This window comes from Bos javanicus, chromosome 18, assembly GCF_032452875.1.
Source record: "Bos javanicus breed banteng chromosome 18, ARS-OSU_banteng_1.0, whole genome shotgun sequence".
Taxonomy (NCBI): Eukaryota; Metazoa; Chordata; class Mammalia; order Artiodactyla; family Bovidae; genus Bos; species Bos javanicus.
In genome coordinates, this window is record NC_083885.1 from 53,542,746 (window position 1) to 53,681,746 (window position 139,001).

At 50.9% G+C, this 139,001-nt stretch overlaps 6 protein-coding genes and 1 non-coding gene across 13 annotated transcripts; 4 read left to right on the forward strand and 3 right to left on the reverse strand.

Annotated features, from left to right (window-relative positions):
- The first annotated feature begins 370 nt into the window (after positions 1-370).
- On the forward strand, positions 371-20,642 carry CCDC61 (coiled-coil domain containing 61). 4 transcript variants are annotated; one of them, XM_061388735.1, is made up of 14 exons: positions 371-427; positions 8,535-8,693; positions 8,943-9,025; positions 11,857-12,014; positions 12,580-12,741; positions 17,176-17,386; positions 17,465-17,547; positions 18,237-18,406; positions 18,523-18,598; positions 18,899-19,035; positions 19,110-19,188; positions 19,364-19,418; positions 20,142-20,220; positions 20,335-20,642. In XM_061388735.1, exons 2-14 carry the CDS (start codon positions 8,546-8,548, stop codon positions 20,430-20,432), a joined length of 1,539 nt encoding a protein of 512 aa, XP_061244719.1. In that variant the 5' UTR covers positions 371-427; positions 8,535-8,545; the 3' UTR covers positions 20,433-20,642. The 4 variants fall into 4 exon arrangements, with proteins under 4 accessions (XP_061244719.1, XP_061244717.1, XP_061244718.1 ...); XM_061388733.1 differs by lacking the exon at positions 371-427 and adding an exon at positions 4,528-4,647; XM_061388734.1 differs by lacking the exon at positions 371-427 and adding an exon at positions 4,528-4,647 and having other exon boundaries at positions 20,145-20,220.
- Positions 20,643-21,198: 556 nt separating this feature from the next.
- On the reverse strand, positions 21,199-23,420 carry PGLYRP1 (peptidoglycan recognition protein 1). Its single transcript, XM_061388738.1, has 3 exons — positions 23,000-23,420; positions 22,154-22,275; positions 21,199-21,468 (listed from the first exon to the last, which is right to left on the reverse strand). The coding sequence occupies exons 1-3, from the start codon at positions 23,266-23,268 to the stop codon at positions 21,287-21,289; spliced, it is 573 nt and encodes a 190-aa protein (XP_061244722.1). The 5' UTR covers positions 23,269-23,420; the 3' UTR covers positions 21,199-21,286.
- A 6,356-nt stretch (positions 23,421-29,776) lies between these two features.
- LOC133230816 (phosphatidylethanolamine-binding protein 1-like) lies at positions 29,777-30,626 on the forward strand. Its single transcript, XM_061388748.1, has one exon. The coding sequence runs from the start codon at positions 29,792-29,794 to the stop codon at positions 30,353-30,355; it is 564 nt and encodes a 187-aa protein (XP_061244732.1). The 5' UTR covers positions 29,777-29,791; the 3' UTR covers positions 30,356-30,626.
- Positions 30,627-36,350: 5,724 nt separating this feature from the next.
- TRNAW-CCA (transfer RNA tryptophan (anticodon CCA)) lies at positions 36,351-36,423 on the reverse strand. The gene has a single exon. It is a non-coding gene; the product is annotated as a tRNA-Trp (tRNA).
- Positions 36,424-37,649: 1,226 nt separating this feature from the next.
- On the reverse strand, positions 37,650-40,533 carry LOC133229873 (insulin growth factor-like family member 1). Its single transcript, XM_061386631.1, has 4 exons — positions 40,162-40,533; positions 39,063-39,116; positions 38,686-38,950; positions 37,650-37,818 (listed from the first exon to the last, which is right to left on the reverse strand). Exons 1-4 carry the CDS (start codon positions 40,184-40,186, stop codon positions 37,794-37,796), a joined length of 369 nt encoding a protein of 122 aa, XP_061242615.1. The 5' UTR covers positions 40,187-40,533; the 3' UTR covers positions 37,650-37,793.
- Positions 40,534-66,728: 26,195 nt separating this feature from the next.
- HIF3A (hypoxia inducible factor 3 subunit alpha) lies at positions 66,729-98,315 on the forward strand. 4 transcript variants are annotated; one of them, XM_061388740.1, is made up of 15 exons: positions 66,729-66,823; positions 72,991-73,181; positions 74,601-74,746; positions 76,723-76,807; positions 77,271-77,383; positions 77,880-78,088; positions 79,658-79,764; positions 79,933-80,080; positions 85,888-86,006; positions 87,023-87,213; positions 88,258-88,362; positions 90,525-90,796; positions 92,432-92,549; positions 93,985-94,066; positions 95,495-98,315. In XM_061388740.1, the coding sequence occupies exons 1-15, from the start codon at positions 66,798-66,800 to the stop codon at positions 95,590-95,592; spliced, it is 2,010 nt and encodes a 669-aa protein (XP_061244724.1). In that variant the 5' UTR covers positions 66,729-66,797; the 3' UTR covers positions 95,593-98,315. The 4 variants fall into 4 exon arrangements, with proteins under 4 accessions (XP_061244724.1, XP_061244725.1, XP_061244726.1 ...); XM_061388741.1 differs by lacking the exon at positions 66,729-66,823 and adding an exon at positions 68,143-68,231; XM_061388739.1 differs by lacking the exon at positions 66,729-66,823 and having other exon boundaries at positions 71,219-73,181.
- Positions 98,316-99,613: 1,298 nt separating this feature from the next.
- Positions 99,614-120,977, forward strand: PPP5C (protein phosphatase 5 catalytic subunit). The gene is made up of 13 exons (XM_061388743.1): positions 99,614-100,589; positions 106,513-106,754; positions 112,452-112,599; positions 113,268-113,389; positions 115,375-115,440; positions 115,742-115,840; positions 116,694-116,799; positions 118,323-118,465; positions 118,569-118,656; positions 119,066-119,106; positions 119,203-119,381; positions 120,212-120,293; positions 120,459-120,977. The coding sequence occupies exons 1-13, from the start codon at positions 100,469-100,471 to the stop codon at positions 120,519-120,521; spliced, it is 1,500 nt and encodes a 499-aa protein (XP_061244727.1). The 5' UTR covers positions 99,614-100,468; the 3' UTR covers positions 120,522-120,977.
- The last annotated feature ends 18,024 nt before the right edge of the window (positions 120,978-139,001 follow it).

Sequence of the window (139,001 nt, forward strand, 5' to 3'; positions counted from 1 at the left end):
CTTAGCGTCTTAACCCGAGGCGAAGACCTCGCTCTGCGCATGTGCGTCGGACACTTTCCCGTCCCGCCCCCGTCCCTCCATATGGGCGTGGTCTGCTCTGCCGCAGGGGGTTGTGGGCGGAGTCAGAGAGCTACTTCCGGGATTTTCTCCCTCTCCGAGGTGCAACCTTCTTTCTATGATTGGCAGTAGTTTCCAGCCAATAGTGATTGGAGAGGAAACTGACGCTCCGACACATTTCGGAACTTCTCTTCCGAGTTGCCCAATTGCAAGCTCTGAAGGGGACTGAAGTGACGGGCGTCTGTTTTGACTAATGAGAACTTGGCTGCGAGTAAGCCAGAACCAATCAGCAGCGAGAAGGCCGGATCCTGGGGCGGGGTTGGAGCTTCGGCAGTTGAACCGCTCGCGAGGAGGGGCGTCCCTGGAGAAGGTGAGAGACGGCTAGGGTTGCGGGTGCGTGGGTCGGAGTAGCGATCCTGGGGGCGAGGGGGTGCTCTCGGGGGAGAATGGGCTGAGCAGGCATCTGACCTAGTAGTGTGAGGATCGGGAGGGGTTGCCTTTAACACGGGTAGGCGCTTTCGTGAGAGGTTGTGAGACAGAGGGTAGTATGTAAGTCGGGGGCTGCTTTCTGTTTCGCATGAGGCTCTTGAACGGGGAAAGTGTGTAAAGTAGGATACAGCAGATGGTGAAACGTAGAAATGCCCTTGTAGGACAGACTTGCAATTTATTGGGAGGTTTTAAGACAGAGGATTATTACAGCGCGATGTGGAGTGGTGGAGGTCCCTGCCATCTGTTAACAAGCTTTGATTTGGGTGGAGGGCAGATGAAGAACAATATTGTGGGAAGGAATGTGTGAAGACTCCAGGGATGAGAGTGTGTTTTGACGACTTGTGAAGGCTTTTGATACACGTAACGTTTACTGAGGGCTGTGTGACAGGCACCTACCAAATGTTGCATGTGAATTAACTCAGACTTCTTAATAATGCCACGGGTGGTTAAGAGTGTGGGCTCTGGCATTGGGTTGCTTTAGTTTGAACGTTGGCCCTGCCACTGGGTGAGTTGTTTAACCCTCTGTGCCTCAGCTTCATCACCAGAAGAATGACCTCTCTTCTCTGGCTATACCATTCACCTGGTGGACTCACCCAGCCTCTTGGTTTCATATACTCTTTATGTAGTGATGTTTCTAAGTGTGTATCTCCATTTGGAGTCTCTACCCTGAACTCAAGGCTCATATGTGCAGTGGCTGGCTGTTCTCTACTTGGAAGTCCAGCTGACACACAGACTTCAAAAACGTGTCCCAAACTAAACTTGGAGTTTTCCCCTTCAGCCTCCAAACCTAGTTGATGACAGTTCCATCCTTCCAGGTACTCAGGACAGAAACCTTGGAGTCGGCCTTCACTCCTTCCTGTTCTCTCACCCACGTACTGTCCATCAGTCAGCAAATCTCATGATCAACCTTCAGAACACATGGGACTTCCCTAGTGGTTCAATGTTAAGACTCTGCGCTTCCAATGTAGTGGGTGCCGGTTCGATCCCTGGTTAGGAAACTAAAATCCCACATGTCGCACAGCATAGCTTAAAAAAAAGAAAAACACCACATCCAGAATCCAGTCATATCCCACCACCTCCTTTGCTACATTTGGCCTAAGCCATCACCTGTTCTTACCTGGTCTGCTGCAGTGGCCTTCTCACTGACTTCCCTGCCTCTACCCTTGACCCCATGGTCAAGTTAGTTCAAAAGTCAGATCAAAAAAAAAAAAAAAAAAAAAGTCAGATCATGTTGCTCTGCTGTTCATAACCCCCCCATGGCTCCCATCTCATGCAGTAGAAGTCTTTGCCAAGCCTACGAGGCCCCACCTGATCCAGCTCCCCCTCTTCCATGCTCTCAAATCCCACCAATCCCACTTGTTCATCCTGCTTCAGTTGCCCCAACCCGTTTGCTGTCCATCAAACAGCAATAAAATCTCCACTTGGGAAATGTACTTGCTGTCCCCTCTGTCTGCAATGAATTCCCCCAGGCTCTCACTGACAACCCAAAACCAAAATAGCTCCTGTCACCCTCTGGCTTTATTTTTTTTCATAACACTCACCACTACCTGACGTAGATTAGTGTTTGTTTATATCCACTGGGCTACTTCGACGTCCCTCATTAGAGTGTGGGCTCCAAGTGGATCTAGAACTCAGCAACTGGAAACGTGCATAGTACTTAAAGGTATTGCTGCTGCTGCTGCTAAGTTGCTTCAGTCGTGTCTGACTGTGCGACCCCATAGACAGCAGCCCACGAGGCTCCCATCCCTGGGATTCTCCAGGCAAGAATACTGGAGTGGGTTGCCATTTCCTTCTCCAATGCATGAAAGTGAAAAGTGAAAGTGAAGTCGCTCAGTCGTGCCCGACTCTTAGCAACCCCATGGACTTGAGCCTACCAGGCTCCGTCCATGGGATTTTCCAGGCAAGAGTACTGGAGTAGGGTGCCATTGCCTTCTCCACTTAAAGGTGTTATTTGTACTGTTTCACCATTACATTTCTTGAGAGGTCTCCCTGTGATATAGGGCAGGACTGTTAAGCTTTGGGAGGGTGTTGGGTTGTGTGTTGGGGTCTAGATGGGGTCATAAACTGAGCAGAATGTGGTGGCCAGTAGCAGAAGATCTCAGCTCTAGTTTGTGCTGGGGAAGCTTGTGGGAAATGAAGATTCCTGGGCCCACCTCCAGAGATTCTGCCTCTAGCTTTGGGACCACGCCCAGAACACTGCCTTGTCACCAACTCCCATGTTGAAGCTGAAGGTCTGCATTCCTTACTTTGAGAAACAGGTCAGTTCAGAGCTCGGGGTGGAACTCTTCATCAGTCAACTCCCCTTTGTTGTTGGCCTGGTGCTGGCCGGTGTTGGGAACCCTGAAGTGATTGAGGCAGTCCTTACCCAGCTTGGGAGTCAGGGAGGGCTTCCTGCAGCAGGGGGGACACTGGAGCTGAGACCTGGAAGATGACAGAGGAGTGAGCTGAGAGGAGAAGACCTTGCCTGTATCTCCAGTGCCCTGAACCCTGTCTCCTGGTATCGAGCATGAATTCACAAGCAGCTGCTGATCTGTGCCAGGCCCGGGAGCTGAAGATACAAGAATGGTCAAAATGGCTGTGCCTTCATGGGCATCTGGCTTGTCAACTTATCATCAGCTAGTTGTACAGATGGTAATAGCTGACCAAGTGCCAGGCACTATTTGAAGCATCTTATATATACTGACTAATTCAGTTCCCACAATAATCCTATGTGAGGCGGGAGTTCTTATTATCCCTGCTTCACCAATGGAGAGAGGTTGGGAGAGGCTAAATGACTTGCCTGGGGTCACACTGCGGGTTAGGATCTGAACCCTGGAGTGCTTAAGGTGTGAGGCCCCATTTGGATTTGTTCTGGGAGGGAAAGGAGCAGAGGGTTGGGGGAGGAACTGGAAGGTGGTAGTCAGGGAAGGGCCGCTGAGGATGAGTAGAGGGTGAATGTGCCAGTCCCTCACTGCAGGATTCCAGGCAAGTCTCAGTTTCATCTACAAAATGGGGGATGGTTACAGTACCTACCAGAGAGTGGAACTAATGGTGAATCATTGGTTGTTAAGTGGGCATGGTGTTTATCTAAGGCAAAACACATTTGAAGGATGGCAGGGGAGGGAGAGTCTGATACCCCAGGGGGTGGTGATGGGCTTCAGTGTGCACTATGGAGGTCTGGATGGTGGGGTGTCTTAAAGGGTTTTGGGGTCTATACATTCCAAGGGGATAGTGTGGAAGACCTTGGTCTGTATTTTGGAGTGCAGGGCTAAGGGAGAGGGGGCTCTGTTCAGTCCTAATTCAACCATGTGATGGCTGGGGTTGGGGGGGCAGGGGCCATGAGCTTGGAATGGGGCTAGGAGGAGTTACTTAGGCCAGGCCGTGTGTGTGTGTGTGTGTGGGAATGGGGCTAGGAGGAGTTACTTAGGCCAGGCCGTGTGTGTGTGTGTGTGTGTGTGTGTGCGCGCACGCACACACATGTGCACATGTGCATGCATGTGCGCACTAGGTCATGACTGGCTGGACTGTTTGGGGGTGGCAGATAGTGGGGAAACAACCATCAAGGGTGGGGACTGTCAGGGGTGGGGATTTACTCATATCTGGTGTGGGAGGTGGTGATTTGGATTTGTTTTGGGGGAGCCCAGCGTAAGGATTGTCAGCTCTGGTCGGTCCTGTGAAATCTGAAATATCCAGGGAGCACAGTTTGGAAAGAGGAGCTGGGGTGGTAATGCAACATTGAAAATGCACAGGTGGGTCACTTTAGCGAAAGATGGGAGGGCTGGGAGTTGGAAAATGAGTGTGTGTGTGTATGCGCGCGTGCACTCATGCACTAAAACCATGATGTCATGAGGCCAGAGAAATGGGGTTAGGTGTGTGGCCCAGAGTGGGGCGCTGGAGAGTCCACACTTAGTGCACGAAGTGGAGGTTCTGACGTCACGGGTTGACGGGGGTGGGGTGGGGGGGCGGCGCTTCAAAGGCAAGGCATCCCCGCTGGGTTGGGGAGGGGGGACGTGTCAGAAAGCTGAGGTGGAGAGAAGCTAGGAGAGACCTGGTACTGGAACAAAACCAGCAACCAGGATGGGCCACTGGTCGGCGGTCACAGAGCACGGATGGGGGATGCAGGTAGAAGGACAGTGGGGGTGGGGTCGGGCGTGAAGGAGGGAGGAGGGGCTCAGGGTCTGGAGGATCGCAGGGTTCGGGCGTGGTGATCAAGGGAAGAGAAATGGAAAATGTGGGGGGCGGGCGAGAGAGGGAGTATACATAGAATTTGAGAGGGGACGGAATCCAGATGAAATACAAGGGTTATGGAATACAGGCTGAAAAATGGGTGTGTGTGGAGTAGAACCTTGGGCTGATATGCGGATAGAATCCAGGCGGAACAGCGTAGGGGGGACAAAATTCAAATAGAATGTAGGGGGAGCCCCAGTAGAACATGGGGGACTTGGAGAGGGGGTAGTGGCCAGAATATAGGGAATGAGTGTTGGGGAGCTGGTGTCAGGAGGGGGAGAGTCGAACTGTGGGGATGGCGAGTGTGGAGATTATTCTGTCTAGAAGAGGGAATGGAGGGAGGGGAGCCGGTAAAGTTTGTGCAGGTGAAGGAGGCAGGTGTAAGGAGAGGATTGAATTCGGGCAAAATATTCAGGGGCTTAATATCTGGGGACTGAGGTGGGCGGGTGTGTCATCAGGACAATTGGATGAGAAAATCCCTGTTAGCAACTGAAGGGCTATGAATGGGGGGCTTTTGTGCGGGAGTGGGTAAAGAGGAGGGCGGGGCCGGGTTAGCAGCCGGGATGGGGTGGGGCAGGCCCTCTTCCTCCTCCGTCTCGCGGATCGGGTACCACGAGTACCTTGGTGAAGTAGGGGCGGTTAGGCTGCGTGGTTCCGCAGGTGTTCCGCAGCTGTTTTTGACTCCTTGGTAACCTGGACGGCGCGGCCGCTGATTGGCTTGCGGCGTGGGAGGGGCAGAGTGGGTGGGCGGGGTTTAGAACACCCGGTGGGGCGGGGCCAGCGCTGCCTGGCACCCGTATTGAGGGCCGGGGACTGAGGGATATGTTGAAATGTGTAGCTGTTTGTTTGCCAGTAGGTCAGGAATTATTAACCCCCATTTCTGAAACTCCGGAGAATGAAAGTACAGTTGTGAGAGAGTGAATTTTCCGAGGCAAAGTGGTCTCCAGATTTCATCAGCATCTCCAAAGCACCAGAGACGCCTTCCCCAAATAAAGTTAAGAGCCTGGACCTAGGGTCAGAGAAGCCTCTCAAGATGTCTGGGGCTCAGGCAATTGTCTTTGGGCCTTTGAGAAAGAGGATCTGTGGATGGGCTTCAAGAGTGGTATTCTGGGAGGCCCTGAAATTACTTGGCAAAGGTTTTTGGATCTATTCATTTATCTGGGGAGACTTAAGAGATCTCATTAGATTTGCAAAGACTCTAGGACTCTAAAAAGATTAAAAATCACTGACCTAAGAGATTCAGGGCTCATTTTTTTTTTTTTAATAGTGGCACTTAATTTTATTTATTTATTTTTTGGCTCCACTGTGCCTGGCTCGCAGGATCTTAGTTCCCCAACCAGGGATTGAACTCAGGCCCTCTGCAGTGAAAGCAAGGAGTCCTAACCACTGGACAAACAGTGAATTCCCAGGGCTCGTCTTTTTCTCAAAATATTAGATTTTCTAATATCAGACTTCAGGAAGGACTAAACTGGGGAAAGTGTGAGGACTAAAGAGACTAAAGAGAAGGAAGGACTAAAGAGAAGGAAGTTAAGCACAGGAGGGGTCCCTGTGATCTGAGTGGGGGACAGCTGTTGGTGGCTCTGTCTTTGGAGCACCTTTGGGACTCTGGACAGAGCTCTTTTTCTCACGGAGCCACAGTTTCCCCATCTGTACACTGGGGAGAGAATGGGCTTGCCTTGTCTTTCTAGTCCCTTTCAAGCTCAGAAACAGCCACAAAGTAGTAATAACAAGAATAATGATGGTCAGGTGTGGGGATGAAATAGATGAAGAGGATTAAGAGGTACAAACCTCCAGTTATAAAGCAAGCCACATCATATAGTCAATAATATTGAAGTAACTTTGTACAGGGACAGATGTTTCCTCGACTTATCGTGGTGATCATTCCATCATGTGTGCAGATGTCAAGTCACCATGTAGTACACCTGAAACTCACATAATGTCCATCAATTACATTTCAGTAAAAAATGATGATGCCAATCCGTATTGAATGCTTGGTGTGTGTCACACGTGGCTCAATTTTGCTGAGGATTTTTACATGGTTAATTCATTTAATCTTTACGCCAGTCCAGGGAGATGAATGCTGTTATCCTCCTATGGGCTTACAAAGGCCTGCAGGAACATCATCTGGCCCGTTACATCTCTGATCTCCTCACTTTCCCCTCTCCCTCTCTCACGCTGACCTTGCTGTTTTCAGAACAAACTAGGGACATCCCACCTTGGAGCCTTTGCCTGGCTCTTCCCTCTACATGGAGCTTATTCCCCAGATATTCACCCATCTCCTCTCTTCCATCCAGGCCTCTGCTCAGTGGGGAGGGGGTGGCCCTTCCTTGGCCCCCTTAGCTAAAAAGAGCAACCCCTACCCACTAGCATCCTCTTTCTCCTCTTCTTGACATTTTTATGTCTCTATTGCCGCCTTCTTGAGGGTAGGGATAGAATCTGGTTTCTCATCATATCCCCAGCACCCAGGATAGCATGTGCTTTATTTTTTTATTTTTAAACTGGAGTACAATTGCTTTACAATGTTGTGTTAGTTTCTGCTGTACAATGTGAATCAGCTATAAATGTACATATATCCCCCTCATCTTGCGCCTCCCTCCCACCCACCCTCCACCCCACCCACCCTCCACCCCACCCCTCTAGGTCAACACGGAGCACCAAGCTGAGCTCCCCATGCTATATCTATTTCACGAGTTAGAGTGTATATATATCAGTGCTACTGTCTCAATTCGTCCCACTCCCTCCTTCCCCCTGCCTGTGTCCTTAAGACCATTTCCTAAATCTGCATCTGTATTCCTGCCCTGCAGGTAAGTTCCATTCCGTACCAAATGGTTCCCAATCCTTACCATTTTTCTAGATGCCATATATATGTGTTAATATACAATACTTGTTTTTCTCTTTCCGACTTACTTCACTCTGTATGGCAGGGCATGTGCTTTAAAGGTAAGGAATCTGGCTCCAGGAGAGGTTAAGTTTCTCGCCCACGTACATGCCCAGAGCTGAACCTGGTTATGAACTCAGGCAGCCCGGGGCTGGCATTCTGAATGACTCCCTAGAACTCAGGCTGAGGATGGCGGCCTGACCCCCTCCTCCAGCTTCTCTAGCACTAACAGTGAGTAGTAGTCATGTTGGCTAAGAGAAAGTACTTATACTTGCAATGGACTAATGAAGAAGATCAATGATTACTTCAGTTTAAATGCTTCAGGTGTCTCATGGAGAATCTGTTAGCCATGCACTGGCTCTTCTCTAGACTTGGGGCACTCTCCTTAGGGGTAGCCACATGGTTTGTTCCCTCACCTCCTTCAGTTCTCTGCCCAAATGTCACCTCCACAGAAGGCCTGCCCTTGACCCCCTATTTAAAATCCCTGTCCAGCCTGATCTCAATGCTCCATCTTTCTTTCCAGCTTGACTTTTCTTCACAAACGTTTGAATAAATGAATAAGTAATAAATATATAATGCATATAGGGATTAATAAATTAATAATAGTATTACTCATGATTCTCTTATTGGAAATCATATATTCTGTTAATCAGCATATATTAGGCATAATAACGTGCAGAACACAGCTCCCAGGGCCTTTACGTGTATTGTTCAGTTTAATCCTCGTGACAGCTCTCTGAGGTAGGTGCTGTTTCTGTACACATATTCCAGATGAGGAAACCGAAGCACAGAGAGGCAGAGTCTCTTCCTAAGGTGGTGCATGGTGGGACCAGCATTCTGGCCTTCCAGCTCCTGAGCCTGGGCTCTCAGCCCCTCAGGGTCTCTGTCTCATCCACCTCTCCAGCGACTCTGGCCATGGACCAGCCTGCTGGCCTGCAGGTGGACTACGTCTTCCGGGGTGTGGAGCATGCTGTGCGGGTGATGGTGTCTGGGCAGGTGCTAGAGCTGGAGGTGGAGGACCGGATGACGGCCGACCAGTGGCGGGGCGAGTTCGATGCTAACTGTGAGTGTGCCTGCCTGGGTGGGCTCGCCTGTCCTTCCCCAGAATCAGTGTCTCCCAGAAGATGAGGCCAGTCTGGATCCTGCTCACCTGCCCCTTCTACCTGACCAGAGCTCTCTAAGGGGGAGGGTGTGTAGGACTCATCCCTCGGGCCAGAGGCACTGGTGCTGGGGAAAGGTAGAAAGCTTGGGTGCATTGCCCTTGGGTTGGTCACGTGGTCGGAGCTCAGGAAGGACTTTTCTCTCTACCTAGTCATCGAAGATTTGACTCACAAGACAGGGAACTTCAAACAGTTCAGCATCTTCTGTAACATGCTGGAGTCGGCCCTCACCCAGGTAGGGGCCAGGGTTGGGGGAGGTTTTTGTCCTCTGGGTCCCTGGGAGGGTAGATGCCCGTCTGATGTATGCAAGACCTTCTACTTCTCTTTCATTGAGGAAATAGGGCTGTCTTTTCTTCTTTCCCAAATGTACATGGTGTATTCTCATTGTAATTGTGATGACAGTGGTTCTCATGGAGAAAATTCAAGTCACAGAGAAATGTAAAGAAGAAAGTAAAAATCACTGCATTCCTCATGTTCACTTCTGGTAATATTTTGTTAGTATTTTGATGAAAATCACTCCAGCCATCTCTCCATTTCTCTATTCACTTGTGAACATGTGTGGTGTGTATATTTGCAGATCTCTAATTTTACAGAGTTGATAAATTTCCCAAGGTATTCTGTAACCTTTAAAAAAGATCCAACAGTATTTCATAAAAAATTTAGTCATATCAGTGGATGTAGCTAATCATTTCATCTACTGGGAATCTGTTGTGTGCCAGGCACTGGAAATACAACACTGAACAAAAGAGACAAAATCTGCCCTCACGAACCTGACATTCAGTGCTCCCACTAGACAGACAGTTGAAAAAAAAATATATGTCAAGTAGTTGAAAGTATTAATATGAAAAAAAGAAGCAGGTTGGAACGTAGATACTATTCAGACATCGTTTGAAAACTATGAACTGCATTATTTCTCTGATTATGGATAAAATTACACTCATAAAATTGTGATGATATTAATGTGTGTGACTTAGAAAGTGAGAGTCTTAATTCCCTTTCTATCCCCCACCTTAGACTGTTAACATTTTGGTGTCTATAAGCAGTATAGCATAATGGCCAAGATTATGGATGCTAAAAGTCAGACTCATCACTACCGCTTACTACTTGGGTGCCCGGGGCCAATTACTTCCCCTCCGTGTCTTAGTTTCCCTATCTGTAATGTGGGGGTGATAGTCCCCTTTTCAGAGGGTTATGCAGGTTAAATGAGTTATATGTAAAAAGCTTAGAATAGTGCCTGACTCACAATAAGCACTAAACAGATGTTGTCTGTTTTTATTATTATTGTAACTTTTGAGTTTGTCATCCTTGTTGGTGGTTGCTTAGCATTCAAGTGTACCCATGCATCATGATTTATTTAACCCAGAGGTTCTCAAACTTTTTGGTCTTAGGACCCTTTTATATGCTTAAAAATTACCGAGGATACCAAAGAGCTTTTGTTTATGCCTGTTTCATCTAGCAGTATTTGTTTGCCATGTCATAAATTAAAACTGAGAAAAATATAAAGATATTTATGAACTCATTTAAAAATAACAATAACAAACCTGTTCTTGACCTAAGTAATATTTTTATGAATAGTAGTCTCAAAACCAAAATTATTTAGAAAGAAATGTAGTTTTTTTAAAAAAACATTATTGAAATCTCTTTAATATCTGGGTTAATAGATAACTGCTAGGTTATCATGTGCTTCTTCAGTCTGTTGTGATGTGTCCTGGTTGACATACATGCAGAAAAAAAAAAAAATCCTCAGGAGGCTATGTAGCTGGCAAAGGTAGTCCTTTAATAGTTTTTTCGGATAATTCTGCTCACACATTAAAATTGGATACATGGTAGTTTCTGAAAGGTTTCTTGCAATGTGGAATCTGAGACCATATCAATGAATTTTTCCTATGCTGTCATATTAAAATCTATTGGCATATCTTGTACTTTGCAAGTATCTTTTACCTATTTTGTAACATCATGGGTTTGTAATATCACTTGTAACATCAGGAGTTGGTCATTTGGGAAATATTGCTTCATGGAATTGTGCAGCTCTTTCAGAGGTTGCCACATTTCATTATACAGTATCAGGAAGTCACATTTGTTAATATCCTCACTGATCTGGCCAGGAAAATCTTTCAACATTGAGAAACTGTCAAGCCCGCAGTGGCAGGCCCAAGTTTTCTAAAATTTGAATTTTCACTTTAAAGGTTGAATTTTATCGTTGCCAACAAATACTGTTAGCTGTTTTTCTTCAAGTGACAGGCTCACTTTGTTCATTTTTGAGAAAATGCTTGCCAAACATCAAAGACTAAATAACCATGGTTTTGTCTGTCAGTACCTTTTCAAGTAAAAATAGTGTTCCATGAAAAAGTGGCTAATTTAGCTCCAAATTCAGCCCCACAAGTGCTTTTCTTAGAAAGTGTCATACTCGGATATGCAGCCAAATGTGGACTTTCTGTTTTGTCACACAGAGTAGTAAACATCTGTGTGCTCAAGGGTCAAGATTCAAAAAAATTAATAAGTTTTGCAGGTTCATCAGGGACATTCGTAGGTTTCATTTTGTTTTTATTTATCTATTTCTTTGTGTGTTTCTCCCTGCCTCCCCTCCCCCGTGGAGACTGTATGGCAGCCGTGGAATATATAGCAGTTGCTAGTACATTCGACGCCCCTGGCTTGAATTCTGCTAATGGGCACCAGCAGTTTTACCCACCATGACTTTTGTACCATCAGTGCGCATGTCAGCACAGAAAGAAAAGGCAGATGACATCTTAGTTATCATTCCGCAAGTTGTTTTGACTGCATGTACTCCCCTAAAAGGGTCTTGGGGACCCCCAGGGGTGCGCAGACAACACTTGGAAGTTACACCACTAAGCTGTCTCCTGTGGCTGAGAGTTGCAGTTCTTTCCAGTTTGTCCCTCTGATGATTTCCTGCACCAGAGGGCCATCTTGACCCACAGCCTACCACGCCTGGGTAGGCAAGCCCAGCTAGCCCAACAGATGATCAGGGCATGGCCTGGGCGTGTGGGTTGTGTGCTCTGGGTGTGGCCATGTTGAGTCTTTTGGCAACTCCTCCATTCTCTCCAACAGAGCAGTGAGTCGGTCACCCTTGACCTGCTGACCTACACAGATCTGGAGTCCCTGAGGAACCGAAAGATGGGGGGCCGCCCAGGCCCCTTGGCCTCGAGGTCTGCCCAGCTCAACTCCAAGCGCTACCTGATCCTCATCTACTCTGTGGAGTTTGACAGGTGGGTACAAGGGTACCCACCAGGCTGGTAGCTGGTGGTCAGGTGGAAGAGGATGTGGCTAGGACTTAGGAACCGCTGGTACCCAAGGCAAGGTGGGGATGTTGCTTAAGCCTTGCCTTTGGAATCTTCAGTGTTGAGGTTTATGTCGTTTAGTATTGTGTTTGGCTGCAAGTATCAGGATAACCATTACCAGGGCCTTGAACAATAGTTTATCACATAACAAGATGTCTAGGTAGGTGGCTGCTACTCAACAGCTTCATAGGGACTCAGCCTCCTTCTCTTTTTGTTTTTCTTTTGTCATCTTTGACGTATTGGCTTTTTGACCTCATCATTATCTCTTCATGGTCACAAAAGAGCTGCCGGACCTCCAGACATTGCATCTGTATCAAAGCAGAAGGAAATGGAACAGAACTGTGCTTGCTAATTGTATCTGCTGTTTTCATCAGGAAAACAAGTGTTCCCAGAAGACTCTCAACCAATTTCAGTGTTTGGCCAGAAATGGTCACCTGTCCTTTCCCAGGTGGATTCTTGGCCTCTGAGATGCCATGGTTCTAATCCTTCTCAGGATTCACTACCCGCTGCCCCTCCCGTACCAGGGCAAGCCGGACCCTGTGGTCCTGCAGGGCATCATTCGCTCACTAAAGGAGGAGCTGAGCCGCCTTCGAGGGCTGGATGGCCAGGACACTCGGGATGGCCGGGAAACTGAGATCTGGCACCTGCGGGAGCAGTGAGTCTTGGGGGTGGGTGGACATTGGGGGCTGGGGGAGGGGACACATCCCATCGTGCACTGCAGGACCCACTGCTTAGCAGTGTTGGAAAGATGGCCCTCCCTCATTCCCCAAATATTTATTCTGAGCCACTCCTTTGTGCCCGCCGTGTGTTAATGGTGCTGGGGACACAGCAATGACTGAGACAGTCCTGGTCCTATTCTGGGGCTCCCAGTCCAGTGGGGGAGACAATGTCTGCAGTCAGAGAAGATTCACCATGGATGAGGGAGTGCAGAGGGAGACCTGACCCTGCCTGGCGAGGGTGGGGTGTTCCAGACAAAGGGCAAGGCAGGTGCAAAGGCAGGGTGTGAGGCAGGGCTCTATTCAGTTGAATCCACCTTCCCCGAGTACCTCTTTTTTGCTGACCTTTCCCTAACCATGATGTAGTGCCAGCCCAGGGGGCAGAGACTTTGATCACATACCCACCTGAGTATATTGCAAATAGAGATGGGGTGAGACAGGAAAGGGAGCCTCTGCTTTGGGAGGCTGTAACAGGAACCTGATAGGTTCTTGGGGTGGGGAAGAGTGTTTTAGCAGAGGGAACAGCATGTGCAAAGGTGGGAATGTTTTGAAAACAAGGGGACTTAAAGAGTGAAGTGAGGAAAGCAAAGGCTCCCAGCATATTTACTGAGTGCCTGCTGTATGCTTGGGACTTGGTCTCCATCTGGTAGGGGTCCTACACATTCAGTTCAGTTCAGTTCAGTTGCTCAGTCATGTCCAGCGCTTTGCGACCCCATGAATTGCAGCACGCCAGGCTTCCCTGTCCATCACCAACTCCTGGAGTTCACTCAAACTCAGGTCCATCGAGTCGGTGATGCCATCCAGCCATCTCATCCTCTGTCGTCCCCTTCTCCTTCTGCCCCCAATCCCTCCCAGCATCAGAGTCTTTCCCAATGAGTCAGCTCTTCGCATGAGGTGGCCAAAGTATTGGAGCTTCAGCTTTAGCATCAGTCCTTCCAAAGAACACCCAGGACTGATCTCCTTTAGGATGGACTGGTTAGATCTCCTTGCAGTCCAAGGGACTCTCAAGAGTCTTCTCCAACACCACAGTTCAAAAGCATCAATTCTTCAGCGCTCAGCTTTCTTCACAGTCCAACTCTCACATCCATACATGATCACTGGAAAAACCATAGCCTTGACTAGATAGACCTTTGTTGGAAAAGTAATGTCTCTGCTTTTGAATATGCTATCTAGGTTGGTCATAACTTTCCTTCCAAGGAGTAAGCACCTTTTAATTTCATGGCTGCAGTCACCATCTGCAGTGATTTTGGAGCCCAGAAAAATAAAGTCTGACACTGTTTCCACTGTTGCCTCATCTATTTGCCATGAAGTTATGGGACCAGATGCCATGATCTTCGTTTTCTGAATGCTGAGCTTTAAGCCAACTTTTTCACTCTCCTCTTTCACTTTCATCAAGAGGCTTTTTAGTTCCTCTTCACTTTCTGCCTTAAGGGTGGTGTCATCTGCATATCTGAGGTTATTGATATTTCTCCCGGCAATCTTGATTCCAGCTTGTGCTTCTTCCAGGCCAGCGTTACCCATGATGTACTCTGCATATAAGTTAAATAAGCAGGGTGACAATATACAGCCTTGACGTACTCCTTTTCCTATTTGGTACACATTGGGGAGGGCTAATACTATTTTTAGTATTAATAATAATAGCAGTATCTAATGTTTATTGTGGAGAAGGCAGTGGCACCCCACTCTAGTACTCTTGCCTGGAAAATCTCATGGATGGAGGAGCCTGGTGGGCTGCAGTCCATGGGGTTGCTAAGAGTTGGACATGTCTGAGCAACTTCACTTTCACTTTTCACTTTTCACTTTCATGCATTGGAGAAGGCAATGGCAACCCACTCCAGTACTCTTGCCTGGAAAATCTCATGGAAAGAGGAGCCTGGTGGGCTGCAGTCCAAGGGGTCGCTAAGAGTCCGACACGACTGAAGCGACTTAGCAGCAGCAGCAATGTTTATTGAGCACTTAACTGTGTGCCAGGAACTCTGTTCAGTGCCATATGATTTAATTCATTTAATCCTCCCAGAGTAGGCACTACTATCATTTTATGGAGGAAAACTGAGGCCCAGAGAGGTTAGAGAATTTGTTCCATACACAGTAAAGTACTATGGCCAGGCTCGACCTTGTATCCAAGCAGTCAGCTCAAGCCCCTTTTCCTTCCTCAGCCACTGTGCGCCGGCGGCAGGACTGAGCGCTCAGGAAGGACCAGACCTCTCCCCTTTGAGCGGCGGGAGCTCTTTGGGCTGGAGAACCCTGTGATTCTTCCTCGTGTGTGCATGTGTTTCCCAGAATGGCCACAAGACGGCGCTCTCTGCTCTGAGAGCCATAGCCAGGCAATTCTTACCTTCCTCTTCCCAACTTGAAGTTAGGGAGTTTGGAAAGAGGCCAAGATTCATTAATTCACTCATCTAACATTTAATGAGTTCCTACGGTGTGCCACGTACACTTCCCGGCCCTACTTGATGTTTATTGAGCCATCACTCAGTACTGTACACAGTCTAAGCACTCTTTATAGATTCCTACAACCTTATCAGTAGGTGTTATTATTATAATCCAACTTCACAGAGATGTGAAGTGAAACTGCCCCAGGTCACACAGCTTGTAGGAGCTGGAATAGAGTTGGGTACAGTCAGCCTGGCCACAAAACCCGGATCCCGACACCGGGTTTGACCGGAGAGCTGGAGGAAGGATACAGATAGAAAACAGATAATCACACTGATCAGTGATTGGTGTTGGGAAGGAAGTGTACAGAGATCCGGGGGGCAGAGACTAGAGGGACCTGACCTCACCCCTGGCTGGGGTTGGGGGCCAGGCAGGCTTCACTGGGGTCTTGATGTTTGGAGGATGAGTAGAGTCATTCCTGCCAGGAGGAGGAGAGATGGTTTAGGAGGAGGGAACTGCATTTGCAAAGAGCATCGTGGGAGAGGGAGGTGGGAGGAGAGGAGGGGAGAGGGGAAGTCAGCTGGAAGGGACCAGATGAAGAAGCTCCTTGGAGAGTGTAGGGGAGCCACAAATTTTTAGAAAACGTTTAATTAGGAAAAATTCCAAGCATGCACAGAACTAGTAGTATAACACACAGGTGCTTGTGCCCCAGCTTCAATGGTTATCTAACACATTTTGCCCATCTTCTATGATCTACACCCTTTCCTGTCCTCTGAGAAGCAAATCCCAGATATTGGATCTCCTCTGTAAACATTTCAATATGTATCTTTTAACATATAAGGTTATTTTTGATAAAAGCAACAAACATAAGCGGTATTATGACATCCAACAAAACTAACAAAAATACCTTAATGTCATCTGATACCCAGGGTGTGCAAATGTCTTTTTGTAATTTGCTTGTGTGAATAAGTATTCAGATATGGCCCCACATTACAGTTTGTTGTGTTTCTTAAGTCTCTTAATTTATTACAGCCCCCTTTACTTTTTCATGCTGCTGCTTTGTGGAAGAAGCCAGGTTATTTATACAGTTTCCCACATTCTGGATTTTTTCTCTTTTTTGCCACATGGCTTGTGGGATCTTAGTTCCCCAGCCAGGGATCCAACCCCTTCCCCTCTGCAGTGGAAGCAAGGGCAAAGTCTTAACCACTGGACCACCAGGGTTCTTGTTGATTTTATCACTGTGATTCATGTTCAGTTCAGTCGATCAGTCGTGTCCAACTCTTTGCAACCCCATGAATCACAGCACGCCAGGCCTCCCTGTCCATCACCAACTCCTAGAGTTCACTCAGACTCACGTCCATCGAGTCAGTGATGCCATCCAGCCATCTCATCCTCTGTCGTCCCCTTCTTCTGCCCCCAATCCCTCCCAGCATCAGAGTCTTTCCCAATGAGTGAACTCTTCGCATGAGGTGGCCAAAGTATTGGAGTTTCAGCTTTAGCATCAGTCCTTCCAAAGAAATCCCAGGGCTGATCTCCTTCAGAATGGACTGGTTGGATCTCCTTGCAGTCCAAGGGACTCAAGAGTCTTCTCCAACACCACAGTTCAAAAGCATCAATTCTTCGGCGCTCAGCTTTCTTCACAGTCCAACTCTCACATCCATACATGACTTCTGGAAAAACCATAGCCTTGACCAGACCTCTGTATTTCCCGTGAAGTGGTGGTTAAACCGATAGGCTAATGAGATGCAGGTTTCTGGGACGCCTTCCCCCGTGGTGCTGTGTATCTGCCTACAGTCAGGTGATGTTGGGACTGGTGGGTGTGGATGTTGAGCGCTGGATCCCTGTCTTAAAAAGGTCCTGTCAACCCAGCATCTCTTGGTGGTTTTTATTTGCATTTCTCTAACGCAAGCGGAGCGTGCCCACCCGGGTGGAGGAGGGCAGAGTATGGAACCGTGCCCCTCACCCGGCCCCGGCATTCGCCTTCTACCTCCTTCTCCCAGGGTGTCGCGCTTGGTGTCTGAGAAGCGCGAGCTGGAGGCCCAGCTGGGCAGGTTGCGCGAGGAGGCGGTGACCGGGCGGGCGGCGCGCCAGGAGGTCGAGTCTCTGCGCGGGCTCGTACGCGGCCTGGAGCTGGAGTTGCGGCAGGAGCGCGGCCTCGGGCACCGCGGGTCGGGCCGTCGAAGCCAGGATTGCCGCCGCCTCGCCAAGGAGGTGAGGGGGCGGGGCGGCCGGCGGGGCCCGGACTTTGGCTTTAGTCTGGACCTCCACGCCCCTCTTCTCTCCCTGCAGCTCGAAGAGGTGAAGGCGTCGGAGCGGAGCCTGCGTGCGCGGCTGAAGGCGCTGAACACCGAGCTGGCCCTGTACAAGAGGGGGTGAGGGGCGCGCCCGGGGCGGGGCCTCGGCGCTGCGGACCCGCCTGCGGGTGGGCTCCGGGGCGAGATGGGCGGGGCGGAGCCCACGTGAATGGGCGGGGCATGGGTGACGGGGCGGGGCCCAGAGAGGTTGGAGAGGACCGGTCGGGCCTGAGTGGGCGGGGATGGAGGGTGGGAGGGACCTAATGGGCTGCCAGCGGCTTAGGAAAGGAGTCAGTAGTTGAAAACGATGGGCGGGGTCTGTAGAGAGATGGGCAGGCCTGAGGCGGCATTCGGGAGGCCGGCCTGGAGCTAGGGACCGAAGAGGGGCGGAGCCTGAAGGCTAGTTGAGTGAGAGGGCGTGGCTAAGCAGGTGGGGATCCGGGTTATGTTTGCTGGCATGTATTGGGGTGCGTGTTGAAAAATTGGGAATGATTTCCAGGGAGCTTGGGAGACCTCTGGGAGAAGGGTCTACTGAGAGGATGTGTTAGAATGTAGGGAACTGACAGATGGTTTTTTTTAGGGGGTTGGTTGGGGGGTTCTGAGCGGGTGAAGCCTGGGGAAAGAGGTCTGTGAGGACCGTGTGTAAGAAGTGAATGTTAGGAGTTGACGGTGGGGGGGTGGGGGTTGGGATAGAAGGTTCGGAGATGGTGCAGTCCGGGAAGAGTGTTGTCACCGGTGGGAAACTTACAGTGGGTTCGTGCTCCCAGGAGACGGACCCCGCCGGTGGTGCCGCCCTCGGCGCGGGAAGATCGGGCTTCCACGTCCCGGGAGCGCTCGACGTCGCGTGGCCGTGGCGCCGCCCGCTCCTCATCCCGGGAGAGCGGCCGCGGAGGCCGGGGTCGAGGCCGCCCTGCCCGCCCCTCGCCCTCGCCCACAGGTCCGTGATGGCCCTCCCTGCCCGTGGGAGGAGGTGTGTGGGACTAGAACTGTGGGGGCGTGATCCGGTGACCCCAGCCTCCTCTTCTCTCCATACCCACCCCCACCCGGTCCTAGGTGGTCGCGTGCCCCGTTTCGACCCAACAGCCTTTGTGAAAGCCAAGGAGAAGAAGCAGAGAGAGATCAAGATGAAGTTAGAGCATGTTTCCTCCTCACCTGCCCGTAGCCCTGCCCCTTTCCCTGCCGCTCTGAAGCGTGCCCTCATCCAGCCCCTTCTCCCATCTCCATCACCTGTCGCCTGCTCCTGCTTCCCGCCCGACCTTCTCCTCTTCTGATTGCCAGCCTCCCCTCTCCCCATGGCTTGTCTCTCACACCCCTTCCTGGTCTGTGTCTCCGCATTGTTTTCACCTATTTAGCTGTGACCCGCAGGGGCGCAGCTACGCCCTTCCCGGGACTGGGCACACAGGTGGACGTCTTATTTCTCGTTCCCCAGGCAGCAGCGGAACCGATTGGGCAGCGGAGGAAGCGGGGACGGCCCATCCGTCTCCTGGTCTCGCCAGACTCGGCCGCCGGCAGCGGTGACCGGTCGAGGAGACGCGGCTAACCGCTCCCGAAACCGCAGCTCCTCGGGTAACTGGGCTGGCGAGCGGGCTGGGCGGGATTGTGGCCCGTGCGGGAGGCTCACACTCTCCGTCTCCCCCTAGTGGACAGTTTCCGCAGCCGCTACTCGTCCGCCAGCTCCTGCAGCGAGTTAGAGGATTTCTCTGAGTCCCTCCCTAGAGGGTAAAACTTGGGCTGGGGGAAAGGACCGCCTCCAAACGGATGTCTGGGGAGATTCAAAACACTCTTTTGAGGGGAGATTGGGTGATGGAGGCTGGAGCCTTGAAACCGACGAAGAGTGCGAGATGGGAGGTGCCCCAGACTTTTCCCATTGGCCCTGATCACTCCCTCCTCTCAGCGTTCGCCGCCGGGGGAAGGCGCCCAGCCCCACCACGTGGAGTGGGTTCAATACGGTGAGTGTCTTTCCTCGGGCTTTGGAGAAGGCGGGGCAGCATTAAACCACCAGAAGCTCGCGCTCTTTTTCTCCCGTGATTCCATTCTAGTGGGTCGGGTTGTAAAGGGCGATTCGGAATTCCTCTGGAGGCAGTGTTTTGATACCTTTGGGTTGGAGGGGAGAATGACGGTGCGGTGGAGGGTGGTTGTTGTTTAGTCACTAAGTCGTGTCCAACTCTTTGCGACCCCATGGATTGTAGCCTGCCAGGCTCCTCTGTCCGTGGGATTTCGCAGGCAAGAATACTGGAGTGGGTTGACATTCCCTTCTCCAAGGGGATCTTCCCGACTCAGGGAACGAACCCGCACCTCCTGCATTGGCCAGCAGGTTCTTTACCGCTGAGTCACAGGGGAAGCCCACCGGGAGAGCAGGGGATGCCGATTAGCAGCAAGGCTCTGGCCTCAAATTGCCAGGTCTTAAAACCTGCCTCCGCTTGCTATAACCTGTGTGATTCAGGGAGTTACTTAGCTTCTGTAGCTATCAATAGTTTCTATATCAGCTAAATGGGAATTGTAATAGTATTCACCTCAGAAGATTCTGGTGAAGATACAAGGAGCTTGTTTTGCATAAGTGCTCAGCAGATGTCACCCCTTATTTTTATGAGGTCCTTTGGTTCAGAATTTCTGGTGGGATTTGGGGGGTGCCGGAATAGAGGGTGCCTGACCCCCTTTCCCGCCATCCCCAGCAGCAGAAGTCCACCCCCCTTGAACGCGGTCGCCATCAGAGACGCCTGGCCAGTTCAGGGGGCTGGGTTCCCATCAAAGGTGAGCCTGGGACTCAACACCTCCCCCTCTCCTGCCCCAGAGCCCACTGGGATGGTACCGAGGGCAGGATTTTGGGCCCCTTACAGACCCCCACACCCACGCCTGCTCTCACAGAGTACAGCTCGGACCACCAGGCGGCTGACATGGCCGAAATAGATGCCCGCCTGAAGGCCTTGCAGGAATACATGAACCGACTGGACACGCGGTCGTGACCTCGGATGCTGACTGGACCTCCAACCCCACCCACCGCTGGATTCGGCGTGGGGGCGGGGCCGGTGCGTCCTGGCCCCGCCCCAGCCCCGCCCCTCCTGGTGCTCTTGGGGGGGGTCTCAGGCGTGTGAGGCCCCACCCCCTCCCGCAGGCATGGCCTGCTGGGAGGGAGGGTAAGTGAGTTTTGTAAATAAACATATTTGCCTTTGGGATCCCTCAGTTTATGACTGAAGGGTTGGGGTGGAGTGGGGAGAAATGAAGATCTGGTGGCTGGGATGGCAGGGTGTGTAACTGGGACCTGTGTGTATTTCTGGCTGTGACTTGGGAGGCAGATGGGGCTACAGGCTCAGGAAAGACTCCCGCACTTTCTAAAGCGATGAAAGAGGGGGACCCGAGGGTTGGGAGTGAGCAGCTCATCCCCACAGCGATCCGAGCAGAGATGCTGCACTGAATGTCTTTGGTGGTGAGGTAGAGAGGGGGTGTCTTGTAGCATGGCTCACTGTCCAGGAGGTGAGGACTCCTGAGCTGCTGGTGGTGACGTCTCAGCGGACTTGGTGCTGATTCCCGGCGCTCTGACCTGAGACCTCCGGGTTCTGAGCTGTGATGTTGCTTCCCAGTTGGGATCTCTGGGGTCTCGGTTCAGGGTCGGGACCTCTGGGTTCTGAGCACCAGCAAGGTCAGAGTGCTGGGAGGTTAGGGGTAGGGGCGGGGTGTGTGGCTGAGGTCTGTGGGAGGAAGAGAGAAGAGGCATATGGCAGGACACAGGAATACAGTTTAAGCTTCGCCTTTATTGGGGCAGGGGAAGGCGGTGGGGTTTCTGATGGGATGGGTGGGGTGTGAGAAGACGGACAGGCCCTCACACGCGGCGGTAGTGCGGCCACTGCTGGATGATTTTATAGAGCTGGTCCCCTGGAGAGAGCGTCTGCTGCACATCGCGGTGTCCTTTGACCTCGTAGTTAGGAGTCAGGTATCCCCGAGCTGCGCCACAAGCCAGCAGACTCTGGGCTGCCCTGAGAGCAGAGGCCGGGGGCACCCGATCTGGGGGAGGAGAGGCAGGAGTTAGGCTGGGGCTTCCTCCAAGGGCCGAGGGAGTGTGGGCAGTGCTGTGATTTTGCACTCCGAGCTGGCCCACTTGGGCCCAGAACCCGGCCTGCCACTGCTCTCTGTGCCTAAGTTTTCTCGTCTGTGAAAGGGGAGAATGACAGCACCTGCCCACAGGGCTGGGGGATAAGATGAGTGACTGTGTATAGAGCAAGCCCTCCACAAGTGTCGGCCTTCAAGATGATCATTTATTCACCCTCCTCTGCCCCCAGACCTTCCCATCCGATCCACAGCTGTAGCTGCCACTTATCAAGCACTTCTGGGGCTTCCCTGGTAGCTCAGACGGTAAAGAATCTACCCGCAATGCAGGAGACCCGGGTTCGATCCCTGGGTTGGGAAGATTCCCCTGGAGGAGGAAATGGCAATTCACTCCAAGCACTTCTCAGGTTAACCCTAACCCTCCAGTTCATGGACTGACCTAAGAACTTTTATAGAGATGAACTCATCTGAAACCGTGTAGTTGGAAATGGACTTTATCCAAAAGAGGAAACGAGGCTCAGAAACAGAATCACACCTGAGGTCACAGAGGTTGTAGGTGGCAGAGCCTCCCAGCCAGGACGCAGCACGAAGTGCCATCCCCCAGAACCCATGTCAGCCCCCTCGCTGACGGCTGGACACTTACTCATGTAGTTGCCCATGAAGGAGATGCCGATGGCTATGGGGTTCCACGTGGGCCCAGAGTGAGCACCTAAGGTGTTCCAGCCCCGGCCCTCATACACGAGCCCATCTTCTCCGATCAGGAAACTGTGGGTGGGAAAATGATGGAGGGCTTCCTGAAGGAGGACTCCTCCCTCCTCTGCTCACCCCACCCCTGTCCCTGCCCCTGCCACTCACAATTTCCCCAACAACCCTCCTCCTTATCCCCTGATCTTCCACAATAAAAACAATGACCCTCGCCCTTGCTATTTGTCAAGCACAGCTCTAGTGCACCTTTTCGCATCCCTAACCCCATGAGTTGCCACTGCCCCCATCCGATAGCTACTCAGAGAGGTGGCAACACCTGCCCGAGGTCACACAGCCAGGCATCGTTCTAAGGAGTACTGGCTGGCTCAGCAATAGAGTGGCCCACGACCCGGTTGACTTTGCAGAGGAGGGAGATGACCCTGAAGCTGAGAGAGGGGACTGCCTGCCCCAGGGCTCAAGCAGTGGTAAATGGAGCTGGGACTGTAGCCCCAACCCCGGCTTCACCAGGCACTAGACTTTACCAAGCGAATCCAGTGCACAGGGCTTGTTCCTGTGCACCTGCAAAAGCTGTCCCTTCCTCTGGGGTCAGAGCCAGGACTGCAGCCCCTTCCCCTCCCCCTTGCACGTCTGCACTGCCTGCACACGCCCTGCCCTAAGCGGCGACGCTGGGGGAGAAACAGACGCTGCAGGCGGCTCCAGAATTGGTGCCTGCGGTCTCCGTCGCCCCGCGCGCTCCTCTCGCCTATATCCCCGGCTCCAGCCCCGGCCTCCCCTGTGCACTCACTTGTAGCCCACGTCGCACCAGCCCAGCTCCCGCATGTGGTAGTGCTGCACGTTTTGGGCCTGCTTCTGGCACGAGGCCGGAGTGTTGCAGACGCTGCCCGCCGTGTGCGACACCACCACGTAGCGCACAGGCTGTCTTAGCCTCTGGCTGCACTTGGATGCCAGGGCCCCCCACTTTCCGCGGGACACGATGCTGCCGCAGTCTTGAGCCGCCCCGAGGCCCAGGAGGGCGAGGAGGACCCAGGCGAGCGGTGTGTAGCGGCGAGACATGGCAGGCAGGACAGGACACGCGGAGATGCCTAGGACGCGCGGCGGCCCTGGGCCTTTATCTACGGGGACTCGGTGGGGGCAGTGGGGTGGAGGGAGCCATGCGGTAAAGGTCTTGCCTCACAACCGGAGGGACTCCTCTTCCTGCTCTGGCGGGGCCCCAACAGGATGTGGTATGGTCAGGTCTGGGCGGGGTAGGGAGAGGGGAGCCCGCTCATCCAGCTGGGAGTCGGGGGTGGGGAGAGGCACACAGGCCCCTGGGCGAAACCGTGGTTTCTGGAAGACCCAGTGTCTGGATCTCTGCCCTGCTTTGTCTCTGCCCTCGGTGAGCCATTGGACAACTCACCAGGAGCTTAAAACCAGGAGGAGAGAAAACAGGGAGGCCCTGAGGCCTCTTCTGCCTTCTTCCTGCAAGGAACTGAAGAAACACAGGCGCCCATTTTTGAAAGCACTTCTCCTGGGCCTAAGCCTGATATGGAAAGCCCATTTCACAGTTGAGTAAACTGAGGCCAGAAGCGGGCTGATCACTTTGCTGACACATGGAAGATAGGAGAGCCTGGTGGTCCAGAACCCCCATTCAGAGCCAGGCTGCCTGTGTTTAAATCTGGTGACATTCCAGTGTGTGAACTTGCGCAAGTGACTCTAACCTTTCTGTGACTCAGTTTTCCCCACCTGCAAAATGGGCCTGATCCTATAAAGTATCTAATTCATGGGATGATTGCTTAGAAGATGTCTGACTCAGAGTGCCACATAAGCTTCACCGGGATTTGACCTCAGATCTTCCCTTGGAGGTAAGCTCCACAGGAGGGATCCTGAGGTCCAGAGAGGAACAGCCATTACCTAGCACCACTCAGCTGCTTGGGATCACAGGTGGGGCAGAAGACTCCCCTGGGGACTCTGCCTTGCGCAGGTCTCCTTTCCCATTACCTCCTAGAGGCACTTGCTGAGTTCAGGGAAGACTGCCTGGTTTGCTTTTCCTTCTACTTTGGTAGGGTTTTGTGTTTTTTTTACAAGATAACATATGCTACACTTTGCTGTATAGCAGACGCTACATTAACATTGTAGATCAACCATGCTCTAATGAGAAAATTTTAAAGGACTTCCCTGGTGGTCCTGTGGTTGAGAAATCACCTGCCAATACAGGAGACACGGGTTTGATGCCTGGTGCAGGCAGATTCCACATGCCGAGGGGCAGCTAAGCCCACGTACAACTACTGAGCCCATATTCTAGGGCCCATGGGCCGCAACGACTGAAGCCCATGTGCCTAGAGCCCGGGTTCTGCAACAAGAGAAGCCATCGCAATGAGAAGCCTGTGCACCAAAACTAGAGAGTAGCCTTTGCTGGTCGTAACTGGAGAAAGCCTGCTCGCCACAAAAAGACCCAGTGCAACCAAAAGTAAATAAATGGAAAAAATTAAAAATAATGTATGCTGGCTGTAACAAGTTGAATTGACACAAATTTTAATCAGCTGTGTCCCCCTCTGTCCAGCCCCACCCACCCGAGGTCACCAATGAGACGAGTGTGGTATATTTTCTTCCACCGTATCCTCCAAGCTTATGTGGATCATGCTTATACCTCATGATATCGCTAAATGGCTCACCAGGCATCCTCAAGCATGTTCATGAATGATCTCAGTGCGTGCTCCCGGCAAGGTGTGTGAGGCAGATATTATTAACCCTGCCTTTTCTATAATCAAGGAAGCTGAGGCACAAAAGGGTTATTACATTCAGGGAGAAGATGGTGATGCCTGGATGTTGCCACAAGTTCCAGACTCCAGAGATTAAGCTCCAAACCACATTCTGCTTCCTACAAACATACATGTATGGACAAAAGTAAAATCAAAACCATAGCATCGATTTGCCTTTTGTCACCTAATATTTCATTGGCATCTCTCCAGGGCAACATCTACATAGTTCTAATCTGTCTTTCATAAAAGTTACATAATATTTCTTTTTAAAATTTGATTTTTGGCTGTGCTGGGTCTTCCTTGCTGCGCTCAGACTTTCTCTGGCGAGCAGGGCCCACTCTCGAGTGCACGGGCTCCTCACTGCAGTGGCTTCTCTCGTTGCAGAGCCCGGGCTGTAGGCAGGCAGGCTGAGTAGTTGCAGCTCACGGGCTCTAAAGCGCAGGCTCAGTAGTTGTGGTGTTCGGGCTCGGTTGCCCTTCAGCATGTGAAATCTTCCTGGATCAGGGATCCAACCCGTGTCCCCTGCACTTGTAGGCAGATTCTTAAACAACTGGACCACCAGGGAAGTCGGATATAATTTCTTCTTTGAAGATTTTTCAGTCCCTCTTCACCCCCCACCCCCAGTGCTGCACAAAATATTATTGTCAGACATAGCAGCCTTACACAGTGGAGTGTTTATAAATCATACATATAGACTTGCTAGGTCAAAGGGTATACGTATTTAATAGATATTACCAGATTGTTTTTCCCAGAAGACTGTTAACAGTTCATATTTCTACTACTAATGTATTGGAGCCCCCACTCACCCCAAAAGTGGGTGTTATCACTTCTTAAATTTATGGGTATAAAGTGGAATCTCTTTGGAACATTAATTGGTGATTTTATAACCACTTGAGGGATTTTGTATTTCTCTGTTTGCTGCCCATTTCGGATGTGTCTTTGGTCAGTTGTCTTTAATTTTCCATTGACCATTAAAAAAAAATTGGATTGCCTTTTCTTATCAAGTTGCAAAGTAAAGAAAACAACCCCATTACTAGGGTTGCTGAGTTGTTGAGTATGTATATTTTGTGTCTCGGTTCTTTATAGAGCATTAAAGAATCAGGTACATATAGAAAAGGGTACAAATGCACTTTTTATAGACTTAATACAATTAATAGAATTGATAGTTAATAGAGTGAATAGTGGAGAGCTCTGTTACTTTGCATACCATGAGGACACCATGGACAAATATCCTGGTCAGGAAAAAGCTACGTTTTAGATTTTATTAGGTATTGCTTAATGGCATTCCTAAAGAAGTTTTAGTGTTTCGTTTCTCCAGCCATGTGATCAGTCCAAGGAATGGTATCTCATTATTGTCTTACTTGCATTTCCTCAACCTTAGACATATTTTACATATCTTTTTACATATTAATGGATGTTTGTGTCCATCTTCTGGGAACTGTTTGCTTATTTCTTTAATCATTTTCCTGTTGGGTTTTTGCATATGAGGATTTAACCCTATGTACTGCAAATCTTTTCCTCCAGTCTATTAAAATTTTTAAAAAATAGTTTGTTTTCTGTCTTACCTTAAGAAGATCTTTCCACAAATAAGATTATAAAACATTTTCTATTAAAAAGACGTTACTGTGTGTGTGACTTTTAGACCTTTACCTGGGCTAAAATTTATAATTGCGTATGGTGTGAGCCTAGCTTTACATTTCAGCTCTGCCACTGAATAACCTTGAGCAACTGGACAGCATTGGACAGAGCTGAACGCTTCCTCCTCCTCAGAATGCGCACTTCCTCTAGCTTTTGTGTCCTAAGACTTTCTTGATTTTCCTTCTCCTTCTCTGGCTGGTCTTTTGTTCTCACTTTCAGACTCATTCTTCCCTTCCCGATCAGTATACTCTTCTGCCAGGTGACCATATCCAGACAATAGCTTCAGTCACACCAAAAGGCAGACAATTTTCCTATTTTTATGTCTGAGCTCTCAGCTGAATCCTGGATCTGCGTATCCACCTGCCTACTTGACATCTCCACTGGGGTGCTCCAGAGGCACCTCAAACACAGGATTTCCAAAATGGAGGATTTCCTCCTCCAGAACTGGCCCTCTTCTGGGAGTCCCTGTCTGAGAGAATGATATGATCATCTTCCAGTTACAAAAGCCATAAATCTGAGCACCATCCTTGACCATCTCCTACCCTCTCCCCAAAACAGCACCCAAAATGATGCCCAGCACCAAGCAGATGCTCGATAGATAGTTACTGAATGACTGGATGCCTGTTTAGTCCATCCCCAAGTCATGATGCTGCTATCTCCTAAATACTACCCCCCCACTTTTTTTTTTTGGTTGCACTGGGTCTTCATTGCTCAGCATGGACTTCTGCTGGTTGCTGTGAGCAGGGGCTTCTCTTGTTGCAGAGCACGAGCTCTAGAGTGTGCGGCTCAGTAGTTGTGGCACACGGGCTTAGTTGCTCCACAGCATATGGGATCTTCCAGGACCAGGGATCAAATCTGTGTCCCGTGCATTGGCAAGGTAGATTCTTAACAACTGGACCACCAGGGAAGTCCGTCTCCTAAATATCTGATAAATCAGGATACTCCTGTCTATTTCTGCTCTCTCCACTCCGATTCAGTTACCATCTTCTCGCACCTGGATTTTGCTCCTACCTTCTCAATGACCTTGCATCATGCACCTTGGCCCCTGTGAGGCCCAGGCTCAAATCAAAAACCCAGACTTATTTTTTCCATGGCTCCTCATGACTCAGGATGAGACCCATGCTCCTCACCATGGCCTACAGAATGGGCTGCTTCCACCCCAGCCTCACCACGATCATGGCCAAGACCTTCTTCCGGAGTTGCCCAGCCACCCTGCCCTTTCGCTGTCCATGAAGAAACTTTGACTACCTTGCCCCCAGGGGACTCTGTACAAAGAGGAATTTGAAGAAATTCAGCAACCTTGTAATTTAACTTTCGGATTACAAAACACTCAACTAACCTTTTGTAAAAAAGACAGAAATATTTACACATATTCCTTAACGAAACTTAGGGTGCAGTCATTAGCTAGGTGGGATGAAGACTTCCCTTGTTAGAATTTTATTTATTCTGTGTCTTGTCAGCCTAAAAATGAGACATGCCCCTGCGAACATTTAGAGCAATTTATAACAACGGGTAATTGTTATATTGCCCATAACAGTTGGGACTGTATTACTTGAGTCTTTTAAATGTTTTTAATGTAATTTAAAAATATTTATTTATTTAAATATCTGGCTGCATCAGGTGTGAACTCTTAGCTGCAGTATGTGGGATCTAGTTCCCTGGCCAGGGATCAAACCCCTACCCCATGCATTGGGAGCTCAGAGTCTTAGCCGCTGGATCACCAGGGAAGTCGCATGTAAGTTTTCAATTGAAGTTTAGGTGATTTACAATATTGTATTAGTTTCAGGTGTGCAGCAAAGTGATTCAGTCACACACATATTTACATATATATGTGTTGATATTCTTTTTCAGATTCTTTTCCCTTATAAATTATTACAAAATATTGAGTATAGTTCCCTGTACAACACAGTAGGGCTTTGTTGGTTACCTATTTTATATAAAGTATTACTTGAGTACTTTTTTGATAGGCTGAAATTAGATTTATTCGCTATGTTTTAGGAAGCTGAATTTTTAAAATATTTAATTCATCAGCTGTTGTTTAATTTTTAAAATACTTAATTCAGCCGGTATAAACCCCCTCGAACTGGACATGGAACAACAGACTGGTTCCAAATGGGAAAAGGAGTTCGTCAAGGCTGTATATTGTTACCTTGCTTATTTAACTTCTATGCAGAGTACATCATGAGAAATGCTGGGCTGGAAGAAGTACAAGCTGCAATCAAGATTGCCGGGAGAAATATCAATAACCTCAGATATGCAGATGACACCACCCTTATGGCAGAAAATGAAGAGGCACTAAAAAGCCTCTTGATGAAAGTGAAAGAGGAGAGTGAAAAAGTTGGCTTAAAGCTCAACATTCAGAAAACTAAGATCACGGCATCTGGTCCCATCACTTCATGGGAAATAGATGGAGAAGCAGTGGAAACAGTGTCAGACTTTATTTTTGTGGGCTCCAAAATCACTGCAGATAGTGATTGCAGCCATGAAATGAAAAGACGCTTACTCCTTGGAAGGAAAGTTATGACCAACCTAGATAGCATATTCAAAAGCAGAGACATTACTTTGCCAACAAAGGTCTGTCTAGTCAAGGCTATGGTTTTTCCAGTGCTCCTGTATGGATGTGAGAGTTGGACTGAGAAGAAAGCTGAGCGCCGAAGAATTGATGCTTTTGAACTGTGGTGTTGGAGAAGACTCTTGAGAGTCCCTTGGACTGCAAGGAGATCCAACCAGCCCATTCTGAAGGAAGTCAGTCCTGGGATTTCTTTGGAAGGACTGATGCTGAAGCTGAAACTCCAATACTTTGGCCACCTCATGCGAAGAGTTGACTCATTGGAAAAGATTCTGATGCTGGGAGGAATTGGGGGCAGAAGGAGAAGGGGATGACAGAGGATGAGATGGCTGGATGGCATCACCGTCTCGATGGACGTGAGTTTGGGTGAACTCCGGGAGTTGATGATGGACAGGGAGGCCTGGCGTGCTGTGATTCATGGGGTCGCAAAGAGTCGGACACGACTGAGTGACTGAACTGAACTGAAATCCCCTCGAGATTTTCTTGCAGTTAATAAAAAATACTTGTTTTTTTGTTATAGCAACAATGATAGAAGTCCAATTAAATGGTAATTCTAGCAAGAACAAGTTTAAAACACAAAGCAGGAGTCCACAAGCCACTTTCTCTGCTATCTGACCCGCTCGGCTCCGCGATGCCGGTGGACCTCAGCAAGTGGCCCGGGCCTCTGAGCCTGCAGGAAATGGATGAGCGGCCGCAGCACCCGCTGCAGGTCGAATACGGCGGGGCGGAGGTCGACGAACTGGGCAAAGTGCTGACACCCACCCAGGTTAAAAACTGGCCCACCAGCACTACATGGGATGGCCTTGGTCTAGGTAAATTGTACACCTTGGTCTTGACAGATCCGGATGCTCCCAGCGGGAAGGACCCCAAATACAGGGAATGGCACCATTTCCTGGTGGTCAACATGAAGGGCAACAACATCAGCAGTGGCACGGTTCTCTCCGATTATGTGGGCTCTGGGCCTCCCAAGGGCACAGGCCTGCACTGCTACGTCTGGCTGGTTTATGAGCAGGAAGGACCACTGAAGTGTGATGAGCCCATTCTCAGCAACCGATCTGGAGACCACCGTGGCAAATTCAAGGTGGCCTCTTTCCGCAAAAAGTACGAGCTTGGGGCCCCAGTGGCCGGCACGTGTTACCAGGCCAAATGGGATGATTATGTGCCCAAGCTCTACGAGCAGCTGTCTGGGAAGTAGAGGAGATGGACACTGTCCCAGAGTTCCCAGACAGTGTTTCAGTTTAGTGATGCATGTAGATTTTCCCCCATCTCTCTGCCTAAGCCCTGAGTGGTCAGATTTAGATTTAGGGTGACTTTTCTTTCCTTCTGCCTGTATTGTATAATTTTAGGGGGGTTATGTTTTGATCAAATTTGAACTCCGTTTTGGTGGGGGATTCTTTGGTACTGTGATGCAGTTTATCCAAATGTTAATAGACGAACAACAACCCAGACTTTAAAGAAGAAAAGCAAAAGAGACACTGATGTCTAGAACAGTCTTATGGACTCTGTGGGAGAGGGAGAGGGTGGGAAGATTTGGGAGAATGGCATTGAAACATGTAAAATATCATGTATGAAACGAGATGCCAGTCCAGGTTCAATGCACGATACTGGATGCTTGGGGCTGGTGCACTGGGACGACCCAGAGGGATGGTATGGGGAGGGAGGAGGGGGAGGGTTCAGGATGGGGAACACATGTATAAATTTTTTTTTAATAAAATAAAAAAAAAAAAAGAAAAAAATTCTGGTAAAAAGACCAGGTCTGCAGTATTAGAACAGAACTTCAAAGAGTCTTTAAGGGAGGTTGAAAACAAAAAAGAGATTGACTGTCTCTGCCTTTGTGAGCCTGAGCACAGAATTGTGTGTGAAGGTACCTACTGGCATGTGTTTTCACAGCTCTGTCTCACCAAGACAACCAGGGGCCGGCATGTCCACTAACCCCCAACGTCTCAGGCTGGTTACTGCGTGTCAGTGTCCCACTGTGGCTCCTTTAAAGAGCAATACTGGAAAAAGCTCCGTAGAAGAAATTGCTTTGCTGTTAAAGCCTGGCCATCTAGACGAGCAGCAGGGCTGGGTAAGAGGTTATCAGAATCTGAAAGTCTGTGCTTGTTAAATTGATCACACTTTGGTTTAAAAAAGAAAACGGGTCTGGAGTTGGTGAATATTGTGTTAATTTTGCTGTTTGCTTATAGTTTGAATAAAAATAAAAACACTGTGTAGATGTGAAAAAAAAAATTAAAACACAAAGCAGCGTCTTTACGTTTCCCTCGATGTTCCCAAGCGTGGAATGTTCCCCGCTCACCTGCTCCATCCTAATTGTCACTTACTAGTCCTTCAGCATCGCCTTCTCAGACTGACACTGCCTTTCTGATATCTTGGACGAAGACAAACCCTGCTATTTTACTTTCCCCACACTATTTCCATCTCTGTATTTGTCACAACTGGAGTTATAAACCTCCCTGTTTCATTCTTTAATCTTTGTTTCTCCCATACAGTGCGGTCTCTAAGAAGGGCCATCATGTAATTTATTGTCCAAACCATGACACCTCAGAGTGAATGAGGGAGCCCTTAATATTTACGTTGCATCAGTGGGTAAACACGAGATTGTCCCCAGAAGTACAGGATGTACTTTTGCCCCATTTAAAGGTAAAAAATGGGCTATCATTTCCCCCTCTCACACACCATTATATCCTAAGTTCTAAGCACACAGTTGGCAATAAACGCATATGAATATCACAGGTTGAGTCACCCTCACTTTCTCCCTCTGTGAAATGGACTTCACAACAGTCCCTCCCTCACAGGGCTGTTGTAAACACTGGGGCTGCCTCTCACACAATGGTTAATAGAGTACAGATGGAGGCCTACACACCCTATTGCTAAAGATTTAAAAGTTATACACCCAGAACTTCCCTGATGGTCCAGTGGGTAAGACTCCACAATCCCAATGCAGGGGGTCCGGGTTCCATCCTTGGTCAGGGAACTAGATCCCACATGGGTGCTGCAGTGAAGATCTTAGGTGCCACAGCTAAGAGCCGGTGCAGCCAAAATAAATAAATATTTTAAAATATATTGATTTATTTGGTTGCGTTGGGTCTTCCATGGGATCTTCATTGTGGTATAGGGTTTAGTTGCTCCACAACATGTGGGATCTTAGTCCCCCGACCAAGGGATCAAACCCACATCTCTTACATTGGAAGGCAGATTCTTAACCACTGGACCACCATGGAAGTCCCAATAAATAGTTTTTCAAAGTTTTACACCAAGCAAACAGCTGCTAAACAAAATATGATCTACCCTCTTCACAAAGACACCTCCAAAAAAGAAAACAGAAAGATACGTGCAAAGTGACAGTCCCTGTCAAACGACTCTGGGTGGTGTGATTTCAAAGTGGACTTTCTTTTCTGCCAAAGTCCTAGGTTCACTCTGGGGAGATAAGGTGGGGGAAGGGGGGCAGCTTTCTCTCACATTTATTGGATCGTGAGGGTACCCCCTGTCAGTCTTCCAGTAATTTGCGATACTCATGTGATAAACACTTGCTTTTAGTTCCTTTTTACTGGGGGAGGGGACTGCTCTCCTTTCACACCTCCCTCCTCCCCATTCAGGACTCCCTATATGCGTCTTCTCCCCTTACCTGGGCTACTCAAGCAACCTCCATTCACAGGTGCTCCCAGCTCCCCATCCTGCAGGAATGGGGAGGAACTGGAGGCTGGAAGATCCCACTGGAATTTAGAATTCCCTGACAGCTTGGAATTCTACCCAGGAACATGGAGACTTTCAGACAGGAGGCCCCTCCACTCCTAACTTGAAGACCATCCCTCTTCTTTTCTAAATGCCCTTCCCCCATCCCACCATGGGGGCCACCTGTGCACCCCACCAGCTTGCCCCTGCTCTGTCCACAGCCCCAGAGATAGAGCGGTTTCCTCAGGTTTAGAGGTGCACTCCCGATCCCCTAACATCACTGACTCAGGGAACAGGCCCATGCCCAAGTTTCAGAAAAAGGCTGAGCTACTTGTTCAGCAAATTCGGGGGCTTCGAGGTCCCAGACCATGTCCAGAAATGGGGACTCGGGCACATTTTAGCTCCTGGGGATGCCTTGCCCTTCGGAGTCAGACTCAAGCCTGAATCCAAGGGCAAAATTGTTAATTCCAGTCCATATAACTTACTAAGCACCCGCTGTGTGTCCCACTTACCTGTTGTAGGTGCTAGGAATTCAGCTGTGAGCAAAACAGGACTTTCCAGCACTCACGTTCATGTGGGGAAGACAGACAGTAAGTAAGGAAACGAATAACTACTTCTGAAAAGCCTGGTACACTGTGTTTCACTTGGATGAAATACAGTTTCATTTCACCTTCAGCTCTAACCTGGGGATTGTTCTTGGCATTGTGGGAGATGGAGCATCCTTCCCCGTGTGTCCCCACTTTCGCCGCCAGAGGGCGCGCCGACCCTGTTTGTCCACACGCGTCGCCGCGCGTTTTCTCCCTTAGTCTCAGGTGGGTCACTTAGCCTCGAAGGAGTCCTGTTTTGTGATTTCCCTGGGGGCCTGTCTCTCCCGTGACATAACTGCTCTCCCTCCCTGCTCTGCCCCACAGCGACCAGGTATGTGGTCGGGACTGGGGTGGAGTGTGCCCCGTGCACCCCGCGTGAGTTGTACTTGTGGACGTGGGTTGGGGGATTCCAAGCGCTGGACCAGGACCAAAGTATATGAAGCGAATGCGTGAGGTCAGTGGTGAGGCTGGCCACACACCCGACCCGTCTGGAAATGCGGAACAAGGAGTCTAGGTGTGTGAGTCAGGGGTTTGCATGAGAGCCACCTTCGCGCAATGGAGGCGCTGGTCTGCTGAGATGGGTACCGAGGATCGCCCAGCCCGCCAAGGCCGCCGCACGCGCATCTCCTGATGGGGTGCGGAGTGAAGAGCAAGCACCTGGAGCCAGCTTTGGGCCATGTGTGATGAGAAACTGTGGGGCAAGGTCCTTTTGACAAGTCCCTGTCACTCTCTGTCTACTCCCTTTCACACTTTCTGGCCCCAAATGTTTCAGCCTAGGTTGTGCTTTCCCTGCCTCAGCTCCCAGACCAGTCATTTCTCCAAGGAGCTCTGTTCCTTTGAGCCAGGAAAGGCTTTTGTTTTTTTGTTTGTTTTTTCCTTTAATTAAAAAAAAAATTGTATTTATTTGGTGCACCAGGTCTTGGTCGCAGCACTCGGGATCTTTACTTTCGGCATGTGGGATCTAGTTCCCTGACCAGGGATCCAACCTGGGACCTCTGCATTGGAAGCTTGGACTCAACCACTGGACCACCAGGGAAGCCCCTACAGGTGTGGAATTTTTAATAAAATACTTAGTATATTGGAAGGCACTTTCCGCACCAATGGACATTTTTCAAGAGGTTTAGTGCGAGGAGCCCATGAACAATCCAGTCATGGTGACTGGGTAGAGAATGGAGGATGAGAACAGTCAGTTTTTTCCCTGCACCATCTCTCCCATGGTCACCTCCATCTTCCAGAAATGGGAATCTTCCCTCAAACACGATGAGCTCATCATTCCACAAGCTCTCCAAGGGGGTGACTCTGCCGCAATCTTCGTCAAGGCCCCAGTGGACCCAGAAATGCGCCAACCAAGGCCGCTTCAAGTCCCATGCCAGGACTGGAGGTCACACAGACACTAGAACTTTTCTCATTCTGGGCCAAGTGTCTCTGTGCTGAGTTGGTGGTGTCTGTGGGGGGGGTCCCACGGCACCTCAGAGATGATGGGGACGGTCCTCCTATCCCAAGCAGAGGCGATTTTCAAAGCCCCTCCTCTACCGCCTCCTCCTCCAGTAAAGGAGCAAGAGAATCTAGAACCAGTCTCCCCACCCAGCTCCCTCCTCCAGAATCTCACCCAGAAGGGATTGTCAACACCATTGCTTAGTCACTAAGTCATATCCAATTCTTTGCGACCCCACCAGGCTCCTCATCCCTGGGGTTTCCCAGGCAAGAATACTGGCATGGGTTGCCATTTCCTTCTCCAGGGGATCTTCCTGATTCCTTCAAAATGCAGGGATTGCACCTGCGTCTCCTGCATCGGCGGGAGCATTCTTTACCCCTGAGCCACCTGGGAAGCTCTGTGTCAACATTATAGTAAGTGAAACTGGAGTCTGCTGGTGAGGAGAAAATGGGTGGATCTGAATCCTGAGGTCATAGACTGAGAAAAGAGGCAACTGGGAAGGACAGGGAAAGGGTAGAACAAAGAGGAAAAGTTGAGGGACACTTGGAGGCAAGATTTCAACCTGAAGTTACCAGAGCGTCTCACCTACGAACCTGTGCTGCCTGGCCCTTGATCTCCTAGACTGAGCTCTGGTTCCCATGTTTGAATGGAGTCTGGGGTCCACTCACAGGGCTAGACTCTGAGTGCCCCACCCCCACAGCCCTGTCCCACATTCCTACCCCCTCATTTGCAGCCCCACCTCCTGATCTTCTCTTTATTTTTATTTTCATAATTAATTAAATAATAATTTAATTTTATTTTCATAATTAATTAATAAATAATAAAATTAATTAATTTTATTTTCATAATTAATTTCATAATTAATTAATTTTCATAATTTTCATAATTAATTTATTTTCATAATAATAATTATTTTCATAATTAATTAATATATAAATAATAATTATTTCATAATTATTTTCATAATTAATGTCTTATTCAGGAGAAGACAATGGCACCCTACTCCAGTACTCTTGCCTGGAAAATCCCATGGACGGAGGAGCCTGGTAGGCTGCAGTCCATGGGGTTGCGAAGAGTCGGACACAACTGAGCGTCTTCACTTTCACTTTTCACTTTCACGCATTGGAGAAGGAAATGGCAACCCACTCCAGTGTTCTTGCTTGGAGAATCCCAGGGATGGGGGAGCCTGGTGGGCTGCTGTCTATGGGGTCACACAGAGGCGGACACGACTGAAGCGACTTAGCAGCAGCAGCAGCAGTGTCTTATTCCCTGACCAGAGATGGCATGGTGCCTCTTGCAGTAGAAGCATGGAGGAGTCTTTTTCTTTTTTTTCACTTCATTTTATTTATATTTATTTTTAGAAAGTGAAAGTAAAGTCCCTCAGTCGTGTCCGACTCTTTGCGACCCCATGGACTGTAGCCTACCAGGGTCCTCCATCCATGGGATTCTCGAGACAAGAATACTGGAGTGGGTTGCCATTTCCTTCTCCAGGGGATCTTCCTGACCCAGGGATCGAACCTGGGCCTCCTGCATTGGAAGTAGACGCTTTAACCTCTGAGCCATCAGGGAAGCCTGCTTAGTTCTATTCTAGTCTCTGTTCTGTTTATTTTTATTGGAGTATAATTGCTTTATAATGTTGTGTCATCTTCTGCTGTACAAAGAAGTGAATCAGCTCTATGCATACATGTATCCCCTCTCTCTTGGCCTTCCCTTCCATCCCCCCATCCCACTCCTCTGGGTCATCACAGAGTACAGAGCTGAGCTCCCTGGGCTCTACACCAGGTTCCCACTAGCTATCAATTTTACACATGGTGGAGTCTTCACCACTGGACTACCAGAGAAGGCCCCAGCCACATCTGCACCCAGCCCCCTTCTGGAACGTTCTGGTGAAGAATGACTTGAAAGGGTGCCCAAACCCACCTCCCCACCCTGGAACCAAACTCCTTCCTCTCTCCTTGCACTTACTTCATGGGCCAGTCCCGTCCCTTCCTGGACCCAGACTTCTGTAGTGTACTTTTTGAGTTGTGAAAGACATGGAAATTATTTTCTTATGTGTTAATTTTATATTGATATAAAACAATTTTATATCAGAATTACACAGAATAAAGTGATACCTTTTGGCCCTGAATTGGGTGTGCCCCCAAACGGGCCTCCGACAATCAGCCCTCTCCCCAACTTTCTGTTCTAAACCTTTGTGGAAGGCTGGTGTCACTGGTTGTGGCCGTTAGAGAGGCCTGGGCTGAAATGACCTTCGGTTAAAGGTCCAAACATTCCAGAAGTTTCCAGGCCCTTCTCTGAGCAGAGCTGACTCCAGAGGAGGAATGTCTTACCAATCGACCACTCTGACCTTTCCCTGTGCTCTGCCTTACTAAGTTCAGATACCTCCGTTTCCAGAATCTTATAAAGGCGCAAATTTTGATTTCTTTCTAGGAAATCCTTTTTGGAGACAAGCAAATTCTTCCTTTGTGAGAGTTCCAACCCCCACACCACAATCTCTGGGTCGGTACAAAGTCCAGCCCCGGGGTGGATTTCCAAGAAAGGGGAGACTTTTCTTTCTGCCTCCTGGTCCACCCTCAGAAGCGCCCCGCCCCGCGCTGGGCCCAGTGCCCGCCAGGGGGCGCGCCGACCCACCCTCCCTCCTTGGTTGGGGGGTTGGGAGGGAGAGACCAGTCCAGACTCGGGCTCCGCGCCGAAGACCCCGTCCCTCCCTGCCTGTGAGTCGCGTCCCCCACCTTGTGCCACACCCTGTCGAGATCAGTGCAAGAAAGCGGAGACTTGTGATTGAAATGGAATTTTTATTCAGTGCAACCAGGAGGTCATGGTAACTTGAAACTTGTTCTTAAGTGGAAAAGTGGGTGTTATCTTGCCACCTTTGGAAGTGGAGAAAGGACTCCGTTTGCATCGATCCCGCCATGATAGAATATGTAAGGTTGCAGAATTCACAGAGTGCCTCCTGGTTTGCTCCTGGTGGAGAAAATGCCAAGGGGAATCACGGATCTCATTAAGGGTCCCCAGGTCCAGCCTGGGGATTGATCATCCCTCACGGTATTAGTCACAGGGGTCATTGTGAGAGGTCAGGGTCCTGGGGACATCCAACAGCAAAGTAACCTCTCACGATTGTCCATGGTCACAGAAAGGGGACCAGTCTCCCTACTCAGGATAGATTTAGGATGACTGTTACAAAGGAGACAGAATAAGGAGGGAGGGATTGAATCTGAGTGTCTCCTATCCCTCTAAAACCCACTCCATGTCCCAGAACTAAGGGGACAACATATCTCTCCAGGCTCATTCAGGACACAGCATCCAACTGACCTCTGATCAGCCAACACTGAAGAAAGACAGAGAGAGCGGGGGAGCAAGAGAGAGATGGATGCAGAGGGAGGGATGGATAGATTATGGGCAGAGGAGTAGAAAAGAGAAACACAAGCTGACCAACGAAGAGGATGAAATAGAAATAAAAACGAAAGGAGAAAGAAGCAACAGAGAGTTCAGTTCAGTTCAGTCGCTCAGTCGTGTCCAACTCTTTGCCACCCCATGAACTGCAGCACGCCAGGCCTCCCTGTCCATCACCAACTCCCAGAGTCCACCCAAACCCATGTCCATTGAGTTGGTGATGGATGCCATCCAGCCATCTCATCTTCTGTCGTCCCCTTCTCCTCCTGCCCTCAATCCCTCCCAGCATCAGGGTCTTTGGTGGATGGAATAGAGTAGGTGGATGAGGACGGAAGGACCCAGAAAAGCACTCGGTGGGGGGAGATGAGTCATAGAACCAGTATGCAGGCCCCCCTTTCCTCCGTGCCCCCTCCTCCCTTGGAAGGCACAGAACCTCACCTGCCACAAACCCGATCATCTGAGGATACAGCCGAGTAACAATTTTGACCTTTCACCTTCACCACGAAGGACTCCTGGGGCCTGTTGACCAACCACGGGCAGCACTGCTCGAAGCAGACCCTAAAGGTGCAGTTTCCACACTTCCGGGTCCTGCCCAAGGGTACCACGGCATCGTCATAGCAACAGTCCTGCCGGGGGTCGTAGAACTGGTCCCCGCATTGCTCTTGTGACTGGCACAGCAACAGCTGAGTGCCTGTGGGGGACACTGGAGGAAACAGAGGTGGTGTCACCCTGGCAGCGGGGTGGGCAAGTCCTGGGCTGGGGTCTTCTGGGAGCGGCACCCCACCCCCCAGCGTCCGCGTCCCTCCTGGGCTCACCTGGGGCAGCATGTGAGCAGAGAAGCAAAAGGATGCAGACAGCGGCCAAGACAGCTGTGGGAGAAAAAGGGATGATGCTTGGCCTCAAAAGTGGATGGGGCAGCCACTGGAGCCCAACCTAGAGGAGGGGGGGTCCGAGGGGGTGTCTGTCCTGACCAAGGCTCAGGGAAAGCTTAGAAACAGACCTGTGTTAGGTGTCTGCGGATTATGGGTCTGTGGAAGTTGAGAGGAGGCAGGCAGGACTCAGAGAAATGGGTTTGGGGTTCTGAGGGATGTGGGTGTTCCCTGGGAGGGAAGAGTTCAGAGCAGGAGGCTCAGCTGGAGTCAAGCGTTAAAGGCAGCTGAGCTAACACTGGTGTCGTGTTATGTCCATGACCAATATTAAAATTTAGATGCCAGGATTTGGGGTGGGAGCCTGTCATAATGTACAGCATTGGGCATGAGTTTGGAAATTGATCAGGGACATGGATGGGGCTGCTCTTGGTCTTCCCAAGTGGTTCAGGGATAAAGAACACTCCTGCCAAATCCCATGGATGGAGGAGCCTGGTAGGCTGCAGTCCATGGGGTCGCTAAGAGTCAGACACGACTGAGCGATTTCACTTTCACTTGTCACTTTCATGCACTGGAGATGGAAATGGCAATCCACTCCAGTGTTCTTGCCTGGAGAATCCCAGGGATGGGGGAGCCTTGCCTGGGGAATCCCAGGGATGGGCTGCTGTCTATGGGGTCGCACAGAGTCGGACACCACTGAAGCGACTTAGCAGCAGCAGCACCCAATGCAGGAGGCACAGGTTCAATCTCTTAAGTCAGGAAGATCCCCTGGAGAAGGAAATGGCAACCCACTCCTGTATTCTTGCCTGGAGAATCCCATGAACAGAGGAGCCTGGAGAGCTACAGTCCATGGGGTCCCAACGAGCTGGACATGACTGAGCGACTGAGCAGGCAGCACGCCCTTGGGGATGTGGCAGGGGTACTGCCATGATGGAGTCCCTTGTCTGGCCGGGGGCTAGGGACGAGGAGTGATGGATTGAAGCGAGGATGGCGTTGAGGCTGATTTTGGATTTGGGCTCCAAGAGAGTCGGGATTTGGTCCTTCTTACCCAGGATGCAGCGTCGTGGAGTCATGGCTCTGGGTTGGCTGCGGTGGAGTGGAAGGAAGTGTAGCAGATCCCAGCAGCTGGTTTTATACTATGCCGCCGAAGCCCCGCCCCCACCTGCCCCAGAAAGAAGCTCCTGCTCTCATCAGCTCTCCTGTCTTCCTGCCAGGCCTGCAGAGACACGCTGGGGCCCTGGGGCAGCAACACGTTTCAGATGTGAGCTTGGTCACGTCACTGTCAAACATGATGTCAATTCTTTGAGAGCCAGGAGGAGACCCATGGGGCCCCCTCCTCCCCCTCCCCACCAGAGCCTCCCTCTCACCCCGGACACTGCAGCCTCTTTTGCAAATAGGGATCCTTGGGGTCCTTCCCACTCTCCCAAGATGAATCCACTCGCCAGCTTTCCCATCAGATCCTCTAAGTCTTCTACTTTCTGGACTTTAAAAAAAAATAATTTTATTTATTTATTTATTTTTGGCAATGCTGGGTCTTCGTTGCCACGTGCGGGTTTTTCTCTAGTTGAGGGGAGCAGGGGCTGCTCTCTAGTTGCGGGACACAGGCTTCTCATCGCAGTGGTTTTTCTTCCCGCCTCTTTGTCACTGAGCCACCAGGGAAGCCCGACCCTTATTTTTTTAGTCTAAAATAGATGACAGACACATTTAAGAGCCTGGCAATAAAGATTCACTGAGAATGAGCTGTGTGGCAAGCCCTGAGTTAGAGGCTGCTACAGGTGCAGTGATTACTCAGTAGCATCAGAGAGGGCTACAGACCATCTTTAAGACCATGATGACTCAGAGAGGTCAGGTTTGGGTAAAAACTCAGTGGCTGTGGGAGCCCAGATTAGGGTGGGAGGTCATGAGATGCCTTGAGTGTTCAGGGAGGGATTCCTGGAAGAGGGGATATGTGAGCTAATATTTCAAGGATGAGGCTGAACTGTATTTTAGGAAGGCTGAGCCCCAGAGAGTGTGGAAGACGGACGAGGGAGCTGGAGCGAGTGGGAGAGGGGCAGGGTCAGTCCCTTGTGAGCATTGAGGACTCAGGACTTTATCCTCAGTGCACTGAGCACCATGTCCATGTCCTGAGCATGGAAGGAGAGTATTCAGATCTGTGTCTACGAATATCTGTCTCCCCAGGTCTGCTCTGGGGAGGCTGGACAGGAAGGTTGAGACCGGAGTTAGGAGCTCAGGGAAGATCCTGCTACAGCAAAAATACCTGTGCAGTGACCAGAGTTCTAAATGTTTTCTTTTTCCCATTGATGCTTTCAAACTGTGGTGCTGGAGAGGACTCTTGGGAGTCCCTTGGAGAGCAAGGAGATCACACCAGTCAATCCTAAAGGAAATCAACCCTGAATATTTATTGGAGGGACTGATGCTGAGGCTGAAGCTCCAATATTTAGGCTACCTGCTGCAAAGAGCCAACTCATTGGAAAAGACCCTGATGCTGGGAAAGATTGAAGGTGGGAGGAGAAGTGGGTAACAGAGGATGAGATGGTTGGATGGCATCACTGACTCAATGGACATCAGTTTGAGCAAGCTCCGGGAGATGGTGATGGACAGGGAAGCCTGGGGCGCTGCAGTCCTTGGGGTCTTAAAGAGTCGGACAAGACTGAGCGACTGAACAACAGCAAAAGAGGGGGCAGGGTACCGCATGCTCCCCTCCCAGCCCCATGTCGCCCCTTGGAGTTTGGGGGTTTCTGCAGTCTCTGAGTAGTTCCCAACTGTGGACTGCAACATTTTAGTAGGTTAGACAACCACTCAAGCTGGGCATCAGCTACATCATTCTTTAATTGAAGAAAATATAGATTAAGGAATGGATTAGTATGTGCTGCAAAGAATCTTTTTTCCAGGTTTTAAAAAAAAATTATTTTAAAATGTCATGTTAGTTTCTGCTGTACAGCAAAGTGAATCAGCTATATGTTTCCATATATCCCTTCTTTTTTGGATTTCTTTCCCATTTAGGTCATCACAGAGTTTCCTGGGCTATACATCAGGCTCTCATTAGCTGTCTATTTTAAGCACAGTATCAATAGTGTATATATGCCAGTCCCAATCTCCCGATTCATCCCATGCCCGCCTCTTTCCCCTTGGGCATCCATGCATGGTTCTCTGTGTCTCTGTTTCTGCTTTGCAAATAAGATCACTTGTACCATTATTCTAGATTCCACACATACACGATACTTGTTTTCCTCTTTTGACTTCAATCTGTATGAAGATCTTGAGACCAATCCACGTCTCTGCTAATTACACAGAATCTTATTAATTATTTCACAATTAAATGCTGTGTACTGCAACTCGCATTCAGGAATGTTGGAACCCATGTAGTGATGTGATGTCTGTTTTCTGGCAAGTTGCAGGTGTTGGTTAATAAAGTCATGAATGGAGGAGGCTTGAAGCAAGGGTGGATCCTCCTTTGCCCAATGCTAGTTGTCAAGTCATGTTCTAGAGTTTGGAGCAGCACATTGCTCTTGACCTTGATTCCATTCTCTTCCTGGAATCGCTCCAGGAGGACAGTTGCCTCTGTGAGTATCTGGGGTGCTGTCGATGCCTGGATAGCAGCCAGGATGTGGCAGAAGGCATGTTTTCTAGGGCAGGGTTGGGGTTCTGTTTCTGAAGAGAGACGAGCCCAGACCTCACTCCTGGGCCTGGAGCTGAGTCACTGAAGAACAGGAGAGTGAAAGGAGGTCAGCACAGAGGTGCGGAGCCCGGATGCTGCCCAAAGAGCAGTGTCGCTTCTGAGACCTGTGGACACGTGCGTGCGTCCTCAGTCGCTTCAGTCGTGTCCCACTCTTCTCGACCACATGGACTGCAGCCCGCCAGGCTCCTCTGTCCATGGGGTCCTCCAGGCAAGAATACGGGAGTGGGTTGCCATGCCCTCCTCCAGGGGATCTTGCCAACTCCGGGGATCCACAGCCATTAACTCAGCAGCACTGAGTCTTTGGGATAAGATAGCCCTGGGTTCACATTTTGCCTCGGCCCCTTCTCAAGGTACCAAAAAAGCCTTTGCAAAAACTTCTGTCCCATCCTACCGCCAGCCTCCTCAGGGAACCCCATCCTACTGTGCCCACCATAAGAACTCACTGTCTGGGACGGCTGTGTCTCCTGCATGTGTGTGCACGCTCAGTCATGTTTGACTCTTTGTGGCCTCATGGACCGTAGCCTGCCAGGCTCCTCTGTCCATGGGATTCTCCAGGCAAGAATACGGGAGTGGGCTGCCATTTCCTTCTCCAGGGGATCTTCCCAACCCAGGGATCGAACCCACGTCTCCTGCATTAGCAGGAAGAATCTTTGCCACCAAGACACACGGGAAGTCACCGTCCACGTCGGAGGTGACTGTGAGGGCATCCGGCCTGTGTTGGCTGATGCCATCACTAGGTGTTGGGACCTGCCTCTACTTACGGCTAAAGAAAGTTCTAGCTGTCTTGGCAACAAGTGTAAGATCCTGACTTCACACAACTATTTGTCTCATTCTGTCATTCTGTTTCTTGAAGCCAAGCAAGACACTGACCCAAGGTCCAACTGTTGGTCAGTGACTCAGGCTGGACTAGATCCCAGGTCTCCTGAGCCCCAGCCCAGGGGCCTCTGAACACCCCTGGCCCAGCCCATCTAGGAAGGACAAGCAGACTCTGCTCATAGACCACCCTGGGGAAGCCCCAGGTGACGGTTCCCAAGTGTCCTGGCTGCGGCTGGCAGAGCCGGCTCCCTGGGTGTGATACCGGGGGTTTGCTGTCAGTTCCTGCTCTCACCTGTTCCCCACTGGCTTTCCGATTGCCCCAGGAATAAATAGACTAGGTCTTCTACCTGGCAGTATCTGGGTGTTATTTCCATCTGGCCTTAGGGAGCCCGTCCCAGGAAACAGGCAGGAATGAGGTGGACTTACATGTGTGTGGAAGGAATGTCAGGTATGCAGGAGGAGGGGCTGGGACTCCCCAGATCCACGAGGTCCCTCCTCTGCTGGCTGATGGGGAGGTTGTGTCCCTCCTTTACACAACTCTATCCCTGGGATCACACAACCAGATCCCTGCTCCCTGCAACGTGACTTCAGGTGACCAAAGAATGGATGGTTTGGCTTGACCCAGCCCTGGTTAGATCCTCCAAATGATATAGTTGATTAAGAGCTTATGTGTCTTAGGAGTGGCTGGAGGAAGAGGCTCTAGGCTGTGTCTCCTTGCATTGATCTAGGATCCAGATCTCAGAGCTGTTGCCTAAACTCATGGTTGCTGCTGGGGAAACACCTGATGACTGCATGACTGTGATGCCCAGGGCTGCAGATACATCAGGAACCCCAGCCACCAGGGCTTGTGGGAAAGGTGGACTGATGCTTCCCAGCCTCTGCAGACAAGGAGGCCCTCAGTGAAGGGCGGAGGTGCCAAGTGTCCTTCTTGCACATTCCTCATGGTTCCCCATTGCCCTCGGCTTATTATAACTCCTTGTGTGTGTGTGTGTGTGTGTGTGTGTGTGCACGCACATGTGTGTGTGTGTGTGTTAGTTTTTTAGTTGGGTCCGATTCTTTGTAACCCCATGGACTGTAGCCCGCCAGGTTCCTCTGTCCATGGGATTCTGCCGGGAGCCAGCACGAGAGTCTCCACCCATGACAAGGTCATGTGGGAGAGATCTGGTGGGCAAGGCAAGCCAGAACTCAAGGGGTGCCCCTCTGGGCCTGCCTGAGCATCTACCCCCAAACCAAAATCTGTCTGTTTTACTATTTCACAACTTTCACCAACTCCTCTGACATTAACTGGGGGGCTATCCCCGACCACCTTTCTCTGTAAGAAAATCAACTTAAAACTCTGGTTAATAAGTCTCCTGGGCATAATAGGAGTGTTTCAATTCAAACCCCTCTGATGACTTTCTAGCTTGCCTGACAGGTTTGTTCAGATTCACAGTCTCCCAACCACCAGAGGCACAGGAAGCTTAAGATATTCTAACAATGCAGAGCTTCTCAGAGTTAAAATTGTTAAAATAGAACTAGTAGAGGATTTCTTTGTTGAGCTAATGCTTGCTGCAAAGTTTCCATATCCCTTACCTACAGTGTCCCTGGGAGTGTATTGATTAATATAGTTGGTGTATAGAAATGTAAGTAGTAACTTTAATGTTTGTAATCTTGGACCCTTGAGTTAATTCTTTTCTTGTTATAGCCCACCACACTTTTGCCCTATAGGAATGCAACTTTATCTAATGCTTTCGGAGGGTGGCGCCTGACTTTAGAATAATCACCTTTAGAGAAAAATAAGTTTTCTGAAGAAAGGGTCATAAAATGTTAACAGGCCTCCTGGCCAAAAGATGATGTGAATCACCTAAAACTTTTACATATGATAAGTTTGCAGAAAGAAAGCCTGGCTTCGATAAGGATCAAGGACTGCTGACCTTGCATGACTCTACCCCTTCCCCCATTATCCTCTATGCACAACTTAAGGTATAAAAACTACTTTGGAAAATAAAGTGTGGGCCTTGCTCACCGAAGCTTGGTCTCCCCATGTTGTTCTTTCTCTTTCCTTTTCCTATTCAGGCTGATTCCATGGAGCGCAGGGGCTCTCTGCGTTCACTTTCCTGCCTGGGCTTCTAAGACCCACTCGAGAAGGTGCCTAAGGTGGGGCACCTTCCGCGATTCAAGAGGACGCCTGCGGCCTACGTGAACAGAGTAAGTCCTGTGCTGGGGCTTTATTGGCTTTCTGCGTAAACCAAGGAATATCAGCCTCTTTTCTCTCCTCTATTTTCTTAACTGCAAAATTCTCTCTTTCTCCTTTTATCTATCCTTTCGCCAACGCCGTCCTCCAGAGGGAATCCATGGATCCAACCAGGGCTGGACCCCGGTAGGATTCTCCAGGCAAGAATACTGGAGTGGGTTGCCATTCCCTCCTTCAAGGGATCTTCCCGATCCAGGGATCAAGCCCCAGTCTCCTGAATTGCAGGCAGATGCTTTACTGTCAGAGCCACCAGGGAAGCCTGATTACAACCCAGATGTCTACCAGGGCTCAACAGCTATTTCCTCAGTTGTATGCCTCACCACTCTCTTCCCACCTCCTATGTGTTCCCTACATCCCCAAGTTCCAGGGTTCATACATGATGGTTTCTGTCAGACCCTCTCCCGACTCTCTTCACGTGCCTTCCGTTCGGCCCCCAGATTTCAGTTTAAATGCCACCCTCCTGAGATGTCCCTCAATTCAGAGGATGAGGTCTGTAACGTCATGACATCCTGATAGCACCTTGGATATCTTCTCCTGAGCACTTTTCACAGTTTTTTGTGGCTTTGTTGTCAAGAAAGACACTTGAGAATCAGGCCTAGTTGTGCGTTTGATTCTCAGTGAGAAGGGAATGAGTTTCGTCTGGAACCAAACAGATCAAGGGTTTCAGATTGAGGCAAACCATACCAGCCTTCACTCTGCACGCGCAGGTGGGAATCTAAATCACACTGTAAAGTGAAGCTACTCAGGGAAAGTATCGTTCCAGCAACAGAACAATGAAAGAGATTGGTCAGCACCAGCGTTGTGGACAGTTCCTTGTGTTCCCTGGACTGACAACATCTGCATTCAAATCTTTTTACTTTTCGGTTTTTAGAGAATTAAGTGTGTTTATTTTTGGCCATGCTGGATCTTCACTGCTGCTTGGGCTTTTCTCTAGCTGTGGAAAGCCAACTCTCTAGTTGCCATGCAGGGGCTGCTCATCACGGTGGATTCTTTTGTTGCAGAGCACAGGCTTTAGGGCTCTTGGGCTTCAGCGGTTGTGGCTCCCGGTTTCTAGAGCACAGGTCCATAATTGTGGAGCATGGGCTTAGTTGCTCCAAGGCAGTGGGATCTTCCGAGACTAGGGATCAAACCTGTGTCTCCTGCATTGGCAGGTGGATTCTTTACCACTGAGCCACCAGGAAAGCCCTTGATTTTCAGTTACAAGTCTGAATGTATTCTAGAGATTACCTTTCAGATCTTTATTAGATTTGTGATTTGCAAATATTTTCTCCTATTCTGTGAGTTGCATTTTCACTTTCTCGACAGTATCCTTTGATACACAGAAGTTTAAACTTTTTTGAAAGTCCAATATAGCCTGTATGTTTTTTTTTCCCTTTGCCTCTTTGCTTTTGGCGTCATATCTAAGAAACGATTTTCAAATCCAAAACAACACTTACTCCGTTGTTTTCTCTAAGACTTTGCTAGTTTTAACTCTTCCATTTAGGGCTTTTTAAAAGATAATTTTTATTTTATTATTTACTTTTGGTTGTGCTGGGCTTCACTGCTGCGTGGGCTGTTTCTTTAGTTGTGGCAAGCGGGGCTACTCTTCTCTGCAGCATGTGGGTGTCTCACTGTGGTGGCTCTAGGCCCACGGTAGGTACAGTGTGCAGGCTCTACGGTGTTCGAGCTTCGGTAGTTTGGGCACCTGGGCTCCATAGTTGCAGCACATGGGCTCTAGAGCGCAGGTTCAGTAGCTGTGGTGAACAGGCTTAATTGTCCCATGATATGTGGGATCTTCCCAGACCAGGGATCGAACTTGTGTCGTCTGCATTGGCAGGCGCATTCTTATTCACTGGGCCACCAGGAAAGCTAAAAAGCTTTTAAAATGAAGACAAAATTCATGGAAGATAGGAGAGTGTGCATGGCAGAGAATCTTCACAAATACTTGGTAATCACATATTTTTGGACTGTGTGTAACTAAAGGAAGTAATATCTATTTTTCCCAGTGAGTCACATACAGAGATTAATAAACACACAAGAGATCAGAAATCTCCAGGCACAGGCTTGCCTGCTGCTTTCCAAAGTTCCGGCGATCTGCTGTCCCGCTGTGTCTTTCGGAAAAATGGGCTCAGCTCTCACGTCGTCCACCCCAGGTGTTTGGCATCCAGCCTGGTAGGCTTGGCACCTAGCGTGGTGTTTCTACCAAAAGGAGGGTTGAGGTTGGTGTGGACACGGGCCAGTTCCCAAGAGAAGCCAATTGCCCAGGGCGGGCTTGGAGTTGGCGTCTCTCAGACTGAGGGGCCACTCCTGCCGGCATCCGGAGTTCAGAGCCTGGTCTCTCCGGGTGGCTGAGTCAGTTCCTGGGTGGACAAGTGGGAGGAAATCAGGGCAGCAGGGGTGGGTCTGAGAGGCTGTACTCAGAGAGGCTGTGGGGGGCCCGACCAGGGCTCCATAGACATGGAGGACACCAGCCCCCAAAATGTTGAGGCTTTGGAGTCAGAGAGCCCTGGGTTTGAACTTCTACGCTTTTTTCAAAGGGCCAAATAGACCATTTATAGGCAATACCTTGCATGAGAGGAGGGCCCAGTTTCTCATGTTTGACGGCTTAAAAAAAAAAAGATTTTATTTATTTATTTGTTGGGCTGGGTTCTCTGTTGCTGCGTGGGCCTCTCTCTAGCTGTGGCGAGCGGGGGTTACTCTCTAGTTTCAGTGCTCAGGCTTCTCACTGCGGTGTCTTCTCCTGTTTCGGAGCCCAGGCTCTAACCTGGGAGGGCTTCTGTAGTTGTGATTCCCAGCTCCAGAGCACAGGCTGAATAATTGCGGCACCTGGGCTTAGTTGCTCCATGGCCTGTGGGATCTTCGTGATCCAGGGATCGAACTTGTGTCTCCTGCATTGGCAGGCAGATTCTTTACTACTGAGCCACCAGGGAAGTCCAAGCAGCTTTTTATTTTTATTTTATTTTGTTGAAGTATAGTTGATTTGCAATGTTGTGTTCATTTCTGCTGTACAGCCAAGTGATTCATTGTACATATATAAACATTTTTTTCATATTTTTTCCATTATGATTTATTGCAGGATATTGGATATAGTTCCCTGTGCTATACAGCAGGACCTTGTTGCTTATCCATCCTGTATGTGCGAGTTTGCATCTGGTAACCCCAAACTCCCAAGTCTGTTCTCTATATTTGTGTGACTCTGACAGCTTTTGAGCTTCACCTCCAAGGCATTTCTGGGGAGACCATGCTCTCCTTTTCTTGGGGGCAGAAGGAAAGTCAAAGCCTCAACCCCAGCCCATATTCAAGAACCTCACTGTGGAGCTTCTCTGGTGGCTCAGTGGTAAAGAATCCACCTGCTAATGCAGTAGACACGGTTCCATCTCTGATCCGGGAAGATTCCACATGCCTGGGAGCAACTGAACCCGTGGGCTGCAACTATTGAGCCTCTGCTCAGGGGCCAGCAAGTCTCAACTACTGAACCCAAGTGCCCTAGAGCTAGGGCTCTGCAACAAGAGAAATGCTGGCACAGGAACAGAGACCCAGCACAACCCAAAACAAATAAAAATTTAAAAAAACAAACAAACCTCACTCTGACCCCAGCTCCTGGACCCAAGAACAAAGTCAAAGTCACTGTTCATACTCGCTTCACATGGCACTGAACCTCCTTGGGTGAGGCCTGTTGCTGTTGTTTAGGGGAAACATAAGCACTATTTTAAATACAGCGGTGCCTGAGTGTTGTTCTGTCATCCAGGACCATTCCTGGGCAGTCATCGGCCCAGAGGGCAGCAGAGGCAACTGAAAGCCCACATCCACAGTCCCCAAACACAGGGACTTCCCTGATGGTCCAGTGGTTAAGAATTCACCTGCCAATGCAGGGGACACAGGTTTGATCTCTGGTCTGGAATCTAAGATCCCATGTACCTCAAGGCAACTGAGCCCGAGTGCCACATCTGCTGAGCCTGCAAGCCCTAGAGCCCGTGCCCCACAACGAGAGACGCCACTGCAATGAGAAGGGCACGCACCGAAACTGGAGAGTAGCCCCCACTCGTCACAAGTAGAGGAAAGTCCAGGCAGCAGCGAAGATCCAGTGCACTAAAAAATAAAATGAATTACATTTAAAAAAACAGCAACAGTCCCCAAACAAGTTGCCTGTCACCTGGGGATGAGTCTGGGATCTCTACTGGACTCAGAGCTCCGGGAAGATAGGAACCACGGCTGCCTCATCACCACCATGGTCTTAGGTACTCCCACTGGCAAAGGATGCTCAGAAAACCATGGGAAACAAGAGATGCTGGAAGCCTCATTGGTTGTTATCTCTCACCTCAGTTCCCTGGAAGTAAGGAAGACCCTGGCATAAGGCCCCACTGCAGGTCAGAGACACAGTCCAGACTGGTCCCAGACACCCCAAATACCAACCAGGGAAACTCCATCAGCCTCAAGCCCAGCCCCTGGGAAACTGCGAGGAGGCTCTGCGTTCAGGGATTCCTGAACAAACCCCAGCAGTGCTTCTGGAATGTACCAGTAATCTGCAGAGTCAGGGACTTCCCCTCAGTACCTGAGTGTAAAAAGATTGAACTTCCTCCTGGGTTGTAGGAAATTTTATCGCCATCTGGCCTCAGGGATCCCCTACTAGGGAGCGGGCAGGAACTTGGTGGAACATATTTTCTGAAACAATGTCAGGTATGCAGCGTGCCCGTTAGGAGGTGAGACCGGGACTCCCCAGGGCCAGAGGGCCCCAACCTTTGATGTCTGATCATGCTATTTATTCTCCCTGCAGATGTCATTGTCACAGGCTGGTCCCTGCTCCATGTAACACAGGCGACCACTTACCACACCTGATGGTCAGGCCAGATCCCTTCCTCCTTCCGATATTGTGAATCAGCAGAAGCAGCAGTCACAACGACAGAAAAAAAAAGCTACTCAAATGACAAATGATGACAAATAGGACTTTTACAGTGAATGGGATCCGACTCATCTCTGGCAGGGCTGCAAGTGTTGAATTCATGTCAGACCCCCCACCCCCCCCCCCCAGAGATGACCTGTAACAACACCTCTGAACTAGAAACTTTTAACTTTTTTCATTAACATTTTTAAAATTTAATTTTTAAATGTTAATTGAAGTATCATCGATTTACCATGTGGTGTTAGTTTCAGGTGTGATTAGTTCATTTCAAAGTGAACAGGGAACTCTATTTCCCAAGGAAGAGATTGGGGTAGGGACTTCCCTGATGGGGTAGCGGTAAAGAATCCACCTACCAATGTAGGAGACCCGGGGTTCAATTCCTGATCCGGGAAGATCCCACATGCCACAGAGCAACTAAGCCTGAGCGCCACAACTATTGAGCCTATGCTCTAGAGCCTGGGAAGAGCAACTACTAAGTTGTTGCCACGAACTGCAACTGCTGAAATCCGCATGCCCTGGAAACTGCTCTGCAACAAGACAATCCACCGCATGGAGAAGCCCCTGCACCACACCTAGAGAGTGCTCCAAGGCTCTCTGCAACTAGGAAAAAGCCCGCGCAGCAGCGAAGACCCAGCACAGCCAAAAATAAATACATAAAATTATTTTTTAAAAAAGAATCCGCTTTGTAAGGTAGGGAATCAGGTTTGATCCCTGGTTGGGGAACTAAGATCCCACATACTTGGGAGCAACTAAGCCCCAGCGCCACAAGTCCTGAGCCCACACGCCGCAACTAGAGAGTCCATGTGGCTGCCGCGGAAGATCTCATGGAACGCAACGAAGATCCTACGCGCCGCAACTGAGACCTGACGGACCCAATTAAGAAAAACTGGGACAGTTTTGGGTAGGATGTAAAACCGGTTCACTTGGGCATAAACAGTATTAATGTTTTCCGTGAATAAGAATAGACTAGAACAGCAGAGAAAATGCTCTGAGCAGAGTCCTCTGCTATGTTGGTTCATGCACTTTTCTCTGTGGCTGTATGTGAGCCGCATAATGATGTAATATCTATTTCCCTCCGTAAGTCACTATACAGAGTTGTTATTACACTTGGGAATAGGGAAGGTTTGGGGGAATCGCCTCCTCTTTTCCTGAGAATCCCTGCCCCGTCATGTCGTGTTCCCATGAAGGGGTTCCTCTCTTTGGTCCTCAGTGTTACCAGGAGTTTCCTGGAGCAATGCAAACCTGGTTAGCGCGATCAGAAAGGGGCGTGAGGCCAGACCCGGATCCCAGCGGAGGTGAGGGAGAGGAGCCCCGCGCGGAGGCCAGCGAGGCTAGCATCACTGAGGAGGGAAGAGCCCAGCCCCCCACGCCCCGGCCTGGAGTCTAGTGTCTCAGGGCCGCTGAGTCAGGCCCTGCGGTGGGACAGAGGAGGGGGACCCCAACATCGCAGGGGAGACTCAGAGGCTGTGCTGTTGGGAGGGCAGCGGGGGGCCAGGCCAGGGCTCGATGGACTCTGAGAGCCCTGATTCGACAGGGATGAGGCTTCGGGCTGGCATCCTGCTTCTGTTCCTTCTCGAGTGTCGTAAAAGCCATTACACGTGCGCTATCCAGTGCCACTGCCAGCTCCCTCAGAGACCCCCCACCTCCTTCTGCCTGATCTGCAGCGGCTTGAGGCAGGATTTCAGTTCCCCGCCCGAGACTGGAGTCAGTTCAGTTCAGTTCAGTCACTCAGTCGTGTCCGACTCTTCGCGACCCCATGGACTGCAGCACGCCAGGCCTCCCTGTCCACCACCAAGTCCCGGAGTTTACCCGACCACCGCAACGAGAGCACCAAATCCCAACCACTAGCCCACCAGGGACCAGGGGTCAGTGACAAGGCCCAGGACCATCAGCTGTGTAGAAATAAATTTCCACATAGAGAGAGAGAGATGTGAAGCAAGTCGCGTGTTTACTGAGAGGAGTTAAGAGTGTGTGTGGATAGACAGGTGGGAGGGCTCAAAGACAGCTGCACCCTCAGGGTGGTCTGAATCACTAGTGTGGGGCGTTTCTCCCGGGTCTCCTTTGGCCAATCATCTTGCTCCCGTGTGTTCACGTGCATCTCTTAGCCAATGCGGATTCTGGTGAAAATGGCTGTGGGTAGGAGGACATCACTTACTAATAGGTGACACCCCCTCCCTTTTGGCCTTTCTGCGCATGTGCCATTGACTTTGAGGATGAGGAACACGAGGTCTTTTGTCTCTTATCTGGGCAGGGCCCTGCTACTCTCTTGCTCCTGCTGCTGTCGAGTTTCTGTTCACAGGGAACCAACTCCAGCTGTTCACACTGTCCATCTGTCTCCTGCCTCTTGCCCACCTGGGTGCCCACCCTCTCTGTGTGCGGATGGCTCTGACTTCTGCTCCTGAGCCCAGCTTTGTGAGGATGCTGAACGGAAGCTAGCTCAGCTGTTGGGACTCTGCCTCTGCTGTGTGTAAAAGATGCTGGGTTTCTGGACGGTAAATATGAAATCAATTGGCCATTTATTGAATTCTCTCAAACTGATCCCTGGATTCAAGCAAGATACTGAGGTGAGGTCCCATGCTGGTCGGTGATACAGGCTGGAACAGTCCCCAGGCCCCCTGAATCCCTCCAAGAGCCTCCAACCCCGCTGGCCCAGCCCATCTGGGAAAGGCAGGCCGGCCCTGGTCACAGCCACCCCTGAATAAGCCCCGCCATGTCCTTCCCCCAGCTCCAAGTCCAGGATGGCAGAGCCGGGCTCCTGGATGTGGAAGCCAGGATGATGCTCAGTTCCCGTTTCACCTGCTTCCTCGCTGGATTTCCCTTTGCCCCAAGAATGAATGGACTAAATCGTCCTCCTGGCAGCATCTACTGTTGTTTTTTATCTGGCCACAGAGAACGTCTCCCAGGAAACTTACAGGAGGTGGCCTTACATGAGGACAGAGAGAGTGTCAGATATGCAGGAGGAGAAACTGGGGGGAGGAGCATGACCCAGAGAAAGGCACCTGGCTTTTAGGACTTACAAAGGCCTTTGAATACTTCTATTTGTGTGTCAATGTATGACCCAGAAATTTCCTTCTTTTTTTTTTCCGTATATTTTCTATTTTTAATCATTTTTATTGCAGTAGAGTTGATTTACAATGTTGTGTTGATTTCTGCTGTACAGCAAAGTGATTCACACACATATATATTCTTTCCCATGATGGTTGATTACAGGATATTGAATGTTTCCCTGTGATTTACAGCAGGACTCTGTTGCTTGTCCAGTCTGTATATACCAGTTTGCATCTGTTTATCACAAACTCCATTCCATCCCTCCGCAGCCCCCTCTCCCACTTAGCAACCACACGTCTGAGTCTGTTTCTGTTATGTAAATAGGTTCCTTTGTGTCGAATTTTAGACTCCAGGTATAAGTGATATCACACAGTATTTGTGTTTCTCTTTCTGATTTATTTCACTTTGTACCATAATCTCTAGCTGCATCCATGTTGCTGCAAGTGGCATGATTTCATTCCATTTTACGGCTGAGTAGTACTCCATTGTATGTATGCGCCACGTCTTTATCCCTTCATCCCCTGATGGGCATTTAGATAGCTTCCATTTCTTGGCTATCGCGAATAGTGCTGCTATGAACAGAGGGGTGCCTGCATCTTTTTGAATTGTAGTCTTCTCTGAATATATATGCCCAGGAGTGCGACTGCTGGATCATATGGTAGTTCTATTTTTCATTTTCGGAGGAACCTCCATGCTGTTTTCCATAGTGGCTGCACCAGCTTACATTCCCACCAACAGTGTAGAAGGGTTCCCTTTTCCCCACACCCTCTCCAGGATTTATTGTTTTTAGACTAAATCATGGCCATTCTGAGCAGTGTGAGGTGGTACCTCATTATAGTTGCATTTCTCTAGTAATTCATGATGTCAACCAGTTCATATTTTTAGAAGCAGAATTCGTGCTTCTGAGGGAGGGATTCCTGTCCTTGAGCACATGCTCCTTACGTGCTGTGTGTGCAACTCCCAAACTTCTATGCCATCTATGATTTGGTTTTGAGTCCCTCAGGCTGTGAAGACCGATCGTTTAATGAGAACACACAGAACCTCTCATGTCTCTACAGACCTACTGTCTGCCGCTCACATCACCATACACCCCTGTCAAACCTTAACCCTGATGCCCTGCTTCCTTTACCCCCTGATTGGACATCCCCAAATGGTGCCGCCATATTAGATTATTATCTTGTCCCAGATTAGATTGATCAGAAATCCCTCTTCTCCAAGTTGATCTTACTTTTCATGTCCAATGTTCTTAGCTCCAAGAAGAGTACGGGATTTTCTAGGCGGGACACCCTACCCGTAATCAACACAACCGCTTGAATAGTAAGCCCTATGCTGTGCTCCAATCCCAAAGTAGGGCAGTGCCAAAGAAAGGCAATGCCAAAGAATGCTCAAACTACCGCACAATTGCACTCATCTCACATGATAGTAAAGAAACGCTCAAAATTCTCCAAGCCAGGCTTCAGCAATATGTGAACCGTGAACTTCCTGATGTTCAAGCTGGTTTTAGAAAAGGCAGAGGAACCAGAGATCAAATTGCCAACATCCGCTGGATCATGGAAAAAGCAAGAGAGTTCCAGAAAAACATCTATTTCTGCTTTATTGACTCTGCCAAAGCCTTTGACTGTGTGGATCACAATAAACTGTGGAAAATTCTGAAAGAGATGGGAATACCAGACCACCTGATCTGCCTCTTGAGAAATTTGTATGCAGGTCAGGAAGCAACAGTTAGAACTGGACATGGAACAACAGACTGGTTCCGAATAGGAAAAGGAGTTGGTCAATGCTGTATATTGTCACCCTGTTTATTTAACTTATATGCAGAGTACATCATGAGAAACGCTGGACTGGGAGAAACACAAGTTGGAATCAAGATTGCCGGGAGAAATATCAATAACCTCAGATATGCAGATGACACCACCCTTATGGCAGAAAGTGAAGAGGAACTCAAAAGCCTCTTGATGAAAGTGAAAGTGGAGAGTGAAAAAGTTGGCTTAAAGCTCAACATTCAGAAAACGAAGATCATGGCATCCGGTCCCACCACTTCATAGGAAATAGATGGGGAAACAGTGGAAACAGTGTCAGACTTTATTTTTCTGGGCTCCAAAATCACTACAGATGGTGACTGCAGCCATGAAATTAAAAGACGCTTACTCCTTGGAAGGAAAGTTATGACCAACCTAGATAGCATATTCAAAAGCAGAGACATTACTTTGCCAACAAAGGTCCATCTAGTCAAGGCTATGGTTTTTCCTGTGGTCATGTATGGATGTGAGAGTTGGACTGTGAAGAAGGCTGAGCGCTGAAGAATTGATGCTTTTGAACTGTGGTGTTGGAGAAGACTCTTGAGAGTCCCTTGGACTGCAAGGAGATCCAACCAGTCCATTCTGAAGGAGATCAGCCCTGGGATTTCTTTGGAAGGAATGATGCTGAAGCTGAAACTCCAGTACTTTGGCCACCTGATTCGAAGAGTTGACTCATTGGAAAAGACTCTGACGTTGGGAGGGATTGGGGGCAGGAGGAGAAGGGGATGACAGAGGATGAGATGGCTGGATGGCATCACTGACTCGATGGACGTGAGTCTCGGTGAACTCCAGGAGTTGGTGATGGACAGGGAGGCCTGGCGTGCTGTGATTCATGGGGTCGCAAAGAGTCGGACACGACTGAGCAACTGAGTCCGACTGAGCAACTGATCTGATCTGATCTGATGCTGTGCTCAGTCGCTCAGTCATGTCTGACTCTTTTGCGACCCCGTGGACTGTAGCCCCCCAGGCTCCTCTGTTCATGGGATTCTCCAGGCAAGAATACTGGAGTGGGTTGCCATTTCCTTCTCCAGGGAATCTTCCCAACCCAGGGATTGAACCAGCGTCTCCTGCACTGGCTGGTGGATTCTTTACCACTGTGCCACCAGGGAAGCCCCATAGTAGGTCCTGATAAATGAGTTCAGAAAGGTGAATGAATGACTTTCATTCAAATTGCCTTAAGGGCGGAGGAATGAAGGTTAATATCTATACTGACAGCCCTTATGCCTTTGGGGTGTAAAGGACTTGTGTCTCTTATGAGAACAGACAGGATTTATGACAGCACCCGGTACCCTTCTCCATCTGCTAAACTGGATACTACCCAACTCATGAGTATTTGAATAAAACCAATAAGATCTTTAAAATGAACTCAGTTGAACTTTGTCTTCTAACACTTTTTCCCTCCATGGACAGGAAAGAAAAGGACAAGCCCTCTTCCTGTTACAGGATCAGGGAACCAGGTCAATATTACGAGAATTGGTCAAAAAAAAAAAAAAATCAAGTATTTGTTTTGCCTTTCACATAAGACCTGGACCTCAGGACATACAATTAGTGGAGAAAGAATTTTTTTCTTCATAGAAGTAATCCAAACAAAAAAAGGTTGGGATAAAGGGCAAGATTACATGATTACTATTTTTGTGACTCGTGGATGGATGGATCTAAGTAGTATGGGCGATGAATGGCTGTCGACACTGTAATTTGAAGGAATGCTATGCGCCACCTGGTGGACGCACAGAACACAGCGGGAAAAGTGCCATTATTATACACAAGGGGCACCCCACTCCAGTACTCGTGCCTGGAGAATCCCATGGACGGAGGAGCCTAGTAGGCTGCAGTCCATGGGGTCGCTGAGGTCGGACACGACTGAGCGACTTCACTTTCACTTTTCACTTTCATGCATTGGAGAAGGAAATGGCAACCCATTCCAGTGTTCTTGCCTGGGGAATCCCAGGGACAGGGGAGCCTGATGGGCTGCCATCTATGGGGTCGCACAGAGTCTGACACGACTGAAGTGACTCAGCAGCATTCTTCCCTGGTGGGCTTCCCTGGTGGCTCAGCGGTAAAGAATCTGCCTGTCAGTGCAGAAGACACAGGTTCCATCCCCGGGTCAGGAAGATCCCCTAGGGGAAGGAAGTGGCAATCCACTCCAGTATTCTTGCCTGGGAAATCCCATGGACAGAGGAGCCTGGTGGGCTACAGCTCATGGGGTCACAAAAGAGTCAGACACAACTTAGCGACTAAACAATACAAGAACAAGAGATATTGACAGGCTCAAATCATTAAAAGTAATCAAAGTTAATTTCATGGATAATGATATAAATCAGAATCATGTGTCCCAAGAAAGGACACAATAAGAAAACAATCCCTTCTGTAGTGTTCCTACCAGAGATATGTATGCTGGAGTGAATGATGAGCAAACATCAGACAACCCCAAAAACAAGGGATGTTCTACAAAATAACTGGCCTGTAAGCTTCAAAAGAGTGAAGACCGAATTTCCCTGGTGGTCCAGTGGTTAAGAATCTGCCTGCCAATGCAGGAACCATGGGTTGGATCCCTGGTCCAGGAAGATCCCACGGCCACGGGGCAACTAAGCCTGGGGGCGGCAACTATTGAGCCTGGGAGCTGGAACTACAAAGCTCACAAGCTGCAACCACTGAAACCCGCGCACCCTACAGCACGTGCTCTGCAACTAGAGACACCACAGCAATGAGACGCACGCGCACCACAAGGAAGACCCAGAGCGTCCAAAGATAATAAATACAGTTGTAAAAATAAATGGAAAGTGTTAAAATACGTTATCAGTGTGATCTTTACCTGTACATTGCTATTTCACAACCAAGCAGACACACACACACTTTTTAGGTGTGTATGTTTGGCTGTGTATATCATCACATCCACCAGGGGGCGCGTCAGGCTTAGATTAGGGCTTGATTGCTTTTTCGTTTGATCTGATCTGAGAGGACTGGTTCTAATAAGATTTGGTCTCAGAATGCCTTTATATTCTTAAAAACTATTGAGGAAAGAAGAATCATTTTTACAACATCTCTTTATTTGTTTATTTTAGCTACACTGGGCAATATACAGGATTTCAGTTCCCTGATCAGGGATCAAATGGGTGCCCCCTGCATTGGGAGCATGGGAATCTTAACCACTGGATTGCCTGGGAAATCTCCAGGATCCTGAAGAGTCTTTGTTTGTGTGGGTAATATACAATATGGTGTGATGTTCATCCAGCTCTCTGAAAAAAAAAAAATCCGTGATATAATGTCTCTGTGGTGTAAATTCTCCAAACCCGGGCTCATTTCATGCTACCAAAGATTTAACAATTGGCACATACGATCAGAAATTAAACAGTTCACTCTCCCGAGCCAGTAAGAGCTGGCATCAGCACACTACAGGACAGCTCTTCCAATTTACCATATATGAATCTAAGCTGATCATTCTTAAACATTCTTATTTATTTATTTGGCTGCACTGGGTCTCAGTGTGACAAGTGGGATCTAGTTCCCCAACCAGGAGTTGAACCGGGGCCCCCTGTACTGCACTGGGAGCACAGAGTCCCAGTCACTGGATGACCAGGGAAGCCCCTAAACTGATAAATTTTTTAAAGATTTATTTATTGATTGGAAAGTAGCAGTGATAAATACACTGCATGTTAATATCAGACCAATGACATAATCAAGTATCACATAGCCTCTGGAAAACTTTATCTTATAGCGGGAAGTAGCATAAGGCCAGGGGACTTCCCTGGTGATCCAGTGGCTAAGGCTCCACACTCCCAATACAGGGGACCTGAGTTTGAACTCTGGTCAGGCAACTAGACTCCCACATGCTGCTAAGACCTGGCACAGCCAAATAAAGTTTTTTTTTTTTTTCAAATAAATTTTTAAAAGAGTAACACATCTTAATATTCTGATGCAAGTAGTTTTGATCCTGCAGAGCTCATGAAAGGAGCTCAGAGACTCCCAGGGGTCTGCAGACCATACTTTGGGAATCACTGGCTTAGTGATATAATTTCAATTGACTGTAATAATAGATATAAAATCTATTCAATCCAGTACCCCCTTTAAAAATAATAGATTTTAAAATATATTCCTTTTATTACCAGGAAATGAAATTCATGCACAGACTAACTCATCTGTACCTATAATGTCTAATTAAAAATTATGGTAGGACTTCCCAGGTGGTGCACTGGATAAGAAGCTGCCTGCCAATGCCAGGGACCCGGGTTAAATCCCCGGTGCAGGAAGATCCCACGTGTCATGGAGCATTTAAGCCCATGCTCTAGAGCCTGAGAGCCGAAACTCCTGTGCCCACACGCTGCAACTACCGAAACCCGTCCACCTAGAACCTGTGCTCCGCAACTAGGGATAGCCCACCCAGAAACAAAGACCCCAGGGCAACCAAAAATAAAATCCATTTTAAAATGATGGCAAGATATCTATAGTTTAGAAAAGAACCAAAAGAAAAATAAGCTCGGCAGTCCTTTACTAAGCATGTGTGTTTAAGAATGAAGGAGGTGTTTGGTTTTTAGAAAGGTGGTTTGTATACGTGACATGTATGAGGCCAGCCCACCTGGGTTCAGGGTGACTCCTGGAAGCAAACAGATCAATATTCCCACAGTGAAATGTGGGCTGTTTACACCACAGTAGGATAAATATAGATTACCAAAGTAGCCCACGTGGGGCCAGCCTTTGCCATCAAGTGCACTCAATGGCACGCTCTCCTTTTCAGAGCTCTTTGGATCTCAGAATTGGGGATGACTGATGGTGAGTCTGTAATTTATGATAAATAGGAAGTGATCCATTAGGTCGATGTTCTCAGACATTACAGGGCCGGATGTCCCTGCTTTCGATGACTAATAAGTTTAGATTTAAAGTGAATAAGACAAAATCCAGTCAAACGTCTATCTTTCTTGATAGACAACATTTTGATATAAGGGCTAAATGAAAACATTCATATATCTATTAAGAGAGAAGAAAAAATAGAGCGACTGGCTAATTTGTCTAGCACTCAAATACCCTAAAGACAGGGAATGTCAGTGCTATGATTCTCTAATATGATGAGCATATTCAATTCAGTTCAGTCGCTCAGTCGTGTCTGACTCTTTGTGACCCCATGGACTGCAGCACTCCAGGCTTCCCTGTCCATCACCAACTCCCAGAGTTTACTCAGACTCATGTCGATCGAGTCAGTGATGCCATCCAGCCTTCTCATCCTCTATTGACCCTTCTCCTCCTGCCTTCAGTCTTCCCCAGCATCATGGTCTTTTCAAATGAATCAGTTCCTCGCATCAGATGGCCAAAGTATTGGAGTTTCAACTTCAGCATCAGTCCTTCCAATGAATATTCAAGACTAATTTCCTTTAGGATGGACTGGTTGGATCTCCTTGCAGTCCAAGGGACTCTCAAGAATCTTCTCCAACATCACAGTTCAAAAGCATCAATTCTTTGGTACTCAGCTTTCTTCACAGTCCAACTCTCACATCCATACATGACTACTGGAAATACCATAGCCTTGACTAGATGGACCTTTGTTGGCAAAGTAATGTCTCTGCTTAATATGCTGTCTAGGTTGGTCATAACTTTCCTTCCAAGGATCAAGCGTCTTAATTTCGTGGCTGCAGTCACCATCTGCAGGGATTTTGGAGCCCCCAAAAATAAAGGTCCAACTCTCACATATGTACATGACTATTGGAAAAACCATACCTTTGCCTATACAAACCATGTCTGCAAAGTGAGGCCTCTGCTTTTTAATATACTGTCTAGGTTTGTCACAGCTTTCCTTCCAAGGAGCAAACGTCTTTTAATTTCACAACTGCAGTCGCCGTCCACAGTGATTTTGGAGCCCAAGAAAAGAAAACTTGTCATTCTTTCCACTTTCCCCCTTCTATTTGCCATGAAGTGATGGGACCGGATGCCATGATCTTTGTTTTCAGAATGTTGAGTTTTAAGCCAGCTTTTTCACTCTCCTCTTTCACCCTCATCAAGAGGCTCTTCGGGTCCTTTTTGCTTTCTGCCATTAGAATGGCATCATCTACATATCTGAGGTTGTTGATATATTTTAATATATATGCAAAATTCTTGCCAGCTATAGGTAAAAATGGGAGCCTCTGTAGCCTAAGATGGTCGTTAAGAGATTCTTCTTGCATCCCATTCGAGCAGGAACCCAGGAAACCCCTTCTGGTCCGAGCTGCACAGTGCATCGCAACAATCTGGATTCCCGGGCCACCAAATGTCAGAAGACTTACAGATTTACACACATCTCCTAGGACGGGTCCAAGTGCTGAGACTTGCTCACTGAACCACGAAGGAGGGATGTACCAGGGAGCAGGGGGACTTCGAGAACTGGGGAGGGGCGTCCTGGCTTCCAGAGTCTAACCAGAGGTTTCACTGCAAGGAGTGCCAAAGCGCTGAGCACTTGCGCAGGGGGACTTGGGTCACTGTACCTATCACCCCCGTGGCGGGGTGGTTTCCTGCGTTTACACCAACATACACATCAAAGTCTTTGCAGAGAACCATGTGATGCAAGAGATTTTTAGATGCGTGTGCTTATAGTCGTGCGTGTGAGTTTCACGTGTCTTATGGATGACAGGTGCTGTTGTTACAGAACCCAGATACCTACATGCGTCACTTATCTGGGTGTGCATCAACACGCATCCACGTGCCAGCAGCAACAAGCAGGCTAACATCAAAGTATGCCTAAGGCCAAGACGGGCTCCCCTGGTGGCTCAGCTGTAAAGAATCCGCCTGCCAACGCAAGAGACTCGGTTTCCATCCCAGGGTTGGGGAGATCCCCTGGAGAAGGAAACAGCAACCCACTCCAACATTCTTGCCTGGGAAATCCCATGGGCAGAGGAGCCTGGCGGGCTGCAGTCCATGGGGTGGCAAAAGAGTCGTAGGACACAACTTAGCGACTAAACAACAAGGCCAAGACATAGATCTCGATCATGGTATGTGCTAGCACGAGCATTTGTCAGAATCCATGTGTTGCTACTGACTCGTGTGTTAATGGCAGCCTGTTACACGACACCTATGTGTGTGACATCAAAATGCACATGGACATGTATGCATGTGGACATGCACATGGACATGTATGCATGTGGACATGCACATGGACATGTATGCATGTGGACATGCAGGTGGTGACCATGCTTGTCTGAGCTATGCCTGTTCACCCTCCAGAATGGAGCCCTTTGACTGGCAGGGGAGTGAAGATTTGGAAACAACAGTCTGATCTACTTCAGGGTTTGGTTTTTTTTTTTTTTTTAAACTAAAAGCATTTTACAGAAATGACTCAGTCACGGAGCAACATGCCCAAGCTCACACAGCTGGCAAGTGATGGAGTAAAAATTTGAACCCAAGCAGGCTGGCTATAGAACCATGGATCATAACCACTGATCAGCAGGAAAATAATGGAGCCCACCTAATGGAGCTGTCCTGATGTTCCAGTAAGAGCAGGAATTGCACTTGGCATAGAGCCGGTGCATAACACTTAGGACTCATCCTATTTAATCCATCGTCTGCTTCCAGGTTGGCTTGGCTCGAGTTTGGAGGGATTTTCTGCTCCTGGCAGTGTTCCAGGAATGCCAGCTGATTTTTATAAGCCCATATTATTAAGAGTCAGAGTCAGGGAAGGGGAGAGCTGAGACAAAATCAAATCACAAGATGGGACTTCCCTGGTGGTCGGGCAGTTAAGACTCAGAGCTCCTAATGCAGGGGGCCTGAGTCTGATCCCTGGTCGGGGAACTAGATCTCACCTGCCACAACTAAGACCAGGTGCAGCCAAATAAATAAGTATGTTTAAAAATTTTTTAAAGATTTAGATCACAAGAGGTGACGCCTGCAGAACGGTTAGGAGCTATTCCCCCCAGTCTTCGACAGCAGGGAGAGTGAGTCATACAGAAGTGAACATCAGCAAGTAAAATGCCCAAGCAGATGTACAGAAAACTAGCCAGGAATGCTGACTTGTCAGACTGGGAATGTTCACGGTTCTGGGGTTTTGTTGCTGAACCCTATTTCCCTGTTGATAAAATAAGCATTTTTACCTCCAATATCCCAAAGCCTAAGACTCCACCTCCATGGCACTGCTTGTAGGCAGAACTCCAAGGTAATGTTCTGTAAAAAAGATAATGTAAAAAGATAATGTTCTGTAAAAAAGATAATGTAAAAAGATAATGTTCTGTAAAAAAGATATTTCCCCAAAATAGCTGCAGTAATGTTTCCAGTTCCACATGTTCTTCCCTGTGGAAGCTTGATCTTTCCCATCAAGATGTGGAGTCTCTTTCCGTCCACTAGGCAGTATTTTTTGTGATTGCCTGTCGAAAGGAATGAGAGGGAAGTGACGCTGCATGACTTCCAAGGCTAGGTCATAAAGGAGGCATGGTTTCTGTGAGTGTTCTCTCTCACTCTTCCTCTCCACTGGGACTTGGCGGCCATGATGGGAGGAAGCCCAAGCAGCCGCATGGAAGGCCCACATGTAGATGCTCCAGGCACAGTCCCCAGGGGAGGTTCTAGGTGACAGGCAGCATCAACCACCAGGCAGGTGAGTGAGGGAGCATCAGATCATTTCAGCTTCCCTTGCCAGGGGCCTGGGTTTGATCCCTGGTCAGCAAACTAGGTAGGATCGATCCCATAAGCCTTGCAACTCAGGCAAAAAAAAAAAAAAAAAGTTCACTCCTTTAAAAAAAATTAATCAATTTATTTGACTACATCATGTCTTAGTTGCAGCATATGGATCTTTGATCTAAGCTGTGGCATGCAGGATCTTTTTATTGCAGCATGTGAAAGCTTATTTGCAGCACATGGGATTTGTTTCCCTGACCAGGGATTGAATTCAGGACCCCTGCTTTGGGAGCACAGAGTCTTAGCCACTGGACCACCAGGGAAGTCCCCCAAACATATCCTTTTAGCAAAAGTTAGAAACTATTTCAACAAACACATTTCCTGTATTGCTTTTGCTGCCAGGAACAACCAAGTGAAGTTTATTGTTAACCTAGATCATAGATGCCTGGCACATCTATGTACATAAGATTTAGTCCTGTTTTAATTTTTGTTTAACATATGCTAGTTTTCCTTGGACACCATAAGTCCTCAGCTTGGCTTTCTGCTGTGAGTTGGATAACCCCTGCTTCCTTGAACAGGACACTGATTCTCCTGCAGCCTTTTCTAGATTTGGCTTCACATTCACACATCTCTCTCCTGAGATTTAGGACACAGTCCCTCAGTTTATCAAGATTCTTTGGAGGGTAAGCAGCTGACATCAACTCAACTAATCTAAGCACAGAGTAAATAAATAAAACAATATTTAACAACAACAGCAGCCACCAAAAACCCCATAATGGTTCCAAGATTAAAATGGTGTTCAGGTGTAGCCAGATCCAGGCACCTAAGTGCTAGTGTCAAGACTATCTTTCACAAACTTTCATTTCTGCTTTCCTCTGCATTGACATTCAGCTCATAAAGCCTTTCTCAGCAACAGAGCCCCATAAGCTCCAAGCTCACATCCCACTAGCTTGGCAACTCCAGGAGAAAGAGAACATCTTTCATGATAGTTGCAGCAAATGTCTCAGGGCTGGTTGTCACTATGCTAGGTTAGGTCACATACCTTCTCTGAACTAATCACTGTGATTTGAGAAACAGAATAAACTGGCTAGGTCTAGTCCCTGGTGGCTAAGTGGTAAAGAATCCAACTGCCAATGCAGGAGACCTGGGTTCGATCCCTGGGTCGAGATGATCCCTTGGAGGAGGAAACGGCAACCCTCTTCAGTATTCTTGCCTGGGAAATCCCATGGACAGAGGAATCTGGTGGGCTACAGTCCATAGGGTTGCAAGAGTCTGACATGACTTAGTGACTAAACCAAGCTATCACCAGTCGCTGGAGCTGGTGATGGGAGGGTTATGGCCAGTCCTGTTCAAATTAAATAGACTGAGGGACTTCCCTGGTGGTCCAGTGGCTGAACCTCTGCACTCCCAATGCATGTGGGCTTGGGTTTGGTCTCTGGTCAGGGAACTATATCCTACATGCTGAAACTAAGAGTTAGTATGTTGCAACTAAAGATCCCATGTGCTGCAACTAAGACCCGGTGCAGCCAAATACATAAATAAGTAAAAGTGCTTTATTTATTAATAAATAAATAAAGAAGAGAGAAGAAGTTCCCCAAAAGAAAACTGAATGGGATACTAGGGTGGGCAAAATCCACAGACTTCTGCTATAGTGTCCTTTTCTTTGCCCAAAGCTGTATCCAGAATATCGACCTGCGGTGGATTAACACCCATCTTAGTCATTTTTTTTTTTTTTCTTCTCTCATCTTAGTCATTTTTAACACTCCTCGGTGACCTCGCGTCTCTACCGTCTTACTTCCTTCACTGGTAGACAGCTACAACTTCTCCGCTCTTCTGAAAAGTGGGTGTGATTGAGTTTTGAAATTTACCTGACATAAACTTAATCACTCACCAGCGAGAACCTGCAAAGGGAGTTCGAGAGGTAAGGAGGCGGGATTGGGGACTGAGGGGTGCCAGACCAGAGGAGCGCGGACCAGGGAGCATGGGAGCGAGATGGAGGGATGAGAGGGTGGAAGGAAGGGACAGGGAACTGAGAGGGAACGGTGCGGTACAGAAGTGGAGGGACTGTAGAACGGGGTGGGTGGGGTCGGGAGTTGGGGGCGAAAAGGAAAAGCGGGGAGCTCGGTGGGTAGGGAAGACGAGACAGAGTAGGCGGAGCTGGGCGACTCCAGAGGCAGGGCTGGGCCACTGGAGGGGGTGGGATTGGAAGTCGGAGGGGCCCATCTGGGGGTAGAAAGTGGAGGGGTGAACCGGGGGTGGGAGTTAGAGGGTGGGGGCTGGGGTGTGAGGGACAGAGTGAACTAGGTGGGTTCAGAAGAGTGTCGGTGTCGGAACTTGGCGGGATAAACTGGGCCAGACGGAGAGGCCCGCCGACTGTGCACAGTGCGGGTGACACTGCCTAGAAGTCCGCGGCAAGGGGTGTGGCGGGGTGTGTGTGTGTATTCCTCGGTACCCGCCTCCTGCACACACACACACGCCTGGCGTTCTAAGGCTCAGTCTCTGGTCCCGCCTCTTTCTTGGAAGTGACAGACCGATCGGCCAATCAGGGCCGCGGGCAGGGCGCGGGACAGCCAACCGCGAGGCGGGAGGAGGGGCTGAGGAGGGGGCTCGCGGGGCAGGGGAGGGGGCTAGGGGCCTCGAAGGGCTCCGGAGCTGCGACTGGAGAGTCATGGCGCTGGGACTACAGCGCGCAAGGTACTGGGCTTCGCGGGCAGGAGTGATGAGAATTGGGGGTTCTTCTTCCAGCGACCCCTGAGCCGGGTGGGGAAGGAGCGGGTGCAAGCCTAGGACGCCCTCGGACGCGCGGTTGCAGGCACATCCCCGCCGCACTTTCCACCCTAGGGGATCGCAGGGGTGGGGGCATTTCCCCAAGTCCAGGCTGCCACGCCCCTCTAGCCAGGAGCGACTTTGGGGTCTTGATCCCCGATTTCCTGCTGCTCTGGGTTCGCTTCCCTTTCTGATTAGGGGTGAAACTCGGGGTCCCCACGGAATTGGGGTGGTTGCACTTGAGCAGTTCCCGGGCTTCTGCGGGAGGCATTTTCCTTCTTCAGAGTAACTTTTCTGGCCTCCGAGCCCCCAGAATTGAGGTTGTTCTTTGACACAAGACCCCTGGGGTCCTAGGAGATACGGGACAGCCCCGAATTGAGCCTTCCCAGATAAAGGGAATCCCTTAGAATTGGGAGTCAGCTATTGATTCAAGAGAGAACCTCCATAACTGGACCCTCCCTGATACTGTTTCCCAAACCTTGGGTTGCCTAGAAATAGGCAGAGGCGGTCACCTTTCAGAAGCCACCTGGGGGACCCTTCCCAAGGGCTTTTCTTGTATTCTTGTGAAAGGTAGGGTCATCCCTTTAATAATAGGAAAACAGCCTGACCCACTTCCCAAAGTCTAGCCTCTTATCTGACTCCTCCAACCCCACCCAATTCCTGTGACAGTGGGAAGCAGCACCCAAGCCTTATTTGGGAAGACCCCAGAGAGGGTGCTGTGCCTGCTTCAGTGCGAGCTGTGATGGGTGCGCCCCCTGCCGCAGCGGCCAGCTAGGTCATCCTGGGCACGGAGTGGGTTTCTGTGTTCCCTTCCCAACAGGTGCAGATCTGCTGGGCAGCACAGGGAACTGGTGTTCTGGGTCCACAGCCAGGGGGTCCTGTCTGGCCATGTTTTCATGGGACCCCGGAAAGTATCTCAAGCCCTTGATTTCTCCCGTCCAATCTGAGGCATCCAGGAAGCCTCACCCCCTTCCCTCCTCCCTGGCTTCACAGGTCTGATTGGATCTGTCTACACCCTCATGTTTTCACATCCCTCCCCCCCTCACCTATACTCCCCCCTGCAATTCTATTCCAGTCTCTGGCTCTGGGCCTGCCAGGGAAACTCTATCCCACCCTTTCTGGGCCAGCCCTGGCCCAGCCCCTCCTGACTGGGTGGGGGCCCCTCTTGGCTGAGCTGGGGGCGCTCCCCCCCTCCGCATCTAAGGACAGCCCTTTCCTTTGGTGTCATCTGAGCCTGCGCACCACCCACTCATAACTTGCACCCGGATCCCGGCCACGCTCCATCCCCTCCTGCACCCCTAGGATGGCATTTGGGCCAAAGAGGGTCTGGGTGATGGTGAGTGGGCCCCCATACTCCCTTACTGCTTCCCCCTCTTCCAGCTCTGGCTAACTGCCATCCCACCCCAGGCAAGGGTGATTCTCGGGAAGCCCCGATGGGCACTTGGCCCTGGGTGTCTCCCAGGTCAGAGGGTTCCCAGAGAACATAGGACTTGGGGTACAGGCACCCCACTGATTACCAGGTCCTTGGGAATGCGCAGAGTCAGGAGTAGAGAGACTCCCCCAACCCCCTTCCCCAAGTCCCTTCTCCAACCCAAACCCTGCCTCTGGCCTTTTCAGGCCACCTCAGGGCAGTGCCAAGAGGATCCTTGCATGGATTCAGCCTAAGGCCCCCCAGATCTTCTATACTTTTTGCAAGACCCCCAATACCCAGTCGATTGTCTGGAGAGGCACAGGAGCAGCCCCGAATGTGGGGCCAGTGTCCCCACTTTCTCTGTGCCTTTGCTCTCAGGGGCAAGTTCTTCAGGGCAGGGAAGAAGTGGGCTTCTCCCTCTCCTGGTGTGTGTGGGGGGGCACCAGGCCCTAGTCCCCATCCCAGGCCTTACCCTGGGGCCTCCCAGTCTGGCTCCACCCCCTGTTCTCTGCTGGAACACAGAGGAAGGGTGGCAGGGCTCCAGCTGCACGTCTCAACCTGGGCAGAGTGCCAAGGGGCTGGACCAGGGCTGGGCATGGGGCCAGCTGGGGAAATCCGGAGGCAGCAGGGGTGGGAGCAGGGGAAAGGACAGGGGTCCACTGGGCAGTGGAGGGGCCGGACAGGGGTCCCTTGGGTGGCATGCCCACCAAGGCATGTCACTTAAAAGCCCAGGCCCCAAAGTCAGGGTTCAAATCGTAGCTCACCAGCTTCCTGGCTGTGTGGCTTTATGCCAGCAGGCTGCTCTCTGAGCCTCAGTTTCATAGCCTGGAAAATGAGGGTTCTACTTCCCGTTTCCTGCACCAGATCTGGATGATGAGTGGTGATGGGACAGACCTTAGGTGGGCAATAAACTGTGTTCAAGTCAGACAGGATTCTGGGCAAAAGCAAATGCGTGGTTGGATTAACAGAAGCGTTGAGCATAGCTGCGCATTGGTGGAGGGCCCTGGGATTACCAGCTTGGTGACTTGGGCTGATAATGCAATTGCTTGGAGACTCAGTTTCTGACTCTGTAAAAGGGAGATCACTTTTCCAGGTGCTTAGGGTTGTTGAAGGGACTTAATGGGGTCTCTAAGCTCATGAGTTTTCAATACACCAGTACTATCATTATTATTAGTATCACTATGATTTAGTCTTTTTCTCAAAGTATTGTGTAAAAGTCACATGTGTGATTGCACACACACACCACACCACGGGGTTACCACTGAAGCCCGAGGGTTTCTCCAGAGCCTATGAGTCTCCTAAGCCTTCCATCCCTGATGTGGACAAAGAGGGAATAATAAAAGTTGCCTGCAATGCTGGAGACCCAGGTTCGATGCCTGGGTTGGGAAGATCCCCTGGGGAAGGGGATAGGCTACCCACCCCAGTATTCTTTGGCTTCCCTGGTGACTCAGACAGTAAAGAATCTGCCTGCAATGCAGGAGACCTGGGTTCGATCCCTGGGTTGGGAAGATCCCCTGGAGAAGGGCATGGCAACCTACTCCAGTATTCTTGCCTGGAGAATTCTGCTGCAGTCCATGGGGTCTCAAAGAGTCAAACCTTTATATAGCATTGACCAATTGCCAGCCTCAATTCTAAGCCCTTGACATACAGTAACTCATTTAGTCTTCACAACAGCCCCATGAGTATTTGTGCTGTTCTTGGGCACAGGGAGGCCGTGCAACTTGTCCAAAGTCACACAGCTAATAGGTCATGGAGTCGAGACTGGAATGCTGAACCAGAGGAATTAGCCCTGACTCTGTTTAAAGAGAAAGGCCAGGGACTTCCTTGGTGGTTCAGTGGTTAAGGCTTCGCCTTCCAATGCAGCCGGTAGGGGTTCCATCCCTGGCCAGGGAGCTATGACCTCACATGCCTCAGGGCCAAAGAAAAACCCCAAAACAAGAAAACAGAAGCAACATTGTAACAAATTCAATAAAAACTTTAATAATAATAATAAAATAAAAATATGTAAATAAATACAGGGAAAGGCCAGAGACCAGGAGAGGCCCACCCACACTTGCTGTCAGAATATCAGGAGAGCAGGCTGGGAGCCAGAGGGAGGGTCCTGCCGCAGCCACCAGCTAGCTCCTTCTATGAAGGGAGGAGTCGGCCACAGAGAGGAGTGTAGAGCCCAGCTGCCAGGGAGGTGGGGGGGCCAACCCCACCCCTACCCCCATCCCGGTCCCATTCCCTGTTCCCTCCGTCTGGGCCCCCAGCTCAGTGAGGCCCGCCCACCCCCACCCTCTGGGCAGGAAGACAAACAAGGCTGGAACAGAACGGGACAGGAGGACGGAATGTCCTCTGGGCAGAGGAGGACTGGAGGCCCCTGCCCCCCGCCAGCCAGGAGGGAGGGGATGAGGGCAGTTGCTGGCTCCCTCCACCCCTCCACCCAGCCTGTCCCCTTCTGTGCCTCCCTCCCACTTGCATGAGATTTTTCCCATCTGTAGAGAGACAGGAGGCACCACGCGCCTCCCTCCATTGCCTGGGGGTGGCGCTGCAGGGCTCCTGTTTGGGGGTGTGGTTGATGCCCCAGAAATGGCCTCTGGCTTTTAGGAAGGTCAGCTTCCCCTTCTCGGGTTTTGCTTCCATGGAGGCTGTGGAAGGGGCCGGGCCCAGGATAGGGGGGCGGCGGGGGGGAGGGGGGCGAGGAGGGGGTTGGTTTATAAGAAAAGAATTAGAAGGAATTAGAAGAATGAAGGCTTTGAAATCTCACTGCCCGAGTTCAGATCCCAACTCTTCCAGTTAATGGCTTTATGACTCTGGGGTGAAGGACTTACCTTTTCAGAGTCTCAGTTTCCCCTTTGTGCAATGGAGGTTTCAGAGCCTAGGCTTTCTTTAAAAAAAAAAAAATTATTTATTTGGCTGACTTCGGTCTTAGTTGCCCCATAGCATGTGGGATTTTAGTTCCCCTACCAGGGATCAAACCATTGTCTCCTGCATTGGAAGGTGGCTTCTTAACCATTGGACCACCAGGGAAGTCCCTGCCTAGGGCTTTCTTAGGATTGAATGAGTACACGTAGGCTGAGTCCTTACTTAGTGCAATGCCAGACTCATAAATACTTAGCAAATTATAGCTGCTTATTTATGGTTTTTCGTACTGTCCACGGGGTTCTCCAGGCAAGGATACTGGAGTGGGTTGCCATTTATAGCCAACTCACTGCAGAAGACCTTGATCATGGGAAAAATTGAAGGTCAAAGGAGAAGGGGGCAGCAGAGGATGAGATGGTTAGATAGCATCACCGACTCAGTGAACATGAATCTGAGCAAACTCCAGGAGATAATGGAGGACAGAGGAGGCTGGTGTGCTATACTCCATGGAGTCACAAAGAGTTGGACATGACTTAGCAAGGGAACAACAAATTTATGGTTTTTTATCAATAGTAGTATCTCAATATAGATAAGATTACACATATACTATACTATATGTAACATATTCTATCATTTTTCCCCAAAAAACTATAGAGTTTGGATTCAGAGAGACCTGGAATTTGACTTTTAAGACAGTGCAGAAACCGGAAGAAGTACTAAAACCTGGAGATAATCCAGGGCCATACAACAGGAGATGAGGGTTTGATCCCTGGGTCGGGAAGATCCCGTGGAGAAGGAAATGACAAACTACTCCAGTATTCTTGCCTGGAGAATCCCATGGACAGAGGAGCCTGGCGGGCTACAGTCCATAGGATTGCAAAGAGTTGGACATGACTGAAGCAACTCGGCACGTACATACAACAGAGGAAACTGAAGAATTCAGGCAGACCAGTGTTCAAACCTTAGCTTCACTCCTTGTGGGCAAGCACTGCACCTCTCTGTGCCTGGGTTTCATAAGTTCAATGGGAATAATGATATTGTCTTCCTCCTAGGGATGTCTGAGCTACATGGGTTAATTTACGCACATGGCACAGGGTCTGACATAATAGTAAAAGCTGGATACGTGGCAGATATTTCTGAAAACAATCAAACAAACAAACAAACAAACACGATAACTTTCTACTTCCAACCCCACACGCAGAATTCAAGCATTTGAAATGGATTAAAGGGCAGGGGTAAGTGGTTAGCCATTGGCTGAACAGAACCCCCCAGGACCCTAGGGATGGTTTGCTGTATCTCTCTGGCAGGGCCCCGGGAAATGGGTCGTTGGACTTTGAGATCTGTACTCCAAGATTCTGAGAACTCAGCTCAGCCGAGGAGGGAAAAGGGCAGGAGACGGGGTTCAGGGAGGTTGTAGGGCAGAGGGCCTGGAGGGGGCTGCAGGCATCTTCTTGTACCCTCCCTCCCCTTGTTACTGGCCATCGCTGCCAGCCTCCTCCCAGCAGGAGGCCTCCCTGTTACCCAGTCGCCCCAAGCCCGGGGAATAATCAGCAGATAAGTCAGGGAGGGGACAGGGCGGCCCTGGGCACGCCTTGGAGAGGAGTGAGGCACCGGAGGGCAGCATGGGCTGGCGCACGGACAATAAAACCCGAGGCTAGGAGCGACTCGATAGTATAAACCACCCAGAGAGCTCCAGGAACTCGCCCGGGCCACACAGCGAGGCCTGCACAGTCGCGGTTCTGACTTCTCTGAGACCCATGTGGCAGCACCCCACGTGTTTGCCGCATCCAACTCTTACCCTTCCCGGAGCGCCTCCAGTGAACGCAGGCCATGCCCGCAGGTCGAGCACGGAGCTGCGCAAGGAGAAGTCCCGGGATGCGGCCCGCAGCCGGCGCAGCCAGGAGACCGAGGTGCTGTACCAGCTGGCGCACACGCTGCCCTTCGCGCGCGGGGTCAGCGCCCACCTGGACAAGGCCTCCATCATGCGCCTCACCATCAGCTACCTGCGCATGCACCGCCTCTGCACCGCAGGTGAGCCCCGTCCCCGGGAATTCCCACCTGGGCAAGGCCCCGCCCTCGGAAAGGTACCTCCTGAGGAGACCCCTCCGGGAAGCCGCGTCCCGACAAGGCCCCGCCCCCAGATGGCTTCCCGGCGGAGCCCCGCCCCTCTGGAATCCAAGTCCCCGGAGAGGCCCCGCCCTCTCGAGTTCTGGCCAATCGGAATCCAGTCCTAGGAATCCCCGTCCTCTTCGAAGTCTGTTATTTGTTAGGCCCCGCCCGTTGGAATGCTCCCTTGCATAGCTCCGCCTCCTTAGAGTTAGAACTCTAAGAAATAGAGAAGGCTCAGACCTGAAAAATCCGCCTGCAATGCAAGAGACCCGGTTCCACACCTGGGTCGGAAGATTCCCCTGGGAAAGGGAATGGCTACCCACTCCAGTATTCTTGCCTGGAGAGTTCCATGGACAGAGGAGCCTGACGGGTTACAATCCATGCGGTCACGAAGAGTCAGAGAGGACTCAGCGGCTACCACTTTCGTTTCACTGCTTCACTAAACTCCCTAAGGCACCTGGACCCTTAGGATTTGGTCCCCTGGGAGATCTTCTCAGCTAGACTCACTAGTTATATTGTTTGTCCCCTTGAATTCCCACCCTGTTAAACTAAAAGTCAGCGGGAGGCTTTCTCTCTCTTTCTCACACACACACCCCTTGGAATCCCAGGACCCTGCAAAGATTTTATTATGGGGAAAGTGGAGTCATCCTCTGGAGACTCTGCCCCTTAGACTTTCCTGTCTTGTATTCTGTCCTCCTTAGAATTCTGTCGCTTGGGAGTCCCTGCTTCTTTAGAATTCTGCCCATCAGGAAGGTCCTGCCCAAGAATTCTGAACCCTTGGCAAGCTTGGCCCCCTTGGAATTCTGACTCCCCTTATACCTTGGCCCCTTAGAATTTTGACCCCTGGGAATTTCATCCCGTTAGGATTCTGCCCTCCTCAGGGTTCTATTAGGGGCTTTGCAGATGGCTCAGTGGTAAAGAATCTGCCTGCAATGCCAGAGACTCAGGTTCGATCCCTGGGTTTAGAAGATCCCCTGGAGAAGGAAATGGCAGCCCACTCCAGTATTCTTGCCTGGGAAATCCCATGGACAGAGGAGTCTGGCAGACTAAAGTCCCAAAAGAGTCATAGGACACTACTTATTGACTAAACAACAAGAGTTCTATCCCCCTGGGAGACCCCTGCCTTCCTAGAATTCTGTACCCCTGGGAGGCCTTGTTCTCTTAGAATTCCAGTCCTCCTTGGTCCTTCCCTCTTCCTTGGGACTCCAAGTCACTGGGATGTGCCCCACTCACCTGGGGGTACCTGTAAGTCCCTCTGAGTGAAGGAAAGCAGAGGGAGGCTAGCCAGGGCGGGCTCACGGCTGACTGGACACACCCCATCCATCCTGGCCCGGACACCAGGGGAGTGGAACCAGGTGGGAGCAGGGGGCGAACCGCTGGATGCCTGCTACCTGAAGGCCCTGGAGGGCTTTGTTATGGTGCTCACCGCCGAGGGAGACATGGCTTACCTGTCAGAAAATGTCAGCAAACACCTGGGCCTCAGTCAGGTAAGAGGGACTCCTACTTTGTGCAGGCGATGCTGGGATACGGATGGCACCAGAACCACCTTAGCCCTGCTTTTACAAGGCCCACAGTGCAAAGGGGAGGCAAATACGTCACCAGACAGGAAAATTTGGAATGGGTAGGGCTGGGGTGGGGCAGCTAAAGGGGCTGTACAAGCCTGGGGTGGACGCTGGTACCTGACCCAGACTGGGAGGGAATCAAGGGCTTCCTGGAAAAGACATCTGAGCTAAAACCTGAAGGACTTACCCAGTCAAAGGGTATGGTGAATGGTTGGGACCACCAAAGGCTAGGAATGTACATGGCCAAGGAAACAATATGCCAAGACACAGATGTGAGATAAAAGCAGAACCTTTGGGGACATTTCTCCGAGTTAGGTGCAGAGTGCAGGGAGAGAAAGTGACAGAAAGGCTAGAGGTCAAAATTTAGGACTGAAATAGAAGGTTTGTCTCCAGGGCACTGGGGAGTCATGGAAGGATTTTAAGCAGAGGAGAGATTGTGTCAGAAAGGTGCAATCAGATTTTCATTTTAGAAAGATCCCTCTAGCTACTGCACAGAGATAGAATTGGAGAGAGTGAACCTAGAGGCTGGAAACTCCATAAAATGGTGGATGTGGGGTCCCAAATGGGAGAAGAGGAGTAGGATGAGGGGCCCGGGGATGGGGCGCCAAGAGGCTTAGGGAGTAGAACTAATTTCAGCTCATCTTACACCCAGTCCCAGGAGACGGCTACTGTTTTTTTTCTTATATCACATAGATGAGCTGCACTGCTGCTGCTGCTAAGTCACGTCAGTCATGTCAGATGAGCTCCACAGTTGGCATCTATTCCTTTCCCCTGCCTTGTTATCCCACTCTTTAAAAAAGAAAATTTATTTATCTGCATCAGGTCTTAGTTGCATCATGAGGGATCCTTCGTTGTGGCACATGGACTCTCTGGTTGTGGCCTTCCTGGCTCAGTAGGTGTGGCTCTCAGTCTTAGTTACTCCTCAGCATGTGGGATCTTAGTTCCCCAACCAGGGATCGAACCCACATCCCATGCCTTGCAAGGCAGATTCTTAATCACTGGATCACAAGGAAAGTCCCCATCCCACTCTTGATGCAAACTTCTGTTAGTTTGAGCTCTTGAGTTCAGAGAGGTGAATGTTCCAAGGTCCCAGAGCTAGGAAATGGCAGAGCCAGAACTCCAAGATCTCATCACTCCCCTGTTCAGCTTTAGCTCTGACCACTACCTCTAAGATAATGTTCCATCATTTCATCATAAGGGCTTCCCTAGTAGCTCAGCTGGTAAAGAATCTGCCTGCAATGCAGGAGACCTGGGTTCGATCCCTGGGTCGGGAAGATCCCCTGGAGGAGGGCATGGCACCCACTCCAGGATTCTTGCCTGGAAAATCCCCACGGACAGAGGAGCCTGGCGGGTTACAGTCCATAGGGTTGCAAAGAGTTGGACGCAACTGAGGGACCAAGCACAACACAGCACAACCCTGCTTTAGTTTTCTTTGTATCAGTTAGTATATTGTTTTATATGGCTCAGACGCTGAAGAACCTACCTGCAGTCTGGGAGACTCAGGTTTGATCCCTGGTTTGGGAAGATCCCCAGGAGAAAGAAATGGCAATCCACTCCTGTATTCTTGCCTGGAAAATCCCATGGACAGAGGAGCCTGGCGGGCTACAGTCCATGGGGTCGCAAAGTCAGACATGACTAAAGTGACTGAGCATGTGCCCCACTACCCAGTAAGCTCTGAGAGTTAGGGGTTTTGTCTTTGTAGTTACTTCCGTGCCCACACCATCTAGAAGAAGGCCTGGCATGCTGAAGAAATGAATGAATGAATGAATAAGGAGACTAGGAAAATAATCCGGGTTCATGAATTGGGGCAGGGTGATGAGGATGGGAAGGGTGAGATGGGTCAGAGGCCCTTGTAAAAATGCTTTTCCTCCAAGGCAACCCTCTGCTTCCCTCCCTCCCAGCTGGAGCTGATCGGACACAATATCTTTGATTTTATCCATCCCTGTGACCAAGAGGAGCTTCAAGATGCCCTGACCCCCCGGCAGAGTGAGTTCCCTGGAGGTCTCTGCCCTTAAATTACAGAAACTGAGGCTCCATCCTGCCCTCAGCATATCCTCTCCCCTCTGGAATCAGTTCAGTTCAGTTCTGTCGCTCAGTCGTGTCCGACTCTTTGTGACCCCATGGACTGCGGCACGCCAAGCTTCCCTGTCCACTGAGAAAAAAAGATGGGAAAAGAAGGACGCTGTGGCCCTGCCCTGGGGGAATGCAGGGACTCACCCCGCTCTGGGGGGGCGGGTCTTAAAGAGCGTAACATACCCCTGGGAGACCCTCTCTGGTTTCAGGTCTAGATTTTGAGGATGAGGCTGGGAAGAGTTTAGTAACCGGGGTGCTGGAGGGACCTGGGCCCTGTCCTGAGCTACCCAATGACCAGCTCCTCCCTCCCCCGCCCCTTCCCTTCCCCTTCTCCCCCTACCCCTGCCCCTGCCCCCGACCCCGCGGCCCTCCTCAGGCCTGTCCAAAAAGAAGCCGGAGGCCCCCACGGAGCGGTGCTTCTCCTTGCGCATGAAGAGCACCCTCAGCAGCCGTGGGCGCACCCTCAATCTCAAGGCGGCCACCTGGAAGGTGGGCAGGACCTGGCCTGGAAGGGAGGGGCCCGCCGGGGCTGGACCTGAGCCCTTAAGTTCCCACAGCGGGTTGGAGTCCGGGAATCTCCTGGGCCCAGGATCCAGTGGGGCTTTCTCAGGTTGGGTCTTGGACATCCTCTGGGTACTTAGGAGGTTGGGGATCGGGCGGTCCTTGTATCCTTCCTTAGTCTGGATCTCTGTGGGCCTGGTACTGGGAGTTCTCAGCGTCCTGAGTCTGGAGTCTCCATGGGGTAGGAAAATGGGGTCCTCAAAGCTCCCTGTGTCTTAGAATCTGGAGACTGTCAGAACCTTCTTAGGTTGGGGTCTCTATGGGGTCGGGGTCCTCAGAGCTCTCTGAGCTGGGGCTCTGAAATCCTCAGGGCTTTCTTTTTTCAGTTACCTAGGGGAGGGGCCCACAGGAACATACCTCCCAGCACCTTGGGTAGCCCCAGGCCCAGGTACATCACCCTCTCGCCCCCAACTACCCCCACCAGGTACTACACTGTTCTGGACACATGAGGGTCTACAAGCCCCCGGCACAGACTTCCCCAGCTGGGAGTCCCAACTTGGAGCCCCCTCTGCAATGCCTGGTGCTAATCTGTGAAGCCATCCCCCACCCTGGCAGCCTGGAGCCCCCGTTGGGCCGAGGGGCCTTCCTCAGCCGCCACAGCCTGGACATGAAGTTCACCTACTGTGATGAGAGGTGGGCAGGAGTCAGGGGCCCACCCACCACCTGCCAAGCCCGGCTCCTGCTCTTCCTTTCTGCCCAAGTTCACTCACTGTCTCCTCTCCTACCCACCACCCCCAGTTTCTCTCTCTGGTCTGTTTCTGGCTCTCTGACTCCATATCTCTGTCTTGATATGTGTGCCTGTCTTTGAATTGTCTGTGGGTCTTTTTTTTTTTTTTTTAACTTTTAGTCATGCCTCTGATCATGGGGGATCTTAGTTCCTCGACCAGGGATTGAACTTGACCCCCTACATTGGAAATGCGGAGTCTTAACTTCTGGACATGCCAAGGAGGTTCCCTATATGTGGGTCTTCTTATCTGAGTTCAGACTGTTCGAGTTAAATGCTGGTTGTGCATCCTTGGCCAAAGGACCTCACCTCTCTGTACCCCACTTTCCTCATCCGTCCTGTGAAGTGAGAACACAGCCTACTTAGAACATGTGTTCTGATCACTCAGTGAGTTGCCTGGTGCAGAGTAGCCTAGATGTGCCTATTTTTAAAAAATAATTGTCATGATTACTTTTTATTTCTATTCGTTCTTATTTTTCTTTTAGTGATGTTCTTTCTTCCTTTCTCTACCCCTCTCCTATTTCTTTCACGTTCTTTTTTTGTCTTTCTTTTCATTGCTATTTCCATTTTTACCTTCTCCCTCCTCCCCTATTCGGGCTTTACAGGTGGCTCAGTGGGTAGAGAATCCACCTGCAATGCAGGGCTGCGGGTTTGATCCTTGGGTCAGGAAGATCCCCTGGAGGAGGGCATGGCAACTCACTCCAGTATTCTTGCCTGAAAAATCCCATGAACAGAGGAGCCTGGCGGGCTACAGCCAATAGGGTTGCAAACAGTCGGACAGAACTGGAGCGCCTGAGCACGCACGCAGGCACGCACGTTCCTTACGCACGCACGCTCCTCAGCTGTTAATTTCCTAAGGCTGCTGTATCCTGTTACCACATACCTAGTGGCTCAGAACAACGCATATTCTCTATCTCAGAGTTCTGGAGGTGACGTCTGAGATGAGTCTTACGAAATGAAAATCAAGGACTGTGTTCTTTCCAGAGGCTCCAGGGAAGAATCCGTTTCCTTGCCATAGAAGCTTCTGGGGGCCCCATACATCCCTTGGCTCGTGGTCCCTCGCTCCACCTCAAAGCACATCACTTCCACCTCCGCCTCCATCATCGCATCTTCTGTTCTCACTCTGACCGTGTGCTCCCCCATCTTGTAAGGACTCCCGTGATTACACTGGGCCCACCCAGGGGATCCAGGATCATCTCTCCATCTCAAGATCGTTAACTTCATCACATCTACAAAATCCCTTTTGCCGTAGAAGGTAGTGTGTTCACAGGTTCGGGGAATTAGGACAGAGACATCTTCAGGGGCCATTATTCAGGCTGCCACGCTCCTTTTCCTATTCCTTGCTCTCCCTTTGTCTCTGTTACAAGCCTGTCTCTCTGTCTTGCTGGCTTCAGCCCCGTGTCCCCACTCTCCTCCCTTTCACCCACCCTCCACCTCAGCCAGTTGAACTGACCTAGGCTCCACTGCACCCACCTCAGGATCGCGGAGGTTGCCGGCTACAGCCCCGACGACCTGATTGGCTGTTCTGCCTACGAGTACATCCACGCGCTGGACTCGGATGCAGTCGGCCAGAGCATCCATACGTGTATGTGTTCAGGTTCCATTTCCGGTGCTGCATGGCGCCAGCCAACACCAGCTCCGCGCTCCCCAAGCCCCAGGGAACATTCTCTTCCCTGACCCTTCATACCCCATGCCCCGCCCCCACTGCCTTCTCTCCTCAGTTTCCCTAACCCCTCCCCATGCCCCTCCCCAGTGCTGAGCAAGGGCCAGGCAGTAACGGGGCAGTACCGCTTCCTGGCCCGGAGTGGTGGCTACCTGTGGACCCAGACCCAGGCCACAGTGGTGTCAGGGGGCCGGGGTCCCCAATCTGAGAGTATCGTCTGCGTCCACTTCCTGATCAGGTAAGCGGGAAGGAGGTGGGATGTCTGTGTGCATGGGTCTGGTCTGCATATGTATGAACAGGTATGTGTGTATATGTTCAAGTGTGCATGTGCACAGTGCACACATGTGAGAGGAAGTGTGCACATGTATGTAGAACACGTGTGACTGATCACACACAGGCATCTTCATGTAGACACAAATATATGAGTGTGTGCTGGTAATTTAAATGAAAAAGACTATTTTCAAGTTATAATAAGACAGCTGAATTGTAGGGCCTTTTAAAAATTGACATGTAATTTACATGAGAAGATTCACTCTTTTTTTGTATGTGGTTCTGTGAGTTTTTACAAATGCACAGAATTGTGTAACCCCAACCACAGTCAGGCTATAGAGTAGGGAATTTCCTGGCAGCCCAATGGTGAGGACTTGGCTTCTTTCTTGACTTTCACTGCTGGGGCCAGGGTTCAATACCTGGTTGGGGAACTAAGGTCCCACAAGTTTCACAGCAAGGTCAAAAAAAAAAAAAAAACAAGCTATAGAGTAGTTTCATCACCCCCCAAAATTCTTATATAGTGAACCTCAGCCCACCCCCTAATGGTCTCTGTCCACCAGTGATCTAATCTCTGACCCTAGAATTTTGCCTTTTCTAGAATGTCATGTACACTAAATTCTATAGTATGTAGTCTTTGAGCCTGGTTTCTTTCACTTAGCCTAATAGATTTTAAGTTTATGTTGTGGTGTGTATCCATCAGTTCCTTTTTGATGCTAGGTAATCTATGCTATGAATATGTATGGACCGTGGTTTATGCATTCCTCAGTTGGAGGACATTTGAACTGTTGACTATTTGGGGTGATTACGAGAAAAGGAAACATTCTCATCCATGATATTGTGAGGTCATGTTTTCATTCCTCTTGGATCAACAGCTCGGAATGGAATGGATGGGCCGTATGGTCGGTGTATGCTTAACTTCAGAAGAAATTGCCAAACTGCTCTCTAAGGTGGCTGTGCCCTTTTGTATTCCCATCAGCATTGTGTGAGGGTTCTAGTTCCTCCACGTCCTTGCCAGCATTTTATTTTATATCGTCTTTGTTTTCATTGTTGTTGTTCAGTCGCTGTGTCCCACTTCGAAACCATGTGGATTGCAGCAAGCCAGGCTCCCCCATCCTTCACTATTTCCCGGAGTTTGCTCGGATTCATGTCCATTGATTTGGTGATGCTGTCTAACCATCTCACTTTCTGCCACCCCCTTCTCCTTTTGCCTTCAATCTTTCCCAACATCAGGGTCTTTTCCAGTGAGTCAGCTCTTCGCATCAGGTGGCCAGAGTATTGGAGCTTCAGCATTAATCCTTCCAGTGAATATTCAGGGTTGATTTCCTCTGTCTTCATCGGAACCATTCTAATGAGCGTGCAGTGGTAAAACATAGGCTCCTCCCCCCTTCCATCATGCATCTTAGAAGTTTTTCACCATGACAACTTGTGACAAGGGCAGCTAATTATCACCCAAGACAGAGAATTACAGCTTTTCTTTGAAGTCTGTCTCCCAGGACATGGCATTCATTTCTAAAACCATAGGAGTTTCCTTGGGTCTTTTGTTTTGTTTTGTTTACTTGGCTGAGCCAAATCTTAGTTGTGGCATACGAACTCTTAGTTGCAGCATGCAGGATCTAGTTCCCCGACCAGGGTCAAACCGGGGCCCCCTGCATGGGGAGCATGGAGTCTTAGCCCCTGGACCACCAGGGAACTCCCTCCCAGGGTCTTTTTGATCAAGAAGAGATTGTATTAGAAAACAGAGGTTGGTAACAGGAATATTTATGCAAGTCTTCATACACAGGAAAACAAGCCTGGTTGTCTTCAAAATGCTCTCCCATCAACCTCCTTTCAAATCAGAATCTTTGAATAACTTGTATCCTTGAGAAGAATCAGAGCAAAGGAGAGGGGACCTGCCCTCCTATCTCTTCTGGAAGCTCCTTTTATTCATTATGAAGACTTGCCTTTGGATGGCCAGGCCCTGGAATTTCGATCTTTCACCCTTTAAGCAAAGAGCAGGCCTGGGGAGTTCAGTTTTACTGGCAGAAAATGGATGAAGCATGAATAGGAGATTACTCAGTAACAGTGAAGTCCCCTCTCCTTTGCTCTGATTCTTCTCAAGGCTACACGTTATTCAAAGATTCTGATTTGAAAGGGGGTTAACTGTGAGATGAGAAGCATTGAGTATGAATATTGAGTGGCGTGCAGCTGCATGGGTCTCTGTGCCTGCTTGAGTGCTGACACTGTGTATACTCCATCCCCCCTCTTCCATACCTGAGCCTCCTTCCATTGCCAGCAGCACCTGCTCCATAAAAATAAAACTCACTTGCACGGGGCACTTACAGCATTCTACACCGTGGGCTTTGTGCTCACAAGAAGCCCATGAGGTATAGCCGTTATTTCGATCCCCATTTTAACAGATCATTTATTTATTTTTGGCTGCATCAGATCTTAGTTCACATGCAGGATCTTCGTTTCGGCGTGTGAGTTTCTCTCTAGTTGTGGCGGATGGGCTCCAGAGCGCGTGGGCTCGGTCATTTGCTGCAAGCAGGCTCTCTAGTTGTGGCAGTGTGGGCTTAGTTGCCCTGAGGCATGGGGGATCTTAGTTCCCTGACTAGGGATTGAACCTGTATCCTCTACATTGGAAAGCAGATTCTTAACTACTGGACCACCAAGAAGTTCCTCCATCCCTATTTTGGAGGAGGGAAAACTGAAGACCAGAGAGAGGAAGTCCTTTGCCCGATGTCACACAGTTAGCTGAGTTTTGACCCAAGCAGGTCTGGAGGACCCTTCTCCTTTTGTCCTCAGTCTTTCCCAACATCAGGGTCTTTTCCAGTGAGTCGGCTCTTCACATCAGGTGTCCAAAGTATTGGAGCTTCAGCTTCAGCATCAGTCCTCTCAAGGAATATTCAGGGTTGATTTCCTTTAGGACTGACTGGTTTGATCTTGCTGTCCAAGGGACACTCAACAGTCTTCTACAACACCACAGTTCAAAAGCATCAGTTCTTTGGCACTTAGCCTTCTTTACGGTCCAACTATCACATCCATACATGACTGGAAAAACCATAGCTTTGACTATATGGATTAATGTAATTAATAATAGACTATTAAATTATTGCAAATTATGTTATAGGTACATGTGTACATATTCTAATGCATACAAAAATATCATTTCAACATGTAATTGATATTAAAAATTATTATTTAAGAAGTTGTAAAGATTTCTTGGCCATGCTGAATGGGATGTGGGATCTTAGTTCTTGCATCAGGGATCAAACCCAAGCCCCCTGCAGCAAAAGCTCTGGAAGCTTGGAGTCTTAACCACTGGCCTATCAGGGAAGTCCCCTAAAAATTATTGAGACTTTTAGATTCTTTTTTTCATACTCAATTTTTCAATCTAGTGTGTATTCTGTTTTATTATTTTTAGTATTTTATTTATTTATTTGGCTGCTCCCAGGTGGCATGAGAGCTCTTTGATCTTCGCTGGGGTATGTGGGATCTTTAGTTGCAGTATGTGGGATCTAGTCCCCTTACCAGGGATTGAACTCAGGCTCCCTGCATTGGGAATATGGATTCCTAGCCGCTAGACCATCAGGTGTGTTTTACACTGGGGTGTGTTTTACACTGACCTGCTCTGCGTGCTCAGTCACTTCAGTCATGTCCGACTCTTTGCCATCCCATGGACTGTAGCCTGCCAGGTTCCTCTGTCCATGGGATTCTCCAGGCAAGAAGACTGGAGTGGATTGCCATTTCCTTATCCAGGGAATCTTCCCAACCCAGGGATTGCATTGCATGCAGATTCTTTACCGCTTAGCCACTGGAGAAGCCGTTTACACGACGATACATCTCAGTTCCAACCAGCCATGTTTCAAGTGCTTTGTTTACTGGAAAGGTGCATAATACATTTTGTAATTACATAGATAGGGCTTCCCTGGTGACTCAGTGGTAAAGAATCCGCTTGCCAATGCAGGACATGCAGGTTTAATCCCTGGATTGGGAAAATCACCTGGAGAAGGAAATGGCAACCTTCTCCAGTATTCTTGCCTGGAAATCCTATGGACAGAGGAGGCTAGCAAGCTACAGTCAGTCCATGGGGTCACCAAGAGTCAGACGTGACTTAGCAACCAAACAACAACAACAACGTAGATACATTTACCAACAAATAATGTCTTTTACTTAAGGTCTGTCTTTTCCTATTAGCATTTCCCACCATGAGAGCTGGAAGTCTTGTCTGTCTTGTTCACTATTGAAACTCCAGTGCCTGGCACATAGTAATTGCTCAGTAAACAATGATGGCAAATATATAGAGTTCATCCTGTGCCACAGTTCTATGCATTTGACATATACCAACTTATTTAGGACTCATAACAACCTGGGGAGGAGGTATTATTATTATCCCCACTTTACAGAAGAGGAAAATGAGACCCAAAGAGGTTCAGCCATAGGCTCAAGGTCACACAGCTTGTACGTGGCAGAGTTGGAATCTGAATCCCAGGCTGCTGGCTGCAGAGCTCTTGCTCTTAACCACTAAGTATTTCTGGTTGTCTAGGGAAGGGCTTCTGAGGTGGCACAGTGGTAGAGAATCCACCTGCCAATGCAAGAGGTATAAGAGACGTGGGTCCAGTCCCTGGATTGGAAAGAGCCCCTGGAGTAGGAAATGGCAACCCACTCCAGTATTCTTGCCTGGGAAATCCCATGGACAGAGGAACCTGGTGGGCTCCAGCCCATGGGATCACAAAGAGTTGAACATGACTGAGCGACTGAGCACGAACAAGGAAAGGTCTGGAAGGAATGAATATGTGCATTCCATGTGGCATGTAGGCACATGTGTTAGCCCCATTGTAGACAGTTTGTGTGCCCACCTGACCAGGAATACACCTGGGGGTATATGAGGGTTCCCGTTTGTGCCTGTGAGTACGGAGTGCATGTACACGTGACTGTATGAGCCTCTGTTTTTCTAGAGGGGTGGGGCAGCTTTGGATCCAGCCTCAGTTGGGATGTTTCCAGCCCAGAAGGGGTGGGTGAGGATGGGGCAGGGTCCTAGCTTCTGGAAGAGCTGGTGGAAGGACCACCCACACTTCATCCTGGAGAGTGTTATGCAAATGAGATCCAAATGAGGGTCTGGTCCTCCACCCCAGGCCCCATTATCCAGAAGCCAGTTTGCAGAGGGAACATTTGGATTGCTTCTGCAGCTAGAGACTGGGGAGGGTGGGGGCGGCAGGAAGACACAAGGGACAGAAGCATATATTTATAAATTCGTTCCTTTGAATGTGGCAAATGTCTATGAATAGAAGCTTCCTAAATAAAATCTTATTCATAAAAATATATCCCTATAAATTCTTCATATTTGGTAACATAAGAATATGGTACATATATAGTCTTTATCAATACATTTATAAGAATGCGTTTATAAGTAAATGTCTATAAAGAGAATATTTAGTTCTCATGCCTTTCAGTCTCCCTGTTCTCTGCCCCTCATGGCCCCAGTCTCTCTTCTCTCTCTTCCCAGGCTGTGCTAAATGCCAACTCTTTTTTTCCTGCCTTTCCTTCCACAGGGGGAATTTGGGAAGACACCCTTAACTTTCTTTTCAATGCTATTTTTAATATAATAAAAAAAAGCAGTCAACAAAATTTAAATCTTTAAAACAAGTCAGCATGGCAAATTATTTTCTGTACAATGCCCTCCCACCCCTGGACGAGATGGCCTCCTGTAACAGGACATCACTAGGAAGGGACTGCCTAGGGGTGGGGCCAGGCACCCTCCCTGACTCCCACTCCCCTTTCTGCCCTGTACCCCAGCCGAGTGGAAGAGACCGAAGTGGTGCTGTCCCTTGAGCAAACGGAGCGACACTCTCGCAGACACGTTCAGCGGGGCAGCCCCTCTCAGAAGGATGCCCCTAATCCTGGGGACAGACTTGGTATGGGGCTGGGCTGGGGCTGGGTGGGGTTGTGTCCCCAGGACGCTCTGGAGAAAGCCCAAGTCCCTTCATCTGACCCACTTGGCCCCGTGTGACCTGCCTCCTGCCTCCTTCCCCTTCTCACTCACTCTCTTATCCACACCAGCTTCCTTAGTGCTCTGGGAACATAATAGACTCTTTCCTGCCTCAGGGCCTTTGCACGTGCAGCTTCCTTTGCCCAGAATGCTCTTCTCTCTTCTGCCCTCCCTCTTCTGTATTGCTTCAGTCTTGTTGTCCTGTGCTCTGAATCCTGCTGTGATTCCCAACTGTCCCCACTTTCAATTTGTTCCCTGCTCCCACTTCACTATACATTGGCTTCCAATAGTCTAGACCCTTCCACATCTGGCTTCTTTTTACCTCTTCCTTCTCTCCTGGTTAATGGCCCTCCCCCTCCAATCCTGGATAAATGAGTTTCCCTCCCTGCCTGTTCTTTAGGGCTTCACCATCTGCAAAGGGTTGCTAGCAACCCATGCTCCTGGGTGTGGTATGAGGTCACCCATATCCTTTCCGTTTCTGACTTAGAACTAGCTCGGGACCACATCTTGACCTCCAGGGTCCTTAGAACCTCCCTGAGGGTCTTAGGCCAGGTTCCTCCCCCAACATGCCCACTCACCCTCCCTCCACCAGAGCCAGATGGCCAAAGGCTGTTCTGTGCTACTGGAGAATCAGGTTAGTTTTGTGCCCCCATCCAGCTGTGTCAATCTGAAATATTAAAACACGTCCCCACCACTGGGCAGTTGCTACTGTACCTATCTACTGTGTGCCCCAGCTCCGTGTGGGCCCCTCCCCTAGGACCCTTCAGGGCCACTGAAGGGATGGCACCGGGCCCAGCATATCTTCTCCAGCACTCAGCTCCCAACGCTGTGAATGGGGTCCATACTGATTACATCATCAGCTCTGCTCCCTGAGGTGGGCAGAGGGCTCTGCCCTCAGCCCTGAGTGACCCTCCTGTGTCCTACGCATCTTGTGTTCTGCAGACACCTCTGGTCCCCGGATCCTGGCTTTCCTGCACCCTCCTGCCCTGAGTGAGGCCGCCCTGGCCGCTGACCCTCGTAGGTTCTGTAGCCCTGACCTCCGTCGCCTCCTGGCACCAATCCTGGACGGGACTTCAGTAGCCGCTACCCCTAGTGCACCCCCAGCCACACGGCGCCCCCAGAGTCCTCTTCCGGTAAGCATTCCCTCCACTTCAGCCCTCAGGATCCAGGCTTTTGGGTCTTTGGCTTGAACCCTGCTTTTCTCTGGGCACAGTTTCTCCCTCTGTGGAGTGGAAAGGTTGGGGATGAGATGGAGTTGGGGTTCCTTCAAGATCTAGAGTCCGGATTCTTTCAACTTTTATCTGGATCAAAATGTAGGATGTTTGGGACTGGCAGGGGTAACCCCTCATTGCTTGTGACTAAACATCTGAATTTTGTGGCTTGCTGTGCACACAGCAAGTAGGATCTTAGTTCCCTGACCAGGGATCGAACCTGTACCCCCTGTAGTGGAAGCATGGAGTCTTAACCACTGCACCGCTAGGGAAGTCCTGGGTTCTCCGAATTTTAACCTCACAGAGACAAGAATGCCTGATATTTTAGACTACTCAAACCTGGATTCAAAGCCTGACTCTGCCATGTAGAGCTGTGTTACCCTGGACAAGTGGGGCCTCGGTTTCCTCAGCTGTAAAATTAGGATAGTAGCACGTAGCCACCTCATTGGTTATGGCGAGGGTTCAGTGATATCATCCATGACAAGCACTTGGGAAAGACTTCAACAGACCATAATGGTTACTGTCCAGAAAGCTGACCTTTGACTCAGGGGTCCATATTATCTAGCCTTGACTTTCCTTATCCCCACCTTCATGACCCCCCAAAATATCTTCTCTCCACCCGGGAAACAGACTGTGACCTTTGACCTCACCTTTACCCTTGGGACAACTGGACTCGGCATTGTTTCCCCCCAGACTCCAAGATCTATAACCCGCCAGGGCCTGAGTATCTTGGCCTCAGACTTCGGTCTTTTGAACCTCCGATTGTGCCCTGTCAATCTACACCCAGGCACTCAGGCTTTTGCACACCCAGGTTCAGAAACCCACATTTGCTGTTTGACTCGCTTGGTATCCCAGCTGTCTGACAACTAACCCTCACTTCTAGCCTGAGCTCAAATGTTGAGACTGCCTTACTGCCAACATCTCCCAGGCCCAAGATTTCCTTGAGTCTCTACTCTGTCCCCGCAGGCTGATCTCCCAGATGATCTCCTTGTGGACGTGGAGAATGCACACAAAGTCTTGGCCTCTGGGAAAGACCTGCAGACAGTGGAGACAGATCTAGATATCGCTCAGGTAAGGGCTGGCGTGGAAGGAGCGGTCTTTACCTCTGGGTTCTAGGTGACATATCTAAGCTTTAGAGAGGGATGGTGGAGTGGTTAATGAATAGAGGGATGGATCACTGAATTCACTAGGTGGGCGATAGTAGAGAGATGGATGGGTAATGCTTAGGTATCCGGATGGATGGATGGGTTGCTGGATAGACAGACTGTTGGATGGATGGTAGATGGAAAGTGCTTGGATGATTGGTGATCTGGAGAGATAAGTGGCAGTGGCATGATGAATTAGCTGGCTATCACTCTGTAACACATTACCCCAAAACTCAGTACCTTAAAGCAAACATTTGTTACGTTACATGGTTTCTGAGAATTAAAAATCTGGAAGCAGCTTAGCTGGATGGTTTTGTCTGAGTCTTTCATGAGGTTGAAATCAAGTTCTCAGTCAGGGCTACAGCCGTGTGGGGCTAGAGGATCCACTTCCAAATTCACGCACAGGGTTGCTGGCAGGCTGCAGGCCCTCACGGCTTTGGCTGGAGGCCTCAGTTCCTCACCATGTGGGCCTGTACAGAGGCTGCCTAAGCATCCTCACAGCACGCCCGCTGGCTTCCCCCGAGGCAAGTAATCTGAGTGAACCCAAGACAGAAGTTGCGGTGGTTTATATCCTAATCTCAGAAGTGACGTCCCATCACTTCTGCTGTATTGTATTGGCCAGACAAACCAACTGTGGCACAGTGTGGAAGGCAGTCACAAACAAGTGGGAACGCCAGAAGGCAGTGATCCTTGGGACCCCCAATGATTCATGTCTCTCCCTCACACAAGGTACACTCACCCCTCCCAAGGCCCCCCAAAGTCTCTTCCCATTACAACATCAACTTTAAGTCCAGAATCTCATCACCCCAGTCAGGTCTGGGGGTGGCTGAGCACCTCAAATACAGTTCCTCTCAATCTGCTGGCCTCTGAACTAAAGAGACAAGTTGTCTGCCATCCACATTCCCAACATCCAGTGATGGGACAGGTGTAGAATAACTGCCAAAATATTCCTATTCAAAAAAGTGGGGGGGAAGGAGAGCACTTGGGTCACTGATCCATAGCAGTTCTGAAATCCATCTGGGCAAATATCTAAAGTCCCTTATCATGTTGATGTATGGCAGAAACCAACACAATATTGTAAACCAATTATCCTTCAATTGAAAAAAAAAAAAAAAACCTAAAAAAAAAAAAAGTTCCTGGATCAGAACTCATTCCTACTATTTCCCAGTAGTTTTTCTCATGGCTCTTGGCTCCAACCTTTGGGCTCTTGGCAATTCACTGTCATCCTTCCTTTTTCCGAAAAAGATAGCATGTGTTGCAGCTGAGTGGTTTTTGTAACCTGCTTTCTGCTTAGAGAGTTTTGATGGTCCAAAGGTCCCTTTTCATTTTGTACCATCCCTTTCCGTTTCAGTCCAAGCTGCCAATGCTTCTGTTCATGTAAGTGTCTTTGGAGTTCACTCCACTAGACAAAAGCCATACCCACTAATCTGAGATAAACCCCTCTACTTCAGGCTTCTGTTGAGATGGCTGAGTAACAGAGCTCTGAAGTTTAATAGAAGTTCTATCGTTTGATTGAGAAGACCTACGAGGTACATCCTTAAACTCGAGAGTACCTTTTGTCAGACTAAGGATATTCCAGACACCACCTTTTGTCTTTCTAAGGTCTTTGATGTTGTTCATGCAGTACGCCAGGCTTCCTATTTCCCAGAGTTTGCTCACATTCATGTCCATTGAGTTGGTGATGCCATCCAACCATTTCATTCTCTGTTGCCCCCCTTTTCCTGCCTTCAATCTTTCCCAGCATCAGGATCTTTTCCAATAAGTCGGCTCTTTGCATCGGGTGGCCAAAGTGTTGGAGCTTCAGCATCTGTCCTTCCAGTGGATATTCAGGGTTGATGTCTTTTAGGATTGACTGGACACAGTAGTTGGGGACTAAACTAGGGCCGAAATACCAAGAGGTGAGGATCCTTGGGGGCCATCTTGGCAACTGGCTACCACAGAGTCCTTCTGCCCATTTTACAGATGAGGAAACTGAGGCTCAGAACCTTGACCTCAGACATATAACTCTGAAGTGGTGGAGCTGGGACTCCAGCCCAGGTCCACCCAAGGCCAAAGCTTATGCTCTTAACTGCCTCCTGCCCTCTGCAGGACGTCGATGCTCTGGATTTGGAGATGCTGGCCCCCTACATCTCCATGGATGATGACTTTCAGCTCAACTCCAGCGAGCAGCTACCCAGGGCCTACCACAGACCTCCAGGGGCTGTCCCCCGGCCCCGTGCTCGGAGCTTCCACGGCATGTCGCCCCCAACCCCTGAGACCTCCCTGCTGCCCCGCTGGGGGAGTGACCCCCGGCTGAGTTGCTCCAGCCCTTCCAGAGGGGATCCCTCAGCATCCTCCCCTATGGTTGGGGCTCGGAAGAGGTGAGCTGCAGTCGAGCAGGGATACAAAGGCAGTGTAGAGGGAACTTGCTGGCAGTCCGGTGGTTAGGACTCTGTGCTTTCACTGCTGAGGGCGCGGGTTCAATCCCTGGTTGGGGTAGATAAAAGGGAGGTGGAGAGAAGGCCCCTGACCCCATCTTTCTCCTGCCCCCCACTTTCAGCCTCATCCCCCATCGTTCCCCCTACCCTGACCTCTGCTCCAGCCAGGCCCTTGGTGTCCCCAGCACTTGCCACATTTGTTTCAATCTTGATGTCTTTGCCTGGGCTGTGCCCTCCTTCTGGAGCTCCCTCCACTGTTCTCATTGTTTATTCACATCCCACCAGCCAACCTCTCCTTTAGGATGTATTTCTGGCCTGCTGCTGCTGCTGCTAAGTCGCTTCAGTCGTGTCCAACTCTGTGCGACCCCATAGACAGCAGCCCACCAGGCTCCCCCGTCCCTGGGATTCTCCAGGCAAGAACACTGGAGTGGCTTGCCATTTTCTTCTCCAATGCATGAAAGTGAAAAGTGAAAGTGAAGTCGCTCAGTCATGCCCGACTCTTAGTGACCCCATGGACTGCAGCCCACCAGGCTCCTCCGTCCATGGGATTTTCCAGGCAAGAGTACTGGAGTGGGGTGCCATTGCCTTCTCCTAGTGACAGTTTTTGTCACAGTGAAGAGGACACTGCCATGGTGTCAGAGAAACTGTCCAGAACCAAGTTTCCTAAACACCTGAGAATCTGTTGAAAGCCACGAACTCTTCCCAAGAAACTGGACACATACACATACTGACACACGATTTCAAGTATAATTTCAGAGGATCCGTGTCCCCCTTTCAAAGATGTTAGATGATTATTTTTCTTTAACAATTTTATTTTTGCCTATGCTGGGTCTTCATTGCTGCATGGGCTTTTCTGTAGTTGCAGACAGCAGGGGCTACTCTTCATTGAGGTGCTTGGTCACCTCATCGGGGTGGCCTCTCTCGTTGTGGAGCCCTGACTCTAGGCATCTGGGCTCCAGTCGTTGCGATCCCCAAGCCCTGGAGTGCAGGCTCTATAGTCGTGGCGCACAGGCTTAGCTGCTCTGCAGCGTGTGGGGTCTTCCCGGACCAGGGATCAAACCCGTGTCTCCTGCATTGGCAGGTGGGTTCTTAACCACTGAGACACCACGGAAGCCCCCTAGATCACTATTATTAATACTCAAGTTTCTGCTCTCCAAGTTGCAGGCATGAGCCCATTAGTCTCCAGGGTGGTCTCGTAACTACTCTTACGAGGCTTTCATGGGTACATCTCATTATTTTCCAAGGCTCTCAGCCTGGCGCTGGATACAGTGGGTACCTAACAAGGATTTGTGAAATGAGAGAAGAAGAAAATTAGTGAGTAGAGTAGGTGGATGGATGGATAGGTGGATGAATGGAAGGCCAGATGGATGGAGGCTGTATAGGTATGTGGGTGAGTGATGGGTCATTGGATAGATGAATGGGTTGTACTGACAGACAAATGAATGGACTGGTGGGTGTATGAGTAAAGGAATAAACAGGTGCTTGGGGGAGTGAGTGGACGCTCCTCCCTTGTGCACACTGGGGCCCACACCTGCCCAGGTTTGCTGGGCCCTGAGATTCTCGCCTGTCTCCCTCCAGGGCCCTGATCCCGAGCTCAGAAGACGAGGCAGAGAAGGTGGAGCTCCTGGGCATCAGGCCCCCGAAACGATCCCCCAGCCTAGAACCCGAAAACTTCCTGTTGCCTCCCCTCAGCCTGGTATGTGTGGGGTTGCATGGGATTCTCTGGCCCTCAGAACCAGAGAGGCTTAAACCTACTGTTTTCAGAGATGGAAAAACAAGGGGGGCAGGGGCTGGCTGAAGGTCAGATGGATGGTCAGTCATCCCTTCAAGGGTAGGACCTTGATCTGCTGGCTCAGATCGGTATGAAAGGGCTTTGCAAATAGATGTAAGTTGGTGATAAGTGCTAAGAAGAAAAAAATTAGCAGAGTAAGGGGAGAAATGACAACGGTGAATATCTGTAGGAAACCTCACCTCTCATGGGAACCACTCCTCCCCGCTTCCCCCACACCCCCCGGCAAATCTAGCACTGTCCTGGCCTTGGATTATTAGTGTAGCTTTAAGAGTACAGGCACTAGAGTCAGATTGAGTTGGGTTCAAATCCCAGGTCTGTCACCTAGTAACTCTGACACCTTGGGTGTGTGGGTGATGTCACCACTCTGAGCCTCAGTCTCCTAATCTGCAGAGTGGGGATAGTTACATTCCATAGGACTGGCATGAGATGCAATGAAATCAGGCCCTTAGCTGCTCCTTAGTGGGCTATTGATAAATGGTCATATTAAAAACCAACCAAACAAAAGCCTGAATTCTCAGTCTGAACAGAGCTGTTTGAACATGAGGGTGTAATATCAGGTTGATAAAGGTTGATAATATCAACAGTTTCTTACTTTTTGAGTGTCCACCATGTTCCAGATGCTGACTGCATGAAATGCCTAGCATGAGTAAATTATTCAGTTCCTATAGCCACTCTTGAATAGTAATACTTAATTTAAATTTTTTTCTTTAAATTTACTTATTTGTTTTTGGCCATGCCAGGCAGCTTGTGGGATCTTAGTTCCCTGACAGGGGATTAAATCTGGGCCCTCAGCAATGAAAGCGCACTGGACCACCAGGGAATCCCCAATTATTATTATTCACATTTACACTCAAGAGGTTAAACAACTCTATCAGTCAGTCTGGACAGGACACAGAGAGCATGCTCAAATGGGGTACTGAGGAGAATTTAGTAACAGGACTGTGTGTAAAGGTGTGGGCAAGACCCTGGGATTAGCAACACCACCTCTAGCCTGAAGGCACAGGGCAAGGCGGTGGTGCCCGGATCCTTGAGACAGTAGGGTCCGCCTTGTAAGAGCTGACACCTTGAAACCCAAGGGAAAACAAGGAGCAAAACCAAACAAACAAGGACTAGCAAGGCTGCACCTCGATGGAGTCCACGGGAGCAGGTCAGCTTGCTGGGGCCCAGGAGGGAAGAACAAGGCTCTGGAAGGAGCCGCAGAGCATGTCTGGGACAGCAGCTCACCCAAGGTCAAAGAGCTGATAAGTGGCCACTGACCCCCACGGTGCCCTTAAGCACTGCACCATCCTGCCTCCTTGGATATGACGGTAATGATGGTGGCTTTGTCTCTGTCCCCTAGAGCTTCCTTCTGACAGGAGGACCAGCCCCAGGGAGCCGGCAGGATCCCAGCACCCACCTCCTGGAACTGAATGAGCCCCTGGGTGAGTAGCAACCTGGGTAGACGGGCCCTAGGTCCCTGTCTCCCATGAGAGGTGTCTTAGATGGCTGAGAGAAGGTGGGGTGATCCTGAGGGTGGTGATGGGCTGTCAGTGCCTGCACACGACCTTAGTGGGAACAGACAGCCCCTCCCGCTTTCTCGGGGGTTGGGGGGCACCGTGGGAGGAAAGAAGAGGCCCTGAGGGAGACGGGCTGGCCAAAGCTGCCCCCTGAGGTGGAAGTGGAGCCCAGGTCTCCCAAAGCCCTTGTCTGATTGTGCCGTGGTCATTCCCAGCTTGTGGCCCTGGGAGATAGTTTCTGCTCTGGAGTCTTGGTTTCCCGCCTCTGTGAGTGGCAGTGTGCTCAGTCGCTCAGTTGTGTCCGACTCTGCGACCCCGTGGACTGTAGCCTGCCAGGCTCCTTTGTCCATGGGATTTCCCAGGCAAGAATACTGGAGTGGGTCACCATTTCCTCCTCCAGGGCATCTTCCCCACCCAGGGATTGAACCTGCGTCTCCTGCTTTGGCAGGCGGGTTCTTAACCACTAGCACCACATGGGAAGCCCCTCTGTGAGGGCCTATTTTAAGAGTTCACACTTGAAGGAGATGTTCTGAGGACTTGTAGAGATGCTGCCGAGACTGGTTTCCTAAGAAACACTCAAGAAAGCACACCCTTGCGGTGATGCTGTTTTCAGAGCCCCCCTGCAGAGCAGGACAAGCTGCTGTGTCTGTGAGGCTCCCAGCATCATTGTCAACAGCCATGGCTCCACCTGAAACCTCTAGGCATCAGCCAGAGGGAGCTTTCCAAAGCACAAATCTGACCCTGGTCTTCCTCTGCTCAAAGCTCTTCCAAGGCTCCCTAGTGCCCTTCAGAAAGAGGGAGACCCTCAGCTTGGACTCTAGTCTCCGTGGGGTCTGACTGCTGCCTCATCTCAGAGGACACTCTGCGTCACATCCTCCGTTTTAGCCATGGTCACTGTGCCTCGATTCATTCTTTTCCTTTATACGTGTAACAAATATTCACTGAACACACAGTAAGTGCCAGGTGCTGCCCAAGGAGCTGGAGACACACGTGGAAGTGAAATAGGCAGAACTCCCTGCCCTCATAGAGCTGACATTCTAGTGAGGGAGCCAGTCCAGAACAGAGAAAGAAATAACGAAAAACAGTGCTGTTGGGGGAAAATAGTGCATGCAGTGGGGAAAGGAGTTTGGCGGTGGGGGGATTGCCATTTTATTATTTTTGGCTGCACCGAGCGGCATGCAGGATCTTAGTTCCCCAACCAGGGGTGGAACCCGGGTCCCCTACATTGGAAAGCGGATTCTTAACCACTGGACCACCAGGGAAGTCCCAGCGGTCAGGCTTTTAACTGTCTGGGAGGGAAGACAGGTTGGGGTGATAACTCCCCATTGGTTTTCCTTCCATCTTCCCCCACAGGCCCGGGCCCCTCCCTGCTCTCTCTCTACCCGGACGAGGACACGGCCCAGCCCAGGAGCCACTTCCAGCTAGCGGCAGGCTTGGCCCAGGCCAACTGAGTCAGGTGCTCTTCTCATCTCCTTTCTCCTCCCCAAGAAAGGATGTCAACCATGCTCCAAGCCGGCAGCCAACGCACAGGATGGCGGCGCCCAGAGAAGGGTTCCCTCTCCCCTCTCGGTGACCCCTGCCCGCCTCGGGCCTACCTCAGCCCCCACCCTTCCGCCCCCCACCATTTGGGGGCGCTCTGGGGTGGTCTCAGCTCAGTGACCTCTGGGAGGGGGTCCCTGGCCCCCTCCTGCTTCACTCAGGACTTCCCTTGAGGTTCTCAATCCTGGGTACCTCATTCTTTTCTTCAACTCTCTTGGCTTTATTTTCGGTAATTGGGGGTAGGGGAGGTTGAGGTTCAGATCTGTATTTCTGGGCTTTGGGGTGTATTGATAATCATATTCATGTTTCTTTCTATCCATCTTTCTTTCATTCTTATTTTTGTTGTTTTCATGGTATGTTTTTAATTGCTACAAATTGCCTGGGGTCTGTCTTTAAGAATGTGGGACTCTGATCTCCCCCTGTCATCATAAGTGTCAATGGGGAATGGGGCCCTCTGGGCCAGACCTAACTGCCTAACCACATCCTCCTCCACGCCCCATGACTTCTCATTGAGCCCTTCGTCTCCCAAGCAGCCACCTAGCTCTGCCCACACCTCTACTCTGGACTTCCAGCTGGTTCTAGCCTGATCTGGACACCAGCTCCAACACTGGTTTTCCTATCACAGGTGTAGCCTCCCACCTCGGCTTCCAGACCATAAAACCTCCAACGCTTTCTGGTTCTAGTCCTCACTCAGCTTTTGACCCTCTGTGGTTCTAGACTGTGCTACTCCCAGCCTCCTCTGGTTCTAGACTGTACAACCTTCAACATTCTCCGGTTCTAGACCACAAACTTCAGGCCTTCTCTGGTTCTAGATGGTGTGCCCCCCCATCCATCTCTGGTTCCAGACTGCACGATGCCCAATGTGGTCCGCTTTAGCTCTCCCATCCTCCAGACCACTAGGATTCTAGATCTCTCAGTCTTCAGCTTTTTCTCATTCTGGAGTTCAACTTTCCAACTCTTTCTTCTTTACAGTCGCCAAATCTGTCTGGTTCTAAGGCTCACAACTTCCAACCCCCTCTGGCCCAGGACCACCAGAATCCTCTGCTTCTAGAACTCACTCTCTGCCTTCCTCTGGTTCTAGAGCCCTTCCCACACTTCTCCCTTGTTCCCAATGGCACATGCTCCCACTCCTGCTGATTCCAGCTCTTAAGACCAAAGATTTCCTCTGATGTTGTACCTCACAACCCCAAGCTCTCAGTTGGTGCTACTCTTCCTGATCTTTGATGCATTTCTTTCCAAATCCAGACTCTGCAACGTCTAGATCATTTTGATTCATGATGCCCAGCTCGTTCCTTTTCAACTCTAGACTTGAGACTTGCTTTTCCCATCAAAAGGAAGATATGAGTTTTATGTCTTGAACTTATAATTAGTACTTTCTGAACTAGACACCACATTCCAGTTCTCCTTCACTCTAGTCCTCATGATCTCTACCATGAGGTAGAGATTTACTGGTTCTGGACTATATATAAACCTCTACGTCTTGCAACTTACAAGTCTCTGATTCCAGATCTGGTTATCTCTCTCTTCTCTGGTCCTAGAAACTGGCTTTAAATGTCTTCTGATTTCAGACCTCATCCTAGAAATTCCCTTGGTTCTAGACCTTACAATCTCCAATTCCCTCTTATTCTACATTTTATGACTCCAAATTCCCCTGCATCTGGGACTCAGCCTTCAAACATCTTCTGATTACAGACCTTGCTTTATCAACTTTTCTGGTTCTAGACCTTATAGCTCTAAGCTTTGGGTTCTAGGGTTAAGCTCGCCCAAATCCCTCTAGTTCTAGACCTTGGTCTTCAGACTTTTTCAAATTCTAGTCTTTATTCTTTATCTCTAGTTCTAGATCTCACAGCCTCCCAACTGCCTCTGATTTCAGATCCACATTCTTGTGGTTCTAGAACTCAGCTGATTTTAGAATCTGGACCTTGCCCTGTAGATTCCTCTGGTTCCAAATCTTAAGACCTCTAACTCTTTGATTTCAGACCGCACCCTCCTAATTCTATTCTGGGCTTCCCACCCAACTCAACTAGCTCCAATTACTACTCTCTGTCTTAAGTCTTCCCATTCCAGATCCTGACCCCCCAGGTCCTTGGGCTAATGGACCTCTCTGTTCTCAGTCTCATATCCCTAAAAATTCTCTGTCCCAGACCCCCCTCCACTCCCCACCTCAGTCCTCCAGACATATACTTACCTTTACTTAACTCCAAGTATCTGGGGAACCCAGGGCTCCCTCACAATCCAGGAGACTTCCCCAGCCGCACAGGCACACGCACAGCCCAATCTACATATCGCAGGGTGGGGAGGAGGCCCGGACTTCTCAGTACTCTGCCACCCGGTGTTCCCGCCCCTCTCCAAATTCCTTTCTACGATGGTGCTCTTCTTGGTCTCCCACAGGAGAAAGCCTCACTCTCTCCACCCAATTCACTCCCTTTTTTGGAAGGCACTTCTCATCGTTTCATCAAGAGATGGCCTGTCCAGATCGGTGCTATGTCGGGGGGAGAAGGATCTGACCCCTCTCTCCCTCAGGGGGTGACCTAGGCTGGGCTGGAGAGGGGGGAGGGACCAGACCAGCCATGCTGGCTCTGAAACCCATTAATCTCTAAACCTCCATAAAGATCTCGCCTTGATAGGCACCAGAGCTCTGTGTGTTGACTCATCTCTAGGGTTGCTGCCGGGGGTGTGAGTGCACTGGGTGTCCATTTGTGATTCTGCGTGTGACACTGTTCCTACGTAGGTCTCTGTAACGTCGTGTGTCTGGTGATGTTTTCGCTCTGTGTGGGTCGCTGTGGCATAGTTCTGTGGACCTGTGCATGGGGAGGGTTGTAATTCCTCCTGCGTGTATTAGTGTCTGGGTGAAATGATTCAGCCTTATGTGTGTTTCTCGTTACTTTGGATTTCTGTGTTCCTGAGTGTAGAAGGCATTGTGATTTTTTTTTTTTTTGGTACCTGTGTGTTGTGATTCTGGATGTGCGTACAGGAGTTTGACAGTACAGTTCTATGTACTGGTGTTTATCTGTGTGACATAATTCTCTGTACTTGATTGTGCATGGGTGTATATACATCAAAGAGAGATTGTATGTCAAGATTCATGTGTACATGGGTGTGCCTGACCTGCCATGTCAGCATCATAACTCCTCTCTTATGTTCCACAAAAGAATCTTTTCAAAGGAAGAAAACCACTTTTAAGCTTTGGCACTTGCTGGGCCCTCTGCCTTTCTCCCTTCCCTCCCTCCTCACTTGGGTATCTCCCACTTATACTTTAGATCTTCGTTCAGACATCTCCTCCTCCAAGAAGTCTTCCTTGCCTACTCCTGCTGGTTAAGGTCCTCCCATAACCTCCTGAGAGCTGCCCACTCTCCCCCTACCCCCGCCCCAACCATCAACTCTAGGTACTCTGTCCCACTTTGAGTACTTATAATGGAAAGGAGATAAAAAGTACTGTGTGTTAGGCCCCCTGTCACTTTACATATATGATCTTACCAAACTCTCCTGTGATCCTAAACAACAGGCAGTTATCTCCATTTTGCAGAGAATGAAACTGAGGTTCAAAGAAGATGATCACTTGGCCAAGGTCACACAGCAGGAAAGGGCTGAGCTGTATTTGAATTCAGGATTCAGATCCATTACAGCATCCCTCGCCCTCAAAACAATCAAAAATCTAACCAACAGGGTAGGCTCTGAAGCATAGAGAGAGAGTAGAGGAGGAATGAAAAGCACAGGAATAAGGTGGGACAGGTTCATGTTCTGGCTCTGTGACTTTCTTATTGTATGACCCTGGGCAAGTGCATTGCCCTCTACCAATCTCAGTGTCTTTATCTGTAAAATGGAGGTGATACTAGCTTGTAGCTTCTCGGGTGACTGTTGTCTGTGCTAGGGTCTAATTGCCAGGACAAGAAGCTTTGAGGGTGGGATAGCTCGTGCTATCCCCAGGAGGGGAGCGGGAGCAGAGCCTTAAAGAATTTATACTTTAGCATTGAGTAGTGGCTGTGGGCTTGGGAAAGGTGGCCCGGAAGGGTGTACAGTGAATGGGGATTGGGGATAGGAGTGGCATCTGGAAATGTTGCCTAAGGCTAGACTATTCAGGGTCTTCTAGCTCATCAGAAAAAGTCTCGGTGTTCTCCTAACGGCACTGAGGAGCCATGGAAGGCGGCTGAGTGAGGGGTGAGAAAGGAGATGGTGCAACAAACTTCTGAGTCTAGGGGATCCAGGGTACCTTTAGTTAATAACTTAGAAACTCTGACCCTTTCTTCTGTCGGTTTGAGAAACTGCCCATTTTCCAGAGAGGGATAAGTGAGGCCCTGAAGAGGATGAGAAGATTTGTTCAAGGTCACACAGGTACTTGACAATAGGGCTAGACACCCCCGGCTCGGGTTCCGCGTCAGGGACAGTACTGTCACAAAGAAAAGCCACACCCACCAGCAGCGTTCGCAAACCACCTACCATCCGGAGATGACGGCAGGGAGAGCCCACTCTAAGACCCCGAGAAACTTCTGTGGCTCGGAACACGGAACTTTGGGACCAGGGGCCACGCCGGGCCTTTTTGCCCGCGCGCCCCTTTTCGCCTCCCTCATTGGCTCATTCTAGGAAGGGCGCCGTCGGAGGCCGTCTGGTCACCTTGTCCTCCGCGCGCTCTACGGCGAAACGACCCTGCGCAGGCGCGCGAAGGGAGCTTTCGGGGCCCGCGCTTTACGACACTTGTGCAGCAGCGGCAGCGGCAAGTCGGCACTCCTTCGCGACGATTCGGCCGGGTGCCGCTGGAGGCCGTTGCCAGGGTGGGGGTCGCTTTGCGGCATGGCGATGGCGGAGGGCGAGCGGACTGAGTGTGCTGAGCCCCCCCGGGACGAGCCCCCGGCTGATGGCGCTCTGAAGAGGGCAGAGGAGCTCAAGACGCAGGCCAACGACTACTTCAAAGGTGCGCCCGCCCTGGAAGGAGTGAGGGAGGGTGGAGAGCAGCCCCAAGTCAAGGGGTGCCGGGCCCGCGCGGAACCATGGCAACGCGGAGCGGCAGCCTGGGCGCGGGGCAGGCACTACCAAGTGACCGGCCGTGGGGAGGGCGAGGATGGCGCTACCAAGGGGCGACAGAGGGGGCTCCGGAGAGAAGGGGTGGTACCTGGAAGTGGCGAGCGGAGCGGGTGCTAAGTGGGGAGACCGAGGAGGGCGCTTCCAAGTGTGAAACGGGAGGGGGACCGGAATGGGAGCACCACCAAATGTGAGACCCCAGAGGTGTCAGCTTATGGCGCGACCTGAAGAGGGCGCTACCAAGTCGTGACATGGGGCGGAGGAGTGATGGCGCTACCAAGTGGGGAGACTCCAAGTGGAGAGGCACCAAGTTGGGGGAAGGGGGGGAACTGTCCCGGTAGAGCAGGCGATCGTAGGCATGGGAAATAGATCATTAGATAGGAGGGCCAGGAAGGAGGAGATTTGAGGTTACTCCAGGAGAGGGAAGGTTCTGGGGGTAGAGGTGAGGCAATCCAAGACTCGTATGACTTAGGATCTTAGGAAAGTAGGGTGTGGGTGCACCCATTCATTCATTGATTCGGTCCGTTTATTGAGCATCCGCTGCGTACTAAGGACTGTGGTTGACTTTAGGTACACAGCAGCAGGTGACACAGATGTGGCCCTGCCCTTAGGTAGTTTGTAATTTAGCAGAAGAATCAGACATTGAGCAAACACACAGAGAAATAATAAAATACTTAAAAGCTGTGATGATTCCTTTGGAAAACCCCCAACAGAGACATAGAGAATAAGGGTTGGAGGCCACGACCTTAGAGAGGTTGGGGAGGGAAGGCCTTACTGAGGAAAAGGCATTTAAGTTTCAGAGGACATTTGGGAAGGAGTGTCCCAGGTGGGTGGTGCTGCCTGTGCAAAGGCCCTGAGGTTGGAAATGAAAGGAGACTGGCTGGCTTGGCTGGAACTTTAACAAGTTAGCAGGGAAATAGATACAAGATAAGCTTAGGACAGGGGCCAGATATCTTAGGGTTTCATAAGTCACTGCACAGACCAGTTCGGATTTGACTCGACTCTCCCAGAGGGGCTCTTGAGTGGAGAGATGGACCAGCCTGGAACTCTCTAGTGAGGAATTTGGGCAGGATCAGCCTCTGGGTGGACTGCAACAGCCTATGGGAATGGAGGAAGTCGCCTTGGAAAAGAAGGGGCTTAGGGTAGAACCTTAAGGAATTCTAGTAGTTAGAACTGAAGAGGCTGCATTGGAGTGGTCCTTGAGGTGGAAGGAAAATCAGGAAAGCTGAGAGAAAGGAGTGCTTCTGGAAGGAGGGGATGTGCCTGAGGTGGGATACCGCAAAAGCCAGCACCGAGCATTGATCATTGGATTTGGCTCTGTAACATGTTGGTGGTAGCCTTGACCCAAGCAGTTTCTAGGGGATGATGGGGCTGGTAGCCAGAGGGGAGGGCGCTGAAGAGTGAATGGGAAATGAGGAAGTGGAGACAGCCAGTGTTGACAGGGGTCTTGAGAGTTTTGGTTCTGAGGGGGAGTGGAGAACTTGGGGGTGGGGGGTGCTGCTTTTTTTTTTTTTTGAAGAGCAGAAGAGACTAAGACTATAGACCAATAGAGTTGATCCTGAATGAGAGAGAGGAGGCTCATAGCAGAGGGCCCTGGAGGTGGGGTGTGGCGTGGGAGGGATCTCGAGCCTTAGCGGAGAGCTAGCCTCTGGTGGGAAGGTCAGGTCAGACTGGAGCAGTGAGAAGGAGCTGGGACTGGTGAGAGGTGAGGCTGGAGGTAGACCCTGGAGGCGGGTCAGGGAGTGTGGATGTCATCGCGAGGGTGGCAGGAAGCCATGGGACATTTGAAGAGAGGAGCAACATGGGCTGCTTAGCAATGGAAGGGGATCCCCCAGTGGCCTTGCAGAGACCGGACCCAAGGACAAGGCTGGAGACCCGGAAAGAGAGTAGGATGGTGGACAGGTGAGTGGTGCCCACCGGGCCGGAGAGACAGAAGCCGACTCAAGAAGTGTTTCAGAGGGAGAGTGATAGCGGTCACCTGGAGAGAGGGAACCCCAGGAGGGAAGAGCAGGATGCCAAAGGCCCAGAGGTGAGCCGAGCACTGAGGAAGTGAGCGGGGCTGGAGCCTGAGAGGCCAGAGTTGATGGTGAGACTGCAGGGGGAGCCTGAGCATCCCACTTGGGGACTCTGAGGAGGCAGGGATGGTTCTGGGCGGGAAAAGGACGGGATTGGGTTTGTGGCTTTAGAAAGACCCCTCTGGAGGGGAAGGACTGGGGGCTGGAAGAGCTTGGGGGAGACTGAGGCAGGACCCTGGACAGGAGAGGATGAAGGCCAGACCAGGCAGAGATGGGCAGTCGGGATAGATGTGAAAGAAGAGATTTGAGAGACTTTCTGGAGGTTGACCTGACAGAACAAGGTGACTGCCTGGCTTTGAGGGTTGACAGATCAGGTGTCCCTGCCAGGGCCCAGTCTCCAGCATGGGGCAGTGTGGAAGGTGAGACTGCTCCTGAAATGGGGCATGAGAAGAGTGGCAAGCATGGGGGCAGATGCTGAGATGAGGGGAGAATTCTGGGAAACAGTGGGCCTTCCGGAGGGGCTCCTTGCCCGCCCAGGACCTGGGTTCTGAGCTCTGGGAGACCTGAGACTGGGCAGGTAGCCAGCGGCGCTGGCACTGAGCTGGAATGGAGGGGGATGCCCCTCCTGGTCCAAGCCCCTTGCTGTCTGGCAGGCAGCTGTAGGCACAGGCCTCAGTCCCAGGGGTCAGGGGAATAACAATAAAAAGATTAATTACAGCTCGCCTTAATTGAGCCCCCGCGGGGGCCAGGTACACCACTTTGTCTAATCCTCCCCTGGGCGCTGGGAGGCAGGCAGGAGCGGCCCTGTTTGTTTTATAGAGGAAGCTGAGGTTCCGAGAAGTGAAACCGCTTGCTCAAGGTCAGAGTGTGCGAACAGCATGGCCCGGATATCCCCCTTCCTCACCATGTGCTTGGCTCCCACATTCAGAGTCCTTACCCACAGCCCTACCTGGAGCCGTCCTGGCCCCGGGGCGGTGAGGGGGGAGACGAGGGCCCCCAGGGGCTTGCAGGACCCTAGCTGGTTGACCCCTGGGAACTCAGGCCTGATCCAGAGGCCCCAGTGGGGAAGAGCCTGGTCCCTCGTGTCATTCACCCCTCTTCCCCTCTGAGCCTCATCGCCCCCCACCGCCTTCTGTATAAAGACAGGGGTTCCGTTTAACCCCCAAGGAGGCCCCTGAGTCCAAGACTTCACGCGGTTAAGGGCTCAGGCTGCCCAGGTTCAAATCTTGTTTCTTTGTCTTACCTGCCGTGTGACCCCTGGGAAGACCTTAACTTCTCTGTGCCTCACTTTTCTCGTCTCTAAAATGGGGCCTCCCTTGAGGGTTAAGTGCACTCTTATTTGTAGAGCTGGGCTGGGATCTGGTGTCGATAGCTATGTGAAGCCCAGGCCCCTCCCGTTTCCTTTTTTCTAGTCTCTTCCCTTCAGTGAGTTGTTCAGTCAGTTCTTTTATGAGCATCTGCTGATCGCTTTCTCGGCTATAGCCACATTTCATCTGGGAGTTCCTTTAACCCTCACAGCCAGCGCATGAGGCGGGACCGGTTGTGCTTCCCACATTTCAGATGAGCAAGCTGAGGTTCAGAGAGGGGAGGCTATCTGTCCAGGATCTCATGGTCAGGATCCTTAGAGCCTGATGTCAGGCTCCCCACCCCATGCCCAAAGGTACGCGGCAGGCACGCTGGCTGCCGGCCTCTGGAATCTGGCCAGGAGGCTGGAAGGAGTCCTCTTAGGTGTTGGCATTCCAGGGAGGGTCGGTCAGACTCGGCTGGCTCGTTCCGCCCCGGCATGTTTCTGAGAAGTCCTGGGCCTGCCCACCAAGGCTCACGGTCCTGGGGAGACACACCCATCACCTAACGGTGACTGCCCAGAGAGGGCAGGCCTGGGAGAGCGGAGCCTTGGGGCGGGGGCCGCCCAGAAAGGTGCCTGACCCCACCTGGGTGTCAAGGAAGGCTTCTCAAAGGAGGTGACATCTGAGCCATTTGAAAGGTTGCCAGACGTTAGCTGCGGAAGGGATCATTGTTATATTGTCCTGGCACCTCCCAGCACCTGGCTTCCTTACCTACTGTTGGTGTGTCCGTCTTTCTCTTTCTTTCCTACCTTCCTTCTTTCGTTCATTCAGGAACCACTCATGGAGCTGGGAGTCCTCTTCCGTTCTTTCCTCCCGACTCCTCCTCCTCTGAGTCTCAGCCTCAGCATCCCCTCTAGGTGGCCCCAGCCACAACACTGCGGGTGTCACGGTCTGAGGGCTGTGATCTGTGTGTGGTGTGTCCGTCCCACCCTCCAGCTGGATCGTGAGCCCCTGGACAGCAGGCCGGGGTGGGCTGTGTCCTCAGACAGGGCCAGGGTCAGAGTAAGACAGACAGTGCCCCTGCCCTTTCAGGACTTAAGTTCACACCGGGAGGCTGGGCAGTAAGCAAACACGACAAGGGAAAGTCCTATTTTCTCAGATGCCTCTGGGGAAAGGAACAGTGGGAGTTAGGGCAGGAGTTCTCATTTTAGGCTGCGGTCGGGAGGACTCTCTGAAACTTTAGCCCAGAGTGGGTACGTAAGTTGCCCCGGGACACACAGCTCGCTAGGAGCAGAGCAGGGATGGGGCCCAGGCTGCCTGCCCCTGTGCCCGTGCCTGCCCCATGCCGGTCTCCCCCAGAGGCCGCCTGGTACGGAGGATGAACGTGGGAGTCCACGGCGCTTGGCCTGACTCGGAATCCCTGTCTGCCACTTGCCGGGTGACGTGGTTTCCCTCTTAGAGCCTCATCTGGAAAGTGGGGCTAACGCAGCTGTCCTTGGGGTGCCATGAGGGTTCAGTGCAGGGACCCGTGTACCAAGAGCCCCACAAGGCACCTGGCACACCACGTCCCCCCAGGTCGGGCGCTCCCCCTGGCTTTGGTCTCCTGCCTGTTGAACAGCCACGTGGGCCAAGACAGCTCTGCAGATACAGACTGAGCGTCTGACCTTGAACGAAACCTCTGTGGCTTGCTGTAGAGGGAGCACCAGACGGTGCTTATGCCGTGGGGACATGTGGATGCCCCGGGTCGGGATGTAACGTGCAGGGCACAGCCGTGGCGCATTTCAAATAAAATGGACTTTTCCCCTTGGCCAGATGTCACGTCCTGTCGCTGCACCCTGCTCTGGCTGTGGACTTCGGGATGCGTCCTGCCAGTCCCCCTGCCCTCACCTCCTACCCTCCCCAGGCTCAGCCCGCCCCAGACACACCACCCTCTTGCTGGTGCTAGAACTCCGTGCTCTCCTCCCCAGCATCTTTGCACCTGCTGTTCCTTCTGTGGGGAATGCTCTTCCTCTGGTCTGCTTTATCGCTTCCTTTGAGTCTCTTTGATGTGTTGCCTTCCTGAGACCTAAGTAGGTCCCTTTTCTGTCCCCACTTCCTGTTTTACTGGAACCCCTCTTTGGGCTTGTATAATTGTTTTGGGGCTCAGGGCAGACTCAGAATTGCTGATTACCATCTCAGGGCTGGCACTCACTAACATACCCTCTCCGGGGCACATTCAGAATGCCCTCCGGAAGTCCCAGAGGAAGTGTTGCCCAGCTGGGGCCTTGGTGGGCGATGGTTGGGTGGGCAGGTATGTGGAAGTGATTTAGGGAGTTAGGGATTTGGGCTTGTGCTAGGGTGGGACAAGTCAGGAAGGGGAGCGGGCTGGAGAGACGTTTCTGAGCTCCATTCTGGGCCTGAGTTTCTCCATCTGTAAGTGGGGGGACTGGCCAGCACCCAGCCTAGGACCCCTGCTGGCTGGGGGTGGCACCCTTGCCTCATTACCCCCCCCCCCCCCGCCCCTGCATCTTCACAGCCAAGGACTACGAGAACGCCATCAAGTTCTACAGCCAGGCCATCGAGCTGAACCCCAGCAACGCCATCTACTATGGCAACCGCAGCCTGGCCTACCTGCGCACCGAGTGCTACGGCTACGCGCTGGCCGATGCCACGCGGGCCGTCGAGATGGACAAGAAGTACATCAAGGGCTACTACCGCCGGGCTGCCAGCAACATGGCGCTGGGCAAGTTCCGGGCCGCCCTGCGTGACTACGAGACGGTGAGTGGGCCTGAACCAGGCTGGTGCTGGGGGCCAGGCGGGGCGGGCCGGGGCCTCCTCGTGCTTGGCCAGACCTGATGGGCAAGGTGTGAGGAGGCTGTGCACACATTTACTCACCGCTCGCTCATCCAGCACATGCCAGCTGGGTTCACAGCCCAGCTTGACCTTGGGAGAGGGGCGAGGCCTCTCTGTGTGCTCTTCCCCATGTCTGTGAAATGAGGGGGCAAAGACCTGCCTCTTGGGGTTGCCGTGAAGAGTAAACGAGCCTCTGCTTTTCAGGCATTTAGAACAGCACCTAGCACGTAGTCGGCACATGTAATTAACTATCCTGATTATTGTTGTTATTACTGTTGGTGAACAAGAAGCACACAGCCCTTCTGGTGGAGCTTATAGTTTGGAGGAGGGCAAAAAAATGGAGCTGTCATTGGGAGGGCAAACAACCATTGCAGGTGAGGATGTGGGCCTGGGAGAAAGAGAACAGGGCGAGATGCTGTAGAAGGACAGCACACGGGGGTGTGTTTTGATGAGGTGACGAGGGAGGGGACCCAGAGGACAGCAGGGACTGGCCAGGTCACTCGCTCATCCACCGCTCCCGCTGCTGTCACTGCTGTGGTCATGATAGGGGAAGGCCTCACAGAGCACGCCTGCATGCCAGGCTCGTCCCCTCCCCTTCACGTCAGCCGGCTGAGTGACTTGTGTGGCAGCCCTGTGAGGCGGGAACTATGGTTACCCCCATTGTACAGATGGGGAGACTGAGGCCCAGGAGGCTCAAGGCCCGCCCACCTGCATGCAGCTGTTAAGCGGTGGAGCTGGGGTCTAAACGCAGGCAGCCCAGCCTCCGGCGGGCGTCTCCCCCCATCCAGAGAGTCACTCCTTGAGAGCAGGGGTTCTCTTTGTTCTGGGACGCTCCCTGGGACGGTGGTTGACACCCAGCAGGGGCTTAGCGTTTGTTGAATGAATGATTGTCGTGCCCCCCCCTTACACGCGCACACAGCCTCACTGCCTCCTTTCATTTCCTCCGTCACACGCTCTGAGCAGCTTCTGTTGTGTCAGGCAGGACAACACGGGAGGCCAAGAGCTGCGGACTGCGGTTGGAAGGGGCAGGTCACACGGCCGGGGCGGGCTGCTGGCCGCCGGCCCCGAGAGGAGGGCGGCCTTCAGTGCAGGTTCGCTCCGAGCCCTGGGCCAGGGCACCTGTGGCAGGGCAGGCAGGGCAGAGGCAGGGAGGAGGAGAAGATTTAGAGCCCGGGAGGTGGAGTGGAGGCGGGGGCTGGGATGACCCCCCAGGAGGATGGTGGAAGGAGCTGCAAAGCGGGGTCCTGACAAGCTTGGACTCCCCGGCTGTTCTGAAGCCGGTCCCCTGCCTGGGCCCGGGGTGTCCACATTTGGCGGTGGTGCCGAGAGGCGTGGCCACCTCCCGGGTGGCTGTCGGGCGCTGCTGAAGTGGTGTGAGAACAGGTCACGGGGCCTGGAGGGCTCAGTAATGAGTAACTCAGGAGGGCAGTTGGGGTGGGTGGGGGCAGGTCTCCAAAGCGGGGGAGGGGCTGGGGAGAGAAGGAAAGGGGCAGAAGATGAGAGGAGCCCCAAGTGCAGATCTGCACGGGGTCTTCCCTACTAGGTTGCAGGGCTGTCTCCCCAAGGCCCGGAATGGAGGTTTTCTCACTGCTCGATCCAGCCTGGGGCCTCGCAGCGCATACTCCTGGAGTCTGAGATGGTCACTTCCAGCCATCTCGCGGGCATACACAGCTTTATCCCGGCCTTGCGGGATTCGTAGGGGCTGGGTTACGGCCACTTTCCCTTTGGGGGCTCTGCCAGCAGCCCTGGGGACCCCCTGCATGAGCCTGAGGTCCTTGCCAGCCTGGACCACCCGCCTGCCTGCAGGCTGTCCTTTCTGACACATTTCATCAGACTCTGGGTGCAGGCAGAGGGGCCAGCCTCGGGGGGGTCCCCATGCAGGCTCTACTTCCAGAGCCATTGTGTGGTGACACGCTAGGGATTCGCAGAGCATGGGCCCAGACCCCTCTTAAGTCTTGGCACTGCTGGAGGCGGAACCAAGACACGACCTTGGTTAGACAGCATCACGTGGCCTGGCTCTGAGGTGAAGGGCCTTTCCTTTCTCAGCCTCAGTTTCCTTGTCTGCACGCTCACTGCGGGCCCAGCTCTGTTGTGAGCGCTTTACGTGCTTTGTACATGAAGGAAAATGGATTTACCATTTTACAGCACAGAAACTGAGGTCTAGAGAGACGATGTCCCTCCTCCAAGGTCGCCCAGCAGAGACGAGAGGCGTGAACCCAGAGTCCATGCTTATAACGCTCAGTGGGCTGTTTGAGACCAGCACTTCTGTCTTCATCAGATAGACTAGAGAAGTCAGCAGTTCATTTTGGAGGAAGTACACATATGTGTGTGTGTGTACGAATATTTTTCATTTGTGTGAATACGGGTGTGTATTAGGTGTGAATTCTTACCTTGAGTCATGGTCTCCAGTCTGCAGGCCACTCATGCAGGGGCTGGATTCACCGGCTCCACGGTCAGAACGCCAGGCCGTGAGCTGTGTAGCTCTGAGCGCTTTGGATCTCCTGCCTCGGTGGCCTTGTGAGGACTCAGTGAGAGTAGGGCCCCCACTCAGGGCACTTTCTGGGTGTGCTTTCTCTTGGGGGTGTCTAGGAAGAGCCCACGGCCCCCCAGGAAGGGCTGTGTGCAGACACAGGGCCTTGTTAGGGGCTGGGGGCTTGGGGGTGTCTCCACTCTGCTCCGCCTCCAGGGCAGGAGCTGATCGCCCCTCTCCAGGTCCGTGTTGAATCCCCCCACCAACGCCTCTCCCTTGTCTCCAAGTTCATTCTTTCAGGGGGACCCTGGCTCCAGGATTCCCGCCCCTTTACGGGTCCTCTTCTCCCAAGATTCTACCTGTGTTCTGTCCTGTCTGCAGCTGGAGCTCAGACAGTCACGAGGGCCCAGGCTGGGTCCGGGGGACTCCGTCTCTACTCCCGACCTGCCCCCTGGACTTCCTGGGTTTGGAGGGTTTGCAGTCCCATGTGATGCCGCTGGAGGTTTTACTGCGGAAACAGTAGTGAGCGTGGTTACCAGGCGCCACCCAGACTTGCTGGGGACGTCCTGTCGCGTGGAGCGTGTGCTCTGGGTCACCTTCCTGAACTCTACAGAGCTCCCGTTTCCCAGATACATGCCGGCCCCATGGCATCATGTGGGGTCACGAGCCCATGTTACCATATCATTGGTCTGAGTCCCTGGACTTACAGCCCGGGAATACTCGCGGCTGAAACCACTTTGGAAAAACAGCTGTTTATTCTACGAGCGTTGTGGTTTCACATGCAGGTATAAGGAGTAAGGCAGAGCCCCCACCGCCCCTCTCCCCCAATGACATGCCTGGCATCACTGTCACAGGATGCTGACCGGACACAGCCCAGACCCCACTTGCTGTGAGATCCCTCTTCTTAAAGAGAAGTCCAGCATTCAGTTCTGAGCCAGCAGGCCTCGGGGCCTCCCGCCGCTGCAAGACCTGGAGGCAGACCTGGAGGCCTGGCTCCAGAGCCTGCTCGTAAGACCCGGACCTGCATCGTGTCCCTGGAAGGCGTGACTGGCGCTGTGGGGACTGTGGCAGTAGGTGGGGAGGGGTCCTGTCCGAGCGTGTGTGGTGGGACCGGGATCTTCAGCAGGGAGAGAATGGAATCCTGGCTTCCTGGGTCAGTGACTTCACCTCCCCCAGCCTCAGTTTCCCTGTCTGTCCCTGAGGTGGAGCTGTGATGACATCACAGAGAGCTGCTCTGAGGAGAAAGTGAGCGAGGTCTTCGCTTACAGCCTCAGGCACAGAGAAAGCTTAGCTGTGCGCTGTTACTGCTCCGTTCCTTTGTTCCCGGGGTCATCAGTGTTTGCTTCTGGCCGCACCCCGGCCCGCGAGCTCTCTGAAAAGAGGGCGCTGGCTCAGAGGAAATGCTTAGTGGGGCATCCGCCCACTCGGGGCGCTCCTTACACCTGGGACACAGCCTCAGCCCTGCCCTCGTGGCCACGGCCACCTTCCACTGGGGAGGTAGACCCAACTCCTGTGGTGCTCAGGGCTGGGGCGGAGGGATGAGGGGGAGCCCAGGGCCCTGTGGGAGCCCAGGGCGGGTGCCTGACCCAGCCTGGGAGATAGAGGGCGGGGGCAGGGGGCTGAGACCTGGAGGAGGAGGAGGCAGGGCTGAAGAGTCACTGAGGGTGGACGTGAGGTGTTCTGGGCCAGGGGTACCAGCCTGCAGGTGAGAGGGGGCTGTCATGTTTGGGGACTTGTGGCTTTGGTCTGGCTGGTTCACGCTGGGCAAGCAGGGAACGCAGAGGGCTGGGCAGGCCCTCGTGGGCCAGGCGGAGCTGCAGTTTGGATTTCATCCTTGGCCGTGGACTCCTAACCTCTGCTTGTTGGGAAGTACTCCAGGGACTGTCAGGGGCCACCTCTCTCCCAAGCCTTGCGCCACACCCCACCGCAGGTGGAGGCACCTGGCAGGGTGCCTTGGCCCGAGCCTGCCCTGACCCGGCTTCCTGCCTCCACACCTGGTCTGCACGCCCGTTCTTGGGGGTGAGCCACACTGACCCTCGGGGCTCATCAGCAAACACCTTTGCCCCGGCTTCTGATGCAGCCAGGCTTTCCACCAGGGTGCGTTCGCTGCCTGGCACCCGCGTTTTCTGCACTGTGGCACAGGGCTGTGGGAGCCCACTCCTGGGGAGGCCAACGGGGGGCAGGTCAGGCAGGATCCACTGATAATTACAGGAAGAGTTACAGGTAACTGAGGCTCAGAAACGTGAATTCATTTGCCCAAGGTTACCCAGCACGTAAGTGGCAGAGTTGGGGTCTGAATGCAGCCCCCGCTCCCTCTGGACTTGGGGGATCAGAGTCTGTAGGAAGCGAGACGGAAGGGAGGGGAGGGGACAGGTTCCTCTTCCTGGGACCTGAGTGTGTCCCATGGCCAAGCGCCCAGTGCTTCCTGCATACGATCCCGTGTCATGGACGCGGCAGCCTGTGAAAGGGGCCGTGGGTGGCCTGTGCTGCCACACGCCCTTCGCAAGTGTTTGCTCGTTCTGTCCTCCTGGCAGCCTCGGGGTTCATGCTTTGTCACCTCCACCTTCCTCAGGAGGGAACCAAGGGAACTCGCTGGTCCTGGGTCTCCGGCCCGAGGTTGACCCCGGGCGCCTGACCACCAGGTGCCGGCAGCTGCCTGCAGAGCTCGGGCTGCACGCCAGGCCCGTGCTGGTTCCTGATCCTCCCCAATAGCCTGTCACCTCCCCCACCTCATAGATGAGACAACTGAGACTCCGGGTGGATCCAGCCCACGGGGACCTCTCAGCCCCTCTGGTTCCAGCAAGGAAGCTGGAGCAGGGCCAGTTTTATTTTGATGATGGTCAGAGCTGCGGTGTATTAAGGAGCATCTGAATGGGTTAATATGTTTTCCCTCCTGGCAGCCCTGTGTGGGCAGCTGTCGCGCCCAGTTTAGGGACACAGAAACCAAGACCTAGACGGGGAGCGACTCCAGGCTTGCACCCCTTCTCCACGGGACTGGGTGCTCTGCTCAGTGTCCGTGGAGCCCTGGGCCAGGCTAGCCAAGGGCAGTCATGGTGCCCCCGCCTCCCAGTGACCCCTCTGCCCCGCGCCTCGCCTGGGGGCTGATGACTCTTTCCTTCCTTCTGTCCTCTCTTGCCCACCTTGCGTACCAGGTGGTGAAGGTGAAGCCACATGACAAGGATGCCAAGATGAAGTACCAGGAGTGCAACAAGATTGTGAAGCAGAAGGCCTTTGAGCGGGCCATTGCGGGCGACGAGCACAAGCGCTCTGTCGTGGACTCACTCGACATCGAGAGCATGAGTGAGTCGGGCCCGGGTGCCCCGCTGTGCCCGTCCCAGAGCCTTCCTCATCCTTGCCTGGGCCCTGTGTTGCTGTGCGTGCTGGGCGCCTCTGGTCCCTGCGCCCCCACGCTGTCTGTGCTCCTGGAGACCCTGCCGTCCGGCCTGGGGGCTGGAGGGCCTGGGTGTGGGCGAGCTTCCTTGCCGTATCCGTCCTGCAGTTGCACCACCCGTCATGGGCCTGACTTGTCCCTAGGTCCTCTGGGCACTCAGAGGCATCTATCATTCATTCCACGGGTGATTATTGGGTCCCTACTGGGTGCCACCATTGTGGGCACTGGGGATACAGCTGTGACCCGCACAGCCCCTGCCCCCTGGAGCGGGTGTCCTAGTGGGGAGAGAGGACGGATAGTCAGTTCACGTGTTAAATGCTAGCGGATCAAGTCCGGGGGAGAGGCTGCCAGAGAGGGAGTGCCCTGTAGGCGGGAGGTCAGGGAGAGGGCCTGTGAGCCCACCTGAGCAGAAGGGGCCGGCCGTGAGAGGCCCCGGCCAGGGAGCGGAGTCTTCAGCCCGTCCCCTCTCAACCTGTGTGTCTAGCGCCGAGCCTGCCCCGTGCCTGGGGGCCAGGCCCCACTTCCCATCCTGACAGTGGCCGCGGCCCCTGACTCTCCTCCCCCCTTCACACGCCAGCCATCGAGGATGAGTACAGTGGGCCCAAGCTGGAGGACGGCAGGGTGACAATCACCTTCATGAAGGAGCTCATGCAGTGGTACAAGGACCAGAAGAAGCTGCACCGGAAGTGCGCCTACCAGGTAGCACCCCCCAGAGCCCGGGACCCGGGGTAGCCTCAGGGCGCTGGCCCAGCCTGAACCCCGCCACCACGGGGGCGCAGGAGCAGGGCGGTCCCACCGGCTGGCACTTGCTGAGCCCACGGTGTGCCGGGCACCCTGCAGATGAATTCTTCATCTCCAGCATTTCCATTGGTTACTTTTTAATAGCTTTCGTCTCTCGGCCCCATATGTTCGTGCATGTCATTTACCTTTTCTGTGAGATCCTTCAACACATTTTCCACACAGTTATTTTAAAGTCTCTGTCTAGATCTCCCACCATCTGGGTCATCTCTGGGTCCGCTTCCGTTTGTCTGCTCTTCCCGTCTTAGCGCTTTTTTCTCGTGGGCCAGACACTTTGTGTAGAAGCACAGTAGCGATGGAGACAGATACTCTCCTGCAGACACGGGCAGGCCCTGCTCTGTTGGGCTGCCAGAGTGATGGGCTGTGTCCGTCCCCCCTGCAGTTCAGGGGCAGCTCGAGTTGGAGCTGGCTTCAGAAGTGTCCAGAGGGGAGCCAGGACTCCCCGGGGGCGGAGCTCGGGATCTCCGCCCCGCTGGAATCCCAGGGATGCCTGTACGCTCTCAGGTCTCCAGCTTACGGAGCTGTAGGAAAGTGCTCTGATGTTCAGCCCTGCTGCTGGGGTGTCTGAAGGGCGCTCTGCTCTCAGTCTCGCCCCCACGTTTGTGCCTCAGGTGGCTCCTGTCCACCACGTCGCCTCGCGCCCTCTGTGTGTGGCCATGGGAAAGAATGCACAGGCCTGGGTGGAGGCCTCTGCCGCAGGGCCCCCTGGGCTCTGGCGCGCCCGCTCCCCTCTCAGCCTGGCCCTCCTGCTGCGCCACCGGGGGGAGCACAGCCACCGTCGCTGTCCCAGGGAAGAGCTGGTCGCCTCCCTGTCTTGTAGTTTGACTCATTTAGGTTTCTTTGAGTCCTCACTGTGAGATGTTTCAGCGTGTTCTTTGTTTTTTCTTTTTTCTTCTTGTTTCTTGGCTTGTTTCCATCATTAAGGCAAGAGTGACAGTCTTTCGTAACTTTCTACATTCTGACCGGAAGTGGATACCTCCTGCTTTTCTTTGTTAGCACTGTTTTCCCAACTTTTCACTTAGCAAATTGTTAAACCCACAGAAAAGTCAAAAGACCAGCACAGTTAACGTCCATAGCCCCTTCACTTAGTCACAAGTTATTAACGTGTTGACACTTCGCTTTATCTTTCTATGTATATGCATGTGTACGCACACACAGTATTTTCTTTTTTTCCTTTTTCCTGAACCATTTGAGGATAAGTTGCACCATAACCTGTGTCCCCTAACAACAGGACATTCTACTGCATGACTATAGTCATTCCCACCTTGGAAATTCAGTGGTGAGAGAATAACACTGGCTGACGCAGACGGCCCTCAGGCCAGCCGCTGCTGCCCACGTGGCCAGGTGTGCATGCTGCTGCCGAGTCTGTCTTCAGTCCACAAGGACTAGTACTGTGTGTTTCCAGGCTGATGGTTTAGCTTTCCCCAGTTTTTTTCCCCAAACATCCTTTTCAGCTGTTCTTTTTTTTTTTTTCTAATCCAGAATCCATTGAGGGATCAACGATTGCATATGGTCTGCTGTTTTACTTTTTTGCTCATTTAGAGCAGCCTCATGCCTTTTGGGGAGATTTTTGTGACTTTGACACTTCCATGTTTGCAAGCCAGCTATTCTCTTAAACGTTCTGTATCTGGATTCATCCCACGTGGTTCTGCCTGATGCTGATCGTTTTAAGAGAAACGGAGAATCTGGGTTTTCCCATGAAATACTCCTGATGTTTTAATGCTGCATAGCCCACTCAGGTCACAGGCTCTGTTCCCAGCGGGCACGTACTCGGCTAGGCCTCCCCTCCACCCAGCAGCATCTCCTGGCTAGTCTGGTCTCCCCGGGGTCGGGGTGGGCGGCTGGCCCTCCAGCGGGCCCCGCTCACAGCCTGCCCTGCCTTCCAGATTCTAGTACAGGTCAAAGAGGTCCTCTCCAAGCTGAGCACGCTCGTGGAGACCACACTCAAAGAGGTGCGTGCTGGGGGCGGTGTGCGGGCGGGCGGGCAGCTCCCTGGCTGGGGAGGGCCCACGGAGCTCAGAAACTCACAAACGCCCCCCTCAACCTTCTCCCCAACCCCTGGCTTGGTCTCCCTTCCTCCCACCCTGTGTATCTCCTGTCCCTCTCCTCCCCTTTGCATTTCGTGCTCCCCGCCTGTGTCTGTTCCATGGTTCTTCTCACTCCACTGTGACCTCTCACCCCTCCTCTCCCCTCTGCCCCCTCCACACGTCTCTCTCTGGGCCCCTCCCTCTCCGGCGGCCTCTTTTCTTCCAGACAGAGAAGATTACAGTGTGCGGGGACACCCACGGCCAGTTCTATGATCTCCTGAACATATTTGAGCTCAACGGTTTACCCTCGGAGACCAACCCCTACGTATCCTTCCTCAGAAGGGCCAGCTCCTCCTCCCCGGCCTCTCCTCCCAAGTGTGGAGTACAGGAGGGAGAGGACTCCCTGCCTGAACCTGAGAAGGGAGAGGCCTGATGAGCACCCTGGCCCCAAGCCGGGCTGGAGCAGCCGCCGGCCTTGCTCTCCAGGGTCCAGGGCCAGACAGGCCCGGGCTGGTGCGCGCCTGCTGTGACCTGGGCATGAAGCCAGTGCGTCCAAGCCCTGGCTTCTCCTCGTCTTGAAACAGGGCTGGATGTGTGTCCTGCTGAAGAGTGAGTACGTGAGGGTGGGGCAGCCCTGCCCACGCCTGGCTTCCCTCTTGGCCGTGCCCTTTTCCGGCTGTGCAACTTGGGCAGGTCTCTTCACCTCTCAGTTCCTCAGGTTTGTTGTTTGTAAAATGGATCTGCCTCATCAGGCTACTGAGACGGGTAGCGTGTTCATACCTGGGATGAACACAGGCTCGGGGGCCCCGGTCCTCATTGTATAAGTATTTGCTCATGTTAGGATAATTGTTCCATGAATGGCCACTGGGCGGGGCTACCAGGCCCATGTCCCGATTGCCCTGTGGCTTTGGGCCTGTATTGCAGGGAGAGCTGAAGCCGGCTAACCGCCTAGGGTCTTTCCCTCTGCCGTCAGTTTCCCTAAGAAGCAGGCGAGATTGGGGACCTTGGGAGCTCCTGAGGCTCAGAGGGGCCAAACTACTGGGTCAGACCCAAAAAGTGAGGAGAGCCCAGGTGCCCCGAGCCCTGCTGGCGTTCTTGGCCCCAGGGTAGTGCCAACAGGAGCAGGGTTGGAGGGGCTAGGGAGGGAGCACTCCCCCTTGTTTTCCTTAGCAGGGCAGATATTTAATGGCGACTTTGTGGACCGTGGCTCCTTCTCCGTAGAAGTGATCCTCACCCTTTTTGGCTTTAAGCTCTTGTACCCAGATCACTTTCACTTACTTCGAGGTGAGCTGGGGGGTCAGCATGGGGTCTGGGGTCAGTGGGGGTCTGGGGTCAGCGCGGGGCCCTGGGCAGGGCTTGTGCGGGATAGCGATTGCAGGCGTGTTTGTTTTGTGTCTTCACTGAGACCATGCACGGGGCCGCCCTGGCAGGTTGGGCAGGTTGGGCACTGGGCACCAGCATGGCGTTAGTGGAGTTCTGTGGGCCCCGGTGAGGACTTTGGTCATGGGGGGCCTCTGAGCAGAGGAGGGTCAGGGGCCATCTCTGGTATTAATAGAACCTTGTGGGCCTCTGTGTGGGGAACAGACCAAGGGCTGAGAGAGGGAGCAGGGAGACTGGTGGTAGCTGGACCCAGGTGGGAACAGTGGTTGGATGCGGACTCGCTTTTTGAGTAGAGCCTGAGTGTCTGCTGGTGGGCTGGATGCAGATGTGAGAGAAAGAAGGGGTTGGAGGGGGACACTCCCGAGTTTTGGCTGGAGCATCTGGAGAGCTGCTGCCACTGAGAAACTTGGGGTGACGGGAAGAGCAGAGTATAGGCTGGAAAGTGGGGAGCTTGGATCTGGATGTGGCTGTGAGGCGGAGAGGAGATGTCTAAGAGGCCTCCGGGGGCTATAAAGTGGGGTTCCTCAGCGTATGTGTGGCGTTGGGCTGGGTCAGCTCACCAGGGAGTGAGGACCGAGGGGAGACCCTGCCTGCTGAGAGGGGGGACAGTGCAGAGGAGATGCGGCAAGGAGCGGAGGAGAAGCGGGATGGAGTAGGGGCAGGGGCTGGACTGGGGGCTCTGAGACGCACGAGGCGGTCCGGTGGCGGAGACTCCACACTCGCAATGCAGAGGGCCCAGGTTCAATCCCCGGTCAGGGGACAGCCGTGCTGATGCCCCTGGGTTCACATCCAGGTTCAAGGAGTTCTCGCAGTGCTCCTGGCACGTGGCATAGATCCCATGAGCGCCTACTGCAGGCCTCCTTGGAGGAGGCGGCGCAGAGCTGGACTCAAACAGTCCGGACTCGGCAATTGTGGGGGGCCTGGCTGCTCCCTGGCCTCCCCTGGCCCCAGAGGGAGGAGGACGGTTTCTGGTGGGAAGGTAGACGCCCAGGCACAGGGCTGGCCCACAGCAGGCACTACAGGGGCGCCTTTCTTCCGCTCCAAAAACCCCCCCTTTGCTTGATGTTTCTAGCATGATAAGTGTGGCTGGTCCTTTAAGAAGGAATCCGAGTCTCAAGGGGACAAGGGACGTGCCTCTGGTCACTTAGGGTTGGGACCAGGGCTGGACCCATGGTGATCAGGGCCAGCCTAGGCCTTGTGACCACACACCTGTGGATCTTCTCGGCCCGTCCGCCCCTCTAGACAGAGGACTGAGAACAGCGTCTCCACCTCGCGGGGTTGCTGGGAAGGACCCGCGAGCTGCTGCGTGGATGCCACTGGCTGGGGCTGCCGGGCGGTCCTCCTTGGCCTCGGCTGGGGTCTGAGCTGGAGGGCGCCCCGCCCAGCAGCGGGATGCTGAGGTTTCTCTTCATGCTGCTGTCGGCCAGGCAACCATGAGACGGACAACATGAACCAGATCTATGGCTTCGAGGGGGAGGTGAAGGCCAAGTACACAGCCCAGATGTACGAGCTCTTCAGCGAGGTGTTCGAGTGGCTCCCGCTGGCCCAGTGCATCAATGGCAAAGTGCTGGTGAGGCAGGCTCCCCGACCCGGCCACCACATGAGGCTGCGAGGCAGAGCGTGGGGGTGTGGCCGGCCCCTCCCCTCACACTGCTGTCCCCCCTGAACCCCAGATCATGCACGGGGGCTTGTTCAGTGAAGATGGCGTCACCCTGGACGACATCAGGAAGATCGAGCGGAGTCGGCAGCCCCCAGATTCAGGTGACCGGGTGGCCAGGGACAGCCTCACCTTCCTGTCCTGCATGTTGGGTCCGTGCACCTCCCTCGTGGGGTGGTGCTGGCCGGGGAGCAGGAGTGTCTGCAGCCGTCATTTATTTAACTCCCTCCAGGGACCTCCCGGGCAGTCCAGTGGTTCGGACTCCATGCTTCCACTGCAGAGGGCCGGGTTCCATCCCTGGTCGGGGAATTACAATCCAGTGTGCTGCGAGGTGCAGCCGGAAAAAAAAAATACTCCTTCCAGCTTTGGGGGTCATACAGATTGAATGGGGTCTCGTGGGGAGGTTGGTGGGGAGGCCCGTGGTGGCCCAGAACCCCGCCTCAGGTGCCCTGTGACCTCCGTGGAGGGTGGCATCCTCGCCCAGCCCCTGACGCTCATCTCTCTCTCCTCCAGGTCCCATGTGCGACCTGCTCTGGTCCGACCCGCAGCCGCAGGTCAGTCTGCCCGGGGCTGTGGTTGGCAGGTGCGGGCTGTGGGCAGGGCGGGCGGGGCAGCGGGGAGTAGACGCCCTGAGCTGCGTGTCTCCCCAGAACGGGCGCTCGGTCAGCAAGCGGGGCGTGAGCTGCCAGTTCGGGCCCGATGTCACCAAGGCCTTCCTGGAGGAGAACAAGCTGGATTACATCATCCGCAGCCACGAGGTCAAGGCCGAGGGCTACGAGGTGGCGCACGGCGGCCGCTGCGTCACCGTCTTCTCTGCCCCCAACTACTGGTGCGTCCCCACCCCCGCCTGCCGGGCGCTCTTCGCAGCCCACTGGTTTTCTTTTCTTTTCTTTTTAACGTTTCATGGTAGAAAATTCCAGAGATACATCAGATACTGTAATGAACGCCCACATACCCGTCACCCAGGTTCAACAATTACCGACTCTCACCCCACCCCTGCCCCCACCGTGGGCTCTTGGGAAGCTAACCCCAGGCGTCCTGTCTTCCTCAGGGCGTTTCTGAAGGAAGGAGCTCTTCTGTACATAACAGTGATGACCACTGTCAGTCCTTCAGGTCGCCTGAACCCTGCCAGGGTTCCCTTTCCCCACGTAGCCCTCCTCAGTGTCTCTTTCCAGTTGATTGCTTCCAAGCAGGACCCGTGGTCCGCAAGTTCGAGTTCCCCGTCCGTCTTGCCCTCTGCTTTGCTAGTGTTTGGTTGAAGAAGCCAGAGTCTCCCATGCTCTGGACAAGACCAGAGACTGAGTCCATCCCAGCTGGCCGGTCACCACGCTCCTCTGTGCCCCGTGTTGCCTGGTGGTTAGAGCCAGGGCGTGGTTGGATCTGGGACCCTGTTTTGGCCTGAGCCCTGCCTCCACCCTCTGCCCCTGCTGGCACTGCTCCCCGGGCCTGCTCCTCCCGGCACCCAGCCCCCTCCAGGCTCTCTCTCCTTCATCCCTACTCCTCTTTCTGGGCTCCCAGGGCCCCGCTCCACCTCGATTCCTCTCTCCTGACATCTGTGTCCCTGTCTTTCTGTCCGGGACCCTTCTCCCTGTGTGTTCATCCCCCAGCCCCTCCCAGCCTCTGACTGACCACACGGCCCCTCTGCTCTTGTCCCCGCAGCGACCAGATGGGGAACAAAGCCGCCTACATCCACCTCCGGGGCGCTGACCTGCGGCCCCAGTTCCACCAGTTCACAGCAGTGGTGAGTCCACCCCCAAGCCTGGGCCAGAGCGGAGAGCCGTTCTAGGGGCGGGAGGCGGGGCGGCGGGGGCTGGTTTCTGCCTCTAGGGCTCCGAGGACCCGCCTCCCGCCCCAGCCCCGCTGCCTGCCCGTTTCTGTATCTGACCCTGTGCCTCTGGTTTCGCAGCCTCACCCCGACGTCAAGCCCATGGCCTACGCCAGCACGCTGCTGCAGTTAGGGATGATGTGAGGCCCGCGTGGCAGGGCCCTGCTCCCCATCGACCCCAGGCCCGGCCCAGGGCAACGTTGGACCCCCTTTTACTTTGTAAAGTTTGTATTTATTCCCCTTTAGGTTTGCAGAGGGGGTGGGGGGCTGGCCACATGGTCTGCTCCCCCGACAAAGAAGACAGAGGTGGAGAGGCTGAGGGTGGGGCGCCGACCGGGCATTCTGGAGGAAGGCCAGCACAGCCGTGGGGGGGTGGGGCCCAGAGGCTTCCCCGCCCCCCTTACTTGCATGGCCCCTCCCCTGCTAAAGCAATAGGGCCCCGCCATAGGAAGACCCCTGGAAGGAGGGTCGTCAGGGAGGCCTCACCTGCACCCCCCTCCTGGCAGCCCCAGGGTGGGGCTCGGCTGGGGCGCACCCCCTTCCCCAGCTATTTTATGTCTGTAATTAAATATGTTAAAATAAAGTCATTATTGTAAGTCAGCTCGTCTCAAACAGTGGGGCCTTGGGAGCTGCTAGCATTGGGGTGACCACTTCATAGGGGACCTGAGGGATGCCATGAAGGCCTACCCCCTCGCCTCTCATCTCCCTGGAGCTGGACAGGCCTGTCCTGGGGCTACTTGGCCAAGGAGCCCCTGTGTCTGCTGTCCTGGCAGGCTCCTGGGGGCGAGTTCTGCCGCCTGGGACAGAGAACCCCATCCACAGTTCATGTGCGGGCAGGAGCCCCGAGCCCTCACCCCTGACCAGCGAGTGTTCACTGAGGCTGCTCAGGTCAGCCTTGCCCTCACCCAACCCCTCTCAGGGAAGGCCAGCCTCAGTTCTCACCTCACACAATGAAGCAGATGTCTCCCCCCGCCAAAGGAGACTGAAGGTGTTTTCTGCCCCTTTCCCTTTTATTCTCCATTGGCGGTTAATAGTGAATCCCATCTACATTTCAGTTTTTAAGTCTGAGCTCTAAATGAGGCGCCTTCAGTCCTGATTCTATGGGACATTCAGAATAGCCCTGCAGGTTGGTCCACTTCTCCAAAGCCAGCCGGGTGGCTGTGAACCAGTGGGTGTGAGCCACCTCCCTGGGGGAGCGCGCTGTCTTGAGGAAAATAAGCACAAAGTCCCCGTGTGCCGATTGCGTTTGCTCCTCAGTTCTGAGGGCCCTCTGGACCTGCAGGTGGAGTTGCGGCAGGTGAGACACCAGAGGGGGACTCTCTTGCTACTCCGTTTCAGGCGTCCCCAGTCCCGCCTTTGTGTCAAACCGTTTGCTAGAAGAACTCAGGCAGAACTCAAAAGAGCTGTTCTGTGCATGCTTACAGATTATCACAGCAAGAAAAAAAAAATCAGCAAAAAGAAGAGACACGTGGGCAGAGAGAGAGTGGGCGTGGGCTTCTGGTATCTCTGCCAGGGGAGTTGGACAGCACTGACTTCTCCCAGCAACAAGGTGACAACAGGGAAGGCCGCCCAGGCCTTGCTTCTCAGGGTCTTGACTGCAGTTGGTACGTGACTGACCTTAATCTCCAGAGAGATTAACTGATGCCGTGGGGCCCAGGGTCCCCAGCATAGATCTTGGGAAAGTATAGGCCACCCAGAGGGGAAAAAAAAGACCCTCATCAGGGAGAATGTTCCTCGGACTTAGAGGGCCCCCTCGACCAGACCTTTCTTTGAGCGAGATCAATCCTTTGTTGCACTGCAAACCCGGAAGCTCACTGGCTCTAAACACAGGGATGTATCCATCTTTCTCTTTTCCATGGGTCGACAAGGCTGGGCCACACAGTTCTCCCTCGAGCTCTTCTGGCAGGTGTGGTCAGTGGCCTCGGGCTGGACCCGCCGCAAAGACCGGCCTGGCTGGTGGTCCAGGTGGGCTCACTCTAGTGCCTGGTGGCTGGGAACTGTCACCGGAGTGCCCACGCCCAGCTGCCCTGTGCCCACCAAGGAGCTCCCTGAACCTCATGACCTGGCCTCGGAAGTCCCCACGCATCCCTTCCCCCATATGGTGTCCATAGAGCAAGTCTTTTAGGCCAACCCAGATGTAAGGGCCCGGGCAACAGATGACAAACCTCCCCAGGGCACTGCCTACCACACAGGGCCTCACCAAGGCCCATGCTGACGGCACTTTCAGAGGAAGCTTTTTTATTTTTTGTTGCTTATTTTTTAAAACACTTAAAAGTTTATTCATTTTTACTTTTTGGCTGTGCTGGGTCTTCGTAACTGCGCACGGGCCTTTTCTAGTTGCGGCGATCCAGGCCTACTCTCTAGCTGGGGCTCCTCTCTAGTTGCGGTGCGTGAGCTTCTCATTGTGGCCGCTTCTCTTCTTGCTTCTCGGGCGCCCAGGCTTCCGTAGTTGCGGCTGCCAGGCTCAGTAGTTGTGGCACCCGGGGTTAGTTGCTCTGAGGCATGTGGGATTTTCCATTATCGAACAACTGTCTCCTACACTGGCAGGCTCACTGTGCCACTAGGGGAGCCCTAGAGGAAGTTTTTAAATCGTTCACTTAAATTTCTTTCTTTTTTTTTATGCTGACCATTTTTTAAAGTCCTTATTGAATTTGTTACAATGTTGTTTCTGTTTTATGTTTTGCTTTTCTGGCCTTGAGCCATGTGGGGTCTTTAGCTCCCCAACTGGAAATCAGACCCACACCCCCTGCTTCGGAAGGTGAAGTTTTAACCACCGGACCTCCAGGGAAGTCCCCTTAAATTTCTTTCTTTCTCTTTCTCCTTAAATTTCTGATTAAAAGTAAATTTATGGGTTGGTCCCAAGATGCTTAGCGTTAACTTGAAGCCCAGAGATGCCATCATTCCTATAGGAAGAGGCCCATAGCTAGCATTTAACTTGTCAACCGTTGGGTTTGGCCTTTTCTTTTAAGGAAGAGTCAATTCTGGATTGCATCCTGCTGGCAGTATCCTCTTAAGATACTGATGGTTTCTCTTTTTTAACTTAGCATTTGGAGACAACTTTAAATAGAGATAGTATTTGGAAACAACTTTAAATAGAGAAAGTTGCCAAAAAGGTCCAAAGAACTCCAGGTCCAAAGAACGCCCTGTGTATGGGTCAGCTGGACTCACGTATTACAAGACATTTTGTTCCATTGGCTTGCACTGTGTTGGGGTGTGTGCATTTTGTGTCTGTGCACGCACACACACTTTTTTCCCGAGTCCTTTGAGAGTAAGTTGCATAGCATACATCACAATGCTTTACATATTTCAGTGTGTTTTTCCTAAGATTCAGGCTGCTCTCACATAAAGACCCTACTAGTAAATTTAACATTGCTACACTATTTGTATTACTGACTGTATTCCAGTTGTATCCGTTGGCCCGATCGATAATGCCCTGGGTTAGGGACTTCCCTGATGGTCCCGTGGTTAAGAATCCACCTTCCAATACAAGGTATGTGGATTCGATCGCTGGTCCGGGAACTAAGATCCCACGTGCCTCGGGGCAACTGATCCCAACTAGAGAGAAGCCTGCCTGCCTCAGCAAGGATTCCAGGTGCCACAACGCAGACCCGACAGAGCCAAATAAATAAAACTCTTTGAATGCCCTGGGTTACCGTTAGTTCGGTCTCTTCAGTCTTTAATCAGGAACGTTTCCTCTGCCTCTCTGTCTTTTCTGATATTGGCATTTCTGAAGAAGACCATCCTTCTCCCCATCCTCTTTGTTTAAAGAATGTTTATTTGGGATCTGTCTGATGTTTCTTTCTGATCAGACTCTGGTCGTGGATCTCCAGCCGAAACAGGACACAGTTTAGTTCCGTTGCTCAGTTGTGTCCCACTCTTTACAACTCCATGGACTGCAGCACACCAGGCTTCCCTGTCCATCACCAACTCCCAGAGTTTGCTCAAACTCATGTCCACCAAGTCAGTGATGCCACCCAACCTCATCCTCTGTCGTCCCCTTCTCCTCCTCCCTTCCATCTTTCCCAGCATCAGGGTCTTTTCCAATGAGTCAGTCTTTATATCTGGTGACCAAAGTACTGGAGCTTCAGCTTCAGCATCAGTCCTTCCAATGAATATGCAGGACTGATTTCCTTTAGGATGGACTAGTTTGATCCCCTTGCTGTCCCAGGGACTCTCAGGAGTCTTCTCCAACACCACAGTTCAAAAGCATCAGTTCTTTGGTGTTCAGCTTCTTTTTATGGTCCGACTCTCATCCGTACATGACTACTGGAAAAACCATAACTTTGACTAGACAGACCTTTGTTGGCAAAGCACTGTCTCCGCTTTTCAATATGCTGTCTAGGTTTGTCACAGCTTTTCTTCCAAGGAGCAATCATCTTTTATTCCGGAGTCCAAGAAAATAGTCTGTCACTGTTTCCATTGTTTCCCCACCTATTTGCCATGAAGTGATGGGACCGAATGCCAGGATCTTAGATTTTTGAATGTTGAATTTTAAGTCAGCTTTTTCACTCTCTTTCATTTTCATCAAGAAGCTCTTTTGTTCCTCTTCACTTTCTGCCATAAGGGTGGTGTCATCTGCATATCTGAGGTTATTGATATTTCTCCCAGCAATCTTGACTCCAGCTTGTGCTTCATCCTGTTCAGCATTTCACATGGTGTACTCTGCATATAAGTTAAATAAGCAGGGTGACAATATACAGCCTTGACGTACTCCTTTCCCAATTTGGAACCAGCCTGTTGTTCCATGTCCGATTCTAACTTGCTTCTTGACCTGCATACAGGTTTCTCAGGAGGCAGGTAAGGTGATCTGGAATTACCATCTCTTTAAGAGTTTTCCACAATGTGTTGTGATCCACATAGTCAAAGGCTTTGGCATAGTCAATAAAGCAGATGTTTTTCTGGAACTCTCTTGCTTTTTCTGTGATCCAATGGATGTTGACAATTTTATCTCTGGTTCCTCTGCCTTTTCTAAATCCATCTTGAACAACTTGAATATCAAGTTCTCGGTTCACGTACTGTTGAAGCCTGGCTTGGAGAATTTTGAGCGTTACTTTGCTAGCGTGTGAGATGAGTGACCCTGTACTTGTGATGATGATGGTGAGGGCTTAGTTGTGTCCAACTCTTTGTGACTCCACAGACTGTAGCCCACGAGACTCCTCTATCCATGGGATTTCCCCAGCAAGAATAAGTGGGTTGCCATTTCCTTCTCCAGGGGATCTTCCCAACCCAGGGAAGGAACGCGAGTCTCCTGCGTCTCCTGCATTGCAGGAAGCCCTGTATTTGTGATATATATTGGAAATAATTTTCTCTCAGTTTTTTTTTTTTAATACTAGTATTGCGGTTAAAAAAAAAAAAAAGACATCACAAAATTGTCTGTGGTCCAACTTGTCATTTTTATCTTTAGACTTTGGTTGTGGTGTTGCCATGCAACATAAATAATTTTTGGCTGCGAGGCTTGCAGTATCTTAGTTCCCCAACCAGGGATTGAACCCAGACCCCTGACAGTGAACGTGCTGAATCCTAACCACTGAACCACCAGGGTATTCCCTATTTTTAAGAAATCAAATGGATTGGTTTTTCTTCTATTGCCTCTGGCTTTTGAGTTAGGGTTAGAATGCTTTTCCCTGAACCCAGGGAAATTCCCTCTGGTTTCCTTCTGGGGTTTGCACAGTGAGGGTGAGGAAACAGACCACTGGCCTGGAGCACCCGGTGAGCAAGGAGTCAGGATCTGGTTCCCCAGATCTGCTTACATCCAGAGTTAACATGACCATAGGGCTAGGGGCCCAAAGAATGAGGGAGCCAGCTCGAGGAGCTGGGAAATGAACATGATGGAAGCGGTTGAAGCCGGAGAATGACAGGAGTGCTGGGGTGAATGTCCATCTCAGGATGACTAAAGGGGCAGCTTCAAGGGAGCCTCATGCTTCTCAGCCTGTATTTTAAAAACCAGCATCAAGGACTTCCCTGGTGGTCCAGTGGCTAAGACTCCACACTCCCTTGGTTCAGGGAACTACATTCTACATGCCATAACTAAAGGTCTCAAGTGTCCTAACTGAGACCCAGCACAGCCAAATAAGTAAATATTTAAGAAAAAAACAAAAAATAAACAGCAGCCACAGGGACATAGGAACCCTCCTTTGGTGGTGGGACTGGAAAATGGCACAGCCACCGCGATACAGCGTTTAATAAAGGTTAAGCAGAATTACCGTCCCTAGGTACAGTCCCAACGCGCGCAATTCTACCTCTCGGTGTATACCTAAATGATCATAGCAGTGTTATTCACTATTGCCAAAAGATGCAAACGACCCAAAGGCCCGTCAAACGGATGAATGGATAAAAAAATGTTCTCTATTCATAGAACAGAATATTAACTCAAGCTTAAAAAGGAATGAAGTTCTGGGACTTATGTGGTGATCCAGTGGTTAAGAATCCACCTACCAATGCAGCGTACTTGGGTTCTTTTCTTGGTCAGGAAATAGATCCCACATGCCACAGGGCAGCTAAGCCTGTGGCAACTAGGAAGCCTGTGTGCCACCGGGAAAGAACCACACGCCAGGACTAAGACCTGATGCAGCCAAATAAATACCTAAAAAAGGGGGGGTGGTGAAGTTCTGATCCATGCTACAGCAGAACCCTTGAAAACACGATGCTAAATGAAGAAGCTGAACACAAAAGGCCACATATTGTACGATTCCATTGGTCAGAAATGTCCAGAAGAGGCAAATCCTTAGAGACAGAAATCAGATTAGTGGTTGCCAGGAGCTGGAGGGAAGGGAGACGAGGAAGTGACTGCCTAACGGGTACGAGGGTTTTTTAAGGGTGATGGAAATGTTATGGAACTAGACAGACGTGAGAGTTTCACAATGTAGTGGATGTAATAAACGCGCTTGAGTCATGATTTTACATATAAATTAATTGTTACGTGTTTTTTGCAACAACAACAACAACAAAACACATGGGACCAATATTTAGAAAAACAAAAATGCATTCCCTTTAAAAACAGGGAAGCAGGATGCAGACATAGGGAGAAAGAAGTCAGCTGGGAAAGGGATGCTGGAGGACCACCGCCCAGCCTGGCCTGCAGAGACCCTGGGCTGGAGGGCGGTCTGCCCAGACCTGTGGGGGTTTCTCCCACCAGCATTGCGGAAGGCCTTCAAGGGAAACACTCGGATCCTTGCAAACTTCTGTTTCCTTGTCTATAAAGTGAAGACCTTGTCAGGCAACTCATAAGGAATTGCTCCATGGCTGGCTCTAAGTAATTTACATGTATTAACATTTAATTCTTATGCCAACACTATGAATAGACACACTTTTAAAAAATGTATTGAAGAATATATAATTGATTTACAATGTGTTAATTTCTGCTGTACAGCAAAATGATTCAGACATATATGTAGATATATATATATATATTTCTTTTCATATTCTTTTTCATTATGATTTATCACAAGAATTGAATATAGTTCCCTGCGCTATACTGTAGGGCCTTGTTATTCGTTCTATATATAATAGTTTGCATCAGCTAACCCCAAACTCCCAATCCTCCTTTCCCCCCGTCTTCCTCCTCCTTGGCAACCACACATCTGTTCTCTAGGTCTGTGAGTCTGTTTCTGTTACATAGAGAAGTTCGTTTGTATGAACAGACACAGGTTTTGATGCCCATTTTACAGAGAAGCAAATTGAAGGGCAGAGAGATTAAGTTCTGTGTCTCGGCTCACATAGCCGTCAAGCAGCAGAGTTGGAATTTGAACACAGCTGGCTCGGGTCTGTGCCTTTAACCGTTTTGCAGTAATACTGAGCACTCCCCGAGTCAGGCCGTTTGCCAGCAGGAACACCCTGGCTCCTCACAACAAGAATCACCATTTTACAGATGAGGAAACCGAGGCACAGAGTCAGGCAAGCAGTCTGCCTGAGGACACAGCGAGGAAGGGGCAGAGCTTCTTGAACTGGTGATAGTAAGACCTTCCACGCTAATGCTAAAAGCAGAGTGTGTGGGGGAAAGCTTTTGACCCTTTGCCGCAAACAAAACAGACAAACTGAATTTTCATGACTATCAGACACAGAATACATAAAGATTTAAGTTAAATAAGAATTCATCCCACCTGGATAATCTTTTTTTTTCTCCATTTAGGACAGATGGTTCGCAATCTTACCACAGATAATAAAGGCTCCTAAATCCCTCAGGGCTTTGCAATTCTCAAAGCATTTTTGTTAACCATCTGTCCTTTCAAGATTTCTCATTAGATAACTTTTGTGACTGGGAAAAGACCTTGTTGCTGAGAAAGATTGAAGGCAGAAGGAGAAGAGGGCAACAGAGGATGAGATGGCTGGATGGCATCACCGACTCGATGGACGTGAGTTTGAGTGAACTCCGGGAGTTGGTGATGGACAGGGAGGCCTGGCATGCTGCAGTTTGAGAAGAGTCAAACACAACTGGGCAACTGAACAACTTTTGGGACTGTCAACTCTTACAGGTCTGGGGGTGCCATAACAGTCATGTGTGTGTTTGTTCACTCAGTTATGTCTGACTCTTTGGGATCCCATGGACTGTAGTCTGCCAGGATCCTCTCCTCGTGAGATTTCCCAGGCAAGAATGTTGGAGTGGGTTGCCATTTCCTTCTCCAGGGGATCGTCCCTACCCAGTGATCGAAGCTGGGTCTTCTGCATTGGTAGGCAGATTCTTTACGGTTTGAGCCTCCAGGGCCATCAGATCAGATCAGTCGCTCAGTCGTGTCCGACTCTTTGCGACCCCATGAATCGCAGCACGCCAGGCCTCCCTGTCCATCACCAACTCCTGGAGTTCACTCAGACTCACGTCCATCGAGTCAGTGATGCCATCCAGCCATCTCATCCTCTGTCGTCCCCTTTTCCTCCTGCCCCCAATCCCTCCCAGCATCAGAGTCTTTTCCAATGAGTCAACTCTTCGCATGAGGTGGCCAAAGTACTGGAGTTTCAGCTTTAGCATCATTCCTTCCAAAGAAATCCCAGGGCTGATCTCCTTCAGAATGGACTGGTTGGATCTCCTTGCAGTCCAAGGGACTCTCAAGAGTCTTCTTCAACACCACAGTTCAAAAGCATCAATTCTTCGGCGCTCAGCCTTCTTCACAGTCCAACTCTCACATCCATACATGACCACAGGAAAAACCATAGCCTTGACTAGATGAACCTTTGTTGGCAAAGTAATGTCTCTGCTTTTGAATATGCTATCTAGGTTGGTCATAACTTTCCTTCCAAGGAGTAAGCGTCTTTTAATTTCATGGCTGCAATCACCATCTGCAGTGATTTTGGAGCCCCCAAAAATAAATTCTGACACTGTTTCCACTGTTTCCCCATCTATTTCCCATGAAATGGTGGGACTAGATGTCATGATCTTCGTTTTCTGAATGTTGAGCTTTAAGCCAACTTTTTCACTCTCCACTTTCACTTTCATCAAGAGGCTTTTGAGTTCCTCTTCACTTTCTGCCATAAGGGTGGTGTCATCTGCATATCTGAGGTTATTGATATTTCTCCCAGCAATCTTGATTCCATCTTGTGTTTCTTCCAGTCCAGCATTTCTCATGATGTACTCTGCATAGAAGTTAAATAAACAGGGTGACAATATACAGCCTTGACGAACTCCTTTTCCTATTTGGAACCAGTCTGTTGTTCCATGTCAAGTTCTAACTGTTGCTTCCTGACCTGCATACAGATTTCTCAAGAAGCAGATCAGGTGGTCTGGTATTCCCATCTCTTTCACGATTTTCCACAGTTTATTGTGATCCACACAGTCAAAGGCTTTGGCATAGTCAATAAAGCAGAAATAGATGTTTTTTCTGGAACTCTCTTGTTTTTTCCATGATCCAGCGGATGTTGGCAATTTGATCTCTGTTCCTCTGCCTTTTCTAAAACCAGCTTGAACATCAGGAAGTTCACGGTTCACATATTGTTGAAGCCTGGCTTGGAGAATTTTGAGCATTACTTTACTAGCGTGTGAGATGAGTGCAATTGTGAGGTAGTTTGAGCATTCTTTGGCATTGCCTTTCTTTGGGATTGGAATGAAAACTGACCTTTTCCAGTCCTGTGGCCACTGCTGAGTTTTCCAAATTTGCTGGCATATTGAGTGCAGCACTTTCACAGCATCATCCTTTGAGATTTGAAATAGCTCAACTGGAATTCCATCACCTCCACTAGCTTTGTTCGTAATGCTGCTTTCTAAGGCCCACTTGACTTTATGTTCCACAATGTCTGGCTCTAGTTCAGTGACCACACCATCGTGATTATCTGGGTCGTGAAGATCTTTTTTGTACAGTTCTTCTGTGTATTCTTGCCATCTCTTCTTAATATCTTCTGCTTCTGTTAGGTCGATACCATTTCCGTCCTTTATCGAGCTCATCTTTGCATGAAATGTTCCTTTGGTATCTCTGATTTTCTTGAAGAGATCCCTAGTCTTTCCCATTCTGTTGTTTTCCTCTATTTCTTTGCATTGATCGCTGAAGAAGGCTTTCTTATCTCTTCTTGCTATTCTTTGGAACTCTGCATTCAGATGTTTATATCTTTCCTTTTCTCTTTTGCTTTTCGCTTCTCTTCTTTTCACAGCTATTTGTAAGGCCTCCCCAGACAGCCATTTTGCTTTTTTGCATTTCTTTTCTATGGGAATTGTCTTGATCCCTGTCTCCTGTACAATGTCACGAACCTCATTCCATAGTTCATCAGGCACTCTATCTATCAGATCTAGGCCCTTAAAATCTATTTCTCACTTCCACTTTATAATCATAAGGGATTTGATTTAGGTCATACCTGAATGGTCTAGTGGTTTTCCCTACTTTCTTCAATTTAAGTCTGAATTTGGCAGTAAGGAGTTCATGGTCTGAGCCACAGTCAGCTCCTGGTCTTGTTTTTGCTGACTGTATAGAGCTTCTCCATCTTTGGCTGCAAAGAATATAATCAATCTGATTTCGGTGTTGACCATCTGGTGATCTCCATGTATAGAGTCTTCTCTTGTGTTATTGGAAGAGGGTGTTTGTTATGACCAGTGCATTTTCTTGGCAAAACTCTATTAGTCTTTGCCCTGCTTTATTCCGTATTCCAAGGCCAAATTTGCCTGTTACTCCAGGTGTTTCTTGACTTCCTACTTTTGCATTCCAGTCCCCTATAATGAAAAGGACATCTTTTTTGGGTGTTCTAAAAGGTCTTGTAGGTCTTCATAGAACTGTTCAACTTCAGCTTCTTCAGTGTTACTGGTTGGGGCATAGACTTGGATTACTGTGATACTAAATGGTTTGCCTTGGAAACGAACAGAGATCATTCTGTCGTTTTTGAGATTGCATCCAAATACTGCATTTCGGACTCTTTTGTTGACCATGATGGCCACTCCATTTCTTCTGAGAGATTCCTGCCCGCAGTAGTAGATATAATGGTCATCTGAGTTAAATTCACCCATTCCAGTCCATTTCAGTTCGCTGATTCCTAGAATGTCGACATTCACTCTTGCCGTCTCTTGTTTGACCACTTCCAATTTGCCTTGATTCATGGACCTGACATTCCAGGTTCCTATGCAATATTGCTCTTTACAGCATCGGACCTTGCTTCTATCACCAGTCATATCCACAGCTGGGTATTGTTTTTGCTTTGGCTCCATCCCTTCATTCTTTCTGGAGTTATTTCTCCACTGATCTCCAGTAGCATATTGGACACCTACTGATCTGGGGAGTTCCTCTTTCAGTATCCTATCATTTTGCCTTTTCATACTGTTCATGGGGTTCTCAAGGCAAGAATACTGAAGTGGTTTGCCGTTCCCTTCTCCAGTGGACCACATTCTGTCAGATCTCTCCACCATGACCCGCCCATCTTGGGTTGCCCCACGGGCATGGCTTAGTTTCATTGAGTTAGACAAGGCTGTGGTCCTAGTGTGATTAGATTGACTAGTTTTCTGTGAGTATGGTTTCAGTGTTTGCCCTCTGATGCCCTCTTGCAACACCTACCGTCTTATTTGGGTTTCTCTTACCTTGGGCATGGGGTATCTCTTCATGGCTGTTTCAGCAAAGCGCAGCCATTGCTCCTTACCTTGGACAAGGGGTATCTCCTCACCGTCGCCCTTCCTGACCTTCAATGTGGGCCATAGAGTTCTATATTTGTAACAACACTGTTCCAGCAGATGGCAGTAAAGCCCCAGGGTAAAGCGAGTACCCTTTCTATTTATTCATTTAATTTGGCTGCACTGACTCTGTTGCCACACACAGGCTTTCCCTGGCGTGGAACTTAGGCCTCTCTCTGCGGTGGCGTCTCTTGTTGCAGAGCACGGGCTTCGGGGTGGGTTTCTGTAGTTGTGTCCTGTGGGCTCAGTTGCCCCGAGGCATATAGAACCTTCTGGGACCAGGGCTCGAACCCATGTTCCCTGCATTGACAGGAGAATTCTTAACCACTGGCCACCAGGGAAGTCCAAGGGAGTATCTTTTCTCTATTTCACATTTTTTTTTCTAATCATTTGTATAAGATACACATATTTCTAATTTGCATCATTTGATTTCAACTACCAATTTTAACTGAGCCGGAATCAAAGAATTTGACATTTACCCTTGTTTATGTCCCCTCCTATCTGGACCTCAGTCTTCCTGTCATTAACACAGGGATTCTTTAAAAATTCATTATTTATTTCTTTGGCTGCACCACGTCTTAGTTGTAGCATTTTAGGCTGCAGCATGCGAACTCATAGTGTGGCTTGTGGGATCTAGTTCCCTGACCAGGGACGAATCCCAGCCTCCTGCATAGGGAGTGAGGAGTCTTAGCCAACGGACCACCAGGAAGTCCCAAAAGGGATGTTTAAAGGAGTTTTCTTAGCCTCGTTTCCAGATCTGCCCCGTGACTCATTTGGGGCAGTCTCTCTCTCTTTGGATTTGGTTTAAAGGCCTTGGCTGCTGAACCCTCAAAATGGTATCGTGGACACTCCCCACTCTCCCTAGTGGCCCTGCCCACCCCTCCTCCCCCAGCCCTTTCTACTTCCCTCCTCTTTCCTGGGCTCCAAAGCCCTGTGTCTAACTTGAAGACAGTTATCAGCATTGAAAGGCGAGGCAGATTGCTGGCAAGGTGTAAAGACAAAGGATTTATACCGGAAAGATAAGACAGAAAGTTTCCGGCCATCTGGGAACAAGTTTTGTTTTTACCCTTGAGGTGGGAGGGCAAAAACGATTATCCAGAAACTTTGCAACAGAAAAGAGCAAGCTTGGGACTTCCCTGGTGGTCCAGTGGTTGAGAATCTGCCTTCCTATCCAGGGGACTCAGGTTTAATCCCTGGTGGGGGAACTAACATCCCACTCGCCACGGAGCAGCTAAGCCTGCACACCGCCACACTGCACAACGAAGATGCAGCACAGCCAAAAATAAAAATAATAAATAACTCATCTCTGTGTGTGTGTGCTCAGCGCTCAGTTGTATCCAGCTCTTTGTGACTCCGTGGACTGTAGCCCGCCAGGCTCCTGTCTGTCCATGGGATTTCCCAAACAAGAATACTGGAGCGGGTTGCTGTTTCCTTCTCCAGGGGGATCTTCCTGACCCAGAGATTGAACCTGCGTCTCCTGCATTGGAAGGTAGATTCTTTCCCACTGCGCCTATAACTCATCTCTAGGTTACTTACTTTAAAAAAAAAAAAAAAAAAAAAAAGAGCAGACTTGCTGGAGCCACTAAAGAAAGGCATTTCAGATACTCGGATTCTCCAGAAAACCTTGAGAGTCTGGTGGTGTGTTTGTGGGAGGCTGTGTCTGTGACTCCACGGCAGCTTCCCTTTGGCAGTGAGTACCCCGTGCTTAGCCCAGGGGCTCCACTCCTGTGTCAGGGTTTCCTCAATGTCTGTGTTATCTCTGTCTCGATCTAAGTACATGCATCCATGTCTACACTGACAGCTGTGTCCTTATCTAGAGCTACAGCCCTGTCTACAGCTGTGTCCTTGTCTATCTACAGAGATATCCGGGTCCAATCTAGACCCACCTCCATGTGAGTTTCCTAAGGCTGTGTAACAGATCCCCACAAATTGGGTGGCTTAAAGCAACGGAAGTGTACTCTGTCACGATTCTGGAGGCTGGAAGTTCGAAATCAAGATGTCAGCAGGGCTCTAGGGGAGATTTCTCCCTCTCCTCTTTCAGCTTTGCTCTCTTAGCATTTCCTGTCTCCGATCAATGCCTCCATCTTTACAAGGGCTTCTGTCTCCCATGACACTTGTCATTGGATTTAGGGCCCACTTGGCTAATTCAGGGTGAGCTCATCTTTTCTTAAAAATATGAAATATGTATTTATTTTTATTGAAGTATAATTTCTTCCCTAGTGGTTCAGATGGTAAAGGATCTGCCTGGAATGAGTGAGGCCCAAGTTCGATCCCTGGGTCAGGACAATCTCCCAGAGACGAAAATGACAATCCACTCCAGTATTCTTGCCCGGAGAATCCTATGGACAGAGGAGCCTGGTGGGCTACAGTCCATGCAGTTGCAAAAAATTGGGCGTGACTGAGCAACTAAGCCGACACAGATAGCTGAGCTGGCTTACAGTGTTGTACTAGGGTCAGGTGTACAGCAAAGGCAGCAAGAGTGGCCCAGCATCACTGATCTGAAATATCTGTAAAAAGTCAAATTAGTGTTTGGAGATGCAGGTAACAAACCATCTGCTCTCATTTAGCCTGACTTCCCAGAGTTCTTGCTGAATTTCAGCCCACAAGCCAGCAATCACACAGCAACTTGTAAATCCCCTTCCACACTCAGGCAGGTCTTCATGTGAACTCTGAAAAGACTGCCCTCTGAAGAGGCACTTGCGGAGCTTTTTGTGTGGGGGCGGGGGGCGCGGGGAGAAAGATTCCACAGTCATTGCCCTTTTTTCTGTTGGGACACACTCAGTAACATCAGCCTGCCAAGCCTGAAGAAATTCAGGTCTGTTTTTTCCTCTGGCTTAGGACAGCAAATATTTCCTCATGCTCCCTACACAAAACTTAAAATGAATGCCTCAGAGATCATAAAATGAAATAATTTGATTACAAAGTGTCCGCGGAATGAAAGATCACGGACTTCTAGGTGAATGGAACCAACAGAGGACACGTTTTAAACAAATCCACCTTTTCAGTCCATCTTTTTACTCCATAATACCCTTTGGTCAATCAGCTGTCAATGAAGGAAAAAAAAAGTGTTGAAGAAGTGACCATGGCTCCCAGAAGGTTCTGGTCCAAATTTTTATTAGAATGACCTTACAGCTGTGACCTGTAGTCAGAACTCTTCTCGCTACAGTTTCCTATTCAAGCCAGTATTTCCCCACAGTTTATTATCGGCCCTTGGCGGATGCTCACACAGGTCAGGAAGGTGGCTCTGGAGCTGGACCCACTGAGTCTGAGCGCGTCTCTGCCATCCGCCGCCAGAGGGCGCACTGCAGAGACTCGTCTCCCAAATCGGAGAAAACAATGGCACCCCACTCCAGTACTCTTGCCTGGAGAATCCCATGGATGGAGGAGCCTGGTAGGCTGCAGTCCATGGGGTCGCGAAGAGTCGGACACGACTGAGTGACTTCCCTTTCACTTTTCACTTTTCACTTTCATGAATTGGAGAAGGAAATGGCAACTCACTCCAGTGTTCTTGCCTGGAGAATCCCAGGGACTGGGGAGCCTGGTGGGCTGCCGTCTATGGGGTCGCACAGAGTTGGACACGACTGAAGCGTATGTGTGCCTGGTGCTTCCCCCATCAAGAAGGGAATTCTGGGGGTTTCCCTGGTGGTCCAGTGGCTAAGACTCCATGCTCCACACGCAGGGGGCCCAGGTTCCTTCCCTGATCAGGGAGCTAGATACCAAGAGTTCCCATGTGGCAGAACAATGTTGCTATAGCTAAGACCCAGGGCAGTCAAAAAAAAAAATTTTTTTTTTTTTAATAGATGGAGTCTGTTTCCTCTCTGCTTGACTCTGGCCTGGCTTATGACTTGGTTTGACTAAGAAGTCAAATTCCAGTCAATCACGTCCTTCCCCAAACCCTTCCTATAATAAGGTCAAAGCCAAGGTCCTTATGGAGCTCTAGACCTGCTCTGTTCAACAGGGTAACCAATGGCCACGGGGACGGGGGAGATTGAAATTAAGATGTAATTAAAATTAAGTAAAATTGAACATTCATTTCAGCCACATGACAGGGGCTCAAAGCTACACGTCACCTGTGGCTACCAAGCCAGGCAAGTACAGGATGTTTTCATCACTCCAGAAAGTTCTCTTGAACAGCACTGATGCCAGTATTCCTGCTTGCAGAGGTCCCTACGGTCGGGTGTGGGTCTTGGCCTGCAGATAGGCCGGGAGGGTGCCCCAGGCTCGGACCTCAAGGACGAACTGTCCCCCCTCCCCGGACCGAATCAAACCGACAGGCGCTGACTCCCAAGGATGTGACCTGGTCCTAGACGTGCCTGAGGAAGAAACCAGGGCTCCAGGAATAGAAAAATGATCCCCTACCTTTCCCTCCATCGGGTTCCATAAAGCCTGATGCCCACAAGGCCCTGCCTTCCTTATTGCAAGACCCGCCCTTCACACAGGAGGCCCCGCCCCTCCTGCGTGTAGGCCTGCAGTGTGCCTGAGTTAGTTGCTCAGAAGTGTCCGAAAAAAAAAAAAAAGATGTGTCCGACTCTGCAATAACATGGACTGCAGATTGTCAGGCTCCTCTGTTCATGGAATTGTCCAGGGAAGAATACTGGAGTGGGTTGCCATCTCCTCCTCCAGGGGATCTTCCCTACCCAGGGATCGAATCTGGATCTCCTGCATTGCAGGCAGATTCGTTAGCTTCTCCAGCGAAGCCCAGGCCTGCGGAGATGTCAATTCAGCCAAGCTGCCGTGACCCATGTGTCCACCAGGTGGCGCTCCAAACCCGCTGGTTAAAATCGCTCCCCGGTGGCTACGGGTGCGCCCACGGTCCCCACCAGGAGGCGCTCTGGGACTGACAGGTAAACTCAGGTGGTTAAATGGAAAAGAGTATTTAAAAAGAATGTATATGTCACATTCTTTTTAAACGAGTCACTTTAATGAGCGAGTCACTTCGTTGTACAGCAGAGATTGGCATGACATTGTAAATCAAGTAGTGTTCAAAAAAAAATCATGTAATTGATGGAGTTTCCTGAGTGCTCATGATGTGCAGGGCACTGGTCCATCGTCTTGCAAAAAACTGACTCATTGGAAAAGCCCCTGATGCTGGGAAAGATCGGAGGCAGGAGGAGAAGGGGACGACAGAGAATGAGGTGGTTGGATGGCATCACCGACTTGATGGACATGAGTTTGAGTAAGCTCCAGGATGGACAGGGAAGTCTGGCGTGCTGCAGTCCATGGGGTCGCAGAGAGTCCAACACAACTGAACTGAGTGGTTTTCCAAGTAAGGTCCTGAGACCGCCTGGATCAACTTAGAAATGCATATTGTCAGGCCCACCCGGAACCTAGAGAATCACAAACCCTGAGGGAGAGACCTAGCAATCTGTATTTTAAAAGGCTCTCCAGGTGATTTTGACGCTCCACCCATTGGAGAACCCCTGCTGTGGATTCTTATTCTCCCCTGGAGCCTTAGGGTAGTGGTTCCCAGTCCCTGGTACACTGACACAATATCTTCTTCAATTCTTACATCTACACTGGGAGGAAAGCTCTATTATGATCCCCCTTTCAGATGAATAAATGGAGGCACAGAGAGGTTGAGTAAGTAGCTCAAGGTCACACAGCTTACCAGTGGCATCATAGGGGATGAGCCAGGCTCCAAACCCCTCTTCCAAAAATCTCTCTTAATTTTATGCTCCTAGTGGCTTTCTCTTCCCCTGTCACACCACCATGGGCTCTAGGACGGAGTCCCAGGAGGTCTCCACAGGGCAGTATCTATTGCCTCCACATCTGTTTTTTTCCTTGGTTGTAGTGATTGACAACTAGGCTCGTCCAGATAAGGGTTGGGTTGGAGTCGAAACTCCAGTTCTGGAGCTTCCTCCCTGAAAATCTTGGCACATTTGAAACTGCAATCTGGGAGGCACCAACAGGCTGCATTTGGGGACGGAAGCCCTCTATGATTCAAAAAACACTGGAGGACTTCCCTGATGACCACTGACTGAGAATCTGCCTGCCATTGCAGGAGACACAGGTTCGACCCCTGGGTTGGGAAGATCCCCTGGAGAAGGGAATGGCTTTATTTTTCATCAACCTGATAAAGGGCCTCTGATTAAAAAAAAAAAAAAATACTACATCATACACTTCATCATACTTGATTAAAGAGTTTCTTCCTAAGATTATGAGCATGGCAAGGCAGTGTCCCCATATCTAGTTAATATTGTATGAAAGTCCTAGCAAGCGCATGGTGTTTTAAAAGGGGAGGGTAATGGTTTGTGAGTTTGTGACTGTCTGCGTGTCTTGGCGTGTGTCAGCACATCCGTGACTGTGTGATGTGTGGGTATGTGTGTGTGTGTGAATGAACAGCCTGTTCACGTGACCAAGGCACAGAAGGACACTCAGTAGGCTTTGAACAGGGTTTACCAGAAAACGCCATAGCATGGGCTCCTCTCTGAGCCCAGTGTCTCTCCCCATCTCTCTTCTCCCACACCCTCCCCCCTTGCAGAGTCCCAAATAGGTGAGGCCCCCTGAATCCATGGCCAGCTGTGCCCCTCCCTCTAATCCCAGCACTCAAGCCT

What these genes read in the sequence shown, in the direction of transcription:
- LOC133230816 (XM_061388748.1), top strand. Translation starts at nt 29,792, where the DNA reads ATGCCGGTGGACCTCAGCAAGTGGCCCGGGCCTCTGAGCCTGCAGGAA.
- HIF3A (XM_061388739.1), top strand. Translation starts at nt 72,908, where the DNA reads ATGTGGCAGCACCCCACGTGTTTGCCGCATCCAACTCTTACCCTTCCC. An exon ending in TGCGTCCACTTCCTGATCAG is followed by an intron (nt 80,081 to 85,887) that starts GTAAGCGGGAAG and finishes CCTGTACCCCAG; the next exon opens with CCGAGTGGAAGAGACCGAAG. An exon ending in TGTTGCCTCCCCTCAGCCTG is followed by an intron (nt 92,550 to 93,984) that starts GTATGTGTGGGG and finishes TCTGTCCCCTAG; the next exon opens with AGCTTCCTTCTGACAGGAGG.
- LOC133229873 (XM_061386631.1), bottom strand. Translation starts at nt 40,186, where the DNA reads ATGACTCCACGACGCTGCATCCTGG. An exon ending in CTGCTCACATGCTGCCCCAG is followed by an intron (nt 38,951 to 39,062) that starts GTGAGCCCAGGA and finishes TGTTTCCTCCAG; the next exon opens with TGTCCCCCACAGGCACTCAG. An exon ending in GATGATCGGGTTTGTGGCAG is followed by an intron (nt 37,819 to 38,685) that starts GTGAGGTTCTGT and finishes TTTCTCCACCAG; the next exon opens with GAGCAAACCAGGAGGCACTC.
- PPP5C (XM_061388743.1), top strand. Translation starts at nt 100,469, where the DNA reads ATGGCGATGGCGGAGGGCGAGCGGACTGAGTGTGCTGAGCCCCCCCGG. An exon ending in TCGGCAGCCCCCAGATTCAG is followed by an intron (nt 118,657 to 119,065) that starts GTGACCGGGTGG and finishes TCTCTCCTCCAG; the next exon opens with GTCCCATGTGCGACCTGCTC. An exon ending in TTCTCTGCCCCCAACTACTG is followed by an intron (nt 119,382 to 120,211) that starts GTGCGTCCCCAC and finishes TTGTCCCCGCAG; the next exon opens with CGACCAGATGGGGAACAAAG.
- PGLYRP1 (XM_061388738.1), bottom strand. Translation starts at nt 23,268, where the DNA reads ATGTCTCGCCGCTACACACCGCTCGCCTGGGTCCTCCTCGCCCTCCTG. An exon ending in TGGTGCGACGTGGGCTACAA is followed by an intron (nt 22,276 to 22,999) that starts GTGAGTGCACAG and finishes TCCCACCCACAG; the next exon opens with TTTCCTGATCGGAGAAGATG. An exon ending in CTTCATGGGCAACTACATGA is followed by an intron (nt 21,469 to 22,153) that starts GTAAGTGTCCAG and finishes CTCCTCCCCCAG; the next exon opens with ATCGGGTGCCCCCGGCCTCT.
- CCDC61 (XM_061388733.1), top strand. An exon ending in CTGGCCCTGTACAAGAGGGG is followed by an intron (nt 17,548 to 18,236) that starts GTGAGGGGCGCG and finishes TCGTGCTCCCAG; the next exon opens with GAGACGGACCCCGCCGGTGG. An exon ending in CAGAGAGAGATCAAGATGAA is followed by an intron (nt 18,599 to 18,898) that starts GTTAGAGCATGT and finishes CTCGTTCCCCAG; the next exon opens with GCAGCAGCGGAACCGATTGG.